The following is a 144,179-nucleotide window of genomic DNA, read 5'->3' on the forward strand; positions in this document are numbered from 1 at the left end:
CCTGGATGCATGGGACAATCAGCACAGTAATACATGGATAATTGGGAGTCACCACACTAATACCTGGATAAAAGGGACAGTCAGTACAGTACTACGTGTATAATTTGGAAAGTCAGTAGAGTAATACCTAGATAAAAGGGACAGTCACCACAGAAATCTCTGGATAAAGGGACAGTCAGCATACTAACACCTGGGTAGGCAGAACAGTCAGCATAGTAATACCTGGATGTATGGGATAGTCAGCACAGTGATACATGGATCACTGGGAGTTACCACAGCAATATCTGGATAAAAGGGACAATCCGTACAGTAATACTTGGTTAATTGGGAAAGTCAGTAGAGTAATATCTGGATAAAAGGGACAGTCACCACAGTAATGTCTGGATAAAATGGACAGTCAGCATAGTAACACCTGGATGTATGTGACAGTCAGCACAGTAGTTCAAGGATAATTGGGAGAGTCACCACAGTAATACCTGTATAAAAGGGACAGTTGGTACAGTACTACTTTGATAACTTGGAAAATCAGTAGAACTTGGGTAAAAGGGACAGTCACCACAGCAATGTCTGGATAAAAGTTACAGTCAGCACAGTAACACCTGGGTAGGAGGGACAGTTAGCGTAATAATACCAGGATGTATGGGACTGTCAGCACAGTAATTCATGGATAATTAGGAGAGTCATCACAGTAATACCTGGATAAAAGGGTCAGTCAGTACAGTAACACTTGGATAATTGGGAAAGTCAGTAGATTAATACCTGGATAAAAGGGACAGTCACCACAGTAATGTCTGGATAAAACGGACAGTCAGCATAGTAACACATGTGTAAGAGGGACATCAGCATGGTAATATTTGGATATGGGACAGTCAGCATGGTAATACATGGATAATTGGGAGTCACCACCGTAATACCTGGATAAAAGGGTCAGTCAGTACAGTAATACCTGGATGATTGTGAAAGTGAGTAGAGTAATACCTGAATAAAAGGGACAGTCAGCATACTAATACCTGGGTAGGAGGGACAGTCAGCATGGTAATATCTGGATGTATGGGACAGTTGGCACAGTAATACATGGATAAAAGGGACAGTCAGTACAGTAATACTTGGATAATTGGGAAAGTTTGTAGAGTAATACCTGGATAAAAGGGACAGTCACCACAGTAATGTTCTGATAAAGAGGACAGTCAGCATACTAATACCTGAGTATGAGGGACAGTCAGCATAGTAATACCTGGATATACAGGACAGTCAGCCCAGTAATACATGGATAATTGTGAGTCACCACAGTAATTCCTGGATAAAATGGACAGTCCATTCAATAATACTTGGATAATTGGGAAAATCAGTGGAATAACACCTGGATAAAAGGGACAGTCACCACAGCATTGTCTGGATAAAAGGGACAGTCAGTATAGTGACACCTGGGTAGGAGGGACAGTCAGCAGAGTAATCCCTGGATGTATGGAACAGTCAGCACACTAATGCATGGATAACTGGAAGAGTCACCACAGTAATCTATATATATATATATATATATATATATATATATATATATATATATATATATATATATATATATATATATATATAAATGAATGTATGTTTGTATGTATGTATGTATGTTCCAGCATAACTCTGAAAGGAACTGAACAATTTTAACCAGTCTTGGTATACATATGACTTACTATCTGGAATAGAATACTTTTGTGATAAGACATCACCAGCACCAAAGGGCACCAAAGGGGGGTTAGGGTTTCCCTGAAATGGGGATGGTTTTGCCAGTAAAACGGGGCTGGTTATGCCCATAGATTTAGTAACATATGAATTTATCATACCTAATTTTGGTATACATATGACTTACTATCTGGAAAAGAATACTGTGGGCGTAATGCATTAATAGCACCGATGGGGTGGGGGTTGGGAGGGGGTGACAGAGAGAGTGAGAGAGAGAGAGAGAGAGAGTGTAAGGGAGGAAGTGAGGGAGTAGAGGGGTTGTTAGAGAGAGAGAGAGAGAGAGAGAGAGAGAGAGTAGAGGGTGTTAGGGAGGAGAAAGAGGGAAAAGTGAGAGAGAGAGTTTTTTGGCTGTCATTCAGAGTTATCCCAGGCAGTGCCTGGTTGGTCTGCTAGAACCTGGATAAAAGGGACAGTCAGTACAGTAATACTTGGATAATTGGGAAAGCCAGTAGAGTAATGCCTGGGTAAAAAGGACAGTCACCACAGTAATAACTGGATAAATAGGACTGTCACCACAGTAATAAATGGATAAATAGGAAAGTCACTACAGTAATACCTGGATAAAAGGGACAGTCAGTACAGTAATACCTGGATAAAAAGGAAAGTCAACACAGTCATACATGGATGAAAAGGACAGTCATCACAGTAATACATAGATAGATGGGACAGTCATCACAGTAATGTGTGGATAAATGGAACAGTCAGTACGAGGAGGTGCAGGAAAATTTTTCTGAGTCCTTCAGAGTTTTCCTTGGCAACGCCGGGTTGGCCAGGTAGTATATAATATACAGTATGTATATATATATATATATATATATATATATATATATATATATATATATATATGTAGATATATATATATATATATATATATATATATATATATATATATATATATATATATATATATATAGATATATATATATATATATATATATATATATATATATATATATATATATATATAAATGGATGTATGTATGTATGTTTGTGTGTGTGTATGTTCCAGCATAACTCTGAAACACACTGAGGAATTTCATCCAGACTTGGTATACATAATTATGACTTACTATCTAGAAAAGAGCACTGTTGGGGTAAGATCACTAGAACCAAAGGGCACCAAAAGGGGTGGGGGGTGAGGGTGGGGAGGACTTAGTAACTAAATAAACTCTAGGAATTTAGCACACCTCATTTTGGTATACATGTGACTTACTATCTGGAAAAGAATACTGTTGGTTGCGGTGGGGGGGCGGGGGCAGGGGAGAGGTAAGACATCACTGGCACCAAAGGAGCTGGGGGTGGAATGTGGGTGACATGTAAAGATAACTGAAAACAACAAACAATAGTGTCTAATACGTAGTTTTTGAGGTCGCTGAGGTGAATGGGGACACTCTCAATGCCATTTAAGTCCAAGTTCAGCCCCCAATAGGAAGAGAGGTGAGAAGAAGTAAAAAAAAAAATGTCAAAAATGCTGGGCAATGTAATTGAAGCAACTATCTTAACAGGAAAGGGAGAGAGTGAGGGAGAGAGAGGTGAGAGGGAGAGAAAGTGAGATAGTGAGTAGAGGTGGTGTTAGGGAGGAGAAAGAGGGAAAGTTGAGAGAGAGAGAGAGAGAGAGAGAGAGAGAGAGAGAGAGAGAGAGAGAGAGAGAGAGAGAGTTTATTGGTTGTCATTCAGAGTTTTTGCCGGTCAGCACCAGGTTGGTCGGCTAGTATAGATATAAAAATGGTGTATGTATGTATATATGTGTGTGCATGTTTGTGTATGTTCCAACATAACTCTGCAACACATCGAGCAGTTTCAACCAAACTTGGTATACATATGACTTACTATCTAGAAAACAATACTGTGAGGGTAAAACATCACTACACCAAAAGACACCAACGGGGGCGAGGTGGGAAGGGCTTCCCTTAAACGGGGCTGGTTTTCCCTGTAGACTTTAGCAACTAAATAAACTCTATGGGTTCATCATACCTCATTTTGGCATACATATGACTTACTACCTGGAAAAGAATACTGTGGGTGTAAGACATCACTGGCACCATAGGGGGCATGGGTGGGGTGGGAAGGGGGTGACATGGAAAAATAACTGGAAACGTCAGATATTGCTGTCTAATCAAGGTTGCTGAGATGGATGGTGACACTTCCGATGCCCTTTAAGTCCAAGTTCAGCCCCAAACTTGGTATACATATGACTTACTATCTGGAAAAGAATACTGTGGGGGTATGACATCACTGACACCAAAGGGGTGGGGGTGGAAAGGGGATGACATGTAAAAATAACAGAAAACAACAGTTATTAGTGTCTGATTCAAAGTTTTTGAGGTTGCTGAGATGAATGATGATACTCCTGATGCTCTTTAAGACCAAGTTCAGCCATGATGGGAAGGGCAGGTTAGAGTGAGAAGGGGTGAAAAATAAAATGTAAAAAATGACATATATTAGTGTCTAATCCATAGTTTTCAAGGTTGCTGAGATGAACAGTGACAGCCCCGATGCACTTTAAGTACAAGTTCAGCCCTGATAGGAATGGGGTGTGAGAAGGGGTGAAATATAAATTGTCAAAAGGGAGAGAGAGAGAGAGAGAGTTTATCAGTTGTCATTTAGAGTTTTCTCAGGCAGCGACGGGTCGGTCAGCTAGTCTTATTTATAAAAGTGAATGTTTGTATGTTAGTGCACTATAGAAATCCAAACCTCTTGACTGATCAAGAAAATATTTGGCACATGGCCATCATTTGACCAAACTTAGACAAAAGGGTTGGTTTCAAACCTGTACCCCCTTAATTTTTCAAGTTATGTGGTACATGAACTCTACAGGCTTCTCATACTCCATTTCATGTGTAAATAAACTCTATGGGCGTAGCATACCTCATTTCATGTGCAAGATACCATAGAAATATATTATTGAAAGTGCTTTTCTTTCCTGTGTTTAATAATTCTGTATCAAGGTTTAGACAGCCACCACAGTAATACCTGGATAAAAGGGACAGTCAGCACAGTAATCCTTGGATAATAGGGACAGACAGTACAAAAATACCTGGATAAAAGGGACAGTCAGCAGAGTAATACCTGGATAAATGGTACAGTCACCACAGTAATACATGGATAAGAGGGACAGTCAGAACAGTAATACCTGAATATAAGGTACAGACAGCACAACAATGTCTGGATAAATGGGGGCAGTCACCACAGTAATATCTGGGTGACTGACAACTGTCACCACAGTAATACATGGATAAAAGGAACAGTCAGCATAGTAATATCTGGATAAAGTGTCAGTCAGCACAGTAATATCTGGATAAATGGAACAGTCACCACAGTAATACCTGGATAAAAGGGACAGTCACCTCAGTAATATCTGGATAAAAGGCACAATCAGCATAGCAATGCTTGGTAAGAGGGATAGTCAGCATAGTAATACCTGGATGTATGGGACAGTCAGCACAGTAATACATGGATAACTGGGAGAGTCACCACAGTAATACCTGGATAAAAGGGACAGTCAGTACAGTAATACTTGGATAATTGGGAAGTCAGTAGAGTAATGCCTGGATAAAAGGGACAGCCACCATAGTAATATCTGGATAAATGGGAAAGTCAGTACAGTAATACCTGGATAAAAGGGACAGTCAACACAGTTATAAATGGATAACAGGGACAGTCATCACAGTAATACATGGATAGATGGGACAGTCATCACAGTAATGTCTGGATAAATGGGACAGTCAGAACAGTAATATTTGGATAAAAGGGACAGTTATTATAGTAATTTATGGATAAAAGGGAGTCATTACAGTAATACCTGCATAAATGGGACAGTCAAAAAAGTAATGTTTGGTTGAAAGGGATAGTCAACACAGTAGTTCATTGATAAATGGGACAGTCAGTACGAGGAGGTGCAGGAAGATTTTTCTGAATCCTTCAGAGTTTTCCTGGGCAGCTCCAGGATGGTCAGCTATATATATATATATATATATATATATATATATATATATATATATTTATATACATGTGTATACCATATATATCAATAAAGGATTTACTCACATTTGTAAATCCACAGGTCTTATGTATATATATATATATATATATATATATATATATATATATATATATATATATATATATATATATATATATATATAAATGGATGTATGTATGTGTGTATGTTCCAGCAAAACTCTGAAATGCATTGATGAATTTCAACCAAACATGGTGTACTTATGACTTACTATTTCGAAAAGAATACTGTGGGGGTAAGACATCATTGGCACCAAAGGGGGTGGGGGTTGGGGTGGGAAGGGGGTGACACGTAAAAATACTGAAAATAGATATTAGTGTCTAATACATAGTTTTCGAGGTTGCTGAGATGAATAGTGACACTCCCGATGCCCTTTAAGTCCAAGTTCAGACCCGACAGGAATGGGGGGGTGAGAAGGGGTGAAATATAACTGGGGAGAGAGAGAGAGTTTATTGGTTGTCATTCAAGGTTTTCCCAGGCAGTGCCGGGTTAGTCAGCTAGTGTATGTATGTATGTATGTATGTATGTATGTATATATATATATATATATATATATATATATATATATATATATATATATATATATATATATATATATATATATATATATATATATTGGCTATTTAGTGACGGTACATTTGTTTTCATCAAAAAGGCCTCCAGCACCATCAACTCATCGTCCTTCAAAAATAGATGATTGCAGATCATATCGCCTGTCTGCTAAAAGTTTTATTCAGACTAATATTTCAGAGTCCTGTTTGGACCGGTTGGGTTTTCCACAAGCGGTTTGTTGCTATTCTTTGGCGGCAATACAGTTTGACTTGTTCAATGGGACATTGTGCGCATTCCGATTAATAATAATGATTGTTACAGAAAATACCAGTCTCAAAGTTTTCACAGCAAACACCCATAAAAGGCAATTCAGAGGATATGCAAGGCTGGATGTACAAATGCCTTCTTCAGAAGCGTTATTTCCACAAAGTACTGCTTGAGAAAACCTAATGAATTGATCTCGTGAGAGCAGTTATTAAAACAAAATCCTGAACAAAGCATCCGGGCGACAAACGGAATAAAATAAAGGAGAGCAATCCGATTTTTAAATTTAAATGCGCGAGCGTTGCATCATACCCGAATTAGCGTGAAAACAAATGAAGACCTTTGAAAGAACAAAATAATGATTGTGAAAACTGACAATGATTAGTTGTGTATTTTTACGTGCTAGAACCCTTCCAGCCTGCACGTCAAATTCTGGGCATGTATAAATTCTAGTTTTGTCTGCAACTTCGTTCAGAGGGATTGTACAACTTTTTACTTTCAAACTTCGTCCAAAGAGATATTACTCCTCGTTAAATGTGAATGTTGTACGAGAAAAAAATCCTCGCGAATTGGTGTTACCATCTTACTGATACGAATAGCTCATTTTGATATTACATTTAAGTAATTTATTCATTTATTTCTTGGTATTCTATAAAACCCGACTATGCACTGACCTGTCACGAAAAAATTAAAAAGCATGAAAATGAATTTAGTACAGTTTGTTGCTCCAGAACATATTCTCTGCCGTGCACTTGAACATTTTGATCATCCAGACTGTCAACTTTTACTGCCAGTCTCTTTACCCTAACGGTAAGTTAAATCATGGGCAATTAATTGCCCACTTTTCGAATGGATGGGGTTGCAACTTCAGAGGGAAATCGTCATTCTCAGTAAAAAGTAGTACAGGTAAACGATAGTAGGATAATCCTGTTGACCTATAGGCAACAAGCGAGTATGCTTAGTCGGTACCACCAGGGATATATCTTGGCTGTGCCAAACCCCCAACAGCTGGGCCATTTAACTCTCTACACATCGACCTTATGGTATCATCAACCGGTAGCGAGCATGAAAGGATATGATAACAAATATATCTTGATGTAGAGCACAAAATTGATTCAAACTTTAAAGTATCCATTGATAAACAATTAAAATAAATTTATAAATAAATATGATAACAAAAAATGCTCTCCAAACAATCTGAAAAGCATAAGCGTAAATGAATGCTTAACATCCATTTGCGTCTTTGTTTACCAAAATACCGTGGCTTTAAATCGAGTCTGAGGACATCTGGTGGCTTTTTGTTTAAAATTTACATGTTTTGTTTATATCGCTATTTCATTGAAAATAGTGAAAAACTTCATTATCTTATGTAATACATATATAGTGTTTGTTTATATCTCGGTAAATAATAACTTAAAATTAGAAAGAGAATAGAAAAATGAGAAATAAAGTGGGATTATATGTACGAACGCTCACTGAGTGGGATTGGCGGGAAATTTGTATGGTATATCGGGATTGGAGTTTGGCGCCACTTATTGTCCACTGGAGGAGCCCTGCTGAAGAGGGAAAGTGGCGCCCTTCCATATAACCTCACATGTGGAGTAGGTGTACTTTTTGCCAAGTTTGCTATTTATATTAGTGTTTGCGAGAGTGTAAATGGTCTTTCCTAGCCAACTAGAACTTGTATATAGTGCCGGAATTGGTGTAGTTTACCTGCGGAAGTTAGGGGTGAAGTTTTGGCGGGCTGGGCGGCCATCACCGAGTCAGCATGGGACGCGCGCGAATATCTTCACTCTGTCGTCCTTAATTCCTGCTCACAGGTGACTTTTCCTACACCCACTTCTGTTCGAACGCTTACAGGAGAGGTGCTCGACTATAGTTCATGAAACTGAAATTGTGCAAATTTGAGCCGTGTTTATCGAAACCGGATGTATTAAAGCCGTCTCGACAATTTTGGTGGACTGACGGTGGCGATGGCGAATGATTTTGGGGGGACTGATGGGGTGACCTCAACAATACCACCACCTGCTTGGATTTTCATTTTAAAAGGACATATTGAAGGTAGTGTTCAGATTCTGGGCTATGGGTATTGGACATCATTTTCTTGCTGGACGCAATTTAGTGAGCAAGCGAATGCGCTAAATATTTACTTCTCAAGTTTAAGGGTCCCGAATCCGAACACTTATCACAGACATATTTAGGGAGTCCCTTCGGCACTGCAAGGCATTTAAATAGCCGTGGAGAACCCTGGTGGCTTGGTCTTGGGCTGGGACACCTTCAGCCCGCAGTTGCTGAAGGTTTGCACGAATATTCCAACACTAAATGAGACTAGATTTTGGGCGGCTGGATTTTGGTTGGTTACGGCAGGGGAGCTTGACCTCTGAAATTATTTTGTTCTGGGCACTCGTGTGGAGGGAATAGGATTTCTGGGATGCATTAGGTGCATTCGAGGCCAACTCGCTGTGGTGGATGAGTACTTGGGCTTTCGCAATTTGAATTTTTTAACTAGCTTGTGCCTCGGGTAGGCTTGTTGTTTAGAATTGGCTTCGTATGGGATGGTGACCACGTAGCCTATTTGGAGATTTGGTGGGCAGTGCTGTGTCCCTGAGGTGATTATTTTCCATTGTACTCGACACATTAGTTTTACTTGAGTGCTTGCAGGTCTCATCTATGTGGTGGTCATGTTATTGGTCGGCCTATTCTGTTTATAATAATGATTGCCTCCATTAAGGTAAGGCATATGATATGCTATGTGCAGTGCCAAGAGGGAGGCAGACAATACCTCCTCGGCAAGTTAGGACTAGGTGGCTTTGGTTAAATTTTGTCTATCACTTTCATGATATGAGATGCTGTAGATCATGCTAGGGATATGAGTCATGGGGTGCCTTGCTTCTCAGGTTCCCCCCAGCCATGTAACCCTGCTGCTCTAGGTTAGGCCTATATGCAGATGCAGTGGTTTAAGTTCTAAATCCCTTTAGCGATTATTTAAAGTGATAATTGCTGCAACTGTATATTAGAGTTTTGTACTTCTTCTAAATATGCTTGATATGAAAATTATACTAAAATCTATTGTAAAAGTACAGTGACTTAGATGTTTTTGTTTGTTTTAACTTCCTGTGGAGCTGGTGTTAAACATGGCACTTTTGGGAGTGATTGCAACATTTAGTTAAAAACAGATCAGCCATTATTAAGCCATTTTTCAAAGGGCCATTGTATTATTATCATTCTCATTCAGAATGCCAGAATATGTGGTTTTTAAACAACTAGTTAATCGCTATGGGAGAGGGCAGGTGTTTACCATGTACATTGTTTATAGACCATATATTTTATTGAAACTTGAGTATGCTCTGTTGTTAAGTGGGTATAAAATGCCAATTTAGGGATCATGACTGACTTGGGGTCCAGGGGGGCCCAAAGTCCCTCTGACCTGGCCAGGTGTCCAAGGTTAGTTTAGGCAAAGGTAATTCTGGTTAGGTCATATTCCCTCAGAAATGCCTACTAGGCCTACAGTAGCACTTGACTCCTTACGCTGCATTTGCTCCTAAGAGGAATTCTGGTTATACTTGATTTATGTGGCTTTTGATACACTTGTATGGGTAATTCTAAGTACTAGCTCCGTGCATGTTTTTACCTTGGAAACTGGTTTTTTCTACACTTTTAGGGCTTCTGATACTGGTGGTGAGTGAGTGTTTTTGGCCAACTTATTTGCCCCCCTAACTCTACTCAATAGTAAAGGGGGACTGGGAATTCGGGGTTTCGGGTGGGATAGAACACAGATGGAGCGGACATGTTTACGTTGAGGAGGTGCCCTCTGGAGGGGGAAAATGAGAGGGAGCCATTCGCCAACAGGAGGGAGTTAAATGCATTTCGCCATGTTTAGTACTGGCATCAGGGCAATGGAATGTCCCTTAGCCGTGTTTAGTGCTGGCTTGGGGGGGTACCCATACGTTAAGTTATTGCACTTGCCGGATGGGATATGAACCGTTCCAAACAGACGTACCCGTGCTCTGTCTTGTGAAGATCGTATGGAAACCCCTTGTTGGATGGACTTCAGGGGTTAATTACATTCGTGTGACGAAAATTGAAGGTAAATCCATAATTAGAAACCAAAAAAACTGTAGAAAAAGTGGTTAGAAGGAAATCGCCACCGCGGAGCTACTACTTTGATCTACCGTTGTATGATCTACCAAGTGGTTTACTGTGTGATGGGTTTGATTTTTATGGAGGGACTTCAGGCAAGAAGAGATACACTTCCTTTTTAGGCCTGTTCACAAATATACTGCATAGGCTATGCATATACAATCGCAAATACTCACATTCGTGTACTTATTAATTAATATTAAGCTCAACCTATATCTAACAGGGATGCAGATATTTTTGCATTCTATAATGCTACTTGTACAAAAAGACATTTTTTACTGTTCACACTATAGCCATTCACTTAATTCAACTTTTGACAGGTAATGGTAATACTACGGAATTTATCAAAATTTCCAAAACTTAATCTTAAGCAAATACTTTAGAAATCTCATAAGTAAAGCAAATACTTAAGAAATCTTATAAGTAACATTTTTAATACATACTGAATAAAAGAGTTTTATGTATCTAACCTCTGAATTATCAACTCCACTGCCACCAACTATTTTTTTGTAAAACCAAACCCTGCTGTCACAAAAAAATTGCTAAATCTAAATCTGTACTTTTACAAATGAGCTTTTCTAGATTGTCAGGTTTCAGTACAGGCTCATTAACCAAACTTTTGTAATAAAAAATTTAGTCTCAGGATCCCACTTCAATTCTGTAGAAAGTATAACATTCAATCCACAAACCTGGAAAAGATGGAATTGATAATGGTTGTGAGAGCCAAAATATACAAATTTAATTCCTCCCGGCATTTGCCTCTCATTTACATTATTGAATTTTGTCTAACATTTGCCTATCATTTGTTGGACATGACTTTCATATCTTACATTTTCCAATCCTATGTTAATGATAATTCATCCTCAGTTTTTCCAAATTTGACCCTCCAATTGAACTGGGTACTCATGCTCATTCTCTAGCTTTGTGACCACTCTATTCCATTTCAACAATTCATTTTCCATATCCAAAGATGCCACTCTTTCTCAAAAAATTAATCCCAGTAAAAAAAAAAAAACGCATTTGCTCATTACTCAGAGCAGCAAAATCGTGCACTACATTAGGGAAAGGCAACCCTTGGCACGTGTGCCAAAAGGTGCATGCTAACGACTTCCTTCTAGCATGCAAAACCTGAGACTTACCACAAAAAAGTAAGTAGAAAGATAAATATCTAATTTCTTTTATATGGTAACAGCCTACTGCCTTGGCAGGAAGGGGAGTAAGTATAGTTAGGGACTTGTTTTCTTTGTAAATGTTACATAATGATCTCTAAGGATGAACCCCATAGGGGGTTAGTGCTGTCAGTGCACCTCACGGGGTGCACTGTAGGCATTACTAAAGGTTCTTAGCAGTGTCCCTTTGGTCCCTAGCTGCAACCACTTTCATTCCTTTTACTGTACCTCCATTCATATTATCTTCCATCTTGCTATCCACCCTCTCCTAACAGTTATTTTATAGTGTAACTGCGACGTTTCCTCCTGTTACACCTTTCAAACCTACCTATTATCAATTTCCTTTCCAGTGCTAATTGACCTCATAGGTCCCAGAGCTTGGCCTTTGGCCTAAACTCTATATTCCATTCCATTCTCTAAGGATGAAAAAATAGACCAACAAGCTTTTTTGAAACATTACTGAGTCAGCTGTTGAGCAGTTCTTTACAAGATTTACTGAGTTAGCAGTTGAGCAGTTCTTTACAAGATTTGCTATGTACAGAGAATTAGAAATGACTGCAGAATTTGTTAGGATTCCAGATAGTATAAAATGGGATGAAGTAAATCTGAAAATTTTTCATGGATATCTATGGATGGTTTTAAAATGCTGTAGTTCCTCATTGGATGGGTCTATATCATACTCTGCTAGCACTCTCCTAGGCCTGCATTCGATTCTCTGGCCGGCCAATGAAAAATTAGAAGAATTTATTTCTGGTGATAGAAATTAATTTCTCGGTATAGTGTGGTTCGGATTCCACAATAAGCTGTAGGTCCCGTTGCTAGGTAACCAGTTGGTTCTTAGCCACATAAAATAAGTCTAATCCTTTGGGCCAGCCCAAGGAGAGCTGTTAATCAGCTCAGTGGTCTGGTTAAACTAAGATATACTTAACTTTTTTTGTAAAATGCTTTTGATTGAATTTCAAAGTAGCTCAGTTTGGAGGCAAATTGGGGTATTAAGAGCTTGGAATACTGTTCCTGAAAATATTTTTTGTTGAAAAACTTGCTACAGCATTTTTATCCATTGTTTTATCTACACATTCTTGTGAATTGTTGTACTCTGAGGTGAACTTACAGGTTTCACGATAGGAGTAACCTTATGGATGAACCAAATAGCACATGTTTTGCTGTGGTATTTTCTGCTAAAAATGGTAAAAGTTTAGATTTTTATGTATCATTCATGATATTCAAATGATATCTGTGTAGTTTTTATGCATCATTCATAATATTCAAATCAGTAAAAAATTAATTTTATGATCAGTAAAGAATTTATGTATATACTGTGATTTAATCAACAGAATAATCATGAGAATGTGAAAAAATAATAGCTGATTTATCTGATAAGAAAAAAATTCAAAAATTGATTACAAACTTGCTCTTGGTCCAGCATTTTAGTCCTCTTGAACATAGTACTTGCCTCATAGTTATGATTATAAGACTTTTGTCTCAACAACCCAGTTGTAATGAAAACTACTTTCTCTCACATTGTCAGCATGGTAAACAAAAGTCTTATGCAATACTGACAGTTACCAAGACCCCTTGAAAAGGCTATTCATCAGTTGGATTTATTCTGGTCCCTTATAAACTTCATTCACCACTTTATAGAATAATTACTACTAGCCCATCATTCACAGTATGATGATTCCATTCATTCTGTCCGTTTCTCACGGCTATTCTGAGAATTTATTTGACTTGTTAAGTTTGTGATGCTTTATCTAAAATCGCTAAGCGGAAACAAGTATTTTTGGCATTGCAGAGGGAGGAACAAGCTCAAGCTAGAGCTAAATATTCATGAGTGTCGGAATCCATACTTTGGAGTCATGGCCCCTCCCTTACCCCTAGCCCTACCTGTTCACCATACTGTTCAGAAATTATATTTTATAAATTATATATATATATATATATATATATAATATATATATATATAGTAAACCCCTGTATTCACTGGGGATGTATACCACACTTACACACACCCCGCGACTAGCTAAAATCAGTGAATACTTAAAACCCCCTAGAGAAATCCACAAATCAGTGAGTCTGTGAATTGTGAGAACATGAATACGGGGGTGTAGTGTATTATGCTTTCTTGGCTTTTTTTTTTTTCTCTCTCTCTACGTTTCTGGGTGGCACCTATTTCTATGATACATATTTATTAAAACTATTAAACTGTCCATTTCTTATGTTGCAGAGTATAGCTTATTCAAAACAATGCTAATTTAGTTGCTATAACTTGTACAGGCAGTCCCCGGTTATCAGCGATCCGGTTTTATGCGCTTGTCTAGCGACGATGATAACCGGATTTTCGACACTGATTCCCAGTTATTGGTGCTGATCCTCGGTTATCGGCAGCGCTGATCCCTGGTTATCAGCGCCAATAACCGATGATCGGCGCATCATTGCCAATTTTCAGTTATCGTCACGCTGTCGGGTACGGAACCCCGCTGATAACCGGGGACTGCCTGTAGTTATATCAAGTTTAGGATGAGGAACCAAAAATGAAAGTGTCACCAGTACTTGAATGAATTCTTGAAATATGTTGTTATTCCTTCTGTGAATAATGAACAGTTACCATTGTGTTTGATATGTGAGAAGACATTCACGAATGAAGAATGAAACCAGGAATGATAGATCATTTGAAAGTAAACCACCCAGAAAAAGCAAACAAGGATATACTTTCGTGATTTGAAAGTAAAATTTGAAAATCATTCCACTATTGGAGGACTGTTCAGATGATACGGAAATGAACTGAGAAAGGACTTATTGCATCTTACAAAATTTCAAAGCTCATTGCTGAATGTAGAAAGCCACACTTGGTGAAACTCTTTATTATACCAGCAGTGAAAGAAATCTTCAGTACTATGATGCCCACTCAAATGGATGTGACACCTTCAATTCCCCTGAGCAATAGTTCAGTGTCTACTAGAATTGATGAAATGGCTAAGGACATTGAAGATAAACTTTGTGATGAACTCAAAGCACAGACTTTTCTTTACAACTTGATGAGATAACACCATGGGACAATGAAGCTTTGTTACTGGCTTACATGCACTATGTAATTAGCAGTCATGAAGTTAATGAGTTTCTGTTTGTTGAACAATTAGGTTGATACTACAGGTTCAGCAATTTACAAATCTGAACAATTCTTTAGACACAGGAATTCCACTTTCTAGTGTTATTGCATGCGCGACCAATGGAGCACCGTTAATGGTGGATGCCATCGTGGATTCATAGCACATTTGAAAAGAGAAGTTCCGGACTACTTCACCATCCACTGTGTCATTCACAGACAGCATTTACCTGCAAAGCATCTCAGTGACAGATTGCATAGTACCCTGCAAGTTGTTATCAAATCAAAGTACAGTAGTGGATAAGATTAAAGCCCATTCAGTGAATGACCGCATATTTCGTCACCTTTGTCATGAAAATGAAGAGGAATTTGAATGGCTCTTGCAATATACTGAAGTTCGATGACTTTCGAAGAGTAACCGTTTACGATGCTTTTATGACTTCTGATTTATTCTTGATTTCATTTAAGTTTAAATTATTGGATGAAGAAGTGAGTAAAGATTTTGAAAGCAGAAGATCAGATGGTGCATATTTGTCTGATATTTTCAACAAATTAAATGAGGACATCATTAAATTGCAGGGAAACAAAATGTGTCTTATCAAAGCAAAAGGAATAATAATGCTTTTAGTAGCAAGTTAGATTTTTACAAAAACAGTTTACTAAGGCCAGACTTCATCAGTATCCTAGCTTACAAGCACTGCAGCAAAACCGAACTGATGAGTTATTTGTTAGACACTGATGTAGACTGCTTTTCTTCTCATCTTCAAGCACTAAAGGAAGATTTGATGATCAGATTTAAAGATCTCAAAGAATTGAAAATACCAGTGGGTTGTAAATCCATTTCAGGCTGATGCAAACAGTGCTGATCCAAATGTAGCTGAAGAACTGTTAGACTTGCAAAATGACTTTGAAGGTAAAGTGTAGTTTCAGCAAATTGGTTATGAAGCTTTCTGGCCAAAGGAACAAGATAATATCCCCACCTTTGGAAAGAAATTATAGTATTAATGTTAGCATTCCCTTCATCATACCTGGTAGAGAAAGGATTCAGTGTAGTTTTGCAACTCTTAACCAAGCAGCAGAATAGATTACAAATCTGTAAAAGAGGTGGTCTAAGGCCCTGTTTATCAAATATTGAACCTGATATCATTAAACTGGCAAAATCTCAAGCTCAAGGTAGTCATTAATTACATTTCTCCTATTACTATTTTTTGGTATGTTTGTTTTCTTTTTATATCTTATTTTGGGGGGGTGGGCTGTACTTGTTTTAGTTAACTGATATATGTGAATGACCCATTTTCTTGAAGTACTAATAAATGGATGTATTTCATTGCACAAACATACTATAAAGCTAATGCCAGTATAGCTTCACTGTATCATTAATCATCTGTATTAGAGTACTTGCACTTTGGTGGGCGCCAGCCTTTGGAAATAAGGGGTGCTGGGAAAAAAAAAAAGGTTAAGAACCACTAATATACGAGGGTAAGTCAAAAAGTTCCAGGAAAAATGTTGAATGATGTATTTACACAGGAATGAAACAACCCAAATACTTGGTAAACAATTATCTCTGATGTAGTTATCCATATAGACTTGATACCTCAGTCATCCTCTTGCTACCGTGGTGTTAACATCTGCTTCAGAAAAGTAACTTCTTGAACCCATGGAAAATAAAAAATTTTGAGATGAGAGCTAACATCAAGTTCTGACCAAGCTTGATTGGAAACCAGGAAAAAATTATTGAAGCTTTGCAACAAGTTTATGGAGATTCTTCTCCATCTAAATCAGTTGTTTATGATTGGATAAAGCGATTTAAGGATGGTCGGGAGGACCTCAAAGACAACCCAAGAGAGGGAAGACCATCGACTGCAAAAAATGAAAGAATTGTGGCTTTGGTGCAGAATCTAGTGGATGAAGATCCGGATTACTATCGATATGATAGCTAATGAAACTGGGATCTCCCATGGTTCCGCATTTTCAATTTTAAATGAAAATCTTGGTTTGAGTAAACTTTCAGCACGTTGGGTCCCAAAAGCGTGGCAAGACCAACTGCATCAAAGAGCTGAACTTTCTCTTGCAGTTTTAACGAAGATTGAATCAAATGAATCAGAGTTTTTGACCGGATTGTTACTGGAGATGAAACTTGGATCCATCAATATGACCCAGAAAGTAAAATTCAATCAAAGCAATGGTTACCAAGAGGTTCAGCTGCACCAGTGGAGTTCAAAGTGGCGAGATCTGCCCAGAAGGTTATGGCAACAGTGTTTTGGGACTCCAAAGGAGTGATTTTGATTGATTTCCTTGAAGGACAAAAAACAATCACCGGGAACTACTACAAAGGTGTTTTGCAAAAACTGAAGACTGCATTGGCTAAAAACGTCGAGGAAAGTTTTTGTTCCATCATGATAACGCTCCAGCACATTCATCAAAGGGTTGCAAGAGAAGTCCTACTGAAATTTAGGTGGGAAACTCTTCCACATCCTCCTTATAGTCCTGATCTTGCTCCTTCAGATTTTTTCCTGTTCCCAAAACTCAAGGAACACTTGAGGAGTCCGGTTTGAATCTTTGGATGCTGCTAAACATGCAGTTTCAACATGGTTTAATAGAAAGCCCCCAAATTTCTACAAAGAAGGGTTGCAGAGGTGGAAACAGTGCCTTGAAAAGTGTATAGAGTTAGATGGTAGATATGTAGAAAAATGTTTGAATTTCCTTAAAGAGTATATTGAATTTTTCCTGGAACTTTTTGACTTACCCTCGTACACCCTCTGTTTCTCCCTTTCACATACCGTTATGCTTAGCTGTAGTGTACGTAGTAGAATTATCAGTTGTTCCTACACAATATACAAACCATTGGACTTTACATAGGAATATACAGTACTTCAGTGCAGCTGGAGACCGGCTGTTCAACTTTAAACAAGGTTGTTAAGCATGTAGTTGGCTACCGAATATGGGTGGGAGTCCCGCCCACCCAGTCGCTATGCATTCACTTTGCTTTTGGCAGCAGAGAGAGACGTGTTGCTTTTCCTTCTGCGCCCTGCCGTTTTACCGATTCGGTGGTTATGTTTTCATGATATATAATAGTGTGTTGCTCTTTTTGCTTATAACTGGAGAATAACTTTTTTTATTTGTTGTATGCAAATCTGACCCCTTATTTTACTTGTGTGTTGCATATTTAGTATTCTGATATAATAATTCATTCTGACAATGCAACCCTACAACTTTATTAACCTTATAGTGGTCAAACTGGTTCTTATGCTGCCAAGGCAACGAGCTTAAACTAGTTTCTCGCCTCCGCTTATGACTCTACGACACTTCGTCTTTTTTGGAGAGTTTTACTCCTTCGCAGCACGAAGGTAGGTTTGCATTCTGAAAATTATTTGATATTTATGGTCTTAACGTTTTTCAGATGTTGTAGAGCTCAAGGACTTGGGAGTTACGGGTTCTCTCTCTGGCAATACCTGCGGTATTGCTCTGTGTTGGCGATTGCTCATTCTGATTTATCTTTGGGCATGCAAGCCACTGTTGCTTTGGTTCCTATGGAACCCATGTCTCTGCTCGGAGGGAGTGAGTTCAGAGTGTGTGCACGCTTATCCCCACCTTCCCATTCCTGCATGGGAGTGGTGCAAGGGTCCTGGGACAGCGATAAGACTTGTGGAAGAAGTTGAAGAAGGGAATCAAATTATCATTGTCTACGCCTTCATCTACTTGTGTACTATAGCTCCTGGGTACTCTCCCACGTCTTTGGACTCGGGAACTGTGCTGCGGTCTCTCCAAGACCTGGCAACACAGGAGCACCATGTGCGTGGGTCTCCTCAGATACGACACGTTGAAGAGGTAACCCATGTTGCTGACACTAGTTCCAGGAGTTCATTTCCCAGACTAGTGTATACCTTTGTTTATGTTTCTTCTGACACTCGGGTAGAGGGAGCAAACGAAAATCATCTTGTGCGTGACTCGAAAGCTCCGAGTGCTCATACCTCCAAGGAGAACTGTGTCACTCCGGGTACTCGGGTTCCATAGAAACCTTGAGTTACCTTTACCAGTATAGTGGAGTTACCTCCACGAACTGGTAATAGCATACCTCTGCACGTGTTTCTTCAGACACTCGGGTAGAGGGAGCAACCGAAGATCGTCCTGTGCGTGACTCGGAAGCTCCAAGCGCTCGGACCTCCAAGGAGAACAGTGGTACTCTGGGTACTTGGGTTTTCATAGAAACCCCAAGTTACCTTTACCAGTGTTGTGGGGTTACCTCCAAGAGTTGGTAATAGCTTACTTCTGCTGGGTACTCGGGTTTTCATAGAAACCCCGAGTTACCTTTACCAGTATTGTGGAGTTACTTCCACAAATTGGTAATAGCTTACTTCTGCTGGAGTTTCCCTGGACACTCGGGTAGAGAAAGCAACTGGTTATCGATACACTTGTTGCTCAAGAGTTCCAGGTGCGCAGTTCTTTGACGAGACCCAAGTCACCACAGGTACTTGGGTTTCTTTGAAATCTCGAGTTACCTTTTACCACTACCATGAAATCACTCCACAGGCTGGTGTAGAGCCTACCTCAACTAGAGATTCCTTTGTTCCTCAAGTAGTGGAAGCAACTTGATGCATGATACTTTCATGACTCGGGAACAGTCTGCTCACCTGGAGGATCTACAACAAGTTCCCCATACAGTCCGCTTTGTATGCAGAGGACACAGCTTTGAAGAAGACTGGGGCACGTTGAGAGGACAGCCCGAGTCCATGCCCAAGAGTGCACCATCGCTCTCCCTGGTTGGCACTTTCCTGCATTTGTGCAAATGAGCCAGCTTACCTGGGGATAGCTTCTGTGCACGTTTGCATGAACCTGTTCACTCTCCTTGGGAAAGCCCCCACCCATGTTAGCGTGAGCAGGTTTGCTCTCTTAGACTCGTACAGTCATTGTCACCGTAGGTTGATCACAGCAGGTTGACGATCTTTCATGACTTTCTTCTCCTGTCGGGGCTTTGGCTGGGACAGGTCAGAGAAAGGTGCTTGTCCCCTCAACCTCCTGGTTATGCCAGGAGTCGGACAGAAGGGTTTGTGATTGGGATGTCATGTTCCAAAGCAGACCTCCCACGAAGCTTACACTCCAGGTTTGATCCTAGGATCGGGCCAGTTGTATGTTCAAGTGTTTGAGAGAAGGTCTGGGGGTTCTGTCAAGGCTTCTCTCTTGCTGAGAAGTCTAGGGGTTGTGTGACCTTGAAAGGCTCTAAGGTTTTTTCTTCTGGACAGGGACACCCCCAATATTCAGAAAACTTATTCGGGGATCCTGTTGCTAAAGTGTCAATGATCTGGAGAAGAGACCATGGCTGCCTCCTTGGATCGTAAGTCTGCCCTCAAAGTTTATGGGGACCAAGGAGGAACCCAAAGCTTTGTTGATTTGATCTTCTTCGCCTGCAGAGGCTACAGCCTTGAAGAAGACTTGTCATGTCGTTAGGATAGCCTGCATTCATGCCTGAGAATGCATGATTGCTTTCCTGGCTCGGCCCTTGCCCGCATTTGTACGAACAAGCCTACTTACCTGGAGATGGCTTCCGTTTAAGTTTGCATGATTACGTTCACTCTTCCAGACCTGTATGGCTGTTGTCAACTTTAGTTGACGTAAAGTTGATGACTGCCCACAGCCTTTACACACCTGCAGGGTACTTGGCTTCTGGCAGGTATTGTAAGGGTGCTAGACTCTTTCACCTGTTCTCTTTTCTCCTTGGAGTCTTCCATGGACCGGGTGTCAGACAGCTTTTGGGTTCGAGACTAGAAATGTTTGTGCTTCCATCCTTTCCCAACCACAGTAACATATACTCTGGATTCGGTCTGCAGACCGAACCATTTGTATACTTTGAGTTGGAGAGAGATCATGGGCCCCTCTGGAGGTTTTTTCCTGGCGATCGCCCATGAATTCGGCAGTTTACGATCTCAAGAAAGAAATTTAGATTCCCTGTAGACTGTTCTTCAGCCATCGAAGCTTTTTGGGATCACTTATAGGAAACCAAAGTTGATGGACTAGTCATGGTCAGAACTTGCCAAAGGGGTTTTTTACTATTGTGCAGGACACTTCCTCAGCCTTTGAATCGCCAGATGAATTCCTCAATACCTTGGAAAGCCCTTTGCTAACCAAACAGATTGACCTGACGTTCGAGTCCATTGCTAACCGCCTCCCTGCAGAGAGAACTTTCCTTCCAAAGGGCAGTGACAATGGAATTGACTGTCATGGCAGCATTCCATACAGTTTCCTGAATGGATCTTGGTTCCATTACAAGGCCAAAATCACTTCTTCCCTTTCAAGTTCTCATAGTTCAGGAAAGGAAGTCACACTCGAAACTGACATTGTCTGGAGGTAGAACCTTCTACCTAGCCCACCAGACAGCTAACCTGTGTGCGAATCTGGTGCCAGGAGAGATACTTTCTTGACTCAGGTTACCAGGTTCGTCAGTTACAAGTCGCCACTAGTTCTTGGGAACAAACTGATACTAGGTTCCACTTCCTCTGGCTAGTGGTAGAAGTTGACGCCTCAAGTGACAGGTAGGATCAGGGATTGATCTCTGTGTTCACTGGCAGTGGCCAAGACCTCCAGGTCTTTGGATGATTTTACAGGTCTGCCTTTGGGCCAGACTGCTTCTTCCTCTCCGGTTCCAAGGAAGTCCCAGGCTGTAAGATACACCCAGTCTTCTACCCTACCAGAAAGGTGTGCAGCAACCCTCCGTTTACCCCCTGTCTACCCTGGGAAGGGGGTAGGGGTATGAGGAAAGGGAAAGGACATTAGGGGCAGCGTTCTTTCCCGCCTTCTGCTATTGAAGAGGGCTTCCTGACAAGCTACGAAGCAACATGGCACTGTACAGGATGGAAACCTTTGATTCCCTGCCACCCCTCTCCAATGTGCAGTCCATCTCCAGACTACAGTTCCCTGCTAATCTTCAGCCTCGCCCTTGAGAAGAGGTGAAGGCGTTCCTGTAGACGGTACAGTTATTACTCATTAGGATGCATATTTTTGAATATACAGTATATCCATTTTTGTCTGGGGACAAGAAATGATTTCTTTAATTTGCAGGAACTTGGCAATCTCATTCAAGTTTGAGAAGCCCTATCTCACACTAGCAGAACACTTAAGTGTTCGGACAGGAGTACATTTATTCTTGGTAGACCTAGCTAAGAGCTGTGAATATTTGTAGTGTTAAGAACAGCTGATAGCTGTCAGATAGCAGCTGGGAACAATGTGGGAGTGAAGACAAAACACCCCCCTCTCAAGAGGAAGGGGAAGGTGACGTGGAGAGAGGAAGGAGAGTCAGGTGGGTTCCTTTCTGAGTGCCAAGGGAGACTGGGGAGGAAGGCAGTGTACCAACCAGTGTGAATAAATGTCTGAAAATTTTTGTGATGAGTTTAAACAGTGTGGGTATGAAATTTGGTCAACCAGCATTGAAGCCCAGGTTTTTCTGTTTACTGTAGTTGACAATTTTTCTTGCAATTATTAAATTGTCAAAAGGCTTTGTGATTAGTTTGTCCGGTTTATTGTGTTATGTGATATTAGAGAGAATGTCCTTTAGTTGTGAATTTTTAGGTTATTCAAGTAATTTGTTTGTGCTGTAAAATTTTGGTTCTTGCCAGAGATAACATAAACTATTAACTATTGTTTTATCCACTTTTCAAAATCAGTTTTGTGTGAACTGAACCTTTTTTGTGATTTATCTGTTTATGCAGATGGTCTAAATAATTTCAGTTTACTCTCATTGAGTCATTGGGTAGTAACCAGTTTTACTGATATTATTGCTTTGCTTTTTTAATGTTTTGTACATATAACTTACCTGGTAATTATATATATAGTTGTGGTCTCTGGACGCCACGCAGAAAATGGTGCACCATGTACGCTTAATAATGAATGGTTACGTGATACCCCCTACAGGTGAGTGAGAGGAACCATAACCCAAATTCTTCATATGTTTCTGCTGTGGTGCCGGTGCAGCTTAGCAGAGAATTTTCGCTGATTCTTTCAAGGATAATATTGTTGGTGATGTACAATTGTTTGATTTGAATCTTTGGCAGACATTGTTTCACTTGGCTTTTTCATCCCCGCCTCTTATTTAGCATTATGTCGGACACTGGTCCTCGGTGTATAGGCTTTGTAGCAAGGGCTGCAAACTAGATTAGGAAAATTACCATTGACCCTCATTCTGTGTGTTCGGGGTGTAGAGGACAGGCTTGTTCGTATCATCCAACCTGTGAAGAATGTAAGAATTTGTCAGGGGAAGAATGGAAGATTTTAAATGCTGTTATCTGAGAAGGCTTCAAAAAAGAGAGAGCTGTGAGCTTCAGCTAGGACTTCTTTATCATCCCATGATAGTTTGTGATGTATCTTTTTTCGGTTATTAACCCTGATATTCCTTCTAACAAATCTCCTATCCCAGACCTCGTTATTCCTGAACCCGATAATCGCGGCCAGTCTTAAGAAGCAGGTGGATGCTGCTTTAGCAGTTATGCTTGCTGCCAGGAGCGGATGAGTAAGTCTTGGTAAAGAAGCAGTGTCTTGTGATATGCAGTGGGAGGAGCTACTGTCTGCCCACTCATTCTCCTAGGCCTGGACCTCTGTCAAACTCCCCAGCACCAGGGAGGAGGCAAGTCGAAAGCCCAAGGGAGGTGAGTGGGACCTGCCCCCGAGCAGTTGGCCCCTCAAGCAGTCCTGTTGCCGCTTCCCAGGATGCAGATGTTAGCCATAGAAAAGGCACATCAAGGAGGTGTATGTCTTCGAGTATGTCGAGTGAGGATTCGCCTAAGAGAGGTTGGTGCCGTAAAGATGTCTCGAGACCATTCAAGAGGTCTAGGTTGGCATCTCCTTTGGCAGTTCCTAAGAAAAGAGTGGCGCTCAAGATCAACGCCCTTCAGGTAGTGCTTTTTTGGAGGAGCCCGGTCGTTTTTCGTGATTCCGTTGATTCGGGAGACGGAGGCATGTGTTGGAAGGAGACGCCACGTAAGAAGAGAGGTGTCGTTTCTCGCCTGTTGTTGCTACTTCTGGCGATTGTTGCATCTAGCCACGCGCCATCCTTCAAGCTTCGCCTGGCTCATCACGCCACGCCACCCTATGATCCTCCTGGCGCCTACGCGCCAAAAATTGTTTCTCCTGGTGACTCTCACAAGCTCCAACACCTGTAGTCTCCGTGCCTCGCTCTCAGTTCCAAGATTCCTTCTTCCGCCTTGCCCTGAAAGATTTGTTTCTTTAGCGGAAATGAATAGGAAGCTTGATAGTATTCTCGCTTTAGAAAAAAGTGATCCTTCCGCGGAACTTAACTGCAAGTTGCTTCGATTTCTAAGGATGCTCCTTCATCGAATGTGCGCTTCCTACTTAGCGATCCTTGTGTTGCATTCTCTCGGAAGCATGCAATCTTCCTCCATCTAGATCCTTGGCTCTTTCTCCGATTTCTGGTGGTGATGTTGTTTCGAATCAGAGGCGAGGTAACAAATCCAGAGAAAGAGAAGCTCTTTATCGAGCTATAAGCAACTGCTTCCAGTATTTCCTGAGCACTCTTCTCCGATTCCTTTTCACCAGTATCCCCAGCTTCTCCAGAATCTCAATACGCTCGTGATAATAGGACAGACACTTCGCTGGCTACCAAATTAGTTCTTTCTATTTCGGCCAAGAAAGGATTGAAGAAAATGGAGGAGTGGCTTGCAGAGAAGAGGGAACAAGGGAAGACTGTGTTTTGTTTTCCCCCTTCGAAATTGTCGCCTGGCCGCAGTGGTGGATGGTACGGACTGGAGAATCTTTCTTGTTGGGGGAGAAGGCTTCCTCCCCAAGGAGATTTCTAGTTTGCAGATTCGCCAGGAGGCGGTTTCCAATTCAGCCAAAGTATTCTTTCTACTGAATTTGATCACCTGCAAGAATGTTTTTAAGATTTGGAAGTTATAAGTTTCGATTGGTCGGTTGGAGCTCTGGCTGAAACTAAAAGCTGTTTCAGGACGATCAGTTCGCCTGTCCGACGTGGTTAGCTTGCACTCGATAGGAGCATTAGATGCGGCTATGGAACTTCTCTTCCGTGATTACGCGTATTCTCAAGAAACGTGAACTATGGTAAATTTTTTCACCACTAAAGGTGTCTCTCGTCCCAGAAGTCAGCTTTGTTGTTCGCCCCTTTAGATAGGGAAACATCTTTTCCTAGGAAATAGTAATTCCGAGATCGTTTAATTTCTTCAACAGAGGGTAACTCAAGACTTGCTGGCACAGTCCACTAAGAAGCCTAAACCAAGGTTTTCAATAGTTGCTCGCTCGACAACGCCGACGGATAGGTAATCTCAAGGTCGGCCCTTTCGTGGAAGAGCCCTCAAGTAAATCATGGCCTCAGATCGAGAGGGAGAGGTCGTTTTGTACCTAAAGCGATCAAACCCTCCGACAAGAAGTGAGAGCGCCTCCCTTCACTCACCAGTAGGAGCCAGACTGTCAGCTTTCTGGACAGTCTGGGAAGAAAGGGGAGCAGAACCTTGGACAGTCTCGGTTTTAAAGGAAGGCTATTCAATTCCATTCTTGAAGGACCCTCTTTGTCCAGGGAACCAGTGGTCTTAATGGCTTACCAGACTTAGAGAAATGTTGTGCTCTAGGAGAAAGAAGTGTCAGCCATAGAGAAAGAAGCAACACAGAGAAAGTTCTCCCTTTCTCCCCAGGATTTTACATAAGCAATCGCCTCAGTACTAAAGGCGCCAGGAGGCTGAGGCCAGTTCTAGATGTGAGTAAGCGAACCTGTTTGTCAAGAAGACAAAGTTTGTGATGGAAACCACTCAATCAATGCTGTCATCCCTTCTTCCAGGAGAGATTGATGGTATCCATCGAATCTCCAGGATGATTTCCACATCCCGATCCATCCTGCTTCGAGGAAGTTCCTTCGCTTGTGTTCAAGGCTAAGTGTTTCAGTCTGTATAATGTGCTTCGCTCTCTCGGGACGCCCCCCCAGGTTTTCACCAGAGTTTTGTCATCAGTGTACAAGTGGCTACATCTGGTTGGGGATCAGGAACAGTTTTTATTTAGACGCATTGGCCCTTATGCATGAAGACGCATGAAAGGGTGTGTGAAGGATTTGGAAAAGACTCTTCATCTAACCGAAGAACTGGGACTTCTACAGAATTGGCAGAAGTCACATCTGGTGCCAATCTCAAGAATTAGTCTATTTGGGAGTTCAGATGAATTCAGTAGTTTTTCAGGCTTCTCTGTCGGTGAGAGGGTAGTCGTGCAGATTTTCTGAAGAAGACCCAGTGCTCGGCCATCGAGTGGATGAGCCTTCTGGGGAAGTTGTCTTCCGCAGAACTGCGTAGAGTTTGGGGAGACTACATCTAAGGCCCCTTCAGTTCTTTTTAAGAGAAGTCTAGACAGGAAGAAGAGCCCAGACTCATGTTTTTCAATCTGTGAGGAGATAAAGGCAGACCTCGGCTGGTGGAACTCTCCAGAGAAACTTCAGGAAGGAATTTCACTGTTCCTAAAGAACCCCAACCTCATCTTGTGTGCAGACGCTTCAGATCTAGGATGGGGAGCCACGTTAGTGTTGGAAACAGCAGGCCGATGGAAGGAGAACAACTTCGTGGCACATCAACTGAAGGAATTAAAGGCCATTCATTTAGCCCTTTAGAATTTTCAAGGTGGTAAGGAACCAGGCAGTGATTGTCCAATCAGACAATACAACAGCTCGATACATAAAAGCAGGAGGGGACTCACTGCTCGCTTATACCTGGTAGCGAGATCTTCTGTTATGGGCGAAAAACGAACCAAACGACGCTGATGACAAGGTTCATTCCAGGAAAGCTCAATGAGGGCAGACAAGCTAAGCAGAGCTTACACTTCACAGGAGTGATCTTAAATCAAGAAGTTTGCCTCCAACTGTGTGGAATCTATGGGGTCGCCCTCTCATAGATCTGTTTGCCACCAAGAAGACAACTCAACTGCCTTTATTGCCTCCAGTGCCGGACGAGGGGCAGTCTTCAGGATGCAATGCTGATGGACTGGTCAGGTCTGGACCTTTACACCTTCCTCCGCTCAAGATGTTGGAGAGCAGTTCTAACAAAAATGTTGTCCCACAAGGACGTATGTATGACGCTGGTTGCCCGCTTTTGGCGGTAGCAAGGAATGCTCTCTAGACTTGATAAGTCTTCTCAGACTTCCCGAGGCTTTTACCAATCGGTGAGCAGATCCACCAGACAGCCTCACTCCGGCGATTTCCACGGAGGTCTATCCGCTCTTCAGCTAACTGGCGCTCAGACTGCTCAACGTTGCCTCAGAGCTAGAGGTTTTTCGAGGAAGCTCGTCTCTAGAGCCATCGCGTGAGCTCTCTCGCAGACAGTCCTCCACAGCAGTTTATCAAGCTAAGTGGTCAGTCTTCAGAGAGTGGTGTAGGAAGACTGGCACATCATCTTCTAAGACCACTTTAGAAGAGATCGCAGACTTCCTCCTGTATCTGAGTGTGGATAGGAAGCTGTCTTCGTCGTCGATCAAGGGCTACAGAGCAATGCTTTCACAGTCTTAGCATAAGGGCCTGATATTTCAAATGATAAGGACTTGTCAGATCTTATCAGATCGTTGAAACATCCAAGCAATCCCAGAGAGAGATTGGTTTCTGAATTCTAGATGTGGTCTTGAAATGGCTTGTGGGCAGTAAGTTTGAGCTATTATCGCCTTGCTCTTTCAGAGACCTTACGAGGAAGACAATCTTTTCTTCTCTGGGTAGCTGCATACAGCAAGGAGAGTCAGTGAGTTGCACGCCTCTAGATAAGAGAATTGGGTTTTCTAGGGTAAGGCAGTCTGTTCTTCATTGTTGAGTTTTTTGGCAAAGAATGAGACTCCGTCTAAGCCTTGGCCGAGATCCTTTTCGATCCCTGGTCTCTCGGATTTGTGACCAGATGAAGAAGAAAGACTTTATGCCCAGTAAGAGCATTAAAAGTATATTTCAAAGGACTCAAGCAGTGAGAGGTCCTTCTCCTAATCTTTGGTGTTCTGTGAGGATCCAGGCTCTTCAAGAATGCTCTTTCCTTCTTTTTGAGAGACCTGATTGTAGAAGCTCACAACCAGGTAGAAGATGTGCAGCTTCAATTTCTAAAGTTAAAGCACATGAGGTGAGATAGGTCTCAACCTGCTGGCACATAGGAGGAACACTAGATTTTATGTATCAAACATTTTGAAATGTAGGTCAGTGTTCGCCTCTCATTATTTGAGAGAGATTGAGACAATATATGATGGATGCAGTACGTTGGGACCGTTTGTGGTGACTGGCACGGTGTTGGGTAAGGGAATAAAGGAAGTCGATCCTTCCTTGTGATGCTTTCTTGCTTAAGGTTAGCATTGTTGTTTTCTGGGATGTCTGGGGGTACATTGTATTGTGAGTACCCAACAGTCTTTACATTTTGGGTAATATTTTTAAGGTACAGGTTATTGGTGACACCCTGTTCTATGTGTTTGTCGGGTACTGCGCTCTCTGGCAGGGGCATTTATTTGGTTGGTTATCATGCATAGTCCACGGTGAGCCCGACTGGCATGTAGCCCTCTAGCACTTAACCTCAGGGGGTCTATATACCTAGCTTTGGTTTATATAAGTAACTACATAGCTGAATCCCACATTGACAGGAGGTGGGATACATGGACATATTCTACTCCAAAACATTACGTCATGTAATGAATTTGAAATAGAAAAGTGGCTAGCACTGAAGACAATGACGTTCCTTTTCAATCAAGGAAGTGCGGCAGGAGAATACTGCCTCTGGTTGGTGTCTTAACTTGCAGTGGTGTGGCGGTAAAGCGAGGAGCGCCTCCATTTGAGTGGGAGCTTTGTAGCAAAGGAATCTCTGATTGCCAACAAAGCATCAGTGGAAGTTATGTAGCTCAAGGAGTTATCTGATGGCTAGCAAAACTTAAAAAAGGGTGCCCCTGACCTGGTCGCAGTACCATAATAAAAACAACCAGATAACTCTGTCACAAACAGCGACGGAAAAGCCCATCCACTGAGAGTGGCAGATGCTCCGGGTACATTGTAGCCCCCCAGCTCTCCAAAATCGACACTACACTACAAGAAGAAGAGACAGTAGGAGGGGTCATATATACAGCCAACCACCGCTATATCACTGTTCAGTATTTGCGGTTTCAGTTAATCATGAATTAGTGTAAACAGCAAAATATCAGTAAAATGTTAAAGCAGGATCCCTCAATATTGATCTTATCACCAGTACTGTATAAAAAAAGAACTGTCCTAACATTTGTAATTGTTTTACCGATGTAAATATAACTTAGTTCACCCCCTCTCTCTTGCTCTCTCCATGATGACACGCTATTGGTTAGAAGGGTTGGAAGTAGCCAATCACACAGCTTGTAGCTCAAATGCTTTGTATACCTACTGTCACTGGTGTATGAGTTGTATTTTTTTTTTTCTCTCTCTCTCTCTCTCCACCAGAGGGTACTAGTAGAATGCGAATGATGAATAGATAGATAAAAAGAGAGCATGGTTGATAGATATAATATATATATGTATAGATAAAAAGAGACCATTTTTGATAGATATAATATATATATGTATGTATACTGTTATCATTGTAATACAGTAAACCCCCCCGTATTCGCGGGGGATGCGTACCACACCCCCCTGCAAATAGCTAAAACCAGCGAATGCTTAGAACCCTTCTAAAAACTCTTAGAATTGCCTATTTTGATAGTTCAAACACACAGAAAAGTTTAAACACAGAAAAGAAACTAAAAATGCTTATACAGGTATTATCCTACTTATGATAGGGTTAGGTTCCAAAAAATAACCATCGTTTGTTGGAAAAAACATAAGAAATACCAAAACGTATCTCGAACATAGCCTAGCGTACACTATAAAATATACTCTACATACACGGTACAGTAATAATTAATATCAGCTAATTCTGGAGGTTCATGCAAAGTGACTTATAATTCAATACAAAGAGAAATTGAATAACAAACAAGAATTAGCTTAGCCTACAGTGTGGTATATTTACATACACAGTAGTGTGGCCTACATGATACTCTCCTCTATATTCACATACCGCATTATACAAACATCAACATTATGCATCTTTTCCATGGATCTTTTAAAATGTTATGCCTTTATTCACTTTATCCAATAATATTGTATATATTCTTATATTGCTTTTGTATTATAAATTGTGATCATAACGATCAACGTTTTGGTTTGGAAATGTTTTACGCGGCGTTTATTTCGCTGTGTTGAATTCAGTTCAGAGCTCTTTTCTTGCTTCTAGCTAGCATAAATTTATCTCTAGATACTTTATTTATATGGGGCAAGGTTATTTTTCGTTATACGAAGTGTATTTAAATCGAAATATAGCTAAAATACATCTTGTTGTGAAATTAATTTATCTTATTTTCGTTAGTAGATGACGTTGGCGTTAGGGGCGTTTTGTTTTGTGTAAAAAAAAAAAATCAAGATTCTGTTTGCTATTTTCACTTGATTTCATCATAATACAAGCGTTACGTATTTATCGTTTATCGGCGTAAAAATAACAGTAATGTGTTCTTTCATGCCCAGTAGTTTTGATTAAAATACTTTCTCTCCAATTTTAATTACGATCGAGTTTCATCCATGTTGCCGATGCACAATAATTTACAGTATAGTCAGTAGCAGCTTTAACATTGTTTTCTCAGCTTCAGCTACAACTTGCAGCTTAAATTTAGCAGTATATTTCCTTGCCGATCTTTTATCCATACCAAATAACGATATAATGTAAAAATATATAATTCCTGTTCTACTTAACGTCATTTGTGCTATAGCATACGGTAATTGTTTATTACCTTACGATGGTTGAAATACCAAGTAAACGACATGTTATCCGATTCAGTTATAAGCAAAACAAGTTTCTTGGTCGGTTGTTTATGGCTGTGTACGCATTTCCACAAGAGTACAACGTTACTAACAATGCTTTTATCATTCTCTTTTACTTTTTTAACTAGAAGATGTGGTAAAGAGATGGAGTAAAAGTTGTCTATTGTAATTTGGTCTCTCACTGCCTGATTACGCTGCTGCCTGGGCCGGCGCGAAATTTAAAAATATTTTACTAATAATATTGTGGTATCGGTATTAATTTGCTTACCCCATTCCAAAATCGAATTATCGTAAGGTGAATTATCGTAACTAGAGCATTACCTGAGTGTTTTAATAGTTTCATCACAAAAAGTGCATTTAGTCATGAAAATGAGATGAGTATACAGTATTTAGTGAATATTTCTCAGTGAAAAATACCGCGAATGGGTGAATTTTCCGCAAATAATGGGTAGATACATTCCAGAGAGAAATTTGTGGATACGTGAGTGTGCGAATCGAGAGAACGCAAATCCGGGGGGGTTTACTGTATGTATAAAAAAAAAAAATTATTGTCCTCACATTATTGTTTAACTCAGTTCAATGCTCTCTCTCTCTCTCTCTCTCTCTCTCTCTCTCTCTCTCTCTCTCTCTCTCTCTCTCTCTCTCTCTCTCTCTCTCTCTCATTAACATAAAAATATGAAACTAAAACTCGATGAAGTTCATGAAGCCATCGATTGAGCACATGCATACATATGTACGTTACAGTTTTTATTTGCTTTGACATAGGGTCCATGAAGACACGCTGTTGACTGGACGTAGACAATCACACAACAAGGTGCCAGCTATGCTAGTTGCTAATTGTCTCGTAGCTGAGGGAGTTTTCCCTATTTTTAGTTTTCTGTAAAAGAAAACTTGAGATGGCTAGAGGGCTGCAAATCATGATGATGTTCATCCACCACCTAATCGTCAAACATATCAAATTGCAGCCCTCTGGCCTCGGTAGTTTTTATTTTATTTTGATTAAAGTTAGCCATGATCATGTGTCTGGCACTGCTATAGGTGCCAACAACACAGGCCACCACTGGGCCTTTGGCTGAAAGTTTCATAAACCATGGTTGAGAGTTTCTTACAGCATTATATGAGGCGTCCGGAGGTAAAGGGGTGACATCACCAAAACCTGATTTTGAGTAAAACGCGTTCAAAGTTGAAGTATCCATACCGGACATTTCTCTTGACTTATTACATCCATGTTTATATGTATTTTACTTGTCTTGCCTAGCCATATATGAAAAAAACAATAATGTGTTGGAAGAGAAATCATAACATCAAAATTTGCATACCCCATAATGCAAAACAGTTCTGAAAACTTTTTCACCATAAATACACTATGAGCCATTTCATTGTAAACCCAAAAACAAATTTTTTATGAGTATAGATTGGCAATTTTAACATGCCACACATTTACATTATTTTTCCCTCGGTTCCCAGTGTAAATGGTTCATAGATTATTGTCAAATAATTACTACATAATTATTAATAAAATAAAAAAGGCAACTCGCCACCTCATATGAGCCACGCATAGCTACTGCCTCATTCCAGCAGAACATGTACCATGGCCATGTTCGCCCTTTGCTTCCCAGAGGGAGAACATGAAACTAAGAGATATACGTGAAAACCTGTTAACTGCCACCCCTCTGTTCAGTGGTTTTAAGGGTCGATATTGCTTGGCCAGTATGTGGAAATCATAGAAAATGGATTTCTGTATAATTTGCTAGGACTAACTCAAAATCGTTGATTTGGCAATTCCATCCCTTTACTTCCGGATGCCTCATATGCTGTACAGAAACTCGATTGAACAGAAGAAATTTGGCTCATTTTTTACCTGTTTACTAATTATGTATTTTCATTTTATTTTCATGACTAAATACTTTTTTATGATAAATTATTTACTGATTTTAAAAAATTAATATTAATCTGAGCACAGCAAAATATCAATAAAATGCTAAATTAAAACCCTGCCAAATTACAAAACGACTTACCAATGTAAACTCTCTCTCTCTCTCTCTCTCTCTCTCTCTCTCTCTCTCTCTCTCTCTCTCTCTCTCAACTAAGTGAATGTTTGATAGGTAAAATTAAGAACATAGAATTTAGGTTCATGCAACATTTAAAATTTAAAATTTAGTATTTCTTCAATGCTTTGAAAGCTATGAACTTGGAGAGAATTTTGCGGGAGCAGCATCTGAACAATACACATCGCCATCTATCGACAAAAAGGCATTCTAAACATTTCCAAAGGGAAAAGGAACCATAGAAAACTGGAATTCATCAAAGAACGAGGGAAATTGGGAAGTAGGAATATTACATATTAACAAGAATATTTGTGATAGTCAGGGAAGGGGTTAAAGGAAGAGGTTCTTCCTTGTGTGGCAAAAATTCTTACTAGGCAGAATAGGCACACACAGCAAAATTTGAACTCAAGGATGGCTGAGAAGTGCTCCAAACACAGTTTTAACTAGCAACCCTGTCTGTTCATATCTGAATGTTCATATGTAAGGTTAGGTTCCAGAACCCCTCACCTCGTGCAGGGTGAATTTCCACGTAGGTTTGGCACAGTCTCTAAAAATGTTAAATGCTTATTTCTAAAGTTGAAACACTAAAAATGACCCTAATCATGCTCCCAAATTATTAAGCTAACTTTTAAATGAAATTAAAGTTACTTTAATTTCATTTAAAAGTTAGCTTAATACATAGTACCCTTAAAAAAAGAAATAAATGGTTGACATAAAACTAGAGAGTTGGAAGAGAATTTCTGTCTCTCTCCCCTCCTGACTGATCTATTTTTAGAAGTCTTCTCATCCTCTTTTTTATAACTTCTTCATTCTTTGTCTCTTTCTCTTTGTTCTGAAATGCTTTTTCATGAACAAAGTGTCTTTTCTTTGGACTAATACAACTCTTAGTTATTATGTCTCTGTTTTAGAACATTCACCACACTAGCGCATTTACACTTCGTAGATGGTACAGGTAAAATTAGATCAATTTAAACACCTACTGTACAGGTAAAGTCGTACAGAGAAATAATAAATTGTAAAAATGTGTGAGCACTAACCATGAACAAGAGAGAGAGAGGGATAAGGGTTGTCCTTCCTTAAGAGAGTGAAATTATTTATCAGTTATTCCGGAGACAGAGAGAATAACATGAGAGAGAGAGATTGTCCTTACTTGAAATATCAAGTTAAATTATTTATGAATTATTACGGAGACAGAGATTTAACATAAGAGAGAGAGAGAGAGAAAGAAGTTATTGTTACATTAGATATCAAAAGATGGAAATTCAGTATTAAACTAACTTGTAAATGAAATTAAAGTTACTATAATTTCATTTAAAAGTTAGCTTAATACATTACCCTTAAAAAAAATGGTTGTAAAAATAAAGGAGAGTGTGAAGATTGGTATACTATTTCTCTCTCTCTCCATTCCACCGATCTATTTTTAGAAGTCTTCTCAACCTCGTTTTTAAAAACTTCTTTATTCTGTCTCTCTTTGTTCTGAAATGCTCAAAGTTTTAGAACGGCACATTTACAGTTTGTGGATGGTACAGGTAAAATTAGATCAATTTAAAATTATCTACTGTACAGTGAAAGACAGAGAAACAGTAATACGAAGGTTGCACTAACTACGAATGCAGGAGAATTATGTAAGAAACCTTTGACCCGCCAATCAGCAACACTCCCCTTCTTGTCATGTTAAATCGACATGTCTGGCAGCTTTGCCTTCGCGTTTCTTACAAAAGATGAGGGAAAGATATTTATTTGTTTAAAATATCACATAGGAGTTTTGTAATTACAGTTATGTCATTTTATTATTATTTATTCTTATTAATATATGAAAATTAGTACTTACTATTAGGTAAAAAATTTATTTATGCAAAACAAATAAACATATACATGTACCATAAAAATTCTCTCATCTCATTAAGAGAGAGAGATATTACAAAAAATTGTCTTGCAAGGTGACAGTGTGACAATAACTGAAAATCGCCAATAACCAATATTCGGCGATAATAGCGCCAGTCCCTGGTTATTGGCGCCACTGATAAGTGGGGATCTGTTCTGATAACCGGGGTTCTGCTCATATCGGTGCTGAAAATCCAGTTATCGTCGTCACTAGACAAGCGCCGTAAAACTGAATTACCACATAAAAGCTTGAAAACTTGTGAATTACATAAAAAATTAAACAAACACTTTTGCAGGGTTTCTCACTATTCACAAATGTTCGCATGTCTGTGAAAAACTCTTATATGACAATTACGTTCCAATGAAAAGTTTGTGTGGGTGTGAATTTGTGCAGTTCGAATCGCGTAAGTTCAGGGTATTACTGTATTCATATATACAGTGCTCCCCCCCTTTTTTTCAGAACCCACCACAGAAATGCAAAATCCCCTCCAAAAATGCTTATAACTGCCAAAATACCCTGTACCCCTTAAACTAAAAGTTTTGACTGTCTATTTTAAAAGTTCACTGCCTAACTTGATAGTTCAAACAACAATATACCTTGAATTATCATACTAAAATTTAATATCAGTTCAAATAAAAATACACCCCAAACTATCATCCCAAAACACCTTAAGTCATCTTAGATTAGTACCCTTTTACAACTTTTATGTATATATGCCCCAAAAATGCTTATAACAATGATTTACTAACTTTAAAATATTAATGTTTATGTAAACAGCAAAATATCTATAAAATGTTTAATACAAATTAAATAAATCTGTCTTACAGAACATTTGACAACTAATCAAGTTACCCCTGTATACATAAGCATAGCCGTTTCTCTTAGTATTGAAGGTGCCATTTTCCTTACACATCGGTAAAAACACAATTATATCTAATTCACTTTGTTTCATAGAGCAACACTGTTTATTCACTAATTACTGTATTTTTTCTTATTGTTTTTGTGACTAAAGACAGATTTTTGTGACAAAAGCATTTACAGTGTGCTTTACAGTGCTGTAGTAATGTATCTGTTAAGCTCATTCCAGGCCAGGCCCCAGAATGAGCATAACAGGTGTAGATTCGATTCTCTCTCACTTCTCTCAGGATAATGTAAGGTATTTGAAATGATATTAATGTAAAGTGTTTTTGGATGATACCGCATATTGTACAATATTTAAAATATTCGTTATTTTAATTTTATTTTCCAGTCTGCTTTTACTGGAAAATAAATGAAAATAATCAGCAAATATTTTAAATATTGTACAATATGCTCTGTCATCCAAACACTTTACAGTAATAACATTTCCAATACCTCTTACATTGCCCTTAGAGAGAGAGAGAGAATCGAATCAAAAAATCAAATCAAATCAAATCGTACACCTGTTATGCTCAGTCTGGGGCCCAGCCTGGAATGAGCTTAACAGACACACTGTGAATCATAAGTGCACTGTAAATAATTATCATAAAAATCGGTATTTAGTCACAAACACAATATGAAAAAATACAGTAATTAGTGAATAAATAGTGTTGCTCTACGGAAAAAAGTGAATTGGTGATAATTTTAAAGATATGGTCCATAGAAAAAATTCATGAATTGGTGAAAGTTCCTGCAGAAAAGTGAAAGTATGTTCCACAAAAATCCGTGACAAAATAAAGTGTGAAAAAGTAGGGTAGAACTGTATATATGTGTGTGTGTAATTGTTCAGAATGCATACTCAACAAAAATCCAGATCTTCATTGTAATATGCCAGAGAGGGTACAGCACAACCAAATTTCCTTCCTCACTTGGATGATGGAATGGATGGGTTCTTTATTTGCTTTCACTTATTTCTGGCATTGAATCATTGGAACTTTAATCACTTAGTATTTTGATACTGAAGTTGAAGTGCGCAAGAACTTTTTATCTCACTTTAGGAGTCAAAGAATGCTCTTGCAGCTGCAAAAGAGTAGAAAAAATGTATTAGAAAAAAAATATGCATGGCACCAACTGAAGTTTCAGAGCATTGAGTTTGGAAGAATTTGGTGCTAAAAGGCAATAAAAAAAAAGCCCTCACAGGGTTAAGATAACTGAAAAACAAAGAAAAAAGTTATATAACCCATTGTAACATGGTAATGCTTTTTGCTTGCCAGTGTGTTTTCTGTAGATGTGAGTTGCCTGATAATCATGAACTTTGTATAGTACTGTAGTAATGGGTGAAATGAGCTATATGTTCTTAGGTATAAATATAATGGATTTGATTGATAATGTAACTTTTTTGACCTGTTAATTTTAATATCTTTTACTGTTACAGCATGTCAAGATACTGGCAATGCATGTATATTTTAACAAATGTACTTTTGAAATGTTATTTTTCCTTCTATTGCAGTGTGAGGACTTGCGTGGTGCTATCATTGCCCATGATTGGGCATTACTTCACCTATTAATATAGGTAAGGATTTTTTTTATAGAAAGGAACAACAATAATCCTAGTAAAAAGTCTTTTTATATAAGTAACTTACCAAGTAACTACATCGCTATTAGTTTCATTTATTGGCAGCTTAAAATGATAAATTTGGAAATTGGCGGTAGCTTTCCAATATTCTGGTGTAGGTAACTTACCCCGCCTACTTTTGGGGAAGGATATGTACAACACTACTAAAGAGCCCAATTCTTTTCTGCCGGTTGACACCTTAACATGGTTGTTGATGTCAGCTTTCATTTGATTTAGTATAGTTCACCAAATGGTTTTCATTGTTTTTTGCTCTGGTAGCGATTGCGCTAATTGTATTAGCTTATTTAACTTGGACTTTTGCATATTATTAGGATGTCTGACTTGTTTGCTACCAGTAGGTTTTGCAGCAAGGGCTGAAATACCAGACTTACTTCACTCAAATATGACTCCCATGCCCTTTGTTTTTTCAATGTAGAGGACAAATTTGCTCTTCAGTCTTGACTTGTGTTGAATGCAAAGAGTGGGATCAGGGGAAAAGGAAAACTGATTAGTTATTTAAATAAACTTGAGAAGAACAGACAAAGGAGAGCAGCTGCTAAAGCCAAAGCTAAAAGTTCAGTTAGTCAGGGTTCTCCTGTTCTGCATGCCCTTTCGACTTTTGTAACTGCCTTTTCCACTATCACCAGTCCAACTTTACCTGTAACTACATTACCCAACTTCCAACCATCCGAACCCAATGCCATCGCCAGTCTGGAAGCCAGAATAGACCAGAAATTCGGTCTCTTAGTTAACACTGTAGCTCAAATAGGTGCTTCAGTGAGGGGTCTTATGGATAAGTTTAGTGCCAGTGATCACGGTGCAAGTGTTTCAGTGGATGAGGTGGCTACTCATCCCACTGATGCTCCTAGATGAAGGTCCCTGTCAAACTCCCCTAAACCTGGGAGGAGGCAAACTATAAGTCCAAGGGAGGTCGGTGGGGTTTGCCCGTGGGTAGTCGCCCCCTCAAGCGAGCCTGTTGTATGAGATTCCCAGGACTTGGCGGACAGCCACTGGAAAGGCGCTCACGTTGGAGTTCATGCCCTTTCATCGAGTGATTCAAATTCGGGATCCGACGAATCCAAGTGTAAGGCGAGTAAGAAGTGCAGTTGGCGCTTTAAGAGTGCATCTTGGCCACTGAAAAGGTTGATATCTGTGGCCAAGTCTGATTTCCCGATCCTGTGAAACGGACCAGAGATCAGGAGCAGAGTCCCAAACCATCATGTAGTTTTTGGGACGATCCAACTAATCCGTCACCTGCAGTGTCAGTGTCGGAACGCCAGTGTTTGACGCCCAAGCGGGTTTCCAAGAAATCCGCAGATCGTGCATCAGTATCAGTGTGTCCAGAGTGATCCCAGGTTGTAGTGGGATCCAAGCATCCATTGGGATCCAAGGGATCCATTCGTCCAGCGGGATCCGAGGGATCCAGTCATCAAGTGGGATCTGTGGGATCCAAGTGTTTAGTGGGATTTAAGGGGTTCAAGCACACAGTGGGATGTAGAGGATCTGAGGTCCCTGTGGGACTGGACAGGCTTGTAGTACATGCGCGGTTGTCAGTGTGCACTCGCTCCCCTGCCGAGCTGGCGCTAACCTCATCCAGGCATGCGGCGCCACACTCCACTCCTCATTCGGTTCAGGATCCTTCTCTGGAACCGATCCAGCGACGCTTAGACAGTATACGAGATCTTTTACGTAAACCGACAGTTCCTCATGAGCCTGCTGATCTGGCTCTTTCACCCATTTTGTCTGAAGAAGAGGACGTTGAACAGGATCAGCCTTCTTCAGCCTATGGTTCTCTTCTGAAGTACTTCTTGTTTTGCTTCCCAGATTTCTTTTCACCAGTGACTCTGTCTTTGCCGAGTTCGGCTTTTATGATGAGACAGCCTACGGAAGCTTCTAGGCTGACTAAGATGGTACTGTCTTTGTCGTCGAAGAAAGCTCTGTCAGGCATTGAGAGTTGGCTGACAGACAACAGGGATCTGGGCAAGGCGGTATTTTGCGCCCCTCCTTCTTGTTTATCTAAGAGGAGCTATTTGTCGTATGTTACTTGGGAAGCTCCTTCTTTGGGAGTTTCTGCCTCCTCCCAAGGGGACTTCTCCAGTTTACTTGTCACAGAGGTCTGCATTCTCCTCATCCAAGATTTTATTTACGATGTCTGAACTCGATCATTTGACGAAGGATATCTTCAGGGTCTTCGAGATCTTAAGGTTTTTAGATTGAACTGTCAGCTACAGACTGGCTGGGAGTCCTCTTGTGCGGATAAGGCGATCAGGGATGGAACCCAGGAATTGGCGGCCTTATTTGCGGTGGTAGTGCTTAAGAAGCGAGAACAGTGATGTTCATTCACTTCAGAAGGGTCACTCCTTCCCAGAGATCCGCACTTCTATTTGCTCCTTTGGATCAACATTGTCTCTTTCCCCGTGCCTCAGTAGAGTATATTGCAGTGGAGTTCCAAAAGAAGTTTCCTCAAGACTTACTGGCTCAGTCCGCCAAACGTCCGAAGGAGTCTGGACGTTCATCTTTTATGCCCAAAACAGTTTCACCTCCACAGCAGGCATTTCGAGGCAGTAGAGGCAAATTCCAGCCCCATTCTCCAGTGTATTCTAGGTCAGTTCAACCAGTCAAGAAGTGAGCAGTCAAGCCTTCCTCTCACAAGTGAGGAAACTATCTTCTGTGTACAAGTGGGGGCCAGACTTTTTACATTTTTGGAGCAAGTGGGAGGACAGAAATATAGAACCTTGTGTTTTAGGAGTGATCAGAGAAGGATATTCCATCCCGTTCAGGGAGAAACCTCCCTTAGTGTCCTCTCCTATCAACTTGGCAGCCTACTCTTTAGGCTTGGAGAGGTATTTGGCCTTGTCACAGGAGGTCTCGTCTCTGCTTACCAAGAGGGCCATAGCGATAGTCGAAGAGGGAAGGACTTATATTTCCACGTTTTGGTTCATCTGGAAGCCAGGAAGTATCTGTGGTTTGTGTTCCAGGACAAGGTCTTCGAATTTCAAGTGCTGTGCTTCAGCCTCTCTGCAGCCCCTCAAGTTTTCACCCGTGTCCTTGCCCAGTAGCAAAGTGGCTACATCTCATGGGGATCAACATTTGTCTCTGTCTAGAAGACTGGCTCCTATGCTCCCCCTTGGAATCAAGTTGCATGGAGGACCTCAAAAAGACTTCTGTTAGCCCAAGAGTTGGGCCTGTTGATAAACTTAGACAAATCCCAATTAGTCCAGAGTCAGTCGATTCTATATTTGGAAAGAAAATCTAATTCTCTGATCACCCCCAACTTCTCGCGGTTTCGATATGTAGGGGCTAGCTAAAGCAGTCTAGGCATACAAAGTGGTTGAGGCCCTTTGTGGATCCCCATCCTTCCCTCTTTCCCCCTCTCCCCCACCCAAGTCCCGGAGTAGAGAGTCTCTTGATACCTGGCAATCAGGGGAAAGGAGAAAGAACTTCCTTGCTTGTGGAAGGAGAGCTGAGTGAGATGTTTCACTCCTGATCTTGACTCCCTACAGAATTTCAGTCCCTCCCCTTCTTGTCTCCTCTTTTGTGGGTGGCTCCTCTTTAGTAGATTAGATTACAACTTACAGGAGCAGCGTCCATAGAGGAACCTTCTCTCCTCCAGGGGAGAGGTTAGACGAGACCAGTGGGAAGGGGGCTCACTGTGAAGTAAAACCTATTGTCGAGGAAGAAGCACACATCGAAATGGGGTTGGGGAGTTTTAGGAGTTGGAGACTGCCCTCCTGGAGAAGAAACCCCAGGGCCATAGGAACTGCTCTCGGTGGGAGAACCTAGAGTATTCCTGTTTCCCATTTCTTGTCAGGGTTCTTGAGGTTCAAGGAAATTTAATCGGAATTGTCCCTGACATATATATGCTTTTGGGTAGGCACCATTACCTAATGAGTAGCCATCATTTAAGGAGTTTTTTTAAGGAAATTTGACTAGAATTTTCAACATGTGAATTGCTTTTGTGTAAGGATATCCCCACATGTCAGTTAATGAATACTTTAAAGAAATCCAGCTAGAATTTTCTTAGACATACTCTTGGAGGCATCAAATGCATTAGTTAATGGCACACCTGCAAGAAATTTGACAGGAATTCTCTCTCTCTCTCGAGTAGAGACAATGTTCAGAACAGCAGGAAGTTCTGGTGTATCCTCGATTTTGAACTAGCTGATGAGAGGTTTTGCCCTGCCCTCTGTGGCTTAGGACTTGTGGTGGGGGAAAGACATCCGTGACTTAGAGGCTGAACCAGGAGTTCTCAGAGGTCAAGAAGTTGGCCTTTGCACCCTCTGTCCCTGACAGAACGTTGAGGAGTTGTTTTGTGATCCCCCTTTGCACTGATACGTTGAGGCATATTTCCGAAAACTGACATCAAGGGTTTTGTCACGACTTGATGAGGCTGTGGGAACTGAGAACCAACAGTCACGCTCTGTCTTCCCCACCGTCAGCAGTGTAGTAGCAGCTCCACTAGATGTCTCGTTAATGAATACTTTAAAGAAATCCAGCTAGAATTTTCTTAGACATACTCTTGGAGGCATCAAATGCATTAGTTAATGGCACACCTGCAAGAAATTTGACAGGAATTCTCTCTCTCTCTCGAGTAGAGACAATGTTCAGAACAGCAGGAAGTTCTGGTGTATCCTCGATTTTGAACTAGCTGATGAGAGGTTTTGCCCTGCCCCTCTGTGGCTTAGGACTCGTGGTGGCTGGGGAAAGACATCCGGTGACTTAGAGGCTGAACCAGGAGTTCTCAGAGGTCAAGAAGTTGGCCTTTGCACCCTCTGTCCCTGACAGAACGTTGAGGAGTTGTTTTGTGATCCCCCTTTGCACTGATACGTTGAGGCATATTTCCGAAAACTGACATCAAGGGTTTTGTCACGACTTGATGAGGCTGTGGGAACTGAGAACCAACAGTCACGCTCTGTCTTCCCCACCGTCAGCAGTGTAGTAGCAGCTCCACTAGATGTCTCGGCAGCAGGAGACCCTACCCTGTCCCAGTGTCAGAGCAGATCTGACGTGGGAATGCATCCCGAGACAGGAAGTACAGACTCATCCTGCTCTGCTTCCTGCCCTTCCAATCAGAGGGTGGAGTTGTGTTAACCCAAGTGGCAGGCACCTCTTCACTTAGAGCCCAATCAGTGAGATGGTGCGGTTCCACTTCCACCCCTCCCAGTTTCCTATGGAGTGCAGGAAGGGACAGTTCTATCTCAGGATAGGGGTACAGACTGTCCTTCGGCGCTGCTCGGGGACCAGATCCAACTGGGACCGTAGAACATCTTGGGATAGGCCCTTGTCCTACTCTGCTCCCTGCCTCGCTGATCCTCATGCTATGAGGCAGAGCAGTGACAAATACAACCAGAGAGCTCCCTGGTGAGACTTCCTGGACAACCACCCAAGGGTACTCCCCAGTCAGTCTTGGCATCCATCACAGGGTGGGGTCCAGTCATAGACTTGTCCGTCCTGAACCAATGTTCTCCCCTATGGGGACAGCACAGTCTGTCATGGCCCCCATCAGAGTAAGGATTATATGGTATCCATAGACCTGCAGGATGCTGGCCTGCACATCCCCATCCACAAGATGTTCAGGAAGTTCCTGAGATTTATCTCCTGGTGAGTAGTCTACCAGTTCAGGGCCCTTTGCTTTGGAATGGCAGCAGAGAACCCAAATCTTCATCCAATTGTTCCAGCTAGTCTCACCATGGGTACATGCCAGGGGCTGAGACTGTAGATGCTTGGATGACTGGCTGATCCTAGCATCCTCAGTTGTCAAAGCAGAACTCCACAGGGACCAGGTCCTGTCTTTTGGCAAGGACCTCTCCCCAAAGCAGACCATCAAATACCTCGGGATGAGGATCACCAACCCGGTGGGGGTTCAAGAGCCGTTCACTTCTTCAACCCAGCAACCAGCAGAACAGTGGCAGATCATGATTGGGCACCTGTCTCTGGGGAAAAATTAGTCTCCAGGGGGAGAGCCCACATTAGATCTCTCCAATGCCAGCCAAAAACAACTTGGAGGAAGGAACAAGAACCTCCTGTTGCAGCCAATCAAGGTGCTGGTCAGGGTCATAGAAGAACTGCTGTGTTGGAGAGATCCTAAAATCCACCTGCAGGGTTTACCACTCAGTTGACCCCCACTGTAGTTGCTGGTATTCCCAGACAAATTTCAAAGGTGGTGGGCACTCATCTAAATGGAGAGGGCATTCAGGGGTATGGGTACCCACTACAGCAGAAACTAGTGGCATTGCACAAGTGGTCAGAGACCTGGGGACTGGCATGATCAGCTAGGTACATCTTCATGGCAGACCGCTTAAGTAGAGCAGTACAAATATTAGGTACAGAATGGTCCTTGGGACAGGGCATCGCAAACAAATTACCTTCCCCCTGTTTAGCCAACTACAGAAATGACACTTGCAGCTCCCAGGTGGCCCCAAGCAGAGTGGTACACTGTCTAGCCCTTTGTTGGCCGAGTCGGTTGAGCTTTAGACCGTCATTCGATGGGCCGAGTTCAATGCCCGCCCCCGGCTGATGAAGAGTTAGAGGAATTTATTTCTGGTGATAGAAATTCATTTCTCGCTATAAGATTCCACAATAAGCTGTAGGTCCCGTTGCTAAGTAACCAATTGGTTCTTAGCCACGTAAAAATAAGTCTAATCCTTCGGGCCAGCCCTAGGAGAGCTGTTAATCAGCTCAGTGGGTAAAACTAAGGTATACTTAACTTTTTTAACTTACTCCACCTGCTAGTGGATGTTCCAAGGGAACTTCCCCCTACTGCCACTATTGAGGCAAGAACTCAATGGGCAGTACCACCAGTGTAACCTCGATCCAACTTCATGGTTGGAGTCTGTGTAGCAGCTCCTCAGAGAGAAAGGTTTTTCCCAGAATGTTGTTAGTGCCATCTCCAGCCTCCTCAGACCATCATCTGTTGGAGTGTACCAGGGAAAATGGAAGGTCTTCCATTATCTGTCTTAATCCATTCAAGACAACTATAAAGGAAGAGGCAGATTTTCTCATCTTCTTATGTCAAGAGGAGGCCCTTTCCATGACCGAGATCAAGAGGTAAAGAGCTGCCCTTGCTCAATAGACCTTTCAACCTTTTGGGGACTGTCAGCCATGGTAAAACATTTTGAAAAGAAGTGTGCCTCACAATAGTTGAAGCCCCCTGTGTAGGATGTCACTGAGGTCCTAGCTAGCCTGAGATGGATGCCCTGTGAGTCCCCAAGAATGCATCAAACTTTGACCTGACCCTCAAGACAGTGTTTTGCCTTACCTTGGCCTTAACCAGGATAGTAGGGAAACTGCATGCCCTCTCACACATTGCCTCACACACCCAGGGGAGGTCATCCCTCAGGCTAACTTTTGTACCAGATTTCATGGTGAAGATGTAGAACCCTGTGATCCTGGCTGGCAGTTCAAAAGTTTTTCTGGCCCCTCTTTCAAAGACTGTAGGGGGCAGGGGGGAGGGGACAAAGGCAAAATGCTACTGTGTCCAGTTAGGTCCTTGAGAATCTATCTCAAGCATAACCCCCCTCCCATTCTACACAGGCTAACTTGTAGGAGACTTTATCAGTACTGGCCATGAGAAAAGGGAGATCTTGAGAAATACCATCTTTTGGTAGAGAGCAGTCATCATCAGGTAGTACCAGATCTGTCCAGGCAGTAACGCGCCCCTGACAGAATAAAGGGGGATTGGACCCTCAGTAGCACTCAAAAAGAACCACTCTATCCTCCAGGTTCTGAGAGCAGGGATCTGGAAGAAACAATCAGTCTTCACTTCCTTCCATCTCAAGGACTTGGCGTACAAGTCCTTGGGCACCTTCCTCACATTAGGAAAGGATTCCAAAAATTTTGTAGTGATCCAATAAAAAATAGTTTGTTTTTAAAAGAAAAGGGGATTAAAAGGAGCTTTTTTATTTGGATATGTAATGTTGATTTACATACATTTGTTATTGTGTGTATAGAATATACAGTAGAGTATATTAAATCATATACTGAACATTTAAACATTTTCTTGGGGAAATTACAGTATTCAGTTACAGATAGTATTAGACAGGGTCTTGAAATAAGCTCACAGAATTGTCTGGAAACTTATCAAAGATTTTTTTTGCCAGACTGTTTATTTTGACATTAAAAAGTAAAAAGAAAAACATGAATTAGTTTATTTTTCTAGAAATTGATTTTCTTGGTATGCATATGGTATTTGTGTCAAGATTTATTTATTGATGGAACTCTAGGAATATTTTACTTATTTTAAAACTCATTCCAGGTGTAAACAAGAAATGGAAAGTGTGGGGACACCTTCCTCAGGAGGGTTGTCAGTGGTTGGGGGTACAGTTCTCAGTGTCTGTGATGGCATGACATACACACAACTTTTGGATCATGGATATGGTCTCACTCCTATTACTCCTAGTAATGCCCAAGAGTCTCCAGTTACTCCTGGACGCACACAGGTAAGTTATCTTTTCTTAGATCCAGGAATAGGAAGAGTATTTTATAATTTAGGTTTTACATATTAGTTTATCATTAGCTAAAGCTCATGTAGTGTAAAATAGCCAGGTGGCATTAGGAGATAAGATAAAATATCAGGCTAAAACAGGTTCTGATGCAGTAAAAAGTATATTTGATAGCCACTGAGCGCAGCCACTGTTCATCCTCAAAGAAGCTTACAAAAGAAATTGACAGGTGACAAAATGGGTTAGCAACTAATAAATAAACCCCAACAACCCAGATTAATTTTTGATCTTGAGGAATAGTCACTGGTTAACCATTTTCTTTATTTTGGATACCCATAGGGTTTGGCAATAAAGAACAGGAGACAACACATGAACCAGTACAGTAAGTTCTCGTTTTATGTCATTTCAATCTGTCATTTCGTGGTTACGTTTCACCATCTCCCATAAATTGATTAAAAAATTCTTGATCCATCATTCAGACAAATTCAAACTTTGCGCGGGAAGTAGTTGACGTGAGGAGTGGAAGAATAACGTCATCCTGTGCCGGAGTACGGGAAGACGGTGTCAGGTCACTGGCTCCCAAGCTTAAGGCAGACTTTTCTGACTTGGTTACGTCCTCACCATTCTCCCATAAATTTATTAAAAAATTCTTGTTCCGAATTTCATACGCAGGCAACACAATACCAACAGTCATACTCTCCTTCCCAGCTAGTTAACCGCGCCTGTCCTGTCTCGTCCCAAGCTAGTTACTGCGCTTAGACTTCGATGTACTCTCTCTCTCTCTCTCTCTCTCTCTCTCTCTCTCTCTCTCTCTCTCTCTCTCTAATTTCTATAGTAAGAATATAAATTGGTCAAAAATAAATGAAGAATTAAACAAAGAATGGGAAAACATATTTGTAAGTGATGATATACAGGTAAATACCGATATATTATATAAAATATTAGAGGAAATAGTGGAAAAATATATACCGAAGAAAAAAAGTAAGCATCAGTCACAAATTCCAAGAGACAGAAGGATCTTGTTCCAGAAAATTAGAAAGTGGAAAAAAGCTCTTGCAAAAGAAAAGAATGCATGGAAAGTGATGGAGCTAAAAAGTAAGATAGAAAATGCAGAACAAAAGATTATACAATCAAAAGAAAGTGAAAAATGGAACCTAGAAGAAATGACACTACAAAATATCAAGCAAAACCCTAAAATTTTTTATTCTTATGCAAAAAGATGAATAAAATAAGAGTAGAAATAGGCCCTCTAAGAATTGAAGGGCGATTGACGAATGAAAAAAGGAAATATGTAACATATTAGCAGAAAGATATAAGAGTGAATTTACACCTAGAATTGACAATGAAGATAATGATACAGAAATAAGAGATGAAAATACTGAATACTTATCAGATATAGATATTACAGAAGCCGATATTGTGCAGGCTATTAATGAAATTAAAAATGGATCAGCAGCAGGACCAGATGGAGTACCTGCCATATTGTTAAAGAAAGTGGTTCATTCAATCGCAAAGTCGCTTAGCAATATTATTAAGACAAAGTATAGATACAGGCAAGATTTATGATGAGCATAAATTAGCATATATTACTCCTACTTTCAAAAGTGGTTCAAGACTAGAGGCAAGTAATTATAGGCCTGTGAGTCTGACATCTCATATTATGAAAGTATATGAAAGGGTAATGAAAAAATATAATGAAACATTTAATGAAAAATAAATTTTTCAATATAGGACAACATGGTTTTGTACCGGAAAAAGTACACAAACCCAACTGTTAGTCCACCATGAAAGCATATATAAAAATATGATAAATGAAAAAGATACAGATGTGGTTTACCTAGACTTTGCAAAAGCTTTTGACAAGGTAGATCATAATATATTAGCGAAAAAATGAGAAAACATAACATTGTTGACAAAGTAGGAAGATGGATAAAAGGATTTTTGCAAAATAGAAAACAGATAGTGATTGCAAACGATGAGAAATCGGATGAAGCTACGGTAATATCCGTGTACCACAGGGTACGGTGTTAGCTGCATTGCTGTTTGTGATTATGATTGCAGACATAGACAGTAATGTTAAGGACTCAGTAGTAAGAAGTTTTGCAGATGACACAAGAATAAGTAGAGAAATTGCTTGTGATGAAGATAGAAACTCGCTACAAAGAGACCTAAACAAAATATATAAATAGGCAGAGATAAATAGGATGGTATTTAACTCTGATAAATTTGAATCAATGAACTACGGTGATAAAGTAGGAATGCTATATGCATATAAAGGACCTAATAATGAGACAATCACAAACAAGGAAGCAGTTAAAGACCTTGGTGTGATGTTGAATAGAATATGTTATGCAATGATCAAATAGCAATTCTATTGGCAAAATGCAAAGCAAAAATGGGAATGTTGTTCGGCACTTCAAAACAAGAAAAGCTGAACACATGATTATGCTTTTATAAACGTCGACGTAGTCCACTTGAATATTGCAATATAATATGGTACCCACACTACCAAAAGGATATTGCACAAATAGAGAGTGTACAAAGGTCATTTACAGCTAGAATAGAAGAAGTTAAGGACCTTGACTACTGGGAAAGACTACAATTCTTAAATTTATATAGTCTTGAAAGGAGAAGAGAATGCTACATGGTAATTCAAGCATGGAAACAGATAGAAGGAATTACCGAAAACATCATGGAACTAAAATTATCAAAAAGAGCAAGCAGAGGTAGATTAATAGTGCCAAAAACTATACCAGGAAAATTAAGGAAAGCACACAGGACATTAATCCACCACGCACCAGCATCGATAATGCAGCGTCTATTCAATGTGCTACCAGCTCATCTGAGGAACATAACAGGAGTGAGCGTAGATGTGTTTAAGAATAAGCTCGACAAATATCTAAGATGCATCCCAGACCATCCAAGACTGGAAGATGCAAAATATACCGGAAGATGCGTTAGCAACTCTCTGGTAGACATCAAAGGTGCCTCACACTGAGCGACCTGGGGCAACCCGAACGAATTGTAAGGTCTGTAAGGTCTCTCTCTTTCTCCATATCTTTATTAAGAAAAAAAATATATCAATGGAATGTTATTTCATTTTCAGAATCCACTTATACTGTACAGTATTATTATATTGGTCTATTATCATCGTAATATGTACTGTATAAAACAAACAATTATCCCAAATTGAGTGTGTGCATAAGTAGGTACATGTTGCCATATTTTTTTCTTTGATTCACTGTACTATACTTCATTACAAGTTTAGTTGATTCTATGGTTATCACATCTATTATAACAGTACACAAGAGAATATTTTATCACTGTTGTTTCATCTCAGTCACCTTAGAAACATTTAAAATCTGAATTTTATACGTAGGCAACACAAAACCAACAGTCGTACTCTCCTCCCTAGCTAGTTTAACGACGCCTGCCCCGTCTCTTCCCAGCTAGTTACTGTGCTTAGACTTCAATGTAAACACTTCAGTTTTTCTCTCTCTCTCTCAGTATATGTATCCCTTTAATGAAAAAAAAAGCAAAATGTCAATAAAACATTATTTCACTTACAGAATCCATTTATACTTTGCTTAGACTTCGATGTAAATCTCAATCTCTCTCTCTCTCTCTCTCTCTCTCTCTCTCTCTCTCTGTACTGTAAACCCCTCCCCTCGTATTCGTGGTCTCACTATTCGTGGACTCGCCTATTTCGCGGATTTCTCTGTGGAATGCATATACACATTATTCGTGGAAAATTTGCCCATTTGCGTTATTTTTCACTGAGAAATATTCACTGATTACTGTATTTTCATATAATTTTCATGAATAAATGCACTTTTTGTGATAAAACTATTAAAATACTCAGGTATAAGCATTTTTAGGGTTTTTGGTTTTTTTTTGTTTAAACTATCAAAATAGGCAGTTCTAAGTGTTTTTAGAGGGGTTTTAAGTATTCACAGATTTTAGCTATGTGCTTGGGGGTGCAGTATGCATCCCCCGCGAATAGGGGGATTTACTATGCTGTAATTTATCACAGGAGTAAATGTAAGGAGAATATTTACCCTTAATGCTGTATTTATGTGCTCAGGAATTTTTTTCTTTTTATTTATTTATTTATTTTATTTTATTTTTTTTTTTTTTTTTTTTTTTTTCATTTTTAGTGATTCACTTCATTATGTATGCTTAAGGGTATCGGCGGGGTCGGGGATTAATTTTGAGTGATGGTGTTCAAACTTCCACAGGTGTTACCTCTAGTTTGACCGAAGATGCATACAAAATTTCAGGTGAATTGGATGAAAACATTTTTTAACGAATATTTTTCTTTTAAACAACATTTTTTGTGTTTTTTTAAAGTACATCTCCTTCTTTATTTATTATTCAATTTAAAATCAAAAGTAATAGCAGGAAGTTTAGTTCCTATCAAATAAAACGGCAAACTCAAAAATCTAATATGTGATGTATGCTATTTTAAAAAATATTTTAAAAAGTACAATAAAAATACCATAAAATTATATATTAAATCTTGGTAAAAAATTTTTTAGAGAAAAAGAAAATAAATTTGCCGATGTGTTCTCTCACTATCTCTGTTCAAATTGCTTTTTAGATTTTTAAAATCCATTCATAAATAAGGAGTTTTGGAATTTGAATGTAGAAAAAGTAAGTTTTGAGAAAAATGCAGTTAAAGATTTGCTAACCATTTATTTTGCTTTTAGAAGCATATAAAGTTTCTTGGAAAAGCCTATATGGCACTTGTTCCCCTCTCTTTTATAAGAGATATATTATTCCCTCTAAAAAAAAAACATTTATCACTTAACGAAAATAGTTTATATTATTTTTGGGGATAATCATAGAATGCCACTTGACTTGTGCTGCCAGGTTTTTAGGAGGCTAATGAGCCCCTCCTTCATATTCTCCTTTTGATGTTCTTTGCTTCTTTTGCTTTCTTGAATGCATAGCAGACATTTGTTTCCTGGTCTTCTCTTTCATCTGAAGGCCTTTCAGGCTTTCTCCTGTCATTTTTCTCATAATAGGCAGCAATGAACTCGCTGCATAGCTGATATCATGTTCCAATCTTTATGACTGTGCTATCACTCAATTTATTGAGTCCTCCAAGCTCACTCCTAAACATAACTTTGTTTGTCGTTGTTACATATTTCGAAACATATTGTGTATCTTTTTCAAGGACATAAGACAAAAGACAATCCTCTTCCGAACGTGGTTTATGCATTCTTCCTTGAGCACTGGATATGGAGTGCCATAAGGACCAGTGCCCTCATTCAAACTGCATACTCCTTTATATGCTGTCGAATCCCCTTCACCAACAAATACTTTATATATGAATTCCTTGTCTAGTGATCTTTGCCACAATGCGAGAGCACCAGCAGCTTCCATATCTCCAGAAGCTACGTCAGGGACAGCAATTACATCTTGAAAATGCTCATTCTCTTCCTCCTCCCTCTCCTCATCATCAGATAACTTCAAAACAAAGTCGTCGGTGCCATCATCATCATCATCATCTTGATATATTTTTGCAAGGGAATAATAGATTTCACTCGGAGCGGGCTTCGTAATAGGAAGTACTTGGCATCTCCTCAGCACACGTGGTTGGTGGCAACTTGTGAGAAGCCATAACATTAGCTGTGTCTATACTTTTACCTTCAAGATAAATTTTGATATTGCAAGAGCTTGCTTCCCTTCGCTTACTAAACTTTTTTGGCATGTTGGTAATATATATATTTAACACACAACTGACGTCCAAAAGTCCGAAGAAGTGTTGCAATGGATTGAAAATAACAAATACACGATTACATCAAAGAAATATAAGAATTCTCTCTCCGGACAACTGGCTTGCGTTATTCAGTCCTGGGAAGCGTTGCCATCTCTATCAGGAAAACATATTGTACGGCATACGAAAGAATACGCAATGAAAAGAATTACAAATACCTGAAGAATGAATGCAAAATGAAATAGTAAAACCACCCCTAACCAGACCCTTAATTCTCTACTTGGGTGTGGCCTTTAAATTGGCCTTTAAACCGTTTAAAAGGCTTCGTATCAATATTATCTTATGTGTGGCAATGGCCGGGACCCAGATCTGTGGAAATATGACGATAATTAATTTTAATGAATTTGAGCCAATATCACCAAAATCGCAGGCCGCCGATACCCTTAAGTTTCGACTTAAGCCTAAAGTTGGGTTACATCATGGGTGTTGGAACAGATCTCTGATGTAACCAGGTTAAAGTTGGTTTACATCATGGGTGTAGGGACAGATCTCCGATGTAACCCGAAGACCTGCTGTATATGTATATTCTTTGTGGTTCAAAGGTGGCTTACCTAATTAGGTAGTGTCTGGCTGCGGGATTATTGTACCTTTCCCATCAATATCTCAGCATGACCACCACTCTTGTGGCAATAGTGTTTCAGGAATTTTTTATTCCAAAGAAAGTTAACATGTACTTACCTTTTGGATGTCATGTGAGTCAGGAAAGGAGTGAGAGCCTGCCTTTTTTAATGAGGGCTACTAAAATGATTCTTGCCCATGTAGATAGAGTGGGACGTGTATACGTACTAAAATTTAGAAGTAGCTGTCAAATGTGTTTAAAATTTAGGTATGTGATGAAGTTATAATCCATAAATTATCTTCAGGTGCCAAGGCACTGCATTGGCAATTGTTAAAATTACAGGTGAACTGTTAGTAGTGCATTTATGGAAAATTCAGTAGAGCTCATTGTTTGGTACATTGTAAAAGGATTGTAATAGATAATCAATAAAAATAAAATGTAATTTCAGAGTGTCAAAAGGAGGCTTGTTTTAGAAGAGGGAGGCATTGATGGAGAAGGTTTTCGTACTCCTGTAAAGACTCCCAGACGAGCACGTCAAAAGTCTGTATCTGCCACCCACTACAGTCCATCACCGTCCAAGCGGAAAACTCCAGGTATTTGTCTAAATTGATTGATTTCTGTATAAACATTGCTCTTTATGGGTAGCATTTTTGAACTGGAATGTATGACATGGTGGTAGAATTAATAATACAGTTGTACTTTAAAATTTGTAGTGGTCAAGAGCACTAGCCTTGCTCAGATTTGAAAATTTACTTAGAACTCGTGACACCCAAACCTGAAATTCCACGCAGTATTTGGTAGTCACAAAATTTGCCATTATTTAATATAAACAATTGAATATTTAACAATTTGAAACTTACACATTACCCTACCGAACAGCATAGTATCAACATAGTAAGGGAAGAGAGGGGGAGGGAGGTGCAGGCAATACTATGCTGTGATACTATATGTAAAGTGATATTGCAACTTACCAGACAGTATTAAGTGGTATAGGCCTATTCAAGTAAAAAGCAGTTAGTCCTAGTGTTTCAACATTAAAATCTTAGTCTTTTTTATCTTAAACTCTAGGTAGAAACTTGATCATTTTGCCATCACTAAGATACTAATGGTAATATAATCAAAGTAGACTTTATAATAAAAGACAAGATTTTAATTGAGAAGTACTAGGACTGACTGCTTTTTTCTCAAATATACACACTCCTCTACTTACAAACTTTCAAAGATACGAACATCTGTGCTTATAAATTCAATTTTTGTTTGGAGCGCTCCAGGCTGTGACCCACAAGTCCAAATTTTTTTGTTAGGGCATGCTTTAACTTGGTTACAATTTCTGTCGCTACCCATGCTGGACAGCACCGTAGCTGACGCCACTATGCATCCCAGCTTTTTTGTACCTACTGCATGCTAGTGCTATGATTTCATCTCTTGTGGTGATTCATTCTGCATTTTTGTGAAATGTTTCCCACATCCATTAATATATCATGGCTAATGGCAAGCGCAAGGCCACTGGTGAAAGTGGTAGTGTTGAAAAGTGGCAATCCATCTCAGTGGAAACTAAAGTGGCTATAATAAAGAAGTTAGAAAGTGGTAAAATACTGTAATGGTTGACATAGCGCACCATTATAAGATGAATCGCTCGACCATCGGTACAATTTTGAAGAACAAAGATAAAATTATGGAGCACCTGAAAAGTGCTGTGCCAATGCAATCAACAATTAAATTATAAGTAAGAGAAGTGGGAGGTTGGTAGAAACTATTGGGTATCTGGATGGAACACCAGAGACAAAGGTCTGTACTGCTTAGCCTCATGCTGATTCAGGAAAAGGTTAAAGCCTTTTCGATGACTTGAAGGCTAAGGCTGGTGAAAGTACTAAAGATGAAACATTTGCTGCAAGTCGTGGATGGTTTTATCGCTTCAAAAAACGAGCCAACTTGCATCATGTGTCTGTAAGTGGTGAGGCAGTGAGCACCAACAAAGCAGCAGCTGAAAAATTTCTTGAGGCTCAAGGAATTCATAGATAAGATTGGTTATACCCTTCAGCAATTTTTTAATATTGAGGAGACAGACCTTTTCTGGGAAAAATTGCTGGACAGAACGTACGTCAGCCATGAAGAGAAGATGATGCCAGGAGTTGGAGGACTGGTTTTCCATCACTTAATCCCCGAAATCAAGCTGTATTGCAGAGAGAATAACATTCCATTTAAGATTATCTAATTTTGGACATGCCCCTGGTCACCCACTGCACTAGATGATTTCCATCTGGATGTTCAATTTTATTTACCACCTAACACAACTTAACACAACTTCACTCATTCAGCCAATGGATCAGGGTGTAATAGCAAATTTCAAAAAATACTACACTCGCTGTATGTATAGGCAAGCATCAAAGGAGATAAATGATGCAGATGTGACCTTACATGACTTCTGGAAGGGTTATAACATTTACAATTGTATAAAGAACATTGATGCTGCATGGCATGAAGAAGTGAGATCAACATGAATGGAGTATGGCAGGCCTTATGCCCACAGTTTGTAAATGATTTAAGAGGGTTTAATCAAGAAGAGGAGGAAAAGGGAATTGTTAACAGTCTCATTGACAAATGAAAAGTTGAACCTTGACATAGGGGAAGAGGACTTTCAACAGTTGTTTGACAGCCATTCAGAGGAGTTGACAAATGAGGATTTGATGGAACTGGAAGAACAGCAAAAAACAGAAGAACATGAAGAAGAATTTGTTCCCATAAAGAAATATGAAACAAAATATGATGGCCGAGGGGTTTTCTCTTCTAGAAAAAGTGTTGACTATTTTTGAGAATCAGGACCCAAATGTTGAGAGAGTCTCAAAAGTAGTTACAATAGTCAATAATACTTTCCAGTGTTATCATTTCATATACGATGAAAAGAAAGAAAAACGGTGCAGACTTCCATAGACAAATTCTTTAAACCAGTGCCTTCAACCTCAAGATCCTCCCCACCTCCAATGACTGCTTCCTCCCCAAATGAAGAGGAAAGTGATGAAATCCTTGCTGAAGAAAGCAAAAATGAAGACAATGACCTGCCACTCCAGTGTTAATTCCACATATCTCTCCCCCCTTTCGTCATCCATCATGATAAACCTTCGACACCAGTTTCAAAGGTAAGAAAACTAAGTGTACATTACGTTTACTGTATTATCATAATTTATTTAAAATGTTAGGTCTTATATATCATTTATAAAATACAGTAACAGTACCAGTATTGGGTTTTAGTAATGACTGCGTATATGAAATTGAACTTGTGAAGAAAATTAACTTACAAACAGTCGTTCAGGACTTAATCGTTCGTAAGTAGAGCGTCTGTATACCACTGATACCATCTGGTAAGTTGCAATATCACTTTACATAGAGTATTCTGTTTTATAAGGGTCATTATTAGTGTTAGAAACTTCTAGTACTCTTAGGATATTTTGAAAGAACCTGAGATAGTGTACTGTATTTTTATATATAATTCTACCTTGTGTGGGATTATTTTTCAAGAACTTTGATTCATAAAAATGTAGATATAAATTGACAGTGTTAAGGCTGTAATCTAGCACCCATAGGGATATATACCTATTTTGTCTATAAATGTTATAAAATTTAATATAGTTATGGTAAATAGAAAGTATTTTGTATTTTAAAAAAGTTAGTTTTACCGATTGTCATTTAATCATTTTTAGTTTACAGTATTAGTAAATTAGCATGTTTTTATATATTACTGTATATGAGCCACATTGTATCTGGGTCGATCATCATGTGGTAACGTAGTACTGTATACATAGTACTAAAATCAGATGAAGATAGCATATAATTACTAGGGCCTATAGGATTGTTATTACATGGCTGGATCAATTCTAGTACAGGTACACAAGCCTTTATCTGAAATCCTTGGGGCCAGATGTGTTTTGGTTTTTGGAATTTCGGATTTTGGAGCTTTGGGGTCAGGAGCATAATCAGACAATCAAACATCACTACTGCAAAAAAAAAAAATTTTTTTTATATAAATAACTTACCAAAGTAATTACATAGCTATAGTTTCTAACTAGTATGACAGCTTAAATTCAGAATTTGCAGTAATGCTTCGATTGTTTAGTGAAGGTGACCAGTACTGATCACTAATGGCAATGCTAGGAACAACTTGGCAGATAACCTCATTTTGTCGTCCTTGATGTAAACATCAGATATTTGCGGCAGCTTTTTTCATCATTTGCCAGTTATCGAACCGGATTTCGGTGATGTATTATTGCTGATTTTGACTAACCTTCAAGCTTATACAGTACTTTTAGGATCAGTATTTTGTTATTAAGATCTGATTCAAGTTTATCAGTTTTGCAAATTGTTTAACTACTTCCATGATTTCTAATTATTAAGTAGAAAATCTGCTACTAGTGATACAGAAGCAGTCATTGCCCACTTAGCCTAGCATAGCTGGGCTATAGACTGTTTGCCTGAGTAGAGATAACTTAGGCAGACTGGCATGAAGAGCAAAAATTAGTTAAAATATCAGCTGAAGAATGGTTGATTTTTCCATGAGTATGAAAATATGCTATATTTACATGTATTATTTTTAATAAGTATGAAAATAAGACATTTAAACGTTGTATTTGCTACCATCTTTGCCGAGTTGCTTAACAATAAACTTTGCATTCGCTACCACCCTTACCGAGTAGCGTAATAGAACATAAACATTGCATTTGCTACCATATTTGCCGAGTCACGTAATAGAATGTAAACATTGCACTCTCTACCATCTGCCGAGTAGCGTAATAAAATGTAAAATGCATTCGCTACAGGACCGATATTTTCAGTAATGGAATATCTGCTAGTCTCAATGTTTGTTAGTTGAGATTTGTCTGTATGATGGTACCGTGTATACTTCAAATAATTAATTAAACATCATGTTATTACACTTTCCTTTGCAGAGAAGGGAAAAAGTGTAAGGGCAGAACGTAGCAAGGAGAGAAATTGTGCTTACTTAGGTTGCGCTGGGCTTTTGAAAGAATTGACATTCTTGACTGCTGACAATCACCTTGATGCCCAGTTGCCTGGCGCCATCTACAACCTGGGAGCAATCAGCACCTGGCACCAGCTCCTGATCATCTGGCATTTAGTCTTCCTGCATCCAATTTTTTCTCTCCTGCTACTAGCCCTCTAATTTTTTCTGTTTGCTCTTGCACCTGGCTCCCTCACTTCCTTCCCATACCATTGCCAGTCTTGTGTCTGGGTTAACAGAAGTCAACCTTGTAATAGTGAAGTGTGCAGTGGAGGTGGTGTCTACTCATACCCCAATGCTCCTAGACAGAAAGTCCTTGATGCTGTTCCCAGGTATCGACAGACAGCCACTGGAGAGGCGTCTTACTGGATGAATAGTGGAGAATGTGGTTATCCAGCCCTATCAGATCTCCTAAACCCGGTCCCTGTCAGACTCCCCTAAACCTGGGAGGAGGCATACTGTCGGGCCATGGGAGTCCATAGGTAGTTACTCCTCGGTCGAGTCTGCTGTCTGCGGGTCTTGATGGATAGCCATTGAAAAGACGTCCATAGGGATGTGCTTTCTTTGTCCTCTAGTGATACAGATCCCAGTGTGAACAGTTATGTATCCCGTTGTGGACAAGGCACCTCTCTCTCTCTCTCTCTCTCTCTCTCTCTCTTTCTCTTTTTTTTTTTTTTCTCTCTCTCTCTCTTTTTTTTTTTTTTTTTTTTTTTTTTTGCGGAGGTGGGATTCCAGTGTGGACAGATACAGATCCCTGTGTAGACAAGTGGTGTTGATGGCACTTTTCAGGCATATCTCCAGTTGTGGAGCACCAGTAATTGACACCAAACACTCATCCAATCTGAGCACCCAGCAGTGTCAGAGTGGACAGAGTCAGTGTCCAAGCATCCACCTGTGTTCCAGTGTCCTAGTGTCCACCTCAGTGCCCAGTGGTCGCTGAATGCCTAGTGTCCGAGCACCCAGCTCTTGATTGTCCACCTGTCCATTTGGTGCAGCTGTCAGGCATCCAGCACCAGTTCCTCTTTGGCTCGGTGCCTGACTTTTTAAGAACATGCTGCTGTTCTGCCTTGTGCGCCAGTTCCGATTACACGGGAGGCAAGGACATCTGTGAGTTTTCAGTCTGATCTCTTGGTATTTCAGGCTCTTCCGTCTGCCATAGAAAAAACTGCTGCTTTCAGACGGTCCAAATTCTAGCCCCTTTTCCCCTCCTTGCTTGGGACTTTAGAGGTTGAGCCTACCCTGGACTCTGGTGTTCACCAAGATGTTAGCCTGGTTGCCGTAAAGTTCTTCAGAACCACTGAAGATATTCATGTTGATGATTGCCATTCCTGTCAGTGATAAGGAAGCTAGCCGCTCATGTCCTCATTGCAGTTTCACTTTATTGAACGACCTTAATTGGGCTCCAAACAGAAGAGAGGCGTCTTGCACCTTCTCAGACCTGTTTTGCTGTGCTGTGCCAATTCCCGAACACCTGGGTCCATTCGCAAGCTCCTGGCGCCAACTTCCTAGCACTAGGTGCCATCTACCGAGTGCCCGGCACCTGTTCTAGAGCGCTCGACAATATCTTTCTAGTGCTCGGATTCCGCTGCTGAGCGCCTAACTTATGTTCATGGTGCCCAGGGTTTTGCGGTTATGGAATTCTTCAAGCCTTTCATAATGTTCCAGATATTTTCCACCACGAACAGTTCCCACATGTTCTCGTTCTGCGTGAAGGTTTTGTCGAAGCCCATGCAAGGTGTTATCGAGTTAAGTAATGTCGAGTCCGCACGGATATTGACATCCTCCCAGCTGTCTTAGAGTCGGCAGCTAGTCTGCAAGGTTGTCTGCGAATCTACACATGGATCTACAAGTTTGCTCATTTCTCTGCGAGTCCACATGCATGGTCATCAGTGAAAGGCATGGTTCACAGCCTCTTTTTTTCCTTCAATTAGAAGACGGAGTTCAGATAGAGACGAACTAGACACCCCTTTCCATCAGTCTTCATGGCTATTGAATGAAAACCTTGGAGATGCAAGAAACACCCTTCCTTGTCCCCGCCAGACTTTGGGAGTATCTTAGGCCCCTCTTACCGGACAGGGTCTTCCCAGCTCGAGCATCTGTGCTTCAGCCTCTGTACAGCACAAGTCTTCTATGGAGTCCTCACTCCTCTTGTGTTTGACTTCATTTTTTCAGGGTATGACTATCAATCCTCACCTCGACGACTGACTTCTTCGATCCCCTTCGATGGACACGCTTGAAGGTTTTTTGATCTCAAGTCCACCTGGGGCAAGGAAACTCAGCTGGACACCTTTGTTTTTCTCAACTCCCCAAATCAAGTCAGAACTACAGTGGTAGCTGTCCTATCATACTTTTGGCAAGAAAGTTTCTTCGTCCTTGAGCCTAAACCTAGTTTTCAATGTTTCAGATCGAGGTTGGGGAGCCCTCTTGAAGAACCGAGGATTTTCCGGGACGTTGTTCCCGGATGGACGGATCTTTCACTTCTTTTTCGTAGAGCTAGAAGTTTTTTACGTAAAGTTCAGTGCTTTTTGACCTTAGTACACTCCTGGACTGTGGTAGCCATTCAGACAAGACCACAGTTCTAACATATTTTTGTAAGTAAGCAGGAGCTGTCCCATGTCTCCCCGCCTCCAAATAGTAAGAATCCTTCTTCTGTGGACAGATCATAAAGTCTTATAGTCACTCGGTTCGTTCACAGAACTAAAGTCGTAGCAGACATACTGAGCTGTCAGAAGCACATTGTTTTCATCATGGACTTTCGATCCCCTGGTGTCCAGGATCTGTGGAATCAATGGGGCAGGCCCCTTTTTGAACCTGTTTGCCCCTTCAAGGACTCTTCATCTCCCTCTTTGTTGTTGTCCTTACCATCCCTATAGTATGTGCAACAGACACCATGTAACAGACCGGTCCATCGGACCTCCTTTTCTCATGAACTTTATCACAGTCAAGGATTAGCTACACAAGCTTTAGGCTAACTGCAAGTTGCGTTAACATCTTAGCCCTATTCTACCTGTGTCATAGTTCCCGAACCTGCTTGGTTGTTGGTGGACTCAACAAGATCCTCCCCCAACCGTGTCGATCCTCCCCCAACCGTGTCTCCTCAGACAACCCCGCATCAAGATCTACCTAAGTGGTCTACTCTTACCCTGTTTAAAAAGCGTTTTATGTTAGAAGAAACAATGTTTTAGGCAAATAAAAAAGTGTGGGAATAGATAGTATGGCCTATCTGATATCTGATTATGATCTGTGTAAAGATCTTTAACAAGAATTTTTTTTACATTAGCAAATAAGATATAATTATGAAAAACAGTACTCTAATACCTCAATCTTATGTGCTTTGAGTTGCGCGAATTCACGTACATGCAAACTTTCCATTGTAACCTAACTTGACTGGCATATGGGATTTTTTCAAGACACGCAACATTTGTGAAATCCTCGTGAAACCCTGCAGAAATGTTTGTTTAATTTTTGAAGTCATAAGTTTTCATGCTTTTATGTGTAAAATCTATATGAAAATTGTATTTTTATTTTTTTACATGCATAAATATAATACAGGGGTAATTATAGCATATACAGTTAGTGTACTTTTATAAAAAGTGATACCCATTCGCAAGGTTACTGCACTTTTCAAAGATACCCCTGTAGAAAGTGTTTGTTTAATTTTTTAAGTAATTTATAAGTTTTCATGCTTTTAAGTGTAAAATCTATATGGAAAATTTGTATTATTGTACAGTATATGTATTTTTTTTATATAAATATGATACAGTAACTGTATTATGCCATTTGCAAAGTCTTTGTCACTAGGACCTCACATGATCTCAAGATGAGGTTGTTAAGTCGCGCTGATTTGATAAAATGAATTCGTTAACGTATTAAAACATATCAGAGACATAACTAAGAGTTGTATTAGTGTCATTCTGTGAAAATTACTCTAACCTCGTAGAAAGTGCTGTTGCAATCTGTATTACATGTAATTACAGCACATACAGTTTGTGTACTTTAATAAGATGTGATACCCTTTCGCAAAGTTACTGCAATTTTCAAAGATGTAATAACCCAGCAGAAAGTGTTTGTTTAATTTTTGAAGTATTGTAAGTCTTCATGCTTTCAAGTGTGAAATCTATATGGAAAATTTGTATTAGAGCCCAATATTTTTAAATGTGTTTCTCTCTCTCTCTCTCTCTCTCTCTCTCTCTCTCTCTCTCTCTCTCTCTCTCTCTCTTTTTGTTGTTTAAGAACTTATTAAGTCTCTCTCTCTCTCTTTAAGAACTTATTCTCTCTCTCTCTCTGTACATTAATTCTCTGTACAGTACATAATAATTGAGTTGATTGAATTTTACCTTTACCCTCTATGAACATTACTTATAAGTTTTCTTTATTTTATGGAATTGTACCCTCATTATGACTGTGAGTTTTGAAGATAACCTAGTGATGCAAAGAAAACGTCTTTTACTCTGTGAGTGAAAACTAAAATGGCATCCCATGAATTAGGGATAACATTAGTTTAAGTAGGTACCATTACGATACTGTACTCTGTTTTTACATCAATCATTTATTTATTTTTTAAGGGTAATGTATTATGCTAACTTGTAAATGAAATTACAATTACTTCAATTTCATTTAAAAGTTAGCTTAATAGTTTGGGAGCATGATTATGATTATATGTAATGTTTAAACTAAAAATAAGCATTTTTTAGCATTTAGCTCTGGAACCTAACCTCACGTAAGTTCGAGGTATTACTGTATACCGTATATAAATTATAACTTCCTTACTTAAGCTAAAATACAGATCACTTGACCTGATAGGTGGGAAAACATTGAAGAGGTTTGGTTGGCATACCTGCAAAACTGACTGCCGAGTAAACCAATTTGAATGCATGATAACTGTAAATCTTACGTGTTGCCAGTTTTCTTTCAAATATTATAAAGAGCACAGAATATTAAATAGAGTATTTTTTACAAATATGAAGGAGAATTCAAGTAAATTATGTGAGGAAATTGGGAATATTGTTTCTACCAGTGAATGGTTCAATGAGTTGTATAGGCTTAGAATGAATGATAATTACATGTTTGTTCAGAGTCAAATCAACGCTTAGAGGACTGAATCGAGTAATTGGTGCTTACTGGGGTTATATACACAAATTGAAACTAGCTAGACCAGTAACATTGGGTACAATTCTTCGGTTGAACATAGGGAATAAAAATAATTTGTTGGTGCTGTTCTTTAGTTATGTTTGAAAGGTTGGAATTACAGGGGTTGCGGATCATTAGCATCAATGTCGTCTTCGGGAAGGATTTCTTCGGCATCACATTCTTCTTCATTTGGGGAGGAAGCAGTCAGTGGAGGTGGGGGAGGCTCTTGAGGTTGAAGGTGCTGGTTTGAAGAATTTGTCAAAGGATGATTGCATTGTTATTCACCATATATGATACAATAACAGTGCATAGCATTGTTGATGGTGGTTGCTACTTTTGAGAATCTCAACATTTGTATCCTGAGTCTCAAAAAGTCAGTTTTTCTATAAGAGAAAACCCTTCGGCCATCAGTTTTGTTTCAAACTTCTTTAAAGGAGCAAATTCTTCTTCTTCATGTTCATCTGTTCTTTTCATTTCTTCCAGTTCCATTAAATCCTCATTCAACTCCTCTGATTGAGACTCAAACAGCTCTTCAAAGTCCTCTTCCCGTAAGTCAAGTTGTAGCTTTTCACTTATGTCAGTGAGACTGTTAATGATCCCCTTTGCCTCCTCTTCTTGATTAAATCCTTTGAAATTGTTGACAAACTGTGAGCATATAGCCTTTCATGCTCCATTCATGTTTATGTCACTCACTTCGCACCATGCAGCATTAATATTCTTTATACAATTGTAAATGTTGTAACCCTTCCTAAAGTCACATAAGGTCACACCAGGGTCATTTACTTCCTTCAGTGCTCACCTACATGTACGGCGAGTGTAATATTTCTTAAAATTTGTTATTATGCCTTGATCCATTGGTTGAATGAGTGAAGTTGCATTAGGGGGTAAATAAACAATTTTAACATCCGTATGGAAATCATCTAAGTGCAGTCGGTGACCAGCGGGCATTATCCAAAATTAAGAGAATCTTGAAACGAATCCCATTCTTGTGGCAGTACAACTTGACTTCAGGAACAGTGATGAAAAAAACCAGTCTTCAAATACAGTAAGTCGCCCAGGCTTTGCTATTGGACATAAATAAAACTTGGGTGACTTGCTGCATTTGAAGATTGGTTTTTTCATCAGTTTGTTCCCAAAGTCAAGAATGGGGTTGCGTTCAAGATTCTCTTAATTTTGGATGATGACCCTGGTCACCCACCACACTCAGTGATTTCCATCCAGGTGTTAAAATTGTTTATTCACCCTCCCTAACACAACTTCACTCATTCATCAGATTACGGGTAGAGCTCTTTTTATGATATTTTTGAGTGCCTGTGGATTTGCAGTGTGATGCACCAGGGGAAGTTTTAGCTTGACATCTCCTGCTACATTGCCACCCATCAGTAAAGTTAGCCTATCCTTCACCACCTTAAATCCTGGCATCTCTCAGAAAAGGCCTGTCTCGCCAGTGTTAAAAACTTGCTGAGGGGTTATACCCCTCAACAAGTTTTTACTGTTGACAAAAGGAAAAAAACGTACATCAGCCGTGAAGAGAAGAAAAAAAAAAAGCCAGGAAAAAACATACATTAGCTGTGAAGAGAAGACGATGCCAGGATTTAGGCGTTGAAAGATAGGCTGACTTTACTGCTGGGTGGCAATGCATCAGGAGACGTCAAGCTAAAACCTCTCGTGGTGTATCGCTGTAAATCCACAGGCACTCAAAAAGATATCTACCCTTAATCTGCTGAATGAGCGAAGTTGTGTTGGGGGTAAATAAACAATTTTAACATTCAGGTGGAAATCCTTGAGGATCTCGGGAAATTTTTTGGCTGCTGCTTTGTTGACGCTTGCTGCCTTTCCAGTAACGGACACGTGATGCAAGTTAGCGTGTTTTTTGAAGCGATGAAGCCATCCATGACTTGCAGCAAATGTTTCATTTACAGTGCTTTCACCATCCTTAACCTTCAAGTCATCAAAAGGGCTTTTAGCCTTTTCCTGAATCAGCATGAGGCTAAGCAGTACACATCTTTGTCTCTGGTGTTCTATCCAGATACCCAAAAGAGTTTCCATTTCTTTTACCAGCCTCCCCCTTCTCTTACTTATAATTGTTGACTGCATTGGCACCGCACTCTTTATGTCTGCCATTATTTGATCTTTGTTTTTAAAAATTGTGCCGATAGTCGAGCGATTCATATTATAATGGCGCGCTACCTCAACCCTTTTCACCAGTCTCATTTCTTTAAAATTGCCACCTTTGTTTCCATTGAGATAGCTTGCTGCTTTTTACCACTGTCACTATCTTCACTTACCTTAAGCTTGCTATTAGCCATGAAAGAAAAAGGATGGGCTCCATATTTCATGATAAAATCACACTACTAAATTGGAGCACAAGAGATGACATCTTACCACTTGCGGAGGTTTGAGAGTCTGGGACAGCATATTTGCGTCGGCTACAGTGCTGTTTGGTGTGAGCACCAACAAAAATTTTAATGAAGCTGAGGTGCACAACACTGTACAAAATTTAAACTTTGGATGGCAGACAGAGCACTCCGGACAAATTTTAATTTACAATCATTGTTGTTCGTATCTGAAAGTTTGTAACTTAAAAGTTTGTGAGTAGAGGAGCGTCATATATACAGTATTTTATATATATATATATGTGTGTGTGTGTATGTATTAAAGCAGGCATCAAGGAGAATGTAAAATGCCACAAATCAAAAAACGTCGGAAAACATTTTTTTTTTTTTTTTTTTTTTTTTTTTTTTTTTTACTGTAGAAACTAATTTTTAACTTAGAGACAGCATTTTTGTACTGAATTGAAGCTTGAAGTACCCTCTTTACGACTGTTAAATAAATTAATAAACCGCATAAGTTTATTAACAACTAGTGAATATTTACAAATAAATAGTTTTATGCTGTTTACTGGTTTTTTACTCTTATTAAATATTGTAACCACTTACAAATTACTTATTATTATGAAAATATTAAAGTGTCTGTACATTAAAATATTCCTCCAAATATACATCTAATAACAATTAAAAAGTGTAATTAAAAATTGACTTAAATAACTATTTTTAAATTGCAAGTACATGAATACTTGGTGAAATTTTTTAATGAATAAACACTTTAAAGTTTTATATTAATAATAATAATAAGTAAACTTTGATAATTAAATAATTATAGAAATTGAAATTACAAAAAATTTTTAATGTTCATTATTCACTAATAGTTATAAAAAATTTTGAAGTATTTATTTATAACTGGCAAAGAGGGCACTTCTAGCTTAAATTTTGAAAGAAAATTTTCTCTAAATATAAAAATATAGAATCTTCAGTTGAAAAAAAATGAAACATGTTTTCTGTCATATGTAAATTTCTTCCAGTTTTCTTTATTATTGATTGCTTCTTTGTATTTGAATTACCATGTACAATGTTTAGTGTGATTGTTATGGATTTAGTATTATAAAAATAAGAAGAATATTATTCAAGTTGAAAAACAAACCCTCCACAACTCACACCTCCCACTCAGTAGTGGTATAGCGGCAGCCTCCCACTAAAGCAATGTAAGACAACCCATGTCACGCTGCATTGAAATTTTACCCTTGTGTTTGAGGTAGAAATGACTGGGGTTAGAGTTGGCAAACTTACAGATGCAGACCAGGACATGAAATTGTATGTATTGAACAACATTTTTATACAATAAGAAGATTTTTGGCAATGTGGCATTTTGACGTTCTGGCATATATATATACAGGGTGTCCCTGGTTTTCAGCGCTTGTCTAGCAATGAAAATTGGTGATTTTCGGTGCCAGTATGCAACGATTTTCGCTTATCAGAGCAGATACATACCTAGCAGAGGCGCCAGTAACGGAAAAGCTCAGATTTTTGCTTATCAGTGATTTTCACTTTGTCATGCTGTCAGAATGTATATATATACATATATATATATATGTATATATACATATACATATATGTATATATACATATATATGTGTATATATTTTTATTATTTTTATTACACATCTGACTTAGTATTAGGACAACTCATAGACAACAATGGAAAATCGGTAGCTTAGGGCCTTCTTCATGTGAGGGACAATTACATAAAATCAAGGGTTCTCTTAACTAATTATATTTACATGACACAGATCAGAAGAATGACGAATTACTGGGAAGGTAATAATAAGGGTCTGCTAAAATAATGAACCCTACATAATAAATATTCTATGCCGACAATGTCTTCATAGCAGGAAACATCACAGTGGGGTAGAAGGGGGGCTGCACATGGATAGAGCCAAGTTATTCCACAGTCGAGGCTTAAAATATGCAACAATAATAAGACACTCAAAGGAGACTGAGGGAGATGCACAGATGGTGCCAAATAACTCAGTTCAACATGAAATGCATAATTACATTAACACTGAATGCTCCAACACAAATTACTGAAGGTGATCGCACAATGGAAAAATAAATGAAAAATCAGACAGAGAAATAACAGGAATCGGTACATTGCCTTCATCAAGATGATGGTGTCCTCGTTTGATAGGGTGCTGGCAATGGAGGAGGGAATTAAAATGCCACTACAAAGCATACTGGTTTGAGCCTCGGTGTCGAACACGTGGAAGGTTCAAGGGACAGGCAAAGTTAATGACATTTGTCCTTGGTGGTGTTGTGAGTGATCGATTTCTGTTGCATCATCTATAAATAGCCTTTGGGGATTACACATCTTGTCCAACATAGGTGGTGCAAAGGTCAATCTTTGTCACGTTTTCTATGATGACCACATGGCATCAGTTAACCCCCCTTGTGGAAGGTTCAGGATAGGTGGGGTGCCAACTCTCTCTCTCTCTCTCTCTCTCTTTCCCCCTTGCCCGTTGTCTGGCAGCGTCGAGGAAGGCATCTTTGAAGGTCACCTGGAACAAGGCCTTAAGGCAGTCATTTTGAACAGAGAGAGAGGTTAGGCTTAACCATTTTGGGGAATGAAGGAGAGAGTTTAGGAAGGGCTGAGTGGAAACCTGCAGTTCTAGTAATTGAAACAATTGGAATTAATTTTATTTTTCTCAGTTACATTACAAATGTAAAACGGACACAGGTGGTTTGGAGAGAGGCTCCATTCATTGCAATATATATATATATATATATATATATATATATATATATATATATATATATATATATATATATATATATATATATATATTTGTGTGTATATATATGAATGTCTTTTACTGTAATACCATAGTATAATATGAAGATAAAAGGCTGATAAAACACTATTTGAACATTGTAACCATGTATTTCAAGCACCTCCTGTGCCCTTGTTCATTAGTAAAATATTTTACCAGTGAACAGGGGCACAGAAGGAAGTTCTTGAAATGTATGATTGCAACGTTCAAATAGTGTTTTATGGGCCTTTTTATCTTCATGTATATACATATGTACAGTAATACCCCAAACTTACGTGGTTTGAGTTGCGCGAATTCACAGAGACACAAACTTTTCATTGGAACCTAACTGTCATATATGAGTTTTTCCACAGACATGCGAACATTTGCGAATACTGAGAAACCCTGTAAAAGTGTTTTGTTTAATTTTTTTGCGTAATTTATAAAGTTTTCAAGCATTTATGTGTAAATTAAATAACATTAAATAATAAAAGTAATAATTCCTTTCTCTCTCTCTCGCGCTTTTACTGAGATGAGAGAATTTTTATGGTACATGTATATGTTTATTTGTTTTGTATGATAAATTTTTCACCTAATAATAAGTACTAATTTTCAAATATTAATAAGATTAATAAGATTAAATATAATAATAATAATGATATAACTGTGATTGCAAAATTCATATTATTTTAAACAAATATCTTCCCCTGATCTTTTGTAAGAAGCTCAAAGGCAAAAGATGTCAGACATGTCGATTTACCATGACAAGAAGGGGGAGTGTTGCTGATTAGCGGGTCAAAGGTTTCTCTCTCTCTCTCTCTCTCTCTCTCTCTCTCTCTCTCTCTCTCTCTCTCTCTCTCTCTCTCTCTCTATGTGTGTGTGTGTGTTGTTGTTGTTGTGGTTCCCCAGACTCTGTTATGCCAGGAAGCCTGCACCGCGCAAGAAGGACACCATGCTTACTGGATCTGACCATAACTGTGTGGTAGTGTGGATGTTGTGTTGTTGTCTAAGGGCTGCCAAGTTAGGGCAATCTACTAAGAGATGTGTAATTGTGTGGGGACTAACTTGGCAGAGTGACCATATGTCTGTTTGGGTGTTGTCTATGCGGTGTTTGTAGGTGTTTAGTGATTGGTGATGACCACAGCGAAGTCGAGTCAGGTGTACTCTCTCCAATCTTGAGAGCTGTGTTTCTGTGCTGCTTATGTTGGGTGGGGGTGCAGTATTTTGTTGTTGGGAAGTTTATTAAGTGCTTGTTTGGTGAGGTGAGTATGAATGTGCTTTTTGTTTTGTGTGATGTTTGTGGGTGGTGGTATAGAATTCAAGATGTTTGTATAGTGTCTGTGTGGTGTATTCGCTATTTGCCTGTGTGTTGGAGGGTGGTCGTGAAGGTAATAGCATGGGTTGTTTGTGTTGTTTATGACTGATGCCAAGAATTGTGTGCCTCTCATGTCTAAGTGTTGCCTGATGGTGAGAATCTTGGTTTCGCGTGTAAGTGTTCTATTGGTGTGGATTGTGTACTGCCAAGGATGATTCTAAGAGCTGTGTTTTGTATTATTTGTAGTTTGTTTAGTTGTGTGTTGGATATGGCAGGGTGCCAGGCTGGGCTGGCGTAGTTTATTATGGAGCGGATGTATTGTTTGTATACTGTGATGAGGGTTTCTTTTTTGTTGTGTGTGTGTGTGTGTAATAATTCATAAAAAAATTTTACCCTTAAGAGTAAGGGCAACTGTTCTCTCTCTCTTTCTCTCTCGTTTGTAGTTAGCGCAACCTACGTATTACTGTTTCTCTTGTGTTTAACTGTTTTACCTGTACCGTCTACAAACTGTAAATGTGCCATTCTAAAACATAGAGACATAGAGCATTTCAGAACAAAGAGAAAGAGACAGAATAAAGAAGTTTTTTAAAACGAGGTTGAGAAGACTTCTAAAAATAGATTGGTGGAATGGGGAGAGAGAGAAACAGTATACTAATCTTCACTCTCCCCTATGATTTTACATCAACCATTCATTTTTTTTTTAAGGGTAATGTATTAAGCTAACTTTTAAATGAAATTACAGTAACTCTAATTTCATTTAAAAGTTAGTTTAATACTGAATTTCCATCATTTGTCTCTGTTAATAATTCATAAATAATTTAACTTGATATTTCAAGTAAGGACTAGTTATCTATATCATATATATATATATATATATATATATATATATATATATATATATATATATATATATATATATATATATATATATATATATATATATATATATATATATTAAACTGAAATATTCTGTTAAAACAGAAATCCATCTAATGAAAGGAGCCATAAAAAACCAAATGGGTAGAAAGTTATTAGCTATATTTCGGAGACACTGTCTCCCTCTCTTTACAGGCAGGTAATGAATGAAAGAGTTACAGAGCAGTGGTATTTATACCAGTGAAGGAATATTCCAGAAGTCTGTCGCAACGCCCCTCCTGTTGACAGCTTTTCCTTAGTTGTCTTAATTGCTGGTTGGAAGGTTTTGTGTATGAGATCTGAATCCCAGGCTCCTTTTGAGAGGTTCATCATATTTCTTGTTTAATCAGTGCTGATTCTATCATCTGGCTTTTGAACCAAGAATTGCTGCTATAAATTATACATGACATTCCAGTTTTTGTGTGTGTGTGTGAGATTATGATTGTTTGTGTTTAAAAATAGCTGAGTTCTGTTGTCCATATCTTACTGAACATTTATGTTGTATTAGTCTATGGGGGAGTGATTTATCTGTAAAACCAGTGCAGGTTTGGTCACAGTCAAGGTAAGGGATTTTGTATACTTCTGTGTCTATGGGGACTGGTTTTTGTTGGATATTAATTAGGGATTTGATGTCCTGTATTATGACTTCACTACTGCATTGGTAAGTTGGGTGACGTAGGTGCTTATTTAGGTGTGTTCCAGCTTGGCGTTGAAAACCGAGTTATCACACATCATTAGGAAATATACCAAAGTCGTAACCCAAGGAATAAATATAATATATATATATATATATATATATATATATATATATATATATATATATATATATATATATATATATAGTGTGTATGTATGTATATGTATATAAATGAATCCCACAGGAAAATGAGAGGCAGAAGCTCATTACCAAGTGCTTTCACGTTTATTAACATATTGTCTTGGCACAAATGAGAGACAAATGAAAAGGTTACAAAGTAAACAAAAAGAACAAGTATACCAGAAGGTCAATTGTCAAAGGGTAATAAACAAAGGTAATCCAGGATAACCCAGGATCTAGCAGTCATAAATTAAAACCATAGACCTAACTACAAAGATACAAAAGTTTAGCCAAACATTAATAAACATGACAGCGCTTGGTACTGAACTTTCACCTGTCATTTTCCTGTGGGACTCGCTTATACGCAAGTCTAGGTGTCTACTGTGATTTTATATTATATATATATATATATATATATATATATATATATATATATATATATATATATATATATATATATATATATATATATATTTATATATATACACACAGTACAGTATGTGTATTTATGCATTTCAAAAGATACATATTGCTAACTGTAACCTTACTACTTCTTTGTATATCCTTTTCAACAGTTTTTAAAGGATTACAGAAAATATTTATCAGAGTTTTGTTTCAGCAGTCCTCCCTGCTCCCTCCCCTGGGAAAACTTCTCGATATGACACTTCCCTAGGACTTCTAACGAAACGTTTCGTTGACCTGCTTCAGTTGGCTCCGGATGGCACTGTTGATCTTAATAAGGTATTGATTTAATACTCTGATGATTTGTTAATAGTGTTTGGAGAAACAAAATGTTTCTTATGTGTGCATGCATATGTGTATTTGGAAATAGTAATGGAAAAGTGTTCAGTGCTCTCAGTAGATGCACATTTTTTATTTAAATTAGATTCTGGTTTTGAAAAGATTCTGGTAAGCGGTAATTGTTGGTAGCAACTGTATCATCAGTTCAAAATAATTAAATATCAAATTTCTAGTTTCAAAATATTGTTTCCTGTTGACAAAATTTTGAAAATATAAAGATATTCCACTACCAGGTGCCACTATGTTTTATTAATGGTTACAGAAGCTTGGTATGTGTCTGTCTCCAACACAGTTCCATAATTTTTCTTCTGGTCCTATTAAGAGATTTTCTATAGTCGTCAGTTAGCTAGTTTTGCTTTCTCAAACCCTTTATTTACTATTCAGTGTGTTTACAGTAAAGAGGTTAGCTATTATTAATTTTTATTTTTTCTATTTATTTTCAGGCCTCGGATATGTTAACAGTTCAGAAAAGACGTATATATGATATCACAAATGTTCTTGAAGGTATTGGTCTAGTCAACAAAAAATCTAAAAACAACGTACAGTGGTTGTAAGTATAACTTGACTTGAATTTAGCTGATTTCATGACTGGTGTTTCTATCATCCTACTGGTCAAAAATCTATAATTAGCCAAGTGTTAAAAACTTACCAGCCAGCTATCATGGAGGAGATGGTTAGTATAGTATGGGAATTCAACAGGCATATGTACAGTAGAGTTGATGTCAACTTATATCTCTTGCTAGCTGGGTGGTCATAGTCACTGCATCATTGTTCAAAAAGTCAGACTGTTATTCAAATCCTGGCTGGTGTAGAAGCACTCAATTATTAATCCCCTCGGATGTAAGTTACTCCCATGTATAGTGAATTTGATATTAGGGGTGTAATATTTGTAGTACATATTGATTTTTTAAACATTTTATGGATAATCTCTCTTCCTCAAAAAGAAAGGAAAGACTAAGCTGGAAAAAAATAGGATTTTCTTGGTATTTATTAACTCATAATTTTAACTTGGCAGTAAGCTGAATTGCTTAAGTAGTTCATTTAGCCTTTCTGATGAAAACCTGGAATACATATTTTTTCACTGTCAAGATTCCCAGCCTGATACGCCTTTCCCAAAATTATTGTTTTTCTTCAAATCTTCCTGGTTGTGGTGAGTAAAGTAAAAACACTCTTCATTCTTGACTCAGTTGTCTAATTCATTTTGTCTTGCCTGATACACATTTTCCGCTTCACTACCTGAACGCAACAATGTCCACGTATCTTTCTTGCTAGAAGTTCCACCACTTCCTGCTTATTTTTCCACCCGCCATTGTTCCCACATTTATAGTTCTCTTTTTAATGAACTTGCCGTATTTTCAACTTTACCAAGAAATTTTTCTTAACCTCCACCTACCAAGAGATGTTTCTCAACCTCCACCTACCAAGAGATGTTTCTTAACCTCCACCTACTTGAAGGCTGCCAGGTACAGAGGAGAATTTTATTCTAAGTTTTCATTTTCTAATTTGGAGCTGCAAAGGGTAAAGGGCTCTCTGCCTTGATAGAGGTCTCCATTTTCTTGAGGAGCTTGGAACAGTCTTGCCCATCCAGCAACTGCAGGCTTTCTTAGTGGGATGTGATTCTAGTTTCATAATCATGCCAGATGACTTATGAGCCCCTGTTGCAGGCTTTGGACTTGAGAACTGTATAATTGCTTGTGTTATTGGTAAAGAGAATAATTTAGTTCACAGCCTTTCATAAGGATTGGGACAAAATGCTTGGATGATCCAAGTGTTTTAGTACTTTATACTCAGGCCACATAACATCTTAGATATAGTGTCATTAGTTTTGACTTCATGAGGTTACCAAGTGTATATATTGTGAAAGACATCAGAAGAAGATAGCACTCTAACGCTGGTGAAAGTTTGCAAAGTTAAGAGCATTGTCCACCCTCTGGACACAGGTACTGAGGTTAGGTGTCTGGCAACACCAGGCTACTATACCTCTCATGGGTCTTGTAAGTGTTTGGATACATTCTCCTGATGACCTGTGGTGTTTGGATCATCATTCTCAGATCTGTTAATGCAGCACCCAGTGTCTGTGTATGTGCTTGTGTGGCCATGTACAGGTAATTACACATCAGAAAGAATCCAAATTGTTCCTGAATCCAAATTTTTCTTTCACATACAGACTCTTACACCTCTTGACTATATTCTCAGAAAATTTTATTAAAAAATTCGCAATAGTTTTGGAGTTATAAGCCAAAACTTTAACCCTACTATCACTGAGAAAATTACATTTTTCGTATAATGTAATGATAACTTCAGTATATCAGTAGTAATTTCAATTTAACTATCAAAGAAGAATATCTAAATGCGGTATATGGCAACTATATCCTACACAAGTGCGTAGAGGCTCTGTTGGGTGAAGGAGTGTACCCACTTGGGCAATCAGTGGCAGCTCAGCTCTCGACAAAGCAAGACGTCGCACTGCCCAACCTTGCCCGTGTTTTGACACACTTTTTATTCAGCGCACTTATATTACTTTACAAGTCAATTTTTTGTATTTCTCTTGGTTTTTGAATACTTCCTTGTTCAGAAGAAACCATGCTGAGACTAAGAAAATTTAAACATCTACGTTACATAAGAGAAAGGAAGAAACAACGTTATGGAGAGGGAGGCATCTAAGAGAGAGGAAAGAGGGGGACCAGGAGCCTAAATATATAAAAATAATTCAATATACATGAAATAATAATCACAGATAACACCAATATGATATAACATATCAAATTTGTCATAAGAACCTCAAAGTGTGAAACAACAAGCAAATAAATGGACAGACAAGCAAAAAATGTCATCATAGAACTTTGGAGGCCGATATCTCAAAACTAAAGTTATCGGCCTTCAAATGGAAACTCAGACGCAACGAATCCACCTATCTCAGTGAAACAAAAGCAAATGAAAGCTAAATAAATTGTCTACAGAAGTGTAGAGAGTTTTTTTATTTTGTCCCCAAAATATTTTTGGGATTTATTTTTCCACGAAATAGATGTAAACATTTTTCAAAAATCAAAAAATATTTGAAAAAAAAAAAGAAATTGAAAAAAAAATGCTGTTATCATATTCTAATCTATAATACCTGTCTACCACGTAAATTTCAGCTCTTAGGTTGCAATAGTTATGGCTGAGTTGTTGTTGTTTTTTTTTTTTTTTTTTTTTTTTTTTTTTTTTTTTTTTTTTAAAGAATTGTGGGGGGGAGAAGGAAAATATGAATACTGACCTTTTCGTTATACATAAACTAACCAATGCCCAAAATTTCAAACTGATTCATGCAAAAAAAACAGAGTTATTAACCCTCTAACGCCGAGCCTCTATTTACAAAAACGTCTCCCGTATGCCAGCAGCGTTCGAGAGTTAGCTCCGAAGCGGAAAAAAAGTTTTTTTCAAAAAATCACAGCACGCTTAGTTTTTAAGATTAAGAGTTAATTTTTGGCTCCTTTTTTGTCATTGCCTGAAGTTTAGTATGCAACCATCAGAAATGAAAAAAATATCATTATCATATATAAATATTGAAATATATGACAGCGCAAAAAAATTTCATATATAATTTTATACAAATCGCTGTGAGCAAAACGGTTAAAGCTAACGGGTTTTTTTTCTTTGTAGTTTACACTAAATTGCAATGATTTTGGTATACAACAAATTGTAAACAATCAAAGCAACACAGAAAATATTATCACAAAATGATGCATGAATTTGTAACGCATGGACGTAAAAAAAATGTTTTTTTCAAAAATTCACCATAAATCGAAATATTGTGCTAGAGACTTCCCGTGTGTTGAAAAATGAAGCTAATTGATTGAATATTACTAGATTGTAAGTGTTTTAGCTTACAATTGCAGTTTTCGACCATTTCGGTCGAGTTAAAGTTGACCGAAAGTCGAATTTTTTCTATTTATCGAGATTTATATGAAAATATTTCAAAACATAAAAGCTACAACCATGAGTTATTTTCTGTTGTATTCTACATGAAATTGCACACATTTTCATATATAAAAGTTTATGTAACGACTAATATAAAACTGTGCAAACATTACGACAACGTGTGAAAGAATTTCTGAGATGTTCGCCGAGTTGCTGCTTGCCGGACGTAAGGAAAATGTTTTTTCAAAAATTCACCATAAATCGAAATATTGTGCTAGAGACTTCCAATTTATTGCAAAATTAAGGTAAATGATTGAATATTACTAGAATGTAAGAGTTTTAGCTTATAATTGCGTTTTTCAACTATTTCGGTCGAGTTAAAGTTGACCGAAGGTTGAAATTTTGGCAGTTATCATGATTTATGGGAAAATATTTCAAACTTGATAAAAGCTACAACCATGAGTTATTTTCTTTTGTATTCTACATGAAATTGCACACATTTTCATATATAAAAGTTTATGTAATGACTAATGTGAAACAATGCAAACATTACGACAACGTGACGAAAGAATTTCTGAGATGTTCGGCCGAGTTACCGCGCGCAGACGTAAGGATTTTTTTTTTTTTTTTTTTTTTTTTTTTTCCAGAAATTCGCCATAAATCGAAATATTGCGCTAGAGACTTCCAGTTTGTTGCAAAATGAAGGTAAATGATTGAATATTACTAGAATGTAAGAGTTTTAGCTTATAATTGTGTTTTTTTACCATTTCGGTCGAGTTAAAGTTGACCGAAGGTTGAAATTTTGGCAGTTATCGTGATTCATATGAAAATATTTCAAAACTGATAAAAGCTACAACCATGAGTTATTTTCTGTTGTATTCTACATTAAATTGCGCACATTTCCATATATAAAACTTTATGTAACGACTAATATAAAACAGTGCAAACATTACGACAATGTGACGAAAGAATTTCTGGCGCAGATGTACGGAAAAAGTTTTTTTTAAAAATTCATCATAAATCGAAATATTGTGCTAGAGACTTCCAATTGGTTGGAAAATGAAGGTAAATGATTGAATATTACTAGAATGTAAGATTATTAGCTTACAATTGCGTTTTTTTACCATTTTGGTCGAGTGAAAGTTGACAGAAGGTTGAAATTTTGGCAGTTATCGTGATTTATATGAAAATATTTCCAAACTGATATAAGCTACAACCATGGGTTGTATTTTGCTGTATTTTAAATGAAATTGCACACATTTTCATATATAAAACTTTATGTAACGGCTAATATAAAATAGTGCAAAAATTACGACAAAATGACGAAAGAATTTCTGAAATTTTCGGCCGAGTTACCGCGCGGACGTAAGGAAAAAGTTTATTTCAAAAATTCACCATAAATCGAAATATTGTGCTAGAGACTTCCAATTTGTTGGAAAATGAAGGTAAATGATTGAATATTACTAGAATGTAAGAGTTTTAGCTTACAATTGCATTTTTCGACCATTTTCGAGTCAAAGTTGAACGAAGGTTGAAATTTTTTGTTGACGTCCACTCGGCACCCAACAGACAATTTTAGTTGAATTAAGAGTTTTAGCTTACAATTGCATTTTTCTACCATTTCGGTCGAGTCAAAGTTGACCGAAGGTTGAAATTTTTTGTAGCCGACGTACAGTACGTCCACTCGGCACCCAACAGACAATTTTAGTCGACGTATGATACGTCCAGTCGGCGTTTAAGGGTTAATAAAAAACAATTTTTTCACATGCTCCACTTAACAGGTTTGACTCTCTCTGCCTCCCTCTTAGGAGTTGGGTTGAGTTTAGGCAGGCCAGTAAAGATTGTGTCCTAAAGTTTTCAACACTGGTATTTTCCAGTCACATTGTAATTTTTGTCTTAATCAAAAAGTAGGTTTTCATTTAATCATTTTTATCATTAACAGGCATATAGATTAAATAAATCGTATTGTTGAAGCTTATATTTGCATATCATATGTTTTGGGTTAGAATACCATTACAGTATTTATTCAAATGTGAACGTTCAGGATTCAAATGAGATATGCCATCAGAAAACACTAAATTACTAGCAGTGATCATACTACTTTAAGGCTGAAAACTAATAAATTCTTTGTTTTCAGAGCATCAAGAAGAAACAGTCATGATCTGGAGGGAGATATTGATAATTTGAAGTCCAAAGAAAATGAACTTGATAATTTAATAGAGCAAGCAGGTACTGTATTTTTATTTAATTTTAGTTATGTTTTTTGTAACAGTAACTGTAGAGGCATTGCAGTTTTTTTCAGTAGTAATGAAATATTCAATATGCTTATTCTCATTAGGCTGGAGAAATAAATTGACAGAAAGCTTAGAGAGGTGAAAAGCTGATTTAGAAAAGGCAGGTGACGCACATACTGTCAAATATTTGCGTTTCTCTTGTGAGCATTGCTTCTGATTACTCAAAGTTTCAAAGTATGAAAAATGATTGCTTGGCTCAGTAGCAAATGAATGTTGTTTTTTATTCGATTTCATATTGAAAAAGAAATTGAGTCAGCACATTTAGAATAAAATATTCTTCTACACAGAGCGAGACCTCCTTCAGATGAGTCAAGATAAAAGGTTTGCCTATGTGACGTATCAAGACTTGCATGCAATACAGTATTATAAGAGCAAGACTGTATTTGCTATTAAAGCACCTCCTGGAACACAATTGCAGGTGCCTCAAGATGTTAAAGATCGGGTATGTTATTTTTTTTTTATGTTAGACACAGTATCCATTCTTTATTGCATGCCTTGTTTTCAAGTGGTACCAAGTTTTATTTTAATAAATATTCATTAACTGTATCTTGATAGGGATAGAATAATTACTGCATATGGTACTGCTGTTCAGTGAATCTGGTTGCTCTCGACAGGGAAAGAGGTTCAGGGATCAGTTGTGAATGTGAAAGATCTCTATTAAGAAAAAACTTATGAAAAATTGACAAATAGGAAACCTACCACCACAAACCACCCTTATCTAAAAGAGATAAATCTCTGGTAGAAGCAGACGCCAACACCAGAGAACAGTATTCTAGTAAAGGAAGCACAAATGACCTAAAACAGGTTGCATTGATTTCATCACTTATAAATATATGAGGCCTTGCAAACAATAACTTTCGTGTGGTTTTTGCTGAAAGTTTCATAAGATGTTTCTCAAAAGTTACACCTAGACTTGTTCAGCAAAGTCCCATCCACCTGAAGGGGAGAATGGGGTGGGAAATCTGTACGAGATCTACTAATCAATAGCATTTTCATTTTATTGGAGTTCAGCCTCATACCCCACCAACTACACCATTCACTGATCCGGTCCATGCCCCAGTTGAGGCAGAGGGCAGCTTCATTTCTCATGTGGAGACTACTACACCCACAAGTGTTACATTGTCGGCATACTGAACAATATTGTTTTCCAGGCCAACAACCGTATCGCTTGTATACACCAAAAATAATAGTGGTTCAAGAACACTATCCTGTGGAACTCTAGACACGATAGGTCTTGGTTCACTGAAGATCCCATCAGTAAGTGCCTTGTGATTTACTAGATCGAAAGCATCACTAAAATCTATTTGAATTACTCTGCACGGAAAACCCGTATCAAGGTTCTCCCGCAAATGGCACATCAAATCTAAAAGATCATCGCAAGTACCTAGCTGCTTTCCCCCGCAGGGGGTAGTGCTGTCAGTGCACCTCATGTGGTGCACTGTAGGCATTACTTAAGGTTCTTTGCAGCATGCCTTTGGCCCCTAGCTGCAACCTCTTCTGTTCCTTTTACTGTAACTCCTTTCATATTCACTTTCTTCCATCTTACTCTCCACCCTCCTTTAATAATTTATTCATAGTGCAGCTGTGAGGTTTTCCTCCTGTTACACCTTTCAAACCTTTTGCTGTCAATTTCCATTTCAGCACTGAATGACCTCATAGGTCCCAGTGCTTGGCCTTTGGCCTAAATTCTGTATTCAATTCAGTTCAATCCTAACTGCTTTCTATATGCAAATTGACTGTCAGCTAACAATCCTTTAGATTCCACTTACTTATACAGTGTCTTAAAAATAAGTTTTTCAGCATCTTTGGAGATCACAGGGAGAATAGAAATTGGCCTGTTGTTACTGCACTCTGCAGATATGCCACCTTTTGGAACAGGCGCTGTATTACTAAGCTTGCACTCATCCGCAAAGATGTACAGTGACATAAAAATATATAGAATCTAATAATCTTGGGAGAAAACACACTAAAAACTTTCTTAAAAATCAAAAGGAAGAAATCATCAGGATCTCCACCCCAACTAACAAGATTATCCAGAATTTTCTTAACATTCCTAGAGTGAAATGCAAATTTTGTAAGAATAGGTTCAAGATGACAGGTATCAGGGAGAGGAACATCCTCAGCTGATTGCTCAGCTTCAAAAGCTTATTGAAGCAATTCAGCATTTTCCCTAGGGTCAGTAACTAATCTACCATCATCTGTGTATGAATTGAAATCAGCTTTTGTTGGTATCAGCTAACTGGCTAAAAAAAAATTTGTGCACTGATTGGCTTATTGATTTGGAGGGGGTTGGGGATGAAAGGCATAGTATTGTCAGTTGACCTTGATGTGAGAGAGGAAAATTAACAGCTTTCATTTTGTTAAGTGTATGAATTGAAATCGGATATGATGAAACACAGCTTTTGCTGGTATTACTATAATTAGATAGGGTTCATGTTTTTTTTTGATGGTGCAGAAGGCTATGCTTCTAAAGACTTCTGCTGGATATACATGACTGGCATGGTCTTGATCTTGTGTTATGACTGATTATAGAATGCCAAAGATGATCTTGTAAGGCATTGTGCATTTAAAGGGACAAGGTGTGGTCATGTTAGTCATTGGACAGCTAATTAATGATAATTTTTTTCTTCAAAATAGGGAAGCAATACTATTAAGAAGGTACAGTTAGGGAAAGTTATTAACCTAGGATCAACTACTATGAATGGCATCCAGTATTTTGTGATTAGGATGTTTTTAAGCTTTTAATTAGTGTTGATGACGTTTTTGACCCTGCCCTAACAGCATTGCTTAGTTCTCAGGGACATGCTAGTTGGCTTAATCAGTCAAGAAATTTTTTTAATTTAGTAATACTAGTATTTATGAATTCAGTCTAGATAATCTGACATCTTTTTCTGCCACTACCTGTCTGTCCTTACTTTGCATTGTATGGTAGGATTCATTTACTGGAAGAGGGTAAAGTTATCAAGTTTTGTTCTATACTTTTTTTTGGTAGTCAGAGATGTGCATTATTTATTAGCTTTAATACTGGTGTACAATCTTGTAAAAAAAATTAATATTGTAGAGTACATTGCAAATAAAATTCAATATGTAGAGAGAATCTGCTGTTGTTGGACTTTGTTTCGTGACTGAAGCAGGTGGAGTCAGGCATATGAAAATTGTATTGAATTTGACTTTTAATTGTAGTATCCTGTGCAGTGTAGTAAATGTACAGTAATAAACACTTTGGTTTTAAAGATGAGAAAAAATGCTACAACCTGTAGTTGGCATTTTAAAACTATAAATGCACAAATTTGTAGAATTTTTTGCATAGATCTTGTTTTAGGCAGTGGGTAAGCAAAAAGACATTATTAACACTAGTAGAAAATATAAACTATTGTATGGAAAATGGCTTCAAGAAGTTACAATGTTTGCCTTAACTGTACAGTAATATGGAGTACAGTGGTACTGAGTTGAAGTGAGAAATGTATGGGTGTACATTATTTAATTGAGCCAAATGCTTTCTAAGAAATGAGATATTGCATTATGTTTTTAACCAGCACTTTACTTAAAGTTTTTGTTGCATAATTTGTATTGTTAAGTGTTTGCAGTAAATGCATAGTACAATACAGTGATATCCAGTACAATATACATTTAAAAGTTGAGAAAATACAATATAGTAGTTAGTATGGTTTCATTGTGGACATCTTGTTTTTCTGTTTGGATTTATATATTCTGTGTGTTGTTGGCCAAACAAAAAGTAGAATAAAGCTACAAAGTATAAATATGGTCATTTAGAAATTTTATTTTATGTCAGTGTAAAAAATGGAAAGGAATGGTGCACAGAACCATTGTACAACACCTGTTGAATAAGATCTGTTCAGGAGAATAAGATGTGATTTTCCACTGCTCTCTCTCTCTCTCTCTCTCTCTCTCTCTCTCTCTCTCTCTCTCTCTCTCTCTCTCTCTCTCTCTCTCTCTCTCTCTCTCTCTCTCTCTCTCTCTCTCTCTCTCTCTCTCTCTCTCTCTCTCTCTCTCTCTCTCTCTCTCTCTCTCTCTCTCTCTCTCTCTCTCTCTCTCTCTCTCTCTCTCTCTCTCTCTCTCTCAGTTGCTTTGTAAGTTTTATTAGTAATACAGGCAGTCCCTGGTTATCGGCAGGGGTTCCGTCCCGGCAGCATGACGATACCCAAAAATCGCCAATAACTGGGGATCACGCCGATAACCGGAGATCGGCGCTGATAACCGGGAATCTGTGTCGAAAATCCAGTTATCGTCGTTGCTAGACAAGCTCCGTAAAACTGGATCGCTGATAACCGGGGACTGCCTGTATACTGTATATGCATATTAGATACAGTACAATATAATATATATATTAGCCATTTGAAAAAATGCTACAATCTATTGTGCAATTTTTTTTATTTGCAAAACAATTGATCGTAGGGGAGGTGAATGTTAGGATGTTCTGTAAGTAGAATACTGTACTTAATGGGCACGCTGACACCATAAGGCCCCATTATACAGAAATTGCTTATGATTGAAGGGATTCACATAAAATTTTTACCACTTGTTATACAGCTAATACCAAAAAAGTACAGGTTGGGAAATAAGATATTTGACCTCAAAATTCCATAAATTTTGCAGTTGAAAAAACCATTTTGAAACTTTTAGAAAATATGGCAAAAAAAAAAAATTGCACTGAAAAATAATTTTCCACACTTGTAATTATAGATATGTAGTTATTATACAAGCTGTAAAACTTTCATTAAATTTGGTATAGTCATCTTGGAGATTGAAGAAGTGTTTGATTTGGAAAAAAGTAAGTTTTGAGAAAACAGCAAAAAAAAAAATCATAGCTTATTTTGTAATAACTATGAAATTATGACAGAGTTGACCTTTGCACAAAAACTTTTTCATCATATAAGAAGTTAGCCCATAAATTTATAATATAATCAGTTGAATAGAACTGTGCTCTCTCTGGATTTACATATTACCTAAAATTTGCATTTATGGGGAGTGCCAACGTTAGAAGGCCCCATTCTATAAAGTAAATGACTTTATACCTAGTGATTGAAGGTTAGACTTTATACCTAATGATTGCAGGTTATGTCCTTCAAACTTTTACCACTGATTCTGCAAAGAATATTGAATAAACATAAGTCTTGTATCAGTCCTCTTGGAGATTGAAGCATTTAAAGCATTTAGTTTAAAAAAAAAAAAAAAAAAAAAAACCGCAAATTAGCAATATTTCTGGACTCCAAAACGAGAGAAAATAAAAAAATATTAAATTACTTAGCCTTATAGGCCATTTTCTCTTATGCTAGCACTAACGAAAATGGGATATTTTAATGTGGATGATTCTTCTTCTTCTTCTTCTTCTTCTTCTTCTTCTTCTTCTTCTTCTTCTTCTTCTTCTTCTTCTTCTTCTTCTTCTTCTTCTTCTTCTTCTTCTTCTTCTTCTTCTTCTTCTTCTTCTTCTTCTTCTTCTTCTTCTTCTTCTTCTTCTTCTTCTTCTTCTTCTTCTTCTTCTTCTTCTTCTTCTTCTTCTTCTTCTTTTTTTTTTCTTCTTCTTCTTCTTCTTCTCTTCTTCTTCCTCCACAGTTCTTCTTAAATGCAATGAAGGAAGTTGTCCATGAACCAATGTAAACATTTCTTTTCTTCTTCTTCTTCAAGATATGTTTATTTACATGTAAAATGGTCCAAATAGTATATATCAGTTATGTTTATTTACATGTAAAATGGTCCAAATAGTGTATATCTCAAACTTGATACAATCTAAGATCATTCATAGACTTACGTTTTTTACAATCTGTCATTCAAAATACTGTACAGGTGATGAACAATTGTCCATGAACTAATCTAAACATTTTTTTAGCAATAATGTTTCTAGATATGTTTATTTATGCATAAAACTGTCAAAAACAGGCCATAACTCACTTGGATCTATCCTGCATTATTCATACAGACATTTTTTACAAGTCTTTTTTACAATTAGTGGTTCACAGTGTCATACAAGCGATGAACAAAATTGTCAGTAAACCAATCTAAACTTTTTTTTATCGCTTCAGGATGTGTTTATTTAGACATGAAACAGTTGAAAACTGTTAGTAACTAAAATTCGATAATTACTGAAAATTTGGTGGTTGGCAGGCCCCTTAAAAGTGGGTGTCCCCCCCCCCCCAATAAGAGGTTTGAATGGAACTTATATCCTGGCCAAGGTTTGAGGAAATGGATGGGGCTGTCTCATTTGGTATTATCAGCAATGTTCAGCAATTTGATATGTTTGAGGTTAACTGAAGATGGCTGCTGAGAAGTTTGCAAGACCATGCTTAATTCAAAGTTTCTGAAGGTTGGCTTGTGGGCTTATTGTAAGGCTCATGGCAAAGCTTTGGACATCTCAGAGGAAGGTCCTAAAGAAGTTGAGAAGTTCTTTGGCTTGTTTCATCAAGCAATCACCTACTGGATCCAAATCCATAATGCAGATGAAACTGGGTTCTTTTATCACAGTGTTATCTAATAACTTGGCTGATGAGTCAGACAAAACACCTGGTTGAAATGGAGCAAGCAGCATTTTTCTACTGGCTGGTGCAAATACCTCAGGCGCTCACAGCCTTGAACCCTAGGGCAGTTGGACACACACAGCAGCCATGTTGTCTCCGTGAGATGATGGATAGATGAAAACTATTTCTACAAGGAAGTTATCCATCATGGTATGCCTCAAGATTAGGTATAGGCTGGCCTACTCACCAGTGTGCATTCTGCTGGATCAGGTTTTTTCTTCTTCCTAATATGACACTGTCTGTAGCAGTGAAGTAGAACCAGCTTGGGTCTTCTGATGAAATGATGGTGGTGGGCAGTGAAAAGGAGCTTGACTTGTACTTTTGGAAACAAACTCGGAAGAATCTGAGGATCTACATCGTGAGTAATCCATAGCTAGGTCCTTGCTTGGAATGACCTGAAGTGGGGCTGTCGTGGGCTGTACACTGGAGAGGAGGCTTTGAGGTCACTGACTTTCCAACAAAGCTGCAAAGAAAGGGAGGCCATTGATGTGAATTGTGAATGACATTTGTGAGTGGTTGGATGAGAAGAGTGGGGATTCTTGATATCAGACCATGTCCAACAACACTGCTGCTGCTGACTGTGATGACAGATGATGGAGCTGTTGCCTTCATGCCCAGGTTCAGCACGGTCCGAGAAGCGCACTTGGTTGATTACCTTCATAATGCAAGGCCCAACATCATCAGGCTTCAATAGCATCAGTCTAATGTTACAGTAGGCTTGGTGGAGAGTTATATTTTACAGAGACTGCTCTATGTCCTGTTAATTTGATTGATCAGTGAGAAATTATGGATGGAGGCAAATGTGATATTTTGATCTTGATGTCAGTGCTACTTTTGATACAGTTGTGCTTAACTGCTACTAAATGGCTTACAGTCCATATGAATGATTGAAGAAGCCTTTGATTATTTTAAAAACTACCTTGTTCATATACAGACCAAACCTTTGGTCTTAATGTAAGGGAAAATTCTGTAGCGCCTGCTAGAGCCTGGTTAAAAGTAGAGGATACAAGGATTATGGTTCAAACAGGAGCTATCCAAGATGGCAGAAAGGAGAAAGGTGCTGCCAACCTTCCTTAACCTGTCTCAGCTACATTGCATCAGTTTCTCTTTGCCTTCATAGCAGGTCATGCTGTTGCCCTCTCTGCCCAGAATCCGGTTTGCTCACATTACACATTAACGCTATGGTTTTTGTTTTGTTTTATGTTGTGTGATTTTGTGCTTTTTGTGTGTTTTTCATATTGAACATCCAAACCCATGATTCTAAGCTTCCCAAGCCTCAGAAAACGAGATCAAGGATTGTTACCAACCCCAGGGCATTTTTGCTGAGGCTTGGGAAGCTGAGATGAATTGTGGGTTTGCATGCTCAAAAAAAAAAAAAAATCACAGCACACAACACAAACAAGAAAGAAAAAAAAAAAAACAACGTTAATGTGTAATGCGGGCAAGAAGTGGACAAAAACAACCGGCCTCTGGGCAGAGAGGGCAACAGCACGACCTACTATGAAGGCGTTTGTTCTACTTTAGTTTGCTATGCTTCCTCTTCCTCAGTGTCTAAACCTTCCATGTTCTCTTCTGTTTGCTATGCTTCCTCTTCCTCTATCTCTAAACCTTCCATGTCGTCTTATACATGTAATGGCATTACCACCTCCGTGGTAAATATTGTTTCAGATTTTATCACCACAGCTTGACAGTGCACCCGACGATAATACCACTTGACTTCCAAAAAGATTATTAAGGGCTTGCTGCATGGAATTTTGTTTCATTAAAGGACACTGGTGTTGATATTATTTGTCTTCAATCTTTAGCCCTGCACTGTCTAGTAGCTTAAATGCTAAAATACATTGTGGTATACTTACTTTGTACCTCTCCAGAACTGCACTCCTCTTCACAAATTCCAAAATGTATGTCTCCATTTGTATGTTCCTTTTTCTTTTTGTAGCTGTCAAGCTTTGTCCATGCCTCATATGCTGCTGTCATCTCATCTTTCTTGTACCACTTGTCCAAGTGTTGAAGCAGAGCTTTCACTCCATCTTCATCTGTCAACTCTTCAATATTCACTTCCTTGAAAATCTTGCTTCTCACCTCGCTTCCTTCTGGGAATGACAGGGCAACAACCAAAGCTTGTTTTTTTCTCTCTCTCTCTCGATACTTGTGACAAGCTGCCATGCTTTCAGCTCGTTTCCAGCGGTCATAACCTTTATCAGTGCTGAAAATTGGCAACATCAGCTGCCCACTACATTTGCTAAGGCTACCCATATTTATGTCGTCTTTTCTAATTACTCATTAGTCTCCTTCCTGTCAACCACACACTGCTACCTCTTGTTGATTGTGTAGACCAGTGTGGCAGAAGAAATCAAAGGCAGAATTAAACAAGTAAAAAAATGCACTGAAGTTTCTTTGGCTCAATCAAGTTTCTGTATATCGTATAATCAAGGCCACTGAAAATAGATCTATCTTTCGGTGGTCTCGGTATAATACTGTATGAGCCATGTTTCATGATATACTTACTTTGTACCTCTCCAGAACTGCACTCCTCTTCACAAATTCCAAAAGGTACCTCTCCATTTGTATGTTCCTTTTCCTTTTTGTAGTTGTCAAGCCTTGTCCATGCCTCATATGCTGCTGTCATCTCATCTTTCTTGTACCACTTGTCCAAGTGTTGAAGCAGAGCTTTCATTCCATCTTCATCTGTCAATTCTTCAATATTCACTTCCATGAAAATCTTGCTCCTCACCTCGCTTCCTTCTGGGAATGACAGGGCAACAACCAAAGCTTGTTTTTTTCTCTCTCTCTCTCTCTCGATACTTGTGACAAGCTGCCATGCTTTCAGCTCGTTTCCAGCGGTCATAACCTTTATCAGTGCTGAAAATTGGCAACATCAGCTGCCCACCACATTCGCTAAGGCTACCCATATTTATGTCGTCTTTTCTAATTACTCGTTAGTCTCCTTTTGTCACAACCACACTCTGCTACCTCTTGTTGATCGTGTAGACCAGTGTGGCAGGAGAAATCAAAGGCAGAATTAAACAAGTAAAAAAATGCGCTGAAGTTTCTTTGGCTCAATCAGGTTTTCTGTATATCGTAAAATCAAGGCCACTGAAAATAGATCTATCTTTGGTGGTCTCAGTATAATGTTGTATGAGCTGCGTTTCATGAAACTTGAATCACGGCCTAGTGGTGGCCTGGTTTATATTGTTGTCAGGTGCACGATTATGGCTAACTGTAATTTTAAATAAAATAAAAACTACTGAGGCTAGTGGGCTACAATTTGGTATGGTTGATGATTGGAGGGTGGATGATCAATCTACCAATTTGCAGCCCCCTAGCCTTAGTAGTTTTTAAGATCTGAGGGTGGACAGACAAAGCTGGCACAATGGTTTTCTTTTCAGAAAATAAAACTGACTTTATATATCTTGGAGATCCGATCCACCAAGTGCCTACATCGTGACCCTTCACTTGGTCCTTCCTTGCAACATTGACAAACAAATGACGAGCATGAAGCGCAGTGTTATGCATAAGTATTCTGAACAGAGTTAACTGCCAAAGTATTATACAGTGTTCATTTTCGTGGCCCACATGAATTGTTCATTTTGATGGTGGTATCCTTCACAGTTTGGTATGGTATATCTATTTTCTTAAGCAAGGATTTGAACTTGTGAATGTTCAGGAACATAAGAGGCTGGGGATCTGGGAGCAGAGCATAGCATTAGGAAGACATTTTGCACCACCCTTTTGCCATAGGGAACTGCTGTATGAGTTTTAAGTGCAGAGTATCTCTCTCTCTCTCTCTCTCTGACATATTTTGTATTTTTTTGTATTGTTATTTTTGCTGAAATTAGGCAAAAAAATGACAGATATGAGGAATTATGTAAATTATGGGAAAAGTAAGACAAGCTCTGAACATGATTTGTATCTGACAATGTTATGGTTAGATTTCTCAAGTCTTTATTTTTGTTGTTTGATGGTTGTTGCTAAAATTAAGCAAAAATTATAAAATATTGTTACATGACAGATTTGTGGGGTTAGGAATTTTTTTTTTTTTTTTAAGTATGCCAAACCCAGAATATTATTTACAGCTAACTGACATTTTTTGGTTTAGTGTATATTTTATATATATGATTTCTTGTGAAATTTATATATCAGCTGTGTAATCATAATTATATGAATAGTACCAAAATTATATAAATTTTAAATCAAAAGCTTAAGAATAGCAATATACAGAAGTTTATATGTGGTCAGAAACATAAATATAAAAAGAGTGATATATGGTATTATTAAGATTTAAACCAGGTACAGTATACTCTTCTATAGTAGAACTATAGATATTAATTGTTACCAACTTTTAATTGGCAGGGTTACAGAATCCATTTAAAGAGTGAGAATGGTCCTATTGAAGTATATCTGTCAGAGCCAGGTGTTACTGAAAGTCCTTTGAAGCCCAGTCCTATAAAGAATTCTCCTTTGAAGCCAACCAACACTGAATCTGTATCTTCACGAACAAAACTTAGGCCTACAAGGACGAGAACGAGTAAATCTCTTCTTCAGCCTCAGAAACAAGAACTTAAAACACCAAAGAAGGTAAGTGATATGAAAAGTTCATTAGAATTATATTTCACATTTCACTAGGTAGGTGTTAATTGTTGTTGGAAACTTGTTTTTGTCAAAACTACTGCTGATCTCTTTTCACTTTTAAGTATTTTTGTTTTCTGCAGTCAAAACTTACACAAAATCTTCCTCACAGACACACATTCGAAGTGTGAGTAAAAATATACATTCAAATACTTGTAAATAAGAAAATGGTGTTCAAGGAAGTTTGTGAAACAGTACTGTATGCTTACTAGCAGTCAATAACGTCACAAACTATTAACCAAGTGGAATTAAAATTAGTTTATACCAGGATGATTTTGCAGTATTTTCCCTTAAACCTATGACTCATTCAGTGAAAGTTTGTCATGGAAAAAGCTGAGCAGTGGACCTTGTCAATAGGGTTCCAGTTTTCCATAAATGAAAACCAAAGCTGTCATTTTTTATAAAACTTTTGATGGAACATAAATTATGATATGGAACTAAAAATTACGGACACTGTAATGCATAACTAAGCTGCAAGTTTTTAGGCTGAATCCCCACTTGAACTATAAAACACTGCATGTTTAAAACCCAAAAGCAAAGATGTGCTAAACCTGATGAAAAACTCATCCCATACAACTACTGGGAGGTGACAGATCAACCCTGGGCAAACTAGAGACCAACTGATGATTATCAACTGGAGAGTTATGGAGCTTACAGACATGCTTAGAGAAGGCCAAGGTAATCAGAATCATGGTCAAGAGGGTCAAATGTAAGAGGCAAATAGGCTTAAGCAAACATTACTGTGCCAACAAGAAACCCTGATCAAAACGGGGACAAATTTTTGTTAGCCCAAATGTATGGTAAGCAACACCCCAATTAAGAAATTATATGAACTGGTAAAGGAAAGCAATTAAGTAAACTTGAAACTATGGTGACAAAAATTACATCATTGAGGAGAAATTGATAATTGAGGGGCAACTCAGAAAAACTCAATAAACAGAAATTCACTGCACAAGATGAGATAGTAGTGGAAATTAAAAAATTAAATTCCCATTGGTCCCTGTAGTGGGATATTACCATCAGTGCACCTTACATGGTGCATTGTATGCCTTAGTAAAGGTTGTGTAGCATCCTTTGGCCCCTAGCTGCATCCACTATTTAGCCCTTTGCTTTACCTCCATTCCACTGCCTTCACTCCAAATATCCAACCATTCCAACTCCATCTTTTTACTGTCTTAAGCAGTGAATGGCTGAAAGTGCCTTGGTGCTTGGCTTGATAGCTTAATTTTCATAAAATAAAATCCTGCCAGTGGTATGTCATCAGACAAAGTCAAAGCACTGGGTAATTCTTAAGGAGAAGGTATATCTAAATACTATGAGGGCTCAGGAGATGGAATATTAGTAGCATATCTCCAAGGAACCAGTAGTTGGCTGAGGATTTGCTGGAACTGTTTCCTTTTAATGGTGTACTTTGTTCACTTTATTGCATTCCACTCGATAGGGTAATTTTATGATAAATGGGTTTGTAATGACAAACATGCCTGATGAACAAAAATGGTGTTAGCAGCGAGCCTGGGTAGCACAGAGGTGTTGGAAGAGGAGGAGGAGGGAGAGGATAACCTAGAGTCAAACCAGTCGGTGGTGGCCGCTGAGAGTTGCTTTCACCCAGAATGTATTGTGTCAGAACTTAAATATTTGTCATTTTCCATAAAGATGATGCTTTTTAGAGAAATAGTGACTAATCTGGTCACTAGGTAAAGATACATTCTCAGAATTCAGGCTTCTTAATTATAATGGAGACTAAGATGAGCTGAAATACCGAAATCTGGTTGTGAAAAGAATAGAAAAAAAAACAGATAATGAAAGATTATAGAATAGAGGGGGAGAGAGATTGCTGTGGATGTTACAGAAAGTGGGAGGGAAAGGAAGATACCAAAGTTGGATGTACAAGAAAAGAGAATAAGGATAATCCGGGATTATTACCAATGAAACCCTCCTGTCTGAGTGTTTAATCCATCATCATTATTGTGTTTTAGTTTTTCAGACTTGTCTCTAAAAGTTTTCTTTGAGGGAAAATTACAAAAGTATGCAGACTGATACATTCTGGGTGAGACCACCTCTCACCAGCCATCACCTGTTGGTTTGACTATGGTACGGCTACAATTTTGTTAAATTTTGGTAGTTGTGTCTTCAAGAATGAATTTTGAACTATAGGTAACTGAATAACACAAATACTATAAAGTACAGTCACCACCTTAATTGTGAACCTTCAGAGATATGAACAAACATGGTCACAAGTTAAAATTGTGTTGAACACAAGGAAGAAGAACAACCTATTCCTTTAACCCCTTCCCTGATTATCCCAAGTATTCCGGTGATTAACTGCTCCACTTGGAGAGAAACCACAAAGAAGATTGAAAGGTCTACACAAATTCTCATCAATAACAATTTTGCAAATCGTATGGTCAAACAACAAACCCGAGATTCCATAAATAACTGGCACCGGGGAAGTATTATGGACACCAACAACGATCAAAGCGGGTCCATAAAGCCATACTACAAAAATTATATGCACCAAAAATATTTAGAGGATGAAAAGGCAATCAGGAAAACAATAAAGGAAAATGTCTCCCCACTCTTGAAGGGGATAAAATTAACCTCATAATTTATTATAAAAACATGAAAACTAGCCAGCTGCTGCTTAAAAACAACCCGGTGCCCCCAGAAACATCTTTGAAACGAGCGTCGTATACAAATTTACATGGCTGGTGGAAGGATGCCACCACTACCAGACACACTTGCTGCTTTCAAAAAAGGGGCCATTTTTAACCATTAAAGAGAAAATCACAACAAAAGATCAGAAAGAGCTGAGCTTATAAAGAACAAAAATTATAGCCCAAACACTGGACCGATGACACCTACAGTTTCTCAGGACACTCCATATAGTAGAAAAAAAGACAGTCATCAACATGGTGAAGGAAACAATTTCAACAGAATTTCCATCATAAGGAGAAATATAAGAAATCACCCGACACCAAACACCGTCATGAGAGAAAGAGAGGGAGAGCACCGAATGCTGATGACTTGTCACCTGGTTGGCCTATAATACCAGCCACACTAGTTGGAGTTACCGGAGCCAACACCCACCTCCAGCCAGCAACACTGGTTAGGCCTGGAAAATCTCAATGCCTCAGGGACGGATTTTGCCACCAACCTATGACTAATTAAAATTCAGCCTTCTGACCAACCCACCTATTGTAAACACCCTGCCTGCTATAAATACCTGTACATCATGTATCTTAACTCATTCACTTTTGTACTCTCATAGATGACTGCCAGTGCGCTGTCGACACATTAGAGGAAATAAACCCAAGACAACGGAAATCTTTGTGTCCTTAGGAAACTTGATATACCAGCTACATGCTGATGAAAAGAAGATTTTAAGATGAATAGGAAAGACTATATAAATTAAATGCCATGGAAACAGCTATAATTTTCAATGCTATTGCCCTCAGAAGGTCTCCTCCCTCATTGTTATTATTAATATTATTTTTTTTATTATTATTATTCAGATGAAACCTTTTCATGTGGAACAAGCCCACAGGGTCCATTGACTTGAAATTCAAGCTTCCAAAGAATATGGTATTAGAATGAATTAACAGGAGGTAAGGAGAAATACAGAAAGAAGAAATTGCTTTTTAAAAAATTAGATTTTTAAAGATAATGGAAGTAAAATATTACAATGTAAGGAGAATTGTATTAGGATAGTAATGCATTGCATCTTCACTTGAACTTTTTAAAGTTTCCAATTGCATGACATCCACAGGGGGATTGTTCTGTAACTGAGAAGTTTGACAGTGAAGCATATTTACTGCATATCTGCTGTTCTGCAAATCTGGTTGTTCTTGGCAAGAAAAGGGGTTCAGGGTCAACTGGGAATGTGAAAGATCTCTGCTAAAATAAAACTTATGAAAAATTGACAAACAAGAGACCATGTGGTGATGAACCAAGTCATAACGGGCAATATTAGGAAACAGAAACCTACCACCATGAAGAGATAAATCTGCTGCAAAAGCAGACATTCACACTGGGGAACAGTATTCAAGTAAAGGAACGACAAATGACATACAACAGGTTGCATTGATTTAACATTTACAAGTGTATGAGGCTTTATGTACAATACCTGACTTCATGTGGCATATGCTGATGCTTCATTAGATGCTTCTCAAAAGTAAGATTCCAGTGCTTGGCATGTATGCCTAAAATCTATAAATCAATCAATCGAAAGTAAGATGTGAGTCAAAAGTTACACCAAGTAGTGTTAAAGCTTGAGATTTCTATAGCAGAGTCCCATCCACTTGAAGGGGAGGATGGGGTGGAAAATCGGTACAAGATCTAATCAATAGTGTTTTCGTTTCATACCCCACAGACTACACAAGCTACATCGTTCATTAACCTGCTCCATGTCGTGATTGAGACTAAGGCCTGCATCATTTCTTGTAGGTGGAGACTACTTCACCCACAATTGTTGCATGATCGGCATACTGAACAATCTTGTTTTCCAGGCCAACAACCATATCACATGTTTACACTAAAAATAACAGCACTACCCTGTGGAACTCTAGACACTATAGGTCTTGGTTTTCTAAAGATCCCATCATCAACAACTTGCTGCTACCTTCCTGTAAGGAAATCTCAAGGAGGTTAGATTTATGGAGATGTCCTGACCATACAAACCCTTCACTAATCTGTGGGGCCAGCTCAGTCAGCGAGGACTCCCAGAAAGATTGGCAAAAAGACCTTCAGAAAGCATTGGCGCTTATGAAAGTAAATGAACTCCTCATCGTTTGTTATTTTCTTTCTGTCCTGTTTGTTTTCTTTCAAGGAAAACACAGAAACTCTTTCTGAACCATGTACATTATTTATTTTGGGTTTAAATTGCAATAAAGATACAGTGGCATTGTTAAACATAGGTCTAAACTTATTGTCTAGCAGAAACAGATTTAACCACAGATAAGGGAAATATGGGTGCCTTCTTCAGGCAAATTACATATACAACTTATAAGATTAATAGAAGGTGTTTGTCCTTAAAACATTTGAATTGTATATCCAAGTCTGAAAGTTTAAGTGCTACAGGGTCCAGGTGTTTGGTCAGTACAATAATCACAGACTTGTTTAAAACAAAGTTCTCATAATTTACAAATAAGAATATATGCATGCATACATGAGTATTTTATGTGCCAACGATAGTTAAAATTGACATTCCTGGCCATTGAAGTGTATAAGCTTTGCATATGTATGTTGACTGCATTTTGTTTTGAGCAAGTGGCATTACCAGAAACTGTTTTGCAGCATAAGAATATTATAATGTAAGTAATTTTCTGAAATGCTATAATAAGCAAAATAAGGTTTTTTCAGTGTCACTGTCATGCATATGTTTTGCTGTATTTGAAACAAATCTGTTTGGTGATATGGTATCCTAACACTGCGTAAACAACTTTATGAAAGTCTTTTCTTCCTAGATTATTATCATCTTTAAGAAATAGATACTGATTTGGAACATTTTTTGACCGCACTGACACATTTCAAAATAATCTGAAGAGTGAATTAGAGCCCCCTTACTTATCAACTCAAGTACTGCACTGTGCTATTTGGTTCATATGCTAGCGCATCCCTGCAAACGTCACAACACCCAAAACCTAATTAGCAAAGCATTTTTCGTTTTGAACTGGATATTACTATCCAGAGAACAAAGAGTTCATATCAAATTATTTATCACAAAAAGAAATGTAATAGTTGCTTTGTTTCCTTTGAAATTCATGAATTTAGCGATCAAGATAAAACTTGAAAGATTTTGCAACTGATTCACTTGTGCTGAGTTACTAGTTTTATATTTTTTTTTATCCTTAAGATGTGCTCAGATATCAGTGTTATCTAAACGTAAATAAAAATTGATTCCCTCCACAAAGTTCTGTTGTAACTGACTTGCAGACGTGAGAGTCAGAATGTCAAAATGATGGGTCATGGTGGCATCTCCTTAAATCTAACCTCCTTGGGAAATCTTGAAGTAAATCTAAAACATATCTACCAACTCCAAGATTCTGAAGTTTATAGATATGTGCCTTGTGATTTACTAAATTGCAGCACTAAAATCTACTTGAATTACTGTACATCCAAAACCCTTATCAAGGTCCTCTTGCAATGGCATGTCAAATCTCAAAGAGCATTGCAGGTGCTTAACTAATTCCTGTATGGATATTTACTATCAGCTAACAACCCTTTAGAATCCACACACTTATACTGTATAAGGGCTTAAAAATAAATTTTTGGAACTTTGGACAGCACAGGGATAATAGAAATTGGCCTGTGGTTACTGCAGTCTGCAGATAGGCTGTTCTTTAGAACAGGCACTGTATTACTAAGGATGCACTAATCTGTCTTTATGGTACACCTTGTCTGGTATACTAATAATGTTATGCTCTTTAATTCTTAAATTCACAATATCAGCCTTACTTTGAGTGGAATAATTATTCCTGTCAGCCATTCACTTGCACAATTACCACCACACCATAGCATCTTGCACATAATGTAATCATCCAAGTTAGAAGAAAGAAAAAGAGAGAATTTAGGGCAATATCAAGAAACAGCTTACCAGGAAAATAATTCATAATTTTCTCACATTATCATAGTATTTTTGAGAGAACATTAGGTCATGAATGTTTTTGAGAGAGTATGACTAATGGATTATATGTATATACTGGAGCAAATTCTTGGAATAGCCATAAAGAACTTCAAATTGTGATCCATTTAGATCCATATATGTCAGCCCCATTGGTGCTCAGCCATCTAGAAATGCTCGTAAAATTCATAGATAATCCGTACGATGTACAGGTAGCGAAATAGATGTTAACTCTCCTTTGTTAAATGTTTAGACCACATAGACAGAAATTAATATAATTTTGTAAATTGCATGCACATCCAATTTTTTCTGTGTATCATAGTTTTATATATAGTACATGCATTATTTTATTTTCAAAATAATATATAGTAATTATATTTTGATATTTTTATATCTCTTTTTTTTTTTTTTTTTTTTTTTTTTTTTTTTCTTCTAAGGGTTTATGCATATATCTGTAGGCAATGGAAATGAGGCAAAACTTGTAGTTTCTTTTAGGTTGACTTGTATGCATACCTGAAAATGTAACATTTCTTAAAAAGCATATTTTGTTAAATAGTTCTATATTCAGTACATAGGTATTCGTTCACATACATGATTATTAATCAGAAGGTACACTAAGCATGCTTGGGCAACATAATTTACTTTACATTATCAAAGAATATTACTTTGTATAGAAGGTATTAAAATTTTTTGAAATTCTAATTTTGGCACTTTTAGGTCTGATATGCCGCTACAAATTGCAGTGTATTTGGTTTATTAAGAAAACACTCTCTCTCTCTCTCTCTCTCTCTCTCTCTCTCTCTCTCTCTCTCTAAGAGGATGAAATTACAGACATGAATGTTTATGCTGTACCACCATGAGACTTATCTGTACCATACCCATACCCATATCTGTACCTTACCCTAACTAACTAACTATACCCATATCTGTAGTATGCCCATATCCGTACCGTACTCATATCCATACCATACCAATACCTATACTCATACCCTGTACCAATACCAATACCCATATCCATTTCATGTACCATACCAATATCCGTACCATACTCATACCCGTATCTTTACCATACCTATGCCCACAGCTAAATTAACCTTTCTAATAATAGTGGGCAAAAGTCTATGGGCAGCACCAGCCCTGTTTACCTTCTGGTCAAATACAAACAGCTGACCATATCTTGGTGTAGGTGCTGGAGCAACTGCTGATTGATGGGTTTTGAACCAATGCTAATGCCATTGGCAGTTCCAGACCATCACCAGTAGTGCCTGCTGTTGTTCTAGAATTACCCGCTTAGTCCATTTCAAAATTGAAATGACAAAGCTCAGCCAAAAATCCTTTATTATATACCATTGGGTCACTTAATGTTGAAAATTTGTGGACAGTTATTAAAGTATTATTCTTGAAAGATGCCTTCATAACTCCAGGATCCATTGAAGCAGTCTTCAGCTCCTGTACATTACTTTTATAAAAAAAAAATGTCCTTACAAATCTATAAACATTTTGTTAATAGTACTCAATCTCAACACATTTTATTTCATAAAATATGGAAGAGGGGAGGGGGACACACACACAGAAAGGCAGCTAAGGAAATACGAGAGAGACAGTGAGATGGGTAGTGTTTTCATCACCATGTTTTACTGGATTCCTCTAGTTATCACAGTAATAACTCTGAAAACCCCAATAGTTAATGATGTCATTGTATGTATACACTAACTTAGGTTCTTGCAATATCCTCTGCCTGCTGCAACCCCTTCATTCCTCAGACTGTTCATGCTATCTTCCTTCCATCTTAATTTTCCTCTTAATTTTTCTTTAGTGCAACTGTGAGGTTTTCCTCCTGTTATACCTTCAAAATCACCTTTGCTGTCAATTTCCCTTCAGTGCTGAATAACTTAGGTACCAGTGCTTGGTCTTAGGCCTAAATTTTATATTCCAGTAACAGAAACTATTAAATATAAAATTTTCACTGTAGTTTTCATGTTTTTGTAGTAAAAATACTTTTTACAGTGTTAATAAAATTGCATCAAGACCATTTGTAGGGTTTTTCCTGAAAGCTCATCTTAATTTGCAGAAAATGTACTATATACATTTCTATTGCTATAGCTGCAGTATGGCATAATACCTGATGCATATGAATATTACTGAAAACACTTGCAGCTTGATGTCCCATAAAAGGGTTATCATGCAACCAGTCTTAAAGGGTTGGCCATGCCTGCTCAGAAGTGAATAAGAATAATTAAAGATTCTATGTGCCTTGAGTATATAATGCAAGAAACAGTGCATAATAATATAGTAATAATATGATTGGAACGCAAATAGTTATCAACATGCACGTTAGTCTTGAAGAAAATTCCAGTTCTATATTGACAGTATTACAGTATGTTACTTCATGAAAGTGCCTCAATCTGGCGTTTTTAACTGTAATCAATCTCAGCCTTCTTGTGCAGCGATAATTGTTAAAAGAAAATGAAGAGGCTCAAAAATGGTATTTTAAAACTTAATTTGTGTGAAAGATGTCTAAGGTGGAAGTTACATCTGTATCTGATTGAAGCATGAGTTCCAATTTTTTTTTATACTTGAATTTGATTTTAGTTTTTAGTTAGTCTAGAAGAAAATTCCAATTCTATATTGACAGTATTATAGTTGTTACATCTGTATCTCAATCTGGCATTTTGAAGCATCAGTTGAAGAGGCTCAATTAATTTTTATACGTAAGGTGGAAGTTACATTGATTTTGAAGCATGAGTTCCAATTTTTTTTGATTTTAGTTTTTAGTTTGTTTTAGTTACAATTGGATATACTTTTTGCAGTGTAGAGCTGTTTTGTGTTAAGTGAGATCTGTCCTGTCAGCTTGGTCAAGTAATATGCATGATCATACAAATAAAAAGGCAAACAAGGTTATACATAGAGATTTTTTAGAGTTAACATATTTTGAAATACGTATACTTAAATTGATTTTTCACATCATTGTTTTTGCACCTTTGAAAATTGTACTCAGCAGTACTGTGAATTACATGGTGCATTGCTTTAATATGAAAAATAGTTCAGTAATAATGGATGCTATAAACAGGAATGAGAAGGTAATATCCTTGGAAAATTACATTTTTTCACTAAGTCATTCAGTAACAGTTGTGTATTTTTATAGTGTGGTGGGGTTGGCATTTATTTGTTTATATATTGTAGTTGGGGTGTTGGGATTTTTTAAGCTCTTCTACTAAGATGAGATTTGTAAATTGGTTTTTGCATTGATGCAAAGTTACTCTTCTGATTGTCTTTCATTTTGTTTACTTACAGGAACCACTGTCCCCTCCATCCTCTCATCCAAATATCAAAACGGAATCGATAGAAGCAGATGGTAACATAGAAGATATATGCCCATCTGCTTCTAGTTTAGACTTGGAGGATGAAAATTTACGTAGTGCTTTAATCCTTGGGGTTGATGATTATGGTCCTTTGGGGGGGAAACTGCAGTTGCAGATTGAACCAAATGAAGGTGAGCATTTGTCTTAGAAATGAGACTGTATGTACTGTATTTGGGAGCACTTTAGCAGTATGTCAGTTTTGTATCATTTGAATAATGGCTAATGTGGTGTTTGGACTTTCACATTTAATTTTTAAATTTGATTACTGGATATGATGGAGTATGTGTGGCAAGCAGGTGACATTTACTATAAAACCTAGAATAGTTTTAATGACTGCAGGAACTTGCACTGTGGTATGTTCAGCGTGGCATTTAGATTCATATCACAGTGTTAGTTACCTCCAGGCATGGAACTTTTTAGCTGCTTATGAACATTTTCTCACATATATGGTGGTGTTGTCTTTTTGTGTTATACTTCTATTTAGAATTTTTTTCCACATATCCTAGTGTGTCAAATTTATTACTTAGAAAATTATTTGGATTAAATAATTTTGTTTTGGTTTTAGTATTGAAAAGTCAATATTTTAAAATTTTTCTGTAAGGTACTGTACAAAATATTGTATTTGCTAGTCCCAGTGTAAGTAACTATATAATGAAAAGGCTTTGGTGAAGTTTTGATATTGAGCTAATGTGCAGGGTTTGGCTGATAGGTAAAATGATGTGTTTTATTTTTATAGAGTAAAAGGTAATATAAGTTTTATTAGTACAAATAAGCTGAAAACCATTAAACTTTTTGTAGACATGTAGCATTTCAGAGGGAAGGGAGGAGAAGCTGGGATTTATTTATTTATTTGTTCCAACATGAATAAGAACTACGCTTTCACATATGGAGTGCTCATGCTTGGTGCTCTTCGGCTGCTGCTGAATTGTCTCTAAAATCAAAATCCTATTGTTAGGCCTATGGTTATGTGTGACCTGAGACCTGATTCCTCCATTGTGTTCACAGTCATGTCCATCTTCACACACGCTCTTGAGTCGTCTCCAGTTTTTGTGCTGTACAGGCAGTCCCTGCTTATTGGCGGCATCTGTTAAGGGTGATTTGATTTTTCAACACTTGATATCGTTAACCAGATTTTTGGCGTTGGTAGCTGGTTTACAGTAATACCCCAAACTTGTGCAAATTCACAGACACAAACTTTTCATTGGAACCTATTATTGCCATACACAAGTTTTTCACAGACATGCAAACATTTGAGAATCCTGAGAACCCTGCAAAAAGGGTTTGTTTAATTTTTTATGTAATTTTTAAGTTTTCAAGCTTTTATGTGTAAATTAAATACCATTAAATAATAAAAATAATAATTTCTCTCTCTCTCACTGAGATGAGAGAATTTTTATGGTACTGTACATGTATACATATGTTTTTAGTTTTGTATGATAAATTATCTAATGATAAGTACTAATTTTCAAATAAGTTTATAATAATAATAATATAACTGTAATTACAAAATTTGTACTATGTATGTGATATGTATTTTAAACAAATATCTTTCCTGTATCTTTTGTGAACTCGCTCGAGGGCAAAGCTGTCAAATATGTCTTAATTTATGTGACAGGATGGGGGAGTGTTACTGATAGCGGGTCAAAGGACTCTCTCTCTCTCTCTCTCTCTCTCTCTCTCTCTCTCTCTCTCTCTAACGACGGACAACAATTTCTCTCTATCTCATCTATAGTTAGCGCTCACATATTTTACAACTTATTACTATTTCTCTGTATGTCTTTACCTGTACAAGAGAAAATTTCAGGTTTATCTAATTTTACCTGTACCGTCTGCGAGCTGTAAATGCGCTAGTGTGGCAAATATTATGTTCTAAAACATAGACACAACTAAGAGTTATATTACTGCAGATGAAAAACACTGTTCATGAAAAAATCATTTCATGACAAAGAGAAAGAGATGTACTAGAATAAAATTCTTGAAAATGAGGTTGAGAAGACTTCTAAAAATAGATTGGTCAGAAGGGGGAGAAAGAGAAATAGTATAACAATCTTCACACTCCTATATTTTTGCGTCAACCATTTATTTCTTTTTTTAAGGGTAATGTATTAAGTTTAACTTTTAAATTAAATTACAGTAACTTTAATGTCATTTAAAATTTATCTTAATACTTTGTGAGCATGATTAGGGTCATATTTAGTGTTTAAACTCTAGAAATAAGCATTTATTAGCATTTTTAGAGACCATGCCAAACTTGCGCGAAAATTCGTTTTGCACGAGGAGTTCTGGAACCTAACCTCACCTAAGTTGGGGGTATGACTGTATCAGCATTGGTAGCTGGTTTATTGGCACCGGTAAGCAGTTTATCGGTATTGGTAAGTGGTTTATTAGCGCTTATGGTGTTTTAAACACCATTTACTACCATAATTACTGTGATGGTCTGGTTATCAGTGCTCGGCCGGGAATGGAACTCCGGCCATTAACCGGGGACTGCCTGTACTGTATTTTCTTTGTATCTATGGTGCAGGTACCCCCATGTAACTTGGGTTATTGTCAGGTCTTTGGCTGAATAGCATAGCTTTCCCCTCTATCACCTTCATACAGTAGTGTGGTTCATTCTGTTTTTCTTTCCTCCTGCTTGGGGTTTTTTACCCTTTGTGCGATGGAGAAGTAATGCATCCCTATGCATAAAGAGCCTGAATCACGTGGCGTCTTTTTCACGTAGTGAGGGATAACATCATGCTCAAGTGTTCAGGTGCTTCCCTCCCTTGAGTGATTAGGCTAGAATGCACTTAACCCAAGAGTTAACCACCTCGTCCTACCGGTTAAAATACCCTGTAAATCAGTTAATAAGGAAAAAAAGAAACATTAAATGAAAATTTAGTGAAATTTTAATGAAGCACAGGAAAAATAAATGGTACTTGCAATTCTGTTGACTTATGCAAGGAAGTTCATCACTGCCACTTCCAAAGTGAAGAGCTGCAATTTGCAACTGAGCACATTTACATGTCTTGAGTTGAAGGGCTGTTAAGATTCCCAGCTTAATCATCTAGCAATTTATTATATATATTTTAACACTATTCTCTTATTTTTACTGTATTTCTTCATTTTTTATTTTTACAACCCAAAAGATAGCCGCAATCTTGTGCGTAGGGTACGTATGAACACAAAAACTAGTTCACTGCTGGTGGAGAAATTGTTACAGCTTGTTTTTGGTTGTAATGTTTATGATTTTTATATTTATATTTTGTGATATTCTCATATACCTTTTTACTGCATTTCCTCGTTTTTTATTTTTACAACACAGAAGATAAACATGATCGTGTGTGTAGGGTACTTACGCACAAACTCATTTACTGGTGTTGGAAAACTTGCTACAGATTGTTTTGGTTTTTGTTGTTGCACTTATGATTTTTTTATTCATATTTTATGCTATTGTCATTTATATTTTTACTGTATTTTATATTTTTTTATTTTTACAACCCAAAAGATAAACACAGTCTTGTGCGTAGGGTACGCTATGAATACACAAACTCATTCTGTGGCATCAGAGAACTTGCTACAGCTTGTTTTGGTTCGCATTGTTATGCTTATAATTTTTTAAATTTATATTTTACACTATTCTCGCTTATATTTTTTATTGTATTTTCTCATTTTTTTTATTTTTACAACTCTAAAGAAACGCAATCATGTGTAGGGTATGTACAGACAGCAAAGAGCTGGTTCCTGGTTACACCCAGACAATTAGTGATGTTATTGATTTTAAACACAAAAGCTTATGACAAATTGAGATTGTGAATGTAGAGAAAGAAATGGAGGAAAAGTGATGGCAATTTGTTAATGGAGGCATATGCAATGTCCCTGGGGATTTGACAGTATTGGCTTTCTAAAGTTACATGAGGAGAGAAGCAAATCATAAATGGGTCTGGGTATGTGCAGTGGGGACCTTTGTCTAAAATGGTACAAGTTGTTGTGACTGGGCTTTCATTGCACTTAGGTAAGCCCATTTATTTAAACTTGTTTTGTAGAACGTCTTCAAAAAATTTTTTTTTTTTTTTTTTTTTTTTTTTTTTTTTTTCCAAAAGCCTTCCAGTAGATTTGTAAACAAAGTACATGAGGAAAATGGGCTGGAATAAGAATTGTGAGCGTTAGCAAGTAATTAAGTTTATAACTCTCGAATCACATAGTAGGAGCAATGTAGATTGATCCATTAAAAAAAAAAAAAAAAAAAAAAATTATGAAGTCCTGTATGACAAGAGGGCTTGAATAGTAAGGAACTGATAAAATAAAGAAAAATAGTTGTTCATATATCTATATGGATTACCTTTGCTGGAAATAATTGTTGAGATATCTATATGGATTACCTTTGCTGGTACCTGTGCAGGTTTCAGATGTAAGTATGATTTGATCAGAAAAGGATGTTTTGTTTAAAGAAAAGACTAGTTTGTATTTCCTGTTAGTATAGACTATAACTTTTGCAAATAGATTGCTGTATTGAAACTTGTGCTTACAGGTTGGATCTACTTCAAAGTAGTAAATCATGTACAGTACAAAGAGGGCTTGAAACTACATTCCATTAAAATTTGTTGTTCAATTAGTTAAGTCGTTTGAATAACTTAATATGATATATTTTTTTGAGTTTTTTATCACTAATATTAATGGAACAAGAATCACATATATTTCAGTATTCAACTTAAAAATAAACTTAATTGCAGCATGTTGTGTGTATTCCATAGGTTTGAACCTTGATGTGGCCATTAGGTTTTCCTAGTGCCAAATCATATCAGTTTTATTGTGAGGAGACAGCTTAACATATTAAAAAACACTGTTTAAAGTGTTGAGTGTACTCTGTTTCTCTGGGGTCAGGAACATTTGAAATTTGAGTATCTTTTAAGGTTGATTCTGACTAAAGTTCAGATGTTACTTTTGTTGGCATAGCTTAATAAGAATTTTATAATGTTCATCTTTAGCTCAACTTTGCTTATGAAAAATATACTTGGTGGGTTCTAGATTATGTTGGATCTCCTGGTCCTTTGTTGTAAAATTCCCATAGCACCAGTGGATTCAGCATAATTTGGAACTTTAGAGTGCTTCAGGTGTTGATTTTATCCTGTGTCTTCCAAAAAGGTCAGTTGCGACTTCAATTTTTCAGAAAATAGTGATATGTTAAATATATTAAAAATTTGTATGAGTTTTTGTACACAATTTCATGTCCTGTATTGGTACTTCATATAGTTTTAAGTGATGTACATATAATTACCTTGTAACTTTGAAATTAAATTAAAGGCTCTTGGGTTAACAGTTATAAGCATATCTTTTTCAATTGTTTTTGTAAAGCTCAGTGATTAATTATATTTTACAGGTGGAACCGATGATTTCATGTTAAATTGTGGAAGTGGATCGCCCCCTCCGTTCTTAGCACTGGAACCTCCAATTTCAGAGGAATATCACTTCAGCCTAGACAACACTGAAGGTCTAAGTGATCTCTTCGATTTCAATTTCTGACCACTAGGGTTATAGGTTTGGATTTCATTTTAAAAGTTTAAGATCTCGTTTTTGAAATTATTTTAGTCATGCATATTTCCTGTAGAGTTTACTGTGGCTGCACTCTTCCTTTACCGACCAGTTTTTTATTTGATTTTTTCTTGTTTTTTGGGTTACATGTAGGGTAATTTGAGAAATCTCTAAAAGAGAAGTATTTGTGATTTACATTCTGTAGTCTGATGGAACTAGTACAGTATTCAGTTCATATTATGTATGCATGGGAGTTGTTGGGGGTCTCATTTTATCCCTGTGGTATAAATTTATCAAGTGTAAAGTAACTGTTGTAGATTTTTGTTCTTGCATTTTTCACACTTCAGCTAAGTAGAATATATGATGTCCCAGTAAGTGTACAGTTCTCCGGCTGTTTGCTGCTTTGGTATGCACGTTTCTTCAGAAAGTATTTAGTTTTAATACAGATGCAGAATAATTGCAAAGTAATAATTTTTAAAAAAATTTTAATTTGCATTCCTTGGTGAATTTGATCCCGGTTTGCTAGACTATTATTGCAATTGTTTGAGTATTTTTATCATTACAATTTTAATTTTCCAATGCACTGTTGGTTGCACTGTATGTTGGCCACAATTATGTGCAGTGACTGCCAAAGGCAATTTTTCTTCCATCCTTCCCTATCCATTTAATGTTTACATGCTTTTAAGAAGTGTGCCAAGGGAATTTATATGAATTGTCAGATTGACAAATATTTATAGGGTCATAGTTTGTTCGTAAGATGATCACAAAACTTGTATTTGATATGTAAAAAAGACATTTCAGTTGCCATTAGATCATCGTGTAGGATTATTTTGAAGATGTAGCATTAGGGAATGAAATGAATTCCTTATGACAGTGATGAAAATAATTAAACAGCCATTTTTTTATCAAATGAGAATTGTTTGATATGATTTTTTCCCATACACTTGTATAAGAATTTGTTATGAACTAGATTGATAGTTTACCCTGACACCTAACCTTAGTAATTAAGGCAAATTAATCAACCTTACATGATATTCCATTTTAAGAATATCGGTGATACCAGTGCCTGGAATATGTGGAGGAGAAGCTTGCTGGTCGTCTTGTATGTTGTGTTCAGTTCACAAAATGTTTTTAAAAGGTCCAGCAGAGTTATGGTATTCCTTTTTATTTTTGTTTACTGAATTGTGAATTTTGTAGGGTTTTTATTTTTTTATATTTTATTTTCACTGCCATCCAGAATGTGACATCAAAATCACCCTAGAATTAGATCACAATCCTGTACTGTGGCAAACCCAGTAATTGATGCACCAATATATTAGTGTATCCATACAAGAAACAAATATCTTGTTTTACGTGTGTGTTATTGTCTGGTAAGTGCAGATGGGAAGTGCCGAAAGCCGTGTTAATACTTGGAATCCTTTTTTTTTTTTGTCATACTTACTGTACTGCTACTTTTCTGCACCGTATGGCCTTCTTGGCCCTAGTTCACAGGTTTTGGTCGTAATTACTGTACATACAACTCTTCCTATGTTTGCTTGCATAGTTTTCATAATTTTTTTCTTTCTCCATATTTACTTTGTCAGAATGTGTTTTATCATTCTCTTCTGCTATTTGCTTGCAATTTTAATTGTATTACATAATATTTTAGGCTTATTTCGTATTATATATTTTTATTTTTCTGGTATAAAGAGAGTAGCTCTCGCCGTAGGAGGAGCAGTGAGTGTTTGAAGATTTTAATTATCATTGTAGTCTCATATTTCACTAGTTAGTGCTAGAACATTACTTTTATTTAATTTACAGCACAAAGGGCAGTGGGATAGGTGGCTTAATGACCATTTCCAAACCCAAACCCATGAAAGGAAGAAAGTTCAGACTTAAAATATAAAGTAGGCAGTATACCTTGGTACGGGAAATATTATAATATTCTTGAGAAAAAGAAGCAGAAAGGTGATGTCAGTAAAGGGAAGCAGCAACTAAGTATTACCTATTGGAAAATGAGAATGAGAGAGGAAAGTTACCTTGTAGCAAATAGGGGGAGGAATTAGAAACTAGGTAAGAGTAAAGTCATTCATGAATTGAACTTGCTTTGAGTCAGTCTTGTTGAGGAGGTAGATTTAGTAATGAAATATGCTGTTTTAAAGACTACAGTTTCAGGCAAGCTGAGTACCCTACATAGTGATAGCAGCAAGATGTTTTTTCATCAAAAACAATTGAAAAATGGTATGGGAGAGGGAATGAATAAGTAGAACTATTGTATACATTGAATTTGTCAAAATTATGGCATCCCCAGCCAGATAAACTCAGAAGTCAGAAGTACTAGATGAGAACAGAATGTTTAGGTGATTGATTGCAGTTAGGGAGATGGCTGGGGAGCCAATGGAGAATCAAAGGGAGTTTAACAAAAAAGGCAAACGTAAAGTAATTATCATAAAAAATATTTTTATAGTGACTTTGCTGTCTTTTGAAGGGGTTAGATAAGAAATGAGTTTCCTCCATTAATCTGTCTTTTGCTCTTTCTGCTGGAGCTCTCCTCTGGTTTAGATCTTTTTGTGTCCCTTTTCAATATCATCAGAAGACAATAGAAAATAGGAAGAACTGGTATAGATGAGGAAGGAAGCCAGTGCAACTATAGATGAGGAAGGAAGCCAGTGTTGCACTGTCATCTGCAGACAAAAACATGTTCAGTATGAAGCTAGAAATAAGTGTGCAGAGGGTTGTTGTGAAGCATAAAGGTTGGGTACAGAGTCTTGATATACTAATACTCAGTATATCAAGATTGACATCAAATAATTCTGAGAGTCCCTCAGAAAAGGTAACCAAACATTGCTGTGATAGGAAAGATAGACTTTAGAAGTTTTTGCCCAATGGAAACAGTACTGATGATTTGAAAGTAGATTTTGATGCAAGGATTTTAAAATCATGCAGGTGATTTGGAAGAATAATTTTATTCAAGGTGTTGAAGAAAATTGGTTAAAATTTCAAATATCTTACTAGTAATATAAGTTAAAAGCAGTTATACTGGTGTCAAAAGGGTTGAAGTGATTACCTCTTTTTAAGGGTAGGCTGAGGTACCATGAGGAAGAATGAGTACAGGTTTTAACCAGTTAGTTGAAAACATAAAAGCATAGGGACCAGTTTATCTGCTAAAGGAATATGATGATGAAATGTATTGCCAGCATTTAAAGATTGAAGAACTCTTTGGACCTCAGGAACAGGTAATATTAGGGAGGGCATATAATTAGAGATGTTAAAAATTTAGGAACATTGGAATCCTTGAGAGAACAGTTATCAGAAAAAATCAGAAAGAATAATGTCACCATTCAGAAGGAAAGCAAACCATAGATCCATTTGAACTGAAGATAGAAAAGAAAGAAGTTAAGAACTCCATTGGTAAATGAGCAGTATTTTCTCATGAAGGAATTGATATCAGATAATTACCCAGTATTCAAAAACTTTTCTGCAAGGTATACAGTTACATCCAATTTCTAGCAGGAAAGGCTAGGAAAACTATTTGGCCACCCATTCTGACTTATTGGGGTGAGGCACTTGAACAGACAACTAAATTTAAGGAAGAATGAAAGTTAATTCATAAAAGGGTGCAAGTGCATCAAGTGATATAGGTTAAAAACTTTATTAGTGGGAGGGGCCACATTTCAGCTAACAAAGCAACAAACCCCTCGGGAAAATAGTGTGTAAAGGCATATACTTAGGAAATTTTTGTTTAGGGAGCATAAAGAGATGAAAATAACCCTAGAACCATCCAAAATCATAAGCAGGAGAATCTTTCATACACAGGCTTCCTACAATGTATCAAAACCTCTTAAAGGATTGGAAGAGTGGAAAAGGAGCATGACAGTAATTGTATACAAATGAAAAGGGGATGCACAGCAATGAGCATATTGCAGAGGGATATGTCTGTTTAAGCATGCTAAGAAAATGTTGGAAAAGGTTTTGGAGGAAGACAAAAATTTATAAATTGGTAATTATCAGTTTGGCTTGATGTCAGACAGATCATTATCATCAGTCTTCATAATGAGGCAAGTACAGAAAAGGTACAAAAAAGAAGACTTATACCTCATACAGTATTTGTGGATCTTGAATTGCAGGGTTATCTGAAGTTTTAAGATAATTTGGTGTACATCAGAAACCAACACTTAGTCCTTTGCAGTTTATCATTTAGTAATGGCAAAAGCTGCAAGGAGTGGACTTGAAGAGGGATCATTGGGAATTTTTCTGTGCAGTTGACTTAGTGCTAAAAGCCATCATAATTTGAAGAAGAGGCTGTAGAAAGGTTAAAAAAGATGGCATAGTTATTAGAGTAGAAAGTACAGAAAATCAACACAAGCAAAAAAAAAGTTATGGTGACTGGAAAGAAAGCAAAGGCAACATTACAATTGTTAAAGTGGCTCTGTGGTTTGTGGGAAAGGTTAGGGGGATGAACTCTCTAATATACCATATAGAACTTGGTGTCACATAAGGTGCTCAGGATTACTAAATGTACATAGAGTAAGTTTTTTTTTTATAAACCATTTCAAGTGCAAATGGAGGGGAGAGGGGGGGGAGAGTTGAGCCTGTTATGATAGCTGGGCAGGTTTTAGAAGAGATTGCTTTTTTGTTGCTTATGGATACTGTGGATTGTGAAATAGACAAAAGAGCTGTAAGAGTAGTTAAGATGGGTACGAAAGTCCTGTACTGCACTGTGCAGCTGAAAATGGAGATTTTGAGAGTATGTTCTTTGATTATTAAGATCCATGGCTTGTGTACTGTGGGTAGGCTGCATTATAAACAAGGAATTACTAGAAAGATTTGATTTCAAGAGACTGGAAAAATATTTTAAAAAGTTGAAATGGTTTTGACATGTGATGAACATTTGTTCAGAAAAGCAGATGAGGAATTATGTCGAAGACATATAAGTCCCAGGTAAAGATAGAAAAATATTTAATTATTTCATATTTAACTTTCAGTGCATTTTAATGTAATGCAGTTTTTGTTCAGTAAGAAGTTTTTAATATAAAACAATGCATAGGTAAGAGAACAGGCCAGTTTCAACATTTTAACTCTATTCAGTTGACTTTAAGATAAATTATACTTAGTGTATTTTATTGCTTTTATGTTTATATCATTCTAACACCAAATTGTTGAAACCACTTACCAGTTGTAAGTCCACTTTGGTATAAATTACTCCCAGGGTATAGTGAATTTGATACTGAACAATATTTGTGGTACTATATATGTGTGTGTGTGTGTGTTAAGAAGGAATAGATCAGTGAAAATTGTAAAGGTCAAGCAACTAATGTAAGTGAAGGAAAGTAAGTATACACTGTAGAAAAAGGATAGGTAAATGAAAAATTAAGGAAGAAGAATGACTATAGTAAAGTAAACTAAAGATCACATATAGATTTTAATTGGATAACTTACAGAAACCAAAATGTAGAAGCACCAAAACATGTAAGTTACAAGTGATGCATATGGATATATATATGTGTTAGACTCAAAATTTAGTAACCAAACCTCCTGATGAAGTGTGCATGCATATGGTATAAAGGAAAATATTTTTTCTAGAGAATATTGTGCACTTATTACAGTAGGTTCAATATAGAGAGTGGTAGGAGAGCTGACTGGGGAGTTTTGGATTGGCATGCAGCCCCTTTTACAAAAGACACAAGCTTAAGACATTAGCTGATTTATAACACTAAATCCTATATTTATTTGTTTAAAATTTATAATGCAAAATTACTGTTACAGTTAACAAAAATATTTATCACAGGATTTGTCCATTACAATATTGTATCCAAGAAAAAAATTATGGTCATTTTGAATTTGAATGAATAATTAAAAGAAAAGTTATAACAAAAAGATTTATTGATGAAAGCAGAGTGAAAATAGTCATATTTTTTAATAATTACAAACACAAATATGCAATGTTTTCATGCGTTCTTGTGAATTTTGTCAGTTCAAGGTTTATTTGGTCCCCCCTCCCCCCAGCCAATGAAAATTATACAAATATTCCTTGGGTATTCTGATATAAGCAAAAAGTGAAATTCCTCTCTTTGTTGGCATTTCATTTTATAGAACTTCATTTGTGATATTCTCTAAAGCATTCCACACATAAGGCCACCTCAAGGCTGTAGAGCCAGGAAGTCTCTTTTTCTTAGCCAATTTTTATTATTTTGCACTTGCGCACACAAGACACTGTCCATTTGTTCTACCTTCTGTTGCTGGCACTAATACAAGACAGTGCCTCTTGGCACCATTGCTGAGGTGCAACATGGTCAACTTGTACCATGGATACCCTTCTACCACCTCTTCGTGGTTGAAATCTGCCATACTTGTTTAACAATTATTTGCAGCCTCAGAGAGATATCATGCCAAGTCATTCAGCATCTAGATGTCTATCAGATGAAGTAATAATGCTTTTTTAATACCACATCATTGTTCTCATATATCCTGTTTTGCCCATCTGCATATCTGATTTAGGGACAAGCCACATATTGTTCATTTAGTTGATAACAGCATCCAACTTCATTATGGGGCTCCCTACCCAATGACTGCATTTCCCTGTGAGACTTAATTGGTCAGTGTGTAGTTTGTAGTTGTCAGAAGGCAAATTCTTTTCTTTGTTGCAATTTGCTAGTAAGTTGATGCCCTTTCTTTCTGAATATAGTCTCCTTTCATCAAGTCCGAAGAAGATGGGCATCCCTTTTCTTTGTGAATGGTATCAACCAGTATGGTGGTGGTGTTTTGTAGAAATTCGCTAAGGCCTAGGCTGGTATAGTAATTGTGAACTAAGCATGACCTTGCCCAGATAAGAGGCCATGAATGTTTTCACAACTGCTCCAGAGGGGCTTAGATGGTCATTAGCTGGAATGTTAACTTCAGTTTTGGTATAGACAACAATATCCATCACTTGCGTACGTATAGTCATAAATGACATTGTTAAACACAACCAGTACACTTCGGATGTAAATAGTTTGGAAATAAAGATACATTTGAATACTACAAGGCATTCCTCAACCACAAGCTTTTGAAAGGGATATTATATCATCTTTTAAATTGTTTGTCTGTGCCATGATGTTTTTTAGTCTGTCCTTGGAATTGGGGTCTCTCAAATAATTATTTGTGGACTGTAAAATTCTGTAAAGTACCTGGTACCAATCATGAGGCATAAGCTTTGGCATATGAATAAATTATGTGTATCAGTCAACCTGTCCTCCTTAACCCAATGTTTAGGTACATGTTAACGTAAGGATAACTCGACAATTCCTTCAGGCCTACATCTTTCCTTACCTTCATCTTGCCCAAACCTTGAGGTTGATCCGTAACATGCTGTCCATGGTAACGGTTTGTTTCATCAACTATTACTTGCATCATTTCGTCATCCATAAGAAACTGAAGTATTAAATCGTCACATTCATCTTTTAGTCCAAAATCATGCATCTGTCATCCTAATAGAAATATAATCAATAGATATAAAATCTCTTCAGTCAGTTATGCCATTGTCTTCTGAAGCTCTAGCCAGAGCACCACACATCCAAACACCTGCCTCATTACTTAAGAGAGTTATCTCCAGTACCGATCATATTGGCAAAAAGAGAAAAAAAAACTTCCTATTAGTCTTTTGTCTTCATAATGCACATATAACTTTCAGTATCAGTATATTATTGCTGCTAAGTTTAATCATCAATATCCAATGACCCTAAGCCTTCCAGTATAGCATTGTCTCATTCACTTATCATGTTCACCATCAAGAGTATGCACATCCACTATCTTCCATTTCATGAAACTCCAGTTTTGGCAAGATACTGTATATCTTCTATCAGTGACTTTAGGCATTTTATGCCTAGCACTCAGGTCTGGGATGTTGCCACATTTACAGGGTGGGGAGATTTGGGATTAGTAACAGCACCCTCCACCATGAAGTCTTAAGAACAATTGGCATTCCATCTTTGCACTCAGGTTACCCAAGATCCAATAATTTATTTGTGCCCCATTAAATTTGGCAATATAAATGCTTCCCTGTTAAATGCATTCCAATTCCACGGAATGAAGTAAGAGGACATCATATGATGTCCACCAGACTCGGGGTTAATATGGAGAAAGTATATTTTTTATAACTTTCCATGGTATGCTGAATCAATTGGAGGAATAACACATAATATAAGAGCATCTCGCTCTCATTCAGTGTATCAGTGTGGGTGCTGCAGCTACACTGAACACATTTACCACAGCAGTATCTAGCTCTCATTCACTGTATCAGTATGGCTGCTTCACTAGCAATTGCATATTGCATGCACATTCTAAGTACATTGGTGACAAATTCAACATTTCAAACATTTTCAACTCCCATTTAATTTATTCAAGGACAATTTTCAACTATCATTTAATTTATTCAACGACAATTCTTGAGTTTTTTTTTTTTTTTTTATAATCAAGGATCAAATAAATGGGGCAATGTTGTCTGAAGATTATTAGTGGTAACTGAAGTAGCATACGTATAATCACACCTACATAATGAGTTTACGGCTCTTGAATTTATTGGGGCCACCATATTAGCCCTACTGATCAGTAAACATTAGTGACCTGAAAACAGTCTAAAAGGTACAATGGTGATTGGTGAGATGGAGACCACCTGTTGGGTGGAAATCTCTCTTAATCACTATCATTTGTAGGCAAATGGCACTGGGTTATCTGCACATGCTGGTCATTGATGCATAAGTAAAATGAGAGGTCTTTTTGTGAAAGTTTATTGTACATTATATATTTTTTAAGTTCTGAACATTTACAGATTTGTAAATAAAGGGCTAAAACAGTTAAATAGCTTATATTCACAAACTTTCTTTGATATATTGGCGCTCATATTCTCGTCTCATTGCTCATTCATACATTTGAATTAGTGTCATCAAGATGTCAATTTTTCATTTATTGTAAATTCATGGTTTTAAGTACAAATTAAAGTCAGTGGCAAAGGTGTTAAAATTTGCAGTTGTGTTCAAGTTTTCTATGAAACGTAAATTTTCTCTCAACACTAAATGTAAATTTTCATGCCTTTGTTATTGACATATTTGTTATAAAGATGAAAATAAAGTTATATATGGATTCACTGTGTTTAATTTCTCATTGTAAAAAGGCATGTAATGAGTGAAGAAAACTTATAAAGTATCATATATATACTGTTCAAAATTGCATTGAAATGCTTTCACCATCTTGTGGGGCTTCCTTAGTTAGCTAGGACAGTATGAAGTTGGTGTCCTTTCCTTGCTTTATAATGTCTTGGATAGTTGCCACATTTACTTACATAGTTCATGTCCCATTACATCAGAAAACACTACTGATATGCAAGTTCATTCAAGTATTGGTTAAAGCCATGTGGAGCAATATTCCATCCAGAGTGCTAGATTTATGCGTAAGCTAAACATGCTATAGCTTAGGGACTCCCAGATTTTCAGACTGTTTAGTGATGGTACGAAAATTCTCTGTATGTGCTGAAAATAGCTTGTGTATGAAATTTATCAAATTTTATGTAGCTTTATTATTGTTATTCAGAAAATAACCATATATGAAACAATCCCATAGGGGCCATTGACCTGAAATTCAAGCTTCCAAAGAATATGGTGTTCATTTGTTAAGTAACAAGGTAATAGAAAATACAGAAAGAAGAGATCAGTTAGAAATGAAAAATTTAACAATAAATAGATAAAAATGTAAGTACATTACAAGGAGAACTGTTTCGGGAATTAATGCAATGTGTGTTTGCTTGAACTTTTGAGGTTCAGATTGGGAGCATCCTCAGGGAGACTTCCACAGTCCAACAGTATGAAGAATAAAGAAACTTGAGAACTTAGTAGTTCGATAGTGAGGCATGTTTACTGCATATTAGTGCTCTGGTTCACCAAATCTGGTTGCTTTTAGCAGGAAAAGGGGATCAGGGGTCAATTGTGAATGTAAAAGATCTGTTAAAATACAACTAATGAAAAATTGACTAATAATAGATCATCTGTTGTTGGTCCAAGTCATAACTGCTAATGTTAAGAAATAGAAACCTTACGTACCACAAGCCACTCCACCTAAAAGAGATGAATCTCTGGCAGAGGCAGACATCATCCACACCGGAGAGCAGTATTCTAGTAAAGGAAGGAGGTTCGTAGGATTTCTTTGCTGCGATGAAGTTTTCCTTGGCATGATTTTTTTTTTACTGCTCTACTGACACTAGAGGGGGTGGTGGGTTCACTTGGGTCTTGAGATATGTCTGCGGGTATTGCTAATGATTGTCTGTAGTGCGCTTCAGCCAGTGAAGAGTTGAGATCTGCGTGTGGGGCTGTTCTCGGTCCTAATAAAATCCATGGCAACTCCCTTCTCCACCTCTTGTCTTGACATCTGGCAGTGAGTGCTGCTGTAAGGGAGCAATGTAACCACTCGACCATACCATTGGCTTCTGGGTTGTAGGCCATTGTACGGTTTATTTTTGTCCTGAGGCTGGCGGCAAGGGAGCTCCATGGGGCTGATGTGAAATTAGCCCCCTATTGCTGGTGATGTACGGAGGGACTCCGCATCTGCTGACCCAGCTAATTAGAGCTTTCACGCAACTTCTGCAGTCTGCTGTTTGACAGGTGTTGCCTTAGGCCATCTGGTATTTCAGTCAACGATGGTGAAGAGCTATCTGTACCCCTCGGAGGGGGATAGGGGGGGCCCACAATGTCGATCTGAATATGGGCGAGACGGCGGTCGGTGGTTCGGAATTCTGTCCGACTTTGTGTCTCATGATCCTGAACATTTGGCAGGGGAGACATTTGCAAGCCCATTTCTTAATGTCTGTCTTTATTCCCACCAAATGTATCATTCTGTCAGGATACGGGCAGTGGAGCAGCCTGATGGGGGTGACAGATCATGGGCAAGACTGAAAGCCTTTCTCCTCAAGGCCAGCAGTAGATAGGGGCGAGGATGTTCGATATTCGTTTTGCAGGCAATGGTCGTTTCTCCATCATCTATGGCGAAATTCCTCCACAAAAAGGTGGGACTATCCTGCTGGAGTTGCTAGGTTCGCGTCATCCTTCTGGGCGGCTGCTGCAATCTCGGGATATATCCCAGTCTGGATGCTGTTAATGGTGTTTCTGGAAAGGGCATCTGCGATGTTGTTGGAGGAGCCCTTCAGGTACCTGATGGTACAGGAAAACTCAGATAATGTCGATAGTTGTCTCTGTTGGCGCACTGACTACCAATTGTGAAGACGTGAACAAAGGGCTGATGGTCCGTTTGCATCACAAATTGCCGTCCCTTGAGCATATGCCTGAAATGTCAGACAGCACTGTGGACTGCCAGCAGCATCTCTCTGTCGAACGTGGAGTATTTCTGTTCTGCTGGAGATAGCTTTTTTGCTGAAGAAGGCCACAGGCGATGACTATCGTCTGTATCCTGCTCAAGTACCACACCCATCGCTGTGCTACTTGCATCTGTGATCAGTGTAAGGGATTTATGGGAGAGAGGAAACATTGCAGCAGAACCATGGGCTTTTTTGGCTTCTTGAAAAGCTGTTCCTTGCTTATCAGTCCAGCATAATGATTTGGGTTTTCCTTTTAAATATTCGTACAAAAGGGACATGATTTATGCCCGGTTGGGTATAAAACAGAGGTAATAATTGGTCATACCACCAAACTCTTGAAGTGATTTAATGTTTCTTGGCCTCGGGAACTCGGTAGTGGCTTGGACCTTCATCAGGAAAGGTTTAGCTCCTTTGGAGCTTATTTGATGACCAAGAAATTCTACTGTATATTTTGTCCATGCACATTTATCTTTTTGGACTACTAGTCCATTTTCTTTGAGTTTCTTGAGGACTTGTTGTATGTCCTGAATGTTCTGTTTATAGCTAGTGCTGAAAATAAGAATGTCTACATAAATGAGGATTTCGTCCACAAGCCGTAGAAAGGTAGCCCCTGCATTTCGAAGGCCAAACCAGCTGTAATTAAAAGTATGCCTTCGAAACAGCTGTAATTAAAAGTATATGTCCTGAAGGGAGTGATGATCACAGTCTTTTCTACGTTTTCCTTTGCTATTGGGACTTGGTAGTACGTATCCCTTCAGATCAATTTTTGTGAATATTCTTGATCCTTCAAGAATATTAGTTATGTCCACGATGTTAGGCAGGGGTACCTGCCTGGTACTGTTTTAACATTAAGGTGCTGGTAGTCCCCACCATGTACCGTCTGCTTTAGGCAGCATGTGGAGGGGAGATGCCTATGAGCTGGAGGCTTTCTGGCAGATTCCTGCCTGTTCCACATCATAGAATATTTGTTTTGCGTGAGATAGTTTGTCTGGAGCTAGCTGTCTGAAACTTGTGTATACTGGGGGGCCACAGTGACCATATGATGTTTAATGTGTTTTGAGGTTGTCCTTGAATACTTCGGGAATTTCCTGAAGGAGGCGAGAAATTTCTGGTCCCGGCATTTTTGATGTGTTTTGTTGGGCGCATGAGGTCATGCTGGAGGTCGTCTTTGAATACTTCGGGAAATTCCTGGAGGCGAGAAATTTCTGTTCCTGGCATGTAGTTTGTTGTCCTTGGAGTGATGGCTGAATGAGCTGTTGTATGGATATGTCTACCAGCATGTCATGCGCATTCAGGAAGTCTGCTCCAAGTAGTGCGATGGTGACGTCTGCTGTGATGAATGTCCAACTGTATAGTTTGCCACTGAATGATACTTTCATACTTCTGGTTCCATAAATTTTTAGCAGGGTACCATTGGCAGCAGACATGGAGAGTGTTGGGGGCTGGTTTTAGCCATTTGCTCGGGTTGGCTGGGACAAATGACTTGCATGCGCCCGTGTCAACAAGTAATTGTGTGTTGGACATCTCATTGGTGATACAGACATGCTTTTGCCTTTTCCCAGAAGAAAGGCATACTAGTTCCCCCTTACGTGGCAACCAATCTGGCCGTCACTGATGGTTACTTGGTTGGGCCACTGCTGTGGCCCTACTGCATATTTTTTTTATAGCATACAGCCTTGTTCACATTTTCATACCTCGCTCCTGAATTTCCAGTGGAAGAAGCAAAGGCCCTTTGGTCATTCTTTTTTATCCTCTGTTTATGTTGTGTGGTTGAGTGGGGTCTGATGATGTCTGAGCCAGATGAACCTTGTCTACTTTTTGAGAAATCCCTTGAGGGGCATGGTGGATGTGTTGGGAATTGCAGCAACTGATTTGTGTGGTAACTTTGTCAGGAGGACTTCACGCACGAAGTCCAGTGTCGTCTCTGGTTGGCAGGGACTGTTATTAGCTGTCGGAGTTGCTTGTAGACGTGTGAGGGCCTATGTTATCTAGGAATTTTCTAGCTTTGAGGGCTGGGAGCATGCTGAAGGATGGCCTTAGTTGTGCCTCCAAAGTCTCGTTTGTGATGGTGGTGTCTGGCTCGGCTAACTACCGCTATTTGTTTGAAGACTTCGTCAGGTAGGAATTTGAGGACGGTGCCAGCTTTTTGTGATGACGATGTGATATTTTTTGACCTGAAGATCGTCTCTGCCCTACAGAACCAGGCCTCTGAGTTGTGTGCCATGAAAGGGGGAGGCTAAGGCATGCAGATGCAGTATTGTAGTTGGGAGAGCTGGTAGGATCGGTAATCTTGGTGGTCGCCTGTTTAGGATGCAAGTGTAGATAGAGACATGGTCAACTACTAACCGATTTATTATCACAGAATTCTGACAAGACATTGGTTTCCGTGAGCAGAAGAGTAGTGTAGGATATTAAAACAAGAAGGGCATGATTTACGATCAGTTGTGTTTTCTCACACCTGCAAAATACCTAATAATTCCTTATCCAACATGAGAAGAGTTTCTCATACATATGCCTCGAAAGCTTGACGTTTTACATTCATGGTTGATTTTTGTTTCACAAAAAAAATACTGATTCAACCATCAGTCATCGATTTGCGTTTTCTGGGGAAACCTGACGTTCTATGGAGGGTTGTTTTGTTTTGGATGTTGAGCCCTTGGAGGGCCTTACAGTGGTAACCAGCAAATGCATAAACATCGTAGAAACTTCATGGCAACTAAACCAAAATTTTCTGATGGTAAACAGGCCTATCCAGACCTAGTGTATACAGCCATACCTTGCGCATATGGGATGTTGTGATGATAGAGTCTGGGCCATTAAGCCCCGAGATTACAGATTCAACCTTTGTCTTGGTACCAATTACAAGAGTCTCTGGTAAAAACATGAAATTGTAGTTACAGGCACAACTTTGGAGATCAAGATAATTTGACCTTAAGCCTTAAATATTTTAAAGTACTCTGCAATTTTTCTTAAGTTAATGAGTTTTCAAACTCCTTGGCAGACTGCTTTAAACCCATTGTTAATTTTAACAATGGTTGTCTCTTTTGGTCTTGTTAGCCTCTCCTAGTAGCTCTTCAATGCATTCGTCTTCCATATAGATCTTGCCCTCATGTTCCATTGTTGCAAGTTGTCTATCAATTTTTCTGTTTGTTTTTCCTGCCTGGTTGTTGTTCTGATGTAATGGCAGTTTAATCCATAGTTCAGTTCTTTTTAGTCACTGGTAAGCACTACTTCAGTCAGATTGACGTAACCTTCCTTTTGTTGTTCAGTCCTTACTCTTCCACCATGCAGGTTGTGTAGTTTCTTTGTGACACTCACAGAAGCTGTGTGTAGAACGATAAACAAGCCCACGCTAAACGTCCAGATGGAAGGAGATGGGGCCCTGCCCTCCCACCGCCCTAAGGAAAGAAGACAGGGTAATGTGTGGTGTGGTGAAGTCAAGTTTATAAAGGCACTACCTGGTACTAAGTCCAGGCCCTTATATGTTTGAATATTTTCGTCAGCCTTGTCCTTTCTCATGTTGGTATTGCTGTAATTATGTTTGCTACACATGATTTTGCTTAACGTTCCTCTATTCTTCACTTGCTTGAAATTATCTTCTACTATGTTTCATCCAATTTCTTCTCCCTGCTTATTATACATCATCATAGTTGCCTCTAATGCCACTGATGCAAAGAGCCTATTTGATATTCTACCACTCTTGTCCTTCTTGTGCTTTGTCTTCCACAAATCTCCAGCCTCCCTTCTCAAAGTTCTTATGCATGTAGGTGTAGGTCTTCAAACTTCTGGAGCACCCAGAAGCCCAACTGACACCATCATGTATGACTGTATTATCACAGCTATATATGGAATAATTTTTCAGTCTCCTGTACCATCTGTCTCCTATTATTCTTCTTAAAGCTTTATTTTCAAATTATCAAAATCTTTTCTAGTTTGTCATACCATCATTCATGTCTGTAAATCAAGACAGATCATACTAGAAATATGTACAGTAATTTACTGTTTTATGCAAATTCATTCTACTGGAATTTAAAATCTTATTGTTCCTAAATATTTAAAGGTTCCACCTCATTCATTTCTCCACCTAATGTTGTTCCATCCCTTTGTGCACAAACTGTTCTCATTACTTCTGTTTATCTTACATTTATTTTGAGTACTATTTATCTAAATACTGTACCTGATTCATTCTATTACATTAGCTTTGATATTATTCATCTTCTACTGTTTGTCCTTAATAAACATTTCTATAGGTTACGTGTATATAATGTGTATGTGCAAGTATTTTGCATTCTAACAAGAGCAAAAGCATTCCAGAAAAGATAAAACCATTTTCAAGGATTAGTTAACTTCCCCCTTTACAGACTTTAATGCAAATTTATCTCAAACAGACAATATGAAGAACATTTTCAAAATCATCCTTTTTTATTGATATACAGTACAACTGATTAGGGCAAAATACTTGCATAAACATGAATTATACATAATTGAATTTTCCTTTTATTCAGGACACTTCAAAATTAATGATGAACTAATTCAGAATCATTATTAAAGAACAAAAGACGTTCATATACTTAAGGAAGTTCATATTAAAAAAAATATAAAGAGAAATCATACAGAAAATTCACCACAACTAATTGTGAAGCACTTTCCTGGACTGATGATGAGATTTCGGCGAGGTATGTTCCTTTCAAGTGCACTTTTCTGGCAGTAATTCAAAGCTTATGTTCACTCTTTCAATAGACTCTACTGGACTGCTCTAAAACCACCCAAATATAAAGTCACAAGCATAATATTTGGACAAATGTCATGTGAACAACATTAACTTATTCATGACTGTTGATTGACTTTTCTGGCTGATAAAGATAAATGGGCATAAAATGATGCAATACATTTAGAAAACAACCTATTTTAGGAGGTCAAAAACTGACATCACATCACCTGCAAGGAATGTATTAAATCATGATGTAGTAAACAAAACATTATCACTCAAGGTTGAGATGATATTTACAGCTTGTAATTCATGTTACACTTTCTTTAGAACCAATCTTTGAAGTTCAGTGCTAAGAGGATGGAATAAATGTACCTAAGTAAATCATAAATGTAATGATTTTCAGATAACTACAATAAATGACATAAGAAAGATAAAAGAAATTTTTGGTAAAAATATAACAATATAGTAGACAAGTTCCAAGTCTTTTTACTAATGTAACTTTTCAGGATTGACTTTCATTAAGAAATGAAATCTATTACCAGTATATATTGCATTTTTCATGTGCCCCAGTAATATAATTACTCCAATCAAGATATCTTTGTAACCTTCTAGCAATAAATTATGGAAGTATATTCTCTTCATAAGAATGGCCATTTAGTATGGCATTATGATGGCTCATCCTACCTGCACCACAGAAGATGAATAATTTGAATTAAATCTACATTGAACCAAAACACAAAGGAATTATAAACCATCCTTATTCTGTATTACTTCAGCATATTTCTTCATATAAAAAAGTAAATCAAACAAACTTCTTAACTGTTAAAACTAAAAAAGTAACTCCTATAATCAAATATGGAATATGACTATGCATCCCTCATAATTAAATTAATGATTTAAAAATCATCACCTGTGATAGATAACAGGACACTCCAAATTGTAGAACCTTTTAAATGGTTAAATATACAATTACTGTTAGCCAATATGTGTGCCACAGAATTAAGACTACTAATTTTAGCATTTACAATGACTTAATAGAGTAAAGAATTACACATTTAAAGTGCTGTATCACCAGACACTTTTTTTCAGTAAAAATGTAATTCAAAACGGCGCTTTCTATAACTACAAAAACTTTGTAATTAATTAATCTTAAAATTGTACACAAAACATCTCCGTGCAACCTTCAAGTTGACCCATGTTTCCAAAATCACTGACTAATAGAAAAGAAAAATTGAAGAATTTTGACTTAATTTTTCAAACCCTTCACTGGCTACTCACATACAGGTATTTACTGCACAGTTTGGAACAATTTTAAAGGTTGAAAGAAACATATTCTTAGGCACTAAACATATAAAACGACAGGTTCAATTCAACACTTCCGAACTAACTAAATGAGGATTAGCTAAGCTTCTGAACTAAAACAAAATAGTATTAAGGATCTACATGTTTAAGGTGAATTAGAAATATCCATATCAACAGCCTCATCCTTATCTTTAGTATCTTCTTCCTCTCTGTCCCTCTTTTTCCCCTTGTCATCTTCTCCATCGTATCCCAATTGTTCTTCTTCATCATAATCACGAGACACCTGAAAAAATACAAAAAAATTAAAACAATTTTCATTGTTTCTTACAAGCAAAATAACATTTACTATAACAATATAGTTACACATAAGCAAACATGGTAGACAACAGGTGAACAGCACCCATTATAAGCAAAGTTACATTTAAAAGATGGGTGAGACATCCCCTGGGCATAAAAACCCTTACCATATCTTACCTTTCACTTCAATTTTACTCAATCAGAGACCTAGATATTTGACTTAAACAGCACAGAAGGAAGGGAGAAAAGCCCAGTGAATGATTTTAGTTTAGCAAAGTTCAGCAAGACAACAAGTTGTAAAATTACAGAGTATATACAGTGGTACCTCAATACTTGACCATTTTCTTGGTGCTCAAACCAAATGAACACAACCTGCCAGAACATGTAGGAAATGAGACAAGTCGTGCGTGTCTCCCAGCTGAATAAAAAGAAAGTAGCCAGTTGCTCAGTTCACAACTCGCACTTTCTTGTTTCTTTGTGATTTTCTTTATCGTTCTTAACATAAATGAGTCACCATGGGTTTATGATGATTAGAGATAATACCAAAAACAAAAACAGGCATAAAAATAATAAAGGAAACAAAAACTTACAGCAAGATCTGTAAGTTGTGTCAGCATTACTGATCTCGCAAAGGCATATGTATAATCCCTACTATATTACAATATAATGAGGTCATGAAATGAGCTGATGTTGCTCAAGGAGTGAAAACACTTATGAAATAAAGATAACGGGCAACTGAAGAGATTGAGAAATTGATATTAATTTGGATAAATGAAAAAGTTAGCTGGTGACAGTGTTTCTGAGATCATCCCTTGTGAATAAGCAAAATGAGTGTCGATGCAGGTAGTGCAGTGTTAAAAGACAGTCATGGGTGGTTTGAGAAATTTAAGAGAAATGGCATGCATAGTGTGGTACAACATGGGGAGGCTGCAAGTTCTGACAAGATGCTGACAAGAAATATATTATATTAAGTTTAGATGCTGACAAGAAATATATTATATTGAGTTTAAGGACTTTGTAGAGACTGAGGTTAATTCCCCAAGCTGTTTAACTGTGATTAGATAGGCTTATTTTATAAAAAAAAAAAAAAAAAAAAAAAAAAAAGGCCTCACAGGCCCTATATCACTTAAAAGAAGGTTACTGCCAGGACACAAGCCAATGGACACTCTTGTCTACCACTTTGAGAACTCAAAGAGTTTTGAAGAAAAGCAATGCAATGAAAAGAACATGAAATGAGATGTGGAGGGTTAGTAGTTAAAAAGGGGTACCCAGACAATTTATTGAGTAGGTTACTAAAGAAGTTGGCCCAAAGGTGGAAAAAAAAAAAATCCTTGAGGAGAAACAATCAGCTCTGGAAGCCCTTCATGTGCTGGAGTGTTCCTGCTCATCTTGCAGGCTTGGAGGCCCACTGCTGGAGGAGTTTCACTTCACAACAGGGAAGTCCTTGCAACCTAACAATTCTCATCCAGCCCACATGCCAGCAGGTCATCCCTATTTTCAAGAAACTCTACACCAAAGCACTATTCCAGAAGTGATCTTTGATACAAAGATGGCCTATGAGAATTCTACAAGATTCACTTTAATATTCTCAATAAGCCTCATAGATAAGGCCTGGGGGGGAAGTCTCTTACACTTACAGGACAATGAACTCTACCTGGAGGAAACAGTGGCCAGATGCTGTAAAAGTAAGGGACTTTGATACTTTCAGGAAACTTGTGGAGGATAATGTGTCTCTGAGGAAGTCCATGGACCTAAAGTCAGAGATGAGGATATGGACTGCTCAATGGAGGAGCACATAGTAGAGCTCACCATGGAAGAACTGCATGGTCTTCAGAGGGAGTAGCAACTGATGGCAGCTGAGGACTGTCTTCAGAGGAAGAGGAGGGAATGGAGGATCTTCCTAGCGCTCTTACAAACGTGCGTAAAAATGGGGGGGGAGTGCAACAGAGACAAAGCTGTGGAAAACTGTATTATAAACCTGCTGAATGGCAATGGTATGTCTTACTTTAGAAACACTTTAAACCCCTGGAAAAAACAACCATCACTCAACAGTTTTTTAGCAAGACAGACCCAGTAAGTCTCAGGAAAAAAGCAAAAGAACCAGAAAAGAGAAAGAACCCCAGAAACACAGTTACCTGCTTTTTTATGGAAGGAATTCCCCTTCCAAACAATAACATCTCTCCTCTTCACCTTCCTCACCACCTTCCACATAAGCCATCAACTTTCCTAAGTACAGGTAGAGTGAGAATAAATTTGGATTTATTTTATTTATTGTTTAGTTTTTGTATAATTTCTGCATGCTAGGCTATTAAACTTCAGGCTGAATTAAAAGTTAAAATTTACATTACTCCTCATGGGAAACATCCGTTCAGTACTTAAATCAACACTCGAATAGCCTTCTGGAATGAAATTTGTTCAAGCACTGAGGTACCACTGTATTTTTCTAACTGTGATTTACATGAAAACCCTAAGCATACAATAAACTGACAACCTAATATGCCCAACTCTGCCTACCAAATGTTTCTATTTGTTTAGCATACTGAAACACAAAATCTCCAAATTGTTTTCAAATGGAATGAATATGTACTGTCTTCCAGTGTACAGTAATTGTCAAGCTGAAGCATAAATCTAGTAAAATCATGATTTTGTATTATTATTGTTATTCTTGATGATAATGTTATCACTTTAATACTTTAGTTATGCCATAAAAAATCTTTACTGGTGATGTTTTAACTTAATCCTTTTATTGTAAATCCATGCACAGCATTATGCAAAATGATTAAGGACAATTATGCCATCTTTATGCAAGAATCTTGGCAATAATAATTTTACCATTTTGATTAGTTATGGATAAAACATTTAGAGATGAGGTTTTAACTTAATTTTTTTTACTATAAATCTATGCACAGCACCTAAAATAGAAAATAATAGAAGCTTTAAAAAAATAACTAGGAACACTTATGTCATCTTTATACAAGAATGTTAGCCTTGAAAATGATAATCCTTCTCCACGAAAAAGTTCACCAGCTAAGGCTATCAATTACTTCCCCATAATTACATCTATCAGTAACTCCACTAATAATAATAAATCACTTCTGGCTTTATTTCAAATAGTACAACTGATTTTATCATTAATAATACTGTAGCATTTGGGAACCAAACCTTGAAGTCACTGACAGAAGTGGTAAGCACACCAATTCTAGTACAGTATGTAAAATAACTAAAAACTTTTTAAACATTATAACAGCAACTCCTCAACCTCTTTACTTATTCTTGATCTTTGTAATTACTTTCACTCACTTGTTCTGAGGTATTTAGCTCACTAGACAAGCAGACCTTATGTTAATACTTGGCAGTCCTACTTTGCCTGTTTTAACATTACCCAAGTTGTTGAAAATACCAATGAAGAACAGTAACTAATACCAATGAAGAACAGTAACTTGTGTGCTGATCCATCTAAAAATTTCCTAAGCTTATTACTGTTTGCTGAATTTTCCATTGAAAAAGCAACATGTCAGTGACATGGGTGTACTAATAACTAGTGTATTAACCCCTACAGGCTGGTATAAAATATACATTAAGACCACCCCTACATTGGGCAAACTATAAGACTCGCCAATTTAAAAAGAGAAACAGCAATGGAAGGAGGAAGATATGCAAATGCACATGGTATAAGAAAAAATTCTAAAATATTTTCTGTACCTTTCACAGGGAGCTGGAAGTGAATGTTTCCAACCCTGTGCAGAGCCTTGTCTCCAAGAGACTTGTTAAAATATGCTGATTTTTGCAAGTTACATGTTTTTGCTGATTATATATATATATATATATATATATATATATATATATATATATATATATATATATATATATACATATACATATATATATATACATATATATATATATATATATATATATATATATATATATATATATATATATATATATATATATATATATATATATATATATATATATATATGTATGTATGTATATATCAATATAAGAGGTGGGTGGATATCGTCTCTAAATACAAAAACACCTGAGTTATCGGGGATTTGTAGTTGGGAGCCGATATCCACTTATATCTCACTAGCTGGCCGTGTGGATTAAGGTATCCACTATAGTCCTGAGTTCTTGTATCGTTGGTTCGATACGGGGATATAAACTTATTATCAACTAAAATATTATATGACATATATGAAAATATATTATTATATATATATATAATTGGATATTAAAGGGCGTTTGTAGCTTACTGATTGTATATGAATCACGGTGATGTGATAAAAAGTCATATATATATATATATATATATATATATATATACGCGGTGATGTGATGAAAGTCATATTATATATATATATGTACGCTGTCCGGTTACGACAGGTCTGGCTTACAAAGATCTGAGGTTATGACGCTTTTCAAATATATTCATCAGAAATTATTTCCCGGTTTACGAAGCGTCATATGCTGATCTGACAGAAAAAACATTGCCTCCAAAATGGCAGAAGAACAAGAATTTGTTTTTTTATGAAAAACTCATTAAAACATCAGTTTACATCGTTTTCAATACACCCAGAGCATTAGAAGTAAGGTTTTCTTAGGATTTTTGACAATTTTTCGTTTTACGACGATTTTCAGCTTACGACGCAGTGTAGAAACGGAACCCCCATCATAAACCGGGGACTGCCTGTATATATATATTATACATATTTTTATGTATTTCCCTGGATTTCTAGATTCGTAAGATGCTTTACTGCCGGCAACGGATCTTTCTTTAATTTGGTCTTGGAAATCTGAATTTATGTTAAGGGAAATCATAAAAAGAAAAAGAAAAATGGGGATGATTCAATGAGCCTTACGACTCTACTTCATGAGGGAATGTTACGTAAACACTTTGGTTAAATTAAGTAATTCCATTTACAGAAAAGAATCAAAAGAAAAATGGTTAAATGAATTATTAGGAGGCTTCCAACGCCTGAAGATCTTCCTACTGGAGTCTTAAATTATGGCAAGGCACAGTCCAAGATGAGTCCACAGCAAAGTCCCTCTGCAATGGAGAGTTAAACATTACACGCCAGTAAAGGAAAATATAACACATACAATGACTCGAGGCTGCACTGATGGTGCCAAGGACTCGAGGAATGGACACTTTACACTGGAACACAGAACATTGGCAATGGCACAAGGACAAAGCAGAATACTGGCACTCAATAAACACTTCTAATGGCAAACTGTCATGACTGAAAGGTCTTCATTCGTACTTTACCTTAGGGGAAGTGGGTCTCAGACGAATACTGACGAGGACAATCAGTCATAATGGCACAGCACACTAATCACTTGGACAGTCCGTCCGAGGGTGACTGTAGAATCGGAGTTGAGTCTGAGTCGGGTGTGGACAGGGGGTGGGGAGGGCCTCCCAGCACCTCTATCGACTGCTCTGGCTAACTGCAAAATCTTCCTGTCCAAGCTCCTTTTAAGGCAAAATTATGACCGGGCTGAAGATGTTATCATTTTCCAGGTGTTCCGACCATCTGCTTGTATCTCCCCAGGTATCCAGCGGAAAAACATTCAGCCAGCTCAATATGCCTTTAGAATGAGTGGCAGTTGGGCTAATAACACTCAGTTTCTTATCTTTTTTTTGTGCCATCTAAATGTCTGTTTCAGGTTAAGGGGACATCATTGTTGATAACAGGTGTGTGTTGATATCTAGGTCAACTGGGATTGGCTATGAGCGGCGATTCTACTTTTGATAAACTAAAAAGTAAGGGTCTGCTTAGCGACTTCTTGTAACTTATAATAGCTCCCCACAGAAGAAAACACACACCTTCATTCGGGTGCACATGTTGATATTCAAGAAGTCGGCACAGATGCTTTACTTTCAATAAACATTAATATCAAATTACTTTAACGTGGCACATTAATTTCCTTCAATTGCAAGGTTTATGTTACTTTAGTCTTAAGAGGACAAGGTAATTTTGAGGTAGGTGACAAAATTTACTAATTAATTTACATATAAGTTCCTTAATTCTAATGAGATAGCAGCATGCTGTTAGTTTGCCTATAAGAGGCTTCTTATCATTCACGATACATCTCATGTTATTTCTTTCTGGTACTGATGGCGGTCTCTGACATGGCAATGAGTGGCACTGAGTGCCTTAAGGATGATCAGGGGGGAAACTCGTTCTCACCTGATATCTTAAATTCAAAAGAAGGTATCAAAGGGCTTCTATGACAAAGAGGGGGTGGGGTGGAAAAGTTCCTTGAATTAAAAGAAAACAGAAAACCATCTAGCTGGTGGGACGCCCCTGGATTAAAAGTATTGGCTCAGAACCGCTTTTGGGTTTTCTTGCCCTGAGATGGAGTTTTGGGTGCTACCAAGGCCTCGGGGAGTTACTCGCTATGCTGTCGAGATAAGACATCGGCTATTTTGTTATCCGTGTCTTTGATGCGTTCAATTACAGTTCTGGAGATTGAAAGCATTTATTCAGTTCCTAAAGAAAAAATGATCAGTATACACCAATAAGCGGGAAAGTATGATTACGGTCTGACTGAAGTGTTTTCGCCAGCACCATTCCTAGCAATTCCTTCTCGATAGTACCATAACGAGTTTCAGCTGGCTTCAAATTCTTAGCGTAATATGCCACTGGGTGCCTAACTCCTTCTTTCTCTTGGAACATTACTGCTCCGATACCGATGTTGCTGGCTTCTACTGCAGCAAAGTGTTCATAGTCAGGGGTATGTGGGACCGGTTTGTCATTAATAACGGCTTTCAAATTATCAAGCCCTTTTGCATTCTTCTGTGCACGGAAGGGTTGCTTTCCCCAGAAAGGTTTGTGATGAAGCAGCATCTGCAAAATTTGGGATGAACCTGTGGAAGTACTGTACCATCCCAATGACGTTGGGCATCCCGTTTTGTTGCGGGTAGGCTGTATTCTTATGGCTTCTATGCTTGTACACTGGAACACAGTCCATTTCGACTTGATGGCCCAAGGACAAAGCAGAATGCACTTCTTTAGATTTATGGCATTGGCTTTTCCCAGGGCAGTTAAATTTGTTCATTTTTAAGTGCTCTTAAACTGTGGCATGACCAAGTATACCAAACAGTTTTTTCGCCAGTACTCGTTCATCAAATGTTGGAAACAGCTGGGAGCATTTTTAACCCAAATGGCATACCTTTGCATTGGTATATTCTGCTAGGAGTTATGAATGCTGTCTGAGGGCGCGACTCCTCAGACAAGCGGGACTTAGCAATAGCCTTCTCCAAATCAATCTTGCTCAGATAAGGGGCACCCTAGGCTGTCTAAGCAAGCCTCGATCCGGGGAAGGGGATAAGGTTCCAACTCCGTCGCTTCATTCAGCTTCCTGAAATTGACACAAAGTTGATCTCCGCCGCCTCCTTAGGCACTAGGATTACTGGGGAGGCTCAGGGGTTGTGGCTTTGCTCTATAAGGCCGCGTTCGAGTTGGAGCTGGACCTGCTCCTCAATCCTACGGGCCTTATCCGGGTTGACCCGGTAGTATCCCTGGGCTATGGGTTTCACGCCCTCTTTGATATTGATGGAATGCTGTAACACATCCATGCACCCAGGGGTGTCTCAGACGACTTGCGAGTTTCGGTCTAATAACCAGCAGATATCTTCCCTGTGGGCGGCAGTGAGACCTGGGGTGATGACTTCCAGATTCTCGAGGATTTCAGAGTTAGTGGCGGGTGTATAGGCCAGGGCAGCAGTGCCAACTACTGCCTTGGGGGTGGATGTATCATCTTCGGGTGTCTCCTCGCTATGGGTCTGGTGGGGTTTCAGGAGATTTATATGGAGCCGCTTGGCCCTCCGTTTCCTGCAATCTACTAGGTAGTTCAAGTCCCCAGGCTTTCCCAAGATTTGGTGGGGGTCCGAGAAGTGGGTTTCGAGGGGCCTCATGGCACCTGTCTGGAGTACAAGGTCCTGATCTCCCGTCTCGAAGGAGCGGGAATGGGTGGTCTCATAAAATTGTATCTTCACCCGTTCTTGGGTGGCCGCCTCTGTGGCCTGGGCTACTGCCAAACCTGCCTGAAGGTTTTTCTGAATGGTGGGCAATTCTTCTGCCCAATCTGTGTGAGCAGGGTTTGCCCATGCATCATATAATATGTCAAGCAGCGCCCGGGTGGAATGGGCATACAATAGCTCAAAGGGGCTATACCCGGTGGTTTTGGAAGGAGCGTGGTGGGCGGCATAAAGGGCATATGGGAGGTTGTCCTCCCACGAGCCACCTCCCTCATGCTCCAATATTTTGAGCGTCATAGAGAGCGATTGGTGGAATAGCTCGATGATTCCTTGGCTCTCAGGGTGGTAGGGCGTTGTGTGAAAGTGCTTGATTCCATGGCTGGCCATACCGTCATGGAATCCTTTCGACATAAAATGTCGACCCTGATCTGTTTGTATCATGGCAGGGAACCCAAATCTACAAAAGAATTTTACTAGGGCCTTCACCGCGTTTTTCGAGCTCTCGCTCCTCACCGGAATTGCCTCTGGGTATCGCATGAAGCGGTCAATGATAGTAAGGGAATGGACATTCCCCAATTTACTTTTCATCCTCCCCAGTGGAATGAAATAGTCAATGACAACGTTCCTGAAGGGGATGCCGGTGGAGGGGATATTCCTGAGGGGCCCTGGGGACTACCTCATTTGGGTTTCCTGCCAATTGGCAGGTGGGTCAGGGGGCAACGAATTGCTTTACACTCTTTCAGATGCTGGGCCAGTGGAACTTGCTCTCGACGGCACGAGCAGTGCAAGCGACACCAAAGTGCCCACTGATGCCTTCATGTGCCAAATTTAGCACATCCTTTTTGCAGAGTCAGGGGGACTACCACGAGTTTGGCGCACCTGGGATGGCTTGCTCGGCCCCCGGATTACTTTATTCAGGAGATCATCTTCCAGCAGGAAAGAATCTTTTATCAAATCAGTGAGGGCATCCTTGCTGGTGGCGGCTGATTGAAGAGTCCACCTTTTGCTCCTCGATTAGTCTTTCCCTTGCGAGGGAGGGCAGGGCAGCTGCAGCTCCGGTAATGAGGAGGGTGGTAGGGGCTGGAGTATTCTTGGCCTTCTCGGGGGCAGGGGGTGGTTCCTGGAGCCACGGGATTGATCCTAGAGACAGTCCAGGGGGAAGCAGATCCTCCTGCTTTCGTCATGGAGGCTATGGGGCAGCTGCAGGCTCGGAGGGCTTTAGGCAGAGGAGAGGGATCCCTCCAATGGACACGATCTTGTCCCAGGAGGAGGGGTTTCCCTGTGGTGAGCATCTCAGCTACACTGAAAAGGTGTTCCCTCTCTCAAGAGTCATCGCCTGTGGTGACCCTTAAGCGGACCGTCAGAAGGTCCTTTTGATCCCCATCCACCCAGAGGATCATCATTCATTCATCTTCCAGAATGATGGCTCCAGGGGGACTTTGCTACTAATTCCCGAGGAGGACTGGACCTGTCCGGAGGTGCGACCCTCACAGAATCAAGTCCAATCCACCTGGTGGGCCGTTTAGGGCAAGTTACAGTGCCTACTGTCTTCGGCTGGTTGTAACGAGGGCAAAGCTTGTATGTGGAGGAGTAATGCCCCAGTTGTGTGCAATCGCAGCATATCTCATGGCGGAACTCCCGCCAGGGGTGGTGCCCGCTGTGGGCGGTGATCGGGGGGCACTAGCAGGAGGCGGCTGTGATGTCTTTGGAGGCGGAAGAGAGGGAGCCTTAGGCTGATTTCGGCACTGGTCAGTGGAATGCCCCATCCTTTTACAATAATGGCATGTTAAGGGCTTGCCTGAGTTTCCATTCTTAGGGGGAGATGATCCTCCGAGGAAGGGCGGGGGATATATCTTCTGCCGGATGGATCCCGGTGTTGCAGGGGCCTTTTCTACTACATGCGTGGCCAGGGTGGGAGGGGCGTAGCGTAAGAAATGCTCAAATTTAAATTTCTCGAGTACCTCGGTGGCACTGGTAGCCCCTTCGGACTCGAGACATTTTGCTAACACCCGCTCGGAGTGATACGCCCGGTTGGACCAAGTCTGGCCTGCTTCTCGTGTCTGCTCTCTCCAACGCCTCCTCCACCGCTCAGGGGGTAATCTTGTATGCCTTGGTGACCGCTGGGCGTATGGCTTCCCAATTTCCCCTATCCTCTACCGAAAGGGCGTGGTAGGCAACGAGTGCCTTCCCTCCCAGGAATTTAGTGAGAACAAGGGAGAGTTCCGCAGGAGAGAGGGTGCAGCACTCCACGACTCTTTTAGCCCTCTCAAGCCAAAATTCGGGCTCTGCCTCTGTCCATTTAGGCATAAACGAGTGATCTTGGCTGAGGGCGCTCATCCCCGCCACAGGAGGAGGGGGGGTTGCATTTTGCTTGGCTAACATCTGGAGGTCACGGGCACCCTGTGGTTCTCGCTCCTCTCCTCTTTCTCCTTCTCTTGCCTCTCTTTCTCTCTCTCTTGCCTCTCCACCTCCTCTCTTTTCTCATGGGCGATTCTCTCTTTCTCTCTCTTTTGCCTCTCCATCTCCTCTCTTTTCTCTGGGACAATTCTTTTTGCCTCTCTTTCTGCCTTCGCAGTATCTAGTTGCCCCTGGACCCAGTCCTGTATCTCTTGCCCCAACATTCCCATGTCCTTTCCTGCCTGCATTGTGCTGGGCTCTGGAAGTAGGCATTTTGTTAAACTTAGTTGGCAGGGCCTTCTAAGGTTAAAAAAAAAAATAAAACATGGGATTGGGAACCGATTTTTAAGTGAAATACATTCTATCTCTCGTGTGGCCTCGGCCGATTATTGCGGGGTTAGTGAGATGGGTGTCATGTAGGACGTAGAATTGGACGGGCGTCACGTAGGACGTGGGCATCTCGTAGGATGTAGAATTGGATGGGCGTCACGTAGGACATGGGCGTCTCGTGGGACGTAGAACTGGATGGGCGTCTCGTAGGATGTAGAATTGGATGGGCATCACGTAGGGTGTGGGTGTCTCGTAGGGCATAGAATTGGATTGGCGTCACGTAGGACGTAGAATTGGATGGGTATCACGTAGGATGTGGGCATCTCATGGGACTTAGAATTTGATGGGCGTCTCGTAAGACATAGAATTGGATGGGCGTCTCCTAGGACATAGAATTGGATTTGCCCTGTAGTGGTTGTAAATTCTTGCCTCGTAGGACTTACAATTTGGTGGAGTCTTGTAAGACTTGGAATTTGGATTTGCCCTGTAGGACTTGGAAATGCTCGCCTTGTAGGACTTAGAATTTGATGGAGTCTCGTAAGACTTGGAATCTGGATTCGCCCCATAGGACTTGGAAATTCTTGCCTCGTAGGACTTAGAATTTGGTGGAGTCTCGTAAGACTTTGAATTTGGATTTGCCCCGTAGGACTTGGAAATTCTTGCCTCGTAGGACTTAGAATTTGGTGGAGTCTCGTAAGACTTGGAAATTGGGGTTGTCCCATAGGACTTGGAAATTCTCGCCTCGTAGCACTTTGAATTTGGTGGAGTCTCGTAAGACTTGTCTGACTTTTGGTTATTTTTCCCCATAGCCCTTCTGTTTACAAAACCGCCCATTCTCCTCGGGAATTTCCCGGGTGAGCAGACTTAAAAAGAATTTTCTGAAGCAGAGTTCAAATTTTTGTCTAATCTGAGTTTTAGTAAACTGAGAGAGAGTATTTTGCAAACTCCCCACGGGGGATTTGTCTTGCTATTCGAAATGCGAGGTAAAATTTAACACAGGAATTTCTTTCGCACTATTCCTCGAAAGAAAAACTTTAGAATTTAACCCAGAGGAAATTACTCAAAACGAAAAATGGGAGTTATTTCTAAACCTATCCCATGCATTAACAAAATCTAATACAGCAGTTCTCTTTTCTCAGTGGAGTCCCTATTCCTAGTTGCCTAGGAACAGTCATGATTGTAAAAAAACTCTTTGTTAAGATAAACACATTTATAGGAACTTGGTCTGTGCTCTTGGTACCAAGTTGAATTTGGCTTAGCTTTGCTAGTCGCTGATTTGCAAGGCAAATGCAACAAAGATTAGAGGGGAAACTGCAACTGCAAAAACGAAGAGATCTATGGGAAGATCGGGGGTTGATTTTAAGATGCTTTACAGGCTCTGGATCTTTCTTTCACCGATGTGGGTTATTTTTAGACCCTGGTTGAATGAGCCCTTCTGTTTACAAACACCGTCTGGTCTCCTGACTGCGGGGAATTTCCCGGGGTGAGCAGATAATAGTAAAAATGACCTTGTAATTTTCCCTAGAAGCAGAGTTCAAATTTTGCCTTCCTAACACCTAATCTGAGTTTTAGTAAACTGAGAGAGAGTATTTCAGCAATGCAAGCTGATCCTATCCCACGGGGGAGTTCGTCTGCGCCTAAATAATTCGCTATTCCGAAATGCGAGGTAAAATTTAACACAGGAATTTCTTTCGCACTATTCCTCGAAAGAAAAATGGTAAAGTTAGAATTTAACCCAGAGGAATTTCTTTCGCATTATTCCTCAAAACGAAAAATGGTTAGCACTGGTTATTTCCTAACTACCTATCCTGAAAGGCATGCATTAACAAAATCTAATACAGCAGTTCTCTTTTCTCAGTGGATACATGCGTCCCTATTCCCTAATTTCCTAGGAACAGTCATGATTGTAAAAAAAAAAACTCTTTGTTAAGATAAACACATTACTTATGTGGAACTCTCTTGGTCTGTGCTCTTGGTACCAAGTTCGGAATTTGTCTCGCAGCCAGCTTAGCTTTGCTAGTCGCTGATTTGGCAAGTTGCAAATGCAACAAAGCAGCAATAGAGGGGAAACCAACTGCAAAACGAGATCTATGGGAAGATCGCCATTTTTGTATTTTCCTGGATTTCTAGATTTGTAAGATGCTTTACAGGCTGGTAACGGATCTTTCTTTAATTTGGCCTTGGAAATCTGACTTTACATTAAGGGAAATCATAAAAAGAAAAAGAAAAATGGGGATGATTCAATGAGCTTAGGGTTCTACTTCATGAGGGGATGTTACGTAAACTCTTTGGTTAAATTAAGTAATTATATTTACAGAAAAGAATCAAAAGGAAAATGGTTAAATAAATTATCAGGAGGCTTGCAATGCCTGAAGATCTTCCTACTGGAGTCTATAAACTTCCAAGTTAGAATGTCACATTTTTCACGCTCGCTAGCCTTGACTGAACTCTCTATTTTCTGCAGTGTTTTTATTTTTTCACCATGCCTAAAAGGTCCAAGAGTTCACTTCACGCTTCTAGAATGCGGAAAAGCCAAGTGGATAAGTCCAGGCGAGAGGTAGAAGAAAGAATTTAAGAAATTAGTGCCATAGAGGGGAATGGAGCGACGGGGAGATAGAGAGCTGTCGCCCAGCAAATGGCGCAGGCTACGATCTCTGCTGACCAGAGGCCAACCACATCCACCCCTAAACGTCTCTTTATTCGTTCGTCACTACTAAAGGCAAACATATTTTAGAAGAAAGCAGTAGCTCAGAGTCTGATATTATAGACGATCCTGAAAATAAAATGATCATAATAAGTGAAGCAAGACTTGATGAATTACTTGAACCAAAAATCCCTAATTTGGCAAGGGATGGATTTGAGACACTAATAAAAAAGATATGTCCTAAATGCAGAGGGAAAATTATTTCAAAACCCTCAAAATGCCCAACGATTTCTACAGAAGGAACGAAGGCTCCAATTTACAAAACCAATGTGGCACTAATCTATCATTCTTTCTTGGAAGATTATGGATTTGCAGGATTGAAGAGATTACAAGGAACCCTTGGTATAAAACCAATGGGAAATAACAAGCATTCACGCCATCTTAGATATCTTTATGATAAAATGGAAGCATATTTTCAGATGAAACAAGAGCAGATCTTTGAAAATATAAGAACATACTACAGGAAATATATGGGAATTGTGCCTGATGAAAATGGAATACTCAATACTGACGTATCCTACGATGGGACATGGATGAAAAGAGGATCTGTGATAGACTTTGAAGTGATGAACAAAGTTTGTAAAGCATGTGCCGCTAAAACGACTGAACTAAAAGAAAAGAAAATAACAGAAGAAGATTTCAACGTGTGGAGAACCCTTCAGAATGAAGTTGTAATATAAACTATGAAGGTATATCAGGAGGGATGGAAACAAAAGGAGCCATAAGGATGTCTTCAAGGTCACAAGATTTGGGATTTGCAATGCCACCTTTGCTGGAGACGGAGATTCCAGCGCTTATAATAGTGTTTTAGCGATGAACGGTGGAAATGGACCGTATGAAAATTTAAAAGTTGTGAAACTAGAATGCATCAACCATGTAAAGAAAAGAATGACCAACAGAATGAAGAGACTAAGAGAAGATGAAAAAGAAGAGAGAGAAACAAGAACTGGAAAAAGAAGAAAATTTAGTGCTCTAAATGGAAAGAATAAATTGTCGGATACAAATATTAGCATAATGACAACTTATTATGGCAGGGCAATCCACTGTAATATTGGTAAATCATGGATTGACATGAAGAAGGATATAATGGCATCATTTCACCATATATTTAGTTCCAAAGAAAATCAACGTCATGGTCTTTGTCCAAAAGGGGAAGATTCTTGGTGCTACTTTCAGCGCAGCATAGCAATGGGTGAAGAAAGAGAGAAAATAGAGTTCAAGAGATCTTCAACAGTTATCAATTAAGATGCCAAGAGTGAAAGCAAAATAAAGGCTGTGTATGAAGCACTGTCTGAGAAAGATTTGCTTGAACGCTGAGTTCGAGGTCTTACACAAAACGCGAATGAAAGCTTTCATTCAAAAATTTGGAACACAGCACACAAGACTAAGTTTGCTGGAGCACAAAGAGTAAAGTTTGTAGCACAAACAACTGTGCTTGACCATAACTCTGGATACAGAAAAGCAACACTGTTCCAAGAATTTGGCATATCTTCTGCTCTTCAACGAAGCCTGGAACTTCAAGATAAAGAAAGAAAAAGATTGAGTGCCAGAAAGAAGAAATTCCCAGAAAGAAAGAAAATACACAAGAAAACTCAAGAATATGAAGCAGGAGGATTTTAAATAACCACATAACCAGGTGACAATGAGTAGTGTAGGCAACTATGATACCCTAGAGTAATACCTTGCAACAAGATCAGACAGGGGGGACCAGGAGCGTAAAATTTATAATAATGTGTCTTAGGCACATAAATAATCAATTAATATTCTTATTTATATAATCATTTACCATTAATTAATACCCAAAAATAAAAATTAAAACCATAAAATTAAATGTAACACAGTCTTTTACTTTTTTTATGTAACTAAAATTTTGAAGGCCCGTTTCTCAAAACATAAGTTTTTCACCTTTAAAATGCATCTCCTCCCTTAGTATTGGACCAATCTAAATGAAATTTTATATATAACATGGGGAAACATGGTAGATTAACCCTAAAACGCCGAGCCTCTATTTACTAAAGCGTCTGCTGTATGGCGGCGGCGTTCGGGAGTTAGCGCCGAAGCGGAAAAAAGTTTTTTAAAAAAATCACAGCACACTTAGTTTACAAGATTAAGAGTTCATTTTTGGCTGCTTTTTTTGTCATTGCCTGAAGTTTAGTATGAAACCATCAGAAATGAAAAAAACATAATTATCATATATAAATATTGAAATATATGACAGAGCAAAAAAAAATTTCATACATAATTGTATACAAATCGCGCTGTGAGCAAAACAGTAAAAGGTAATGAGTTATTTTTTTTCATAGTATTGTACACTAAATTGCGATGATTTTGGTATATAACATATTGTAAAACGATCAAAGCAACACAGAGAAAATATTATCACAAAATGATGCATGAATTAGTAACGAGCGGACGTAAATAAAAGTTTTTTCAAAAATTCACCATAAATCAAAATATTGTGCTAGAGACTTCCCGTTAGTTGCAAAATGAAGGTAATTGATTGAATATTACTAGACTTAAGTGTTTTAGCTTACAATTGCAGTTTTCAACCATCTCGGTTGAGTTAACTTTGACCAAAGGGCGAATTTTTTCTATTTATCGTGATTTATATGAAAATATTTCAAAACTGATAAAAGCTACAACCATGAGTTATTTTTTGTTGTATTCTACATGAAATTGCACACATTTTCATGTATAACACTTTATGTAACACCTGATAGAAAACGGTGCGAAAATTACGACAAGGTGACTAAAGAAATTCTGAGATTTTCAGCAGAGTTACCGTGCACGAAGATAAGGAACTAAAGAAATTCTGAGATTTTCAGCAGAGTTACCGTGCGCAGAGGTAGGGAAAAAGTTTTTTTTTTTAAATTTACCATAAATCGAAATATTGTATTAGAGACTTCCCGTTTGTTGCAAAATGAAGGTAAATGATTGAATGTTACTAGAATGTAAGAGTTTTAGCTTACAATTGCGTTTTTCGACCATCTTGGTCGAGTCAAAGTTGACCGAAAGTTGAAATTTTGGCACATCGTGATTTATATGAAAATATTTCAAAACTGATAAAAGCTACAGCCATGAGTTATTTTTTGTTGTAGTCTACATGAAATTGCACAAATTTTCATATATAAAACTTTACGTAACGGCTAATATAAAACGGTGCAAACATTACGACAAAGTGATGAAAGAATTTCTGAGATTTTCGGCCGAGTTTCTGCGCGCGGACGTAAGGAAAATTGTTTTTTTTCAAAAACTCACCATAAATCGAAATATTGTGCTAGAGACTTCCAATTTGTTTCAAAATGAAGGTAAATGATTGAATGTTACTAGAATGTAAGAGTTTTAGCTTACAACTGCATTTTTTTACCATTTCGGTCGAGTCAAAGTTGACCGAAGGTTGAAATTTTGGCACATCGTGATTTATATGAAAATATTTCAAAACTGATAAAAGCTACAACCATGGGTTGTTTTTTTTTTTGTTGTATTTTACATGAAATTGCGCACATTTTCATATATAAAACTTTATGTAACGGCTAATATAAAATGGTGCAAAAATTACGACAAAGTGATGAAAGAATTTCTGAGGTTTTCGGCAGAGTTACAGCGCGGACGTAAGGAAAAAGTTTTTTTTTTTAAATTCACCATAAATCGAAATATTGTGCTAGAGACTTCTAATTTGTTGCAAAATGAAGGAAAATGATTGAATATTACTAGAATGTAAGAGTTTTAGCTTACAATTGCATTTTTTTACCATTTCGGTCGAGTCAAAGTTGACCGAAGGTTGAAATTTTGGAACTTATCGTGATTTATATGAAAATACTTCAAAACTGATAAAAGCTACAACCATGCGTTGTTTTTTGTTGTATTCTACATGAAACTGCGCACATTTTCATATATACAACTTTATGTAACGGGAGCTTTCTGATTGTATATGAATCACGGTGATGTGATAAATAGTCATAATATGGCTACGTCGACAAAACGCACTACATGGTCAACATGGCAGAGGTGGGTGGATATCGTCTCCACACGCAAAAACACCTGAGTTCGACGGGTGAGTTGATGGGAGATGTTATTCACTTATACCTCTCTTGTGGCGATTTCGTTAGTCGTCACTGTAGTCCTGATTCCTCGTCCGTCGCTGGTTGACCCCACGGGACAGTGGACTTATTATCAACTAAAAATTCCCTTCGGTAACATATATGAAAATATATTATTTCCAAGGTAGAGTGAATTGGATATTAAAGGACGTTTGTAGCTTTCTGATTGTATATGAATCATGGTGATGTGATAAATAGTCATAATATGGCTACGTGCGACAAACGCACTACACGGTCAACATGGCAGAGGTGGGTGGATATCGTCTCCAAACGCCAAAATACCTGAGTTCGACGGGTGAGTTGATGGGAGATGTTATTCACTTATACTCTCTTGTGGCGATTTCGTTAGTGCGTCACTGTAGTCCTGATTCCTCGTCCGTCGCTGGTTCGACCCACGGGGACGGTGGACTTATTATCAACTAAAAAATTCCCTTCGTAACATATATGAAAATATATTATTTCCGAGGTAGAGTGAATTGGATATTAAAGGACGTTTGTAGCTTTCTGATTGTATATGAATCACGGTGATGTGATAAATAGTCATAATATGGCTACGTCGCGACAAACTCACTACACGGTCAACATGGCAGAGGTGGGTGGATATCGTCTCCAAACAAAAAAACACCTGAGTTCGACGGGTGAGTTGATGGGAGATGTTATTCACTTGTACCTCTGTTGTGGCCGATTTCGTTAGTGCGTCACTGTAGTCCTGATTCCTCGTCCGTCGCTGGTTCGATTTTTCACGGACGGTGGACTTATTATCAACTAAAAATTCCTTGGTAACACATATGAAAATATATTATTTCCGGTAGAGTGAATTGGATATTAAAGGGCGTTTGTAGCTTTCTGATTGTATATGAATCACGGTGATGTGATAAATAGTCATAATATGGCTCGTCGACAAACGCACTACACGGTCAACATGGCAGAGGTGGGTGGATATTGTCTCCAAACGCAAAACACCTGAGTTCGACGGGTGAGTTGATGGGAGATGTTATTCACTTATACCTCTCTTGTGGCCGATTTCGTTAGTCGTCACTGTAGTCCTGATTCCTCGTCCGTCGCTGGTTCGACCCCACGGGACGGTGGACTTATTATCAACTAAAAAATTCCCCTTCGTAACATATATATGAAAATATATTATTTTCGAGGTAGAGTGAATTAGATATTAAAGGACGTTTGTAGCTTTCTGATGATAATATATACATATATATGCATACATACATACATTATATATATATATATATATATATATATATACACACACACACACACACACACACACACACACACACACACACACACATATATATATATATATATATATATATATATATATATATATATATATATATACTCACACACACACACACACACACACACACACACACATATATATATATATATATATATATATATATATATATATATATATATATATATATATATATATATATATATATATATATATATATATATATATATATATATACCCACATACACACATATATATGCATACATACATACATTATATATATATATATATATATATATATATATATATATATATATATATATATATATATATATATATATATATACATACATTATATATATATAGGGGAGAGCGGTGATGATTCGGACAGTGGATGGTCCAGACAGTACATATCCTGGAAAATGTAAGGGGCCCTCAGCTCTGAGAAATCACGTGAAATTGCGAGAGTTTGTTCGCCATTGACACATGGACTTTGGTTGCGAACGGTCATTTACTTTAGGATTGAGGGTAATTTTTGTGGTTTTTCTCATTTCCTAAGTAATTTTTTGCATCTGAATCATAAGCTTTGGTGTAGTGAATATGATAAGGGAGCTGATTATGAGTTTTGGGTGTGAATTTGTACTATGTGACGAAGATGTTGTAGCTATTACCCGCCTGTAATCTGCAAGGATTTGAATTTGAGGGTGTCATCAAATGGTTATGATATGTGGGGGATGATTCGGACATTCTAGGGTTGGGATGATTTGGATGTGTCCGAATCATCCCTCCTAGCAAACCTTTACTAATTATGAATTCCAACAAAGAAACATTAGATTTTCACTAACACTAAGTTATATTTTGTATATATGCATTCATTGGCCCCTCATTACCTTTACCTTATAAAGCACTTCATAAACCCATCAAAGAACCCCCTAATTACAAATTAAAATGTGAATTTCAAGTCTGGATTCCATTCCATTGGCATTCACCCATATTACACAGATTCTTTCAAGAAAGTCACTTTGCCAGGGCTTTTGTGACTGATAGGCCAAAGCCAACTGCACCACCTAAAAGCACAACAACCTGACATGAGTACTTCAAGAACATTAAAAAGCAAGAAAAATACAAAAAAGTTAGATACAGAGGCCCAGACCAGTGATGAAGACCTTCATCATCTTGAAGATCTCTTGACAGCCGATCTTAACAATAATTCTTCTGACATCTCAGAGGAGGAGATAGAAGACACAGAAGTGGGTTTTATTGATAAAGTCCCGGAGGAGGGAGATTTTGTTCTTGTTGGGATAGATCCAGTAAAAGGTAGCAAAGTTTATGTAGGCAAATTAATCAGCAACTTAGACGAGGGTGATGAATTTCAGGTTTTTTATTTAAGAAAATCACAGAAATTTTCTGCTAATAGTTTTAAATTTCCAGAAATTGAGGATGAAGCAACTATTGGTAAAGAGGCAGTAACTGGAGTGCTTCCAAACCCAGTTCAGCAGAGTATAAAAAAAAAAGCAGGGGTATTTCAAATTTTGCTTTTCTTTTGCAGGATACAATATTCGTTAGGTCAAATTTAATATTTAGGCACAACAAATTTCAAGTATTTGAGTTACGATTTATGTTTGGTTTTTACTCATGGGGAGAATAATTTCAAGGAAATTTTGGTCATTTAAGAATTTGGTGGAAAGGATATTTCAAGTTTAGTTTTTGTTTTGAAGGTTACAATAGTCTTTAAGACTACTATAACATTTATTCTCGGCAAACATCGTAGATTTTCTGGCTGCCATTCACTAAGGGAGAGAATAATCTTTTAAGTTGATTATGATTATTTCAATAAAACACTTCATATGGTATTTCTGTTTCATTTATCATCTGACTTGAAGGTAAATGTCAATTATAATAATTGTCCGAATCATCCCATGCTCTTGTCCGAATCATCACCATGGGTAGGGATGATTCGGACATTTCAAGTATAGTAAAGTATACGACTTGCTACATTTACTGGTAAATGTAGGATGATGAGGCTACACACTGGCATACCAAGGATATCACTGCTCCTTAAACTCTGACTTCTAGAGAAATTAAAAAAAATGTCCGAATGTATGTATGTATGTGTATGTATGTATGTATGTATGTATGTATGTATGTATGTATATATATATGTAACACCCTTTGGAAACAGATAAAATATTCCGTGTAGGAATATCATGTAACATGCCGATTGGTCTGTCTCCAGAAGGCGATGGGGGGGTTCGGCCCTTACTCCACTCCCTGACACTCACTCCGCCCTTAGGTCCCACACCCCTTCTCTTTCAACAGCGAATCTTTTGCTGTTCCATTTCATGCATTCTTCCCCTCTCACTCTCTCTCTCTCTCTCTCTTGCATTCCACATTAAAGAAATGAAATGGTTCGTATAAGGAAAACGCAATCTTTCCTACAAAAATAGATTTATTATTTAAAGCAACCCAACAAGTAATGAATAAACAAAGCAAAGATTAAAATGCATCATAAATGAAATTGTCAAGCAAAAAAAATAATCCAAACCTAACTCAAAAGTCTAATCATGGCTAATGGACTGTAAAGTCAAAATCTTCTCACATACTCCAACTTAAGTATTATTAAGTCAAGTCTCAAAAAGTCAATCCACACAGATATTATACTTTGCAAGGTATGCATTGTATGTCTCTATAATCACACCATCATGACTACATCATATCACTGCCCACAAAGTCATCACCACAACCACCACAACCATGACATCTGTCGAAAAAAATTAAGTACAAATAATAACAATTTCCCAAAAAATATGCAAGTATAAACATTAAAAAAAATGCATGGTTAAACAGAACACAATAAAATAAAATATTGAAATGGCAAAAAAAGTATATTGAACTTTGCACACAAGTTCAAAAATGTCTTGAAATATGGTAAAAAACCATAAGTCCACAATTCACATAGAAAAAATCTAAGCGAATGCACACACAACAGCAACGTCTTGACGATACTGCTTCAGCTACGGTAATGAAATACCGGACTAATTTTTGGGCAGAATTAGACACAAAATCGAGATTCTGTAACATACGAACTCATATACCCACATAGCAACCCAGTCATATGATGGAGCCAATATTGTGTGCTCATCAGGTTAATTGCAGATGTAACAAAGTATTTGCTGAATGAACGATTTTGCAACTGGACGGCTTCGCGACAGTACCATCTCATAACCAAGATTCCTTCATCACATCTCTACTCCTGACAATGTTAAAGGCCATTTTTTTTCTGAAATATATATATATATATATATATTTTCTGAAATATATATATATATATATATATATATATATATATATATATATATATATATATATATATATATATATATATATATATATATATATATATATATATATATATGTGTGTGTGTATATGTATATGCATATATATACATATATGTATATGCATATATATACACATATACATACATGTATAACTGAATCACAAAAATTTTATATTTCTTCAGTCTGCTAAGTAAAGAACTAGTGTTGAAAGGCCTCTCAAGAGCACTCCAGTGTTTCCGTTTCCTTCGTGGATTTTATCTTTATTTATATACATATATACACACACACACACACACACACACATATATATATATATATATATATATATATATATATATATATATATATACATATATATATATATATACATATATATATATATATATATATATATATATATATATATATATATATATATATATACATA

The 144,179-nt window shown here is 38.0% G+C and overlaps 2 protein-coding genes across 9 annotated transcripts in view; one reads left to right on the plus strand and one right to left on the minus strand.

Moving 5' to 3' along the window:
* The first annotated feature begins 8,083 nt into the window (after positions 1–8,083).
* Positions 8,084–104,923, plus strand: LOC136848721 (transcription factor E2F5-like). Of its 6 annotated transcripts, none has more exons than XM_067121246.1 (11): positions 8,084–8,175; positions 37,147–37,209; positions 45,506–45,689; positions 52,482–52,626; positions 70,984–71,105; positions 71,609–71,715; positions 77,203–77,294; positions 77,647–77,801; positions 88,246–88,470; positions 98,435–98,633; positions 103,862–104,923. In XM_067121246.1, exons 3-11 carry the CDS (start codon positions 45,519–45,521, stop codon positions 104,002–104,004), a joined length of 1,359 nt encoding a protein of 452 aa, XP_066977347.1. In that variant the 5' UTR covers positions 8,084–8,175; positions 37,147–37,209; positions 45,506–45,518; the 3' UTR covers positions 104,005–104,923. The 6 variants fall into 6 exon arrangements, with proteins under 6 accessions (XP_066977347.1, XP_066977373.1, XP_066977358.1 ...); XM_067121272.1 differs by having other exon boundaries at positions 70,987–71,105; XM_067121257.1 differs by having other exon boundaries at positions 8,109–8,394.
* Positions 104,924–120,417: 15,494 nt separating this feature from the next.
* Positions 120,418–144,179, minus strand: part of Srp54 (splicing regulatory protein 54) — a 197,664-nt gene continuing 173,902 nt past the window's right edge. For all 3 annotated transcript variants that reach the window (XM_067121227.1, XM_067121219.1, XM_067121237.1), the window contains exon 12: positions 120,418–121,626. In XM_067121227.1, the coding sequence (XP_066977328.1) occupies positions 121,473–121,626 (154 nt within the window). In that variant the 3' untranslated portion in view covers positions 120,418–121,472. The remainder of the gene's footprint in view (positions 121,627–144,179) is intronic.

This window comes from Macrobrachium rosenbergii, chromosome 2 (genome assembly GCF_040412425.1).
Source record: "Macrobrachium rosenbergii isolate ZJJX-2024 chromosome 2, ASM4041242v1, whole genome shotgun sequence".
NCBI classification, from domain to species: Eukaryota; Metazoa; Arthropoda; class Malacostraca; order Decapoda; family Palaemonidae; genus Macrobrachium; species Macrobrachium rosenbergii.

What these genes read in the sequence shown, in the direction of transcription:
- LOC136848721 (XM_067121246.1), top strand. Translation starts at nt 45,519, where the DNA reads ATGGAAAGTGTGGGGACACCTTCCTCAGGAGGGTTGTCAGTGGTTGGG. An exon ending in TTACTCCTGGACGCACACAG is followed by an intron (nt 45,690 to 52,481) that starts GTAAGTTATCTT and finishes ATGTAATTTCAG; the next exon opens with AGTGTCAAAAGGAGGCTTGT. An exon ending in GCAGATTGAACCAAATGAAG is followed by an intron (nt 98,634 to 103,861) that starts GTGAGCATTTGT and finishes TATATTTTACAG; the next exon opens with GTGGAACCGATGATTTCATG.